General features: G+C 35.6%; 19 protein-coding genes, 1 long non-coding RNA gene and 1 other non-coding gene across 28 annotated transcripts; 10 read left to right on the forward strand and 11 right to left on the reverse strand.

Annotated features, from left to right (window-relative positions):
• Window positions 1-3,446: 3,446 nt before the first annotated feature.
• LOC147545157 (uncharacterized) lies at window positions 3,447-4,859 on the forward strand. Its single transcript, XM_086635806.1, has one exon. It carries the CDS (start codon window positions 3,447-3,449, stop codon window positions 4,857-4,859), a length of 1,413 nt encoding a protein of 470 aa, XP_086491932.1.
• Window positions 4,860-7,225: 2,366 nt separating this feature from the next.
• Window positions 7,226-9,114, forward strand: LOC147545158 (ribosome-binding factor A family protein). The gene is made up of 4 exons (XM_086634378.1): window positions 7,226-7,796; window positions 8,006-8,179; window positions 8,605-8,823; window positions 8,918-9,114. Exons 1-3 carry the CDS (start codon window positions 7,419-7,421, stop codon window positions 8,749-8,751), a joined length of 699 nt encoding a protein of 232 aa, XP_086490504.1. The 5' UTR covers window positions 7,226-7,418; the 3' UTR covers window positions 8,752-8,823; window positions 8,918-9,114.
• Window positions 9,115-10,107: 993 nt separating this feature from the next.
• Window positions 10,108-11,802, reverse strand: LOC147545159 (uncharacterized). Of its 2 annotated transcripts, none has more exons than XR_015223359.1 (3): window positions 11,580-11,737; window positions 11,014-11,494; window positions 10,108-10,847 (listed from the first exon to the last, which is right to left on the reverse strand). XR_015223359.1 is itself a non-coding variant. In XM_086634379.1 (3 exons), exons 1-3 carry the CDS (start codon window positions 11,625-11,627, stop codon window positions 10,348-10,350), a joined length of 162 nt encoding a protein of 53 aa, XP_086490505.1. In that variant the 5' UTR covers window positions 11,628-11,802; the 3' UTR covers window positions 10,108-10,347. The 2 variants fall into 2 exon arrangements, 1 of the variants encoding a protein (XP_086490505.1); XM_086634379.1 differs by having other exon boundaries at window positions 10,108-10,395; window positions 11,429-11,494; window positions 11,580-11,802.
• Window positions 11,803-14,255: 2,453 nt separating this feature from the next.
• On the forward strand, window positions 14,256-16,622 carry LOC147545160 (peptidyl-prolyl cis-trans isomerase Pin1-like). The gene is made up of 2 exons (XM_086636532.1): window positions 14,256-14,692; window positions 16,299-16,622. Exons 1-2 carry the CDS (start codon window positions 14,320-14,322, stop codon window positions 16,421-16,423), a joined length of 498 nt encoding a protein of 165 aa, XP_086492658.1. The 5' UTR covers window positions 14,256-14,319; the 3' UTR covers window positions 16,424-16,622.
• Window positions 16,623-17,143: 521 nt separating this feature from the next.
• LOC147545161 (uncharacterized) lies at window positions 17,144-21,391 on the forward strand. Its single transcript, XM_086634991.1, has 8 exons — window positions 17,144-17,888; window positions 18,492-19,106; window positions 19,227-19,414; window positions 19,829-20,067; window positions 20,142-20,344; window positions 20,671-20,796; window positions 20,881-20,999; window positions 21,153-21,391. Exons 1-7 carry the CDS (start codon window positions 17,721-17,723, stop codon window positions 20,977-20,979), a joined length of 1,638 nt encoding a protein of 545 aa, XP_086491117.1. The 5' UTR covers window positions 17,144-17,720; the 3' UTR covers window positions 20,980-20,999; window positions 21,153-21,391.
• A 427-nt stretch (window positions 21,392-21,818) lies between these two features.
• LOC147545162 (RNase MRP) lies at window positions 21,819-22,066 on the forward strand. The gene has a single exon (XR_015224469.1).
• A 2,135-nt stretch (window positions 22,067-24,201) lies between these two features.
• Window positions 24,202-26,699, reverse strand: LOC147545163 (uncharacterized). The gene is made up of 6 exons (XM_086637000.1): window positions 26,488-26,699; window positions 26,286-26,369; window positions 26,121-26,205; window positions 25,808-25,896; window positions 25,180-25,291; window positions 24,202-24,652 (listed from the first exon to the last, which is right to left on the reverse strand). Exons 1-6 carry the CDS (start codon window positions 26,521-26,523, stop codon window positions 24,459-24,461), a joined length of 600 nt encoding a protein of 199 aa, XP_086493126.1. The 5' UTR covers window positions 26,524-26,699; the 3' UTR covers window positions 24,202-24,458.
• A 265-nt stretch (window positions 26,700-26,964) lies between these two features.
• LOC147545164 (protein IQ-DOMAIN 32-like) lies at window positions 26,965-32,065 on the reverse strand. The gene is made up of 6 exons (XM_086634984.1): window positions 30,875-32,065; window positions 29,601-30,281; window positions 29,287-29,496; window positions 29,137-29,211; window positions 27,447-29,050; window positions 26,965-27,364 (listed from the first exon to the last, which is right to left on the reverse strand). Coding segments are annotated over exons 1-6 (2,658 nt in total). The 5' UTR covers window positions 30,962-32,065; the 3' UTR covers window positions 26,965-27,363.
• A 4,303-nt stretch (window positions 32,066-36,368) lies between these two features.
• Window positions 36,369-42,340, forward strand: LOC147545165 (uncharacterized). 2 transcript variants are annotated; one of them, XM_086634985.1, is made up of 11 exons: window positions 36,369-37,203; window positions 37,318-38,183; window positions 38,265-38,354; window positions 38,452-38,916; window positions 39,886-40,000; window positions 40,084-40,242; window positions 40,384-40,622; window positions 40,708-40,801; window positions 40,897-40,949; window positions 41,039-41,129; window positions 41,231-42,340. In XM_086634985.1, the coding sequence occupies exons 1-10, from the start codon at window positions 37,005-37,007 to the stop codon at window positions 41,117-41,119; spliced, it is 2,361 nt and encodes a 786-aa protein (XP_086491111.1). In that variant the 5' UTR covers window positions 36,369-37,004; the 3' UTR covers window positions 41,120-41,129; window positions 41,231-42,340. The 2 variants fall into 2 exon arrangements, with proteins under 2 accessions (XP_086491111.1, XP_086491113.1); XM_086634987.1 differs by having other exon boundaries at window positions 36,806-37,203; window positions 40,087-40,242.
• Window positions 42,341-50,729: 8,389 nt separating this feature from the next.
• On the reverse strand, window positions 50,730-53,797 carry LOC147545166 (bZIP transcription factor 29-like). Of its 3 annotated transcripts, none has more exons than XM_086634989.1 (5): window positions 53,450-53,784; window positions 51,867-53,173; window positions 51,602-51,734; window positions 51,424-51,508; window positions 50,730-51,123 (listed from the first exon to the last, which is right to left on the reverse strand). In XM_086634989.1, the coding sequence occupies exons 2-5, from the start codon at window positions 53,111-53,113 to the stop codon at window positions 50,933-50,935; spliced, it is 1,656 nt and encodes a 551-aa protein (XP_086491115.1). In that variant the 5' UTR covers window positions 53,114-53,173; window positions 53,450-53,784; the 3' UTR covers window positions 50,730-50,932. The 3 variants fall into 3 exon arrangements, with proteins under 3 accessions (XP_086491115.1, XP_086491116.1, XP_086491114.1); XM_086634990.1 differs by having other exon boundaries at window positions 51,867-53,161; window positions 53,450-53,778; XM_086634988.1 differs by having other exon boundaries at window positions 51,867-53,797.
• Window positions 53,798-54,829: 1,032 nt separating this feature from the next.
• On the reverse strand, window positions 54,830-59,910 carry LOC147545167 (barley B recombinant-like protein D). Of its 2 annotated transcripts, XM_086634993.1 has the most exons (5): window positions 59,697-59,812; window positions 57,266-57,311; window positions 56,401-56,496; window positions 56,190-56,312; window positions 54,830-56,022 (listed from the first exon to the last, which is right to left on the reverse strand). In XM_086634993.1, the coding sequence occupies exons 4-5, from the start codon at window positions 56,253-56,255 to the stop codon at window positions 55,108-55,110; spliced, it is 981 nt and encodes a 326-aa protein (XP_086491119.1). In that variant the 5' UTR covers window positions 56,256-56,312; window positions 56,401-56,496; window positions 57,266-57,311; window positions 59,697-59,812; the 3' UTR covers window positions 54,830-55,107. The 2 variants fall into 2 exon arrangements, with proteins under 2 accessions (XP_086491119.1, XP_086491118.1); XM_086634992.1 differs by lacking the exon at window positions 57,266-57,311 and having other exon boundaries at window positions 59,697-59,910.
• A 3,429-nt stretch (window positions 59,911-63,339) lies between these two features.
• Window positions 63,340-66,199, reverse strand: LOC147545168 (NAC domain-containing protein 105-like). The gene is made up of 3 exons (XM_086638211.1): window positions 65,420-66,199; window positions 64,766-65,040; window positions 63,340-64,210 (listed from the first exon to the last, which is right to left on the reverse strand). Exons 1-3 carry the CDS (start codon window positions 65,574-65,576, stop codon window positions 63,611-63,613), a joined length of 1,032 nt encoding a protein of 343 aa, XP_086494337.1. The 5' UTR covers window positions 65,577-66,199; the 3' UTR covers window positions 63,340-63,610.
• Window positions 66,200-70,729: 4,530 nt separating this feature from the next.
• Window positions 70,730-73,099, forward strand: LOC147545169 (V-type proton ATPase 16 kDa proteolipid subunit-like). The gene is made up of 3 exons (XM_086635186.1): window positions 70,730-71,130; window positions 71,231-71,516; window positions 72,741-73,099. Exons 1-3 carry the CDS (start codon window positions 71,052-71,054, stop codon window positions 72,871-72,873), a joined length of 498 nt encoding a protein of 165 aa, XP_086491312.1. The 5' UTR covers window positions 70,730-71,051; the 3' UTR covers window positions 72,874-73,099.
• Window positions 73,100-75,256: 2,157 nt separating this feature from the next.
• LOC147545170 (ubiquitin fusion degradation protein 1 B-like) lies at window positions 75,257-79,216 on the forward strand. Its single transcript, XM_086633894.1, has 10 exons — window positions 75,257-75,476; window positions 75,947-75,998; window positions 76,329-76,406; window positions 76,605-76,629; window positions 76,761-76,793; window positions 76,946-77,067; window positions 77,188-77,318; window positions 77,968-78,191; window positions 78,313-78,566; window positions 78,873-79,216. The coding sequence occupies exons 2-10, from the start codon at window positions 75,996-75,998 to the stop codon at window positions 78,966-78,968; spliced, it is 966 nt and encodes a 321-aa protein (XP_086490020.1). The 5' UTR covers window positions 75,257-75,476; window positions 75,947-75,995; the 3' UTR covers window positions 78,969-79,216.
• Window positions 79,217-79,718: 502 nt separating this feature from the next.
• Window positions 79,719-83,572, reverse strand: SULA (NAD(P)-binding Rossmann-fold superfamily protein). 2 transcript variants are annotated; one of them, XM_086633893.1, is made up of 13 exons: window positions 83,093-83,572; window positions 82,910-82,993; window positions 82,739-82,814; window positions 82,013-82,072; window positions 81,725-81,843; window positions 81,511-81,555; window positions 81,340-81,418; window positions 81,099-81,160; window positions 80,873-80,975; window positions 80,607-80,667; window positions 80,417-80,487; window positions 80,101-80,240; window positions 79,719-80,024 (listed from the first exon to the last, which is right to left on the reverse strand). In XM_086633893.1, exons 1-13 carry the CDS (start codon window positions 83,312-83,314, stop codon window positions 79,914-79,916), a joined length of 1,233 nt encoding a protein of 410 aa, XP_086490019.1. In that variant the 5' UTR covers window positions 83,315-83,572; the 3' UTR covers window positions 79,719-79,913. The 2 variants fall into 2 exon arrangements, with proteins under 2 accessions (XP_086490019.1, XP_086490018.1); XM_086633892.1 differs by having other exon boundaries at window positions 82,910-82,996; window positions 83,093-83,347.
• Window positions 83,573-84,181: 609 nt separating this feature from the next.
• On the forward strand, window positions 84,182-87,002 carry LOC147545172 (NADH dehydrogenase [ubiquinone] 1 beta subcomplex subunit 9-like). Its single transcript, XM_086633083.1, has 5 exons — window positions 84,182-84,504; window positions 84,707-84,748; window positions 85,849-85,930; window positions 86,446-86,501; window positions 86,705-87,002. The coding sequence occupies exons 1-5, from the start codon at window positions 84,385-84,387 to the stop codon at window positions 86,744-86,746; spliced, it is 342 nt and encodes a 113-aa protein (XP_086489209.1). The 5' UTR covers window positions 84,182-84,384; the 3' UTR covers window positions 86,747-87,002.
• A 957-nt stretch (window positions 87,003-87,959) lies between these two features.
• LOC147545173 (B-box zinc finger protein 19-like) lies at window positions 87,960-90,800 on the forward strand. The gene is made up of 5 exons (XM_086633082.1): window positions 87,960-88,464; window positions 89,633-89,729; window positions 89,831-89,946; window positions 90,044-90,283; window positions 90,403-90,800. Exons 1-5 carry the CDS (start codon window positions 88,372-88,374, stop codon window positions 90,490-90,492), a joined length of 636 nt encoding a protein of 211 aa, XP_086489208.1. The 5' UTR covers window positions 87,960-88,371; the 3' UTR covers window positions 90,493-90,800.
• Window positions 90,801-95,671: 4,871 nt separating this feature from the next.
• LOC147545174 (protein trichome birefringence-like 33) lies at window positions 95,672-98,517 on the reverse strand. The gene is made up of 5 exons (XM_086634868.1): window positions 98,175-98,517; window positions 97,741-98,038; window positions 96,747-96,921; window positions 96,451-96,650; window positions 95,672-96,349 (listed from the first exon to the last, which is right to left on the reverse strand). Exons 1-5 carry the CDS (start codon window positions 98,494-98,496, stop codon window positions 95,851-95,853), a joined length of 1,494 nt encoding a protein of 497 aa, XP_086490994.1. The 5' UTR covers window positions 98,497-98,517; the 3' UTR covers window positions 95,672-95,850.
• Window positions 98,518-101,448: 2,931 nt separating this feature from the next.
• LOC147545175 (protein trichome birefringence-like 33) lies at window positions 101,449-105,754 on the reverse strand. 2 transcript variants are annotated; one of them, XM_086636989.1, is made up of 5 exons: window positions 105,406-105,754; window positions 104,758-105,280; window positions 102,495-102,666; window positions 102,182-102,376; window positions 101,449-102,075 (listed from the first exon to the last, which is right to left on the reverse strand). In XM_086636989.1, exons 1-5 carry the CDS (start codon window positions 105,626-105,628, stop codon window positions 101,581-101,583), a joined length of 1,608 nt encoding a protein of 535 aa, XP_086493115.1. In that variant the 5' UTR covers window positions 105,629-105,754; the 3' UTR covers window positions 101,449-101,580. The 2 variants fall into 2 exon arrangements, with proteins under 2 accessions (XP_086493115.1, XP_086493114.1); XM_086636988.1 differs by having other exon boundaries at window positions 101,449-102,079; window positions 102,177-102,376.
• Window positions 105,755-107,453: 1,699 nt separating this feature from the next.
• Window positions 107,454-111,949, reverse strand: LOC147545176 (protein trichome birefringence-like 33). Its single transcript, XM_086635808.1, has 7 exons — window positions 111,779-111,949; window positions 111,485-111,631; window positions 110,155-110,473; window positions 109,754-110,033; window positions 108,371-108,542; window positions 108,064-108,263; window positions 107,454-107,967 (listed from the first exon to the last, which is right to left on the reverse strand). Exons 1-7 carry the CDS (start codon window positions 111,947-111,949, stop codon window positions 107,454-107,456), a joined length of 1,803 nt encoding a protein of 600 aa, XP_086491934.1.
• Window positions 111,950-117,885: 5,936 nt separating this feature from the next.
• LOC147545177 (uncharacterized) lies at window positions 117,886-119,895 on the reverse strand. The gene is made up of 3 exons (XR_015223702.1): window positions 119,028-119,895; window positions 118,859-118,916; window positions 117,886-118,199 (listed from the first exon to the last, which is right to left on the reverse strand). It is a non-coding gene; the product is annotated as an uncharacterized LOC147545177 (long non-coding RNA).
• Window positions 119,896-127,623: the final 7,728 nt, after the last annotated feature.

The raw sequence follows: 127,623 nt of genomic DNA on the forward strand, positions 1-127,623 counted from the left end.
ATAAAGAGTGTCTTGGTTAGCAAACTCGTCGTTAAATAGATTACCAATTATCAAGGGCAAAAATATGTTCCACTAAGTACAAATAACTATTTATCAACAAAAATGTAGAAGTAAATATTATAACCTAAGATAAAATAAATAAATAATATATAGTATCTAAATTATCGACAAACTCCTTTAAAAGATGTCTCATTTTTTTGTGACGTTAGTCTGCATTCGACATTAATCATGAACCCGCCACTGTAACACATTTAGGTCAACGTAATGTGTACATGTCAATTATCGATTTTGTAGTATACAATATAATAGTGGTGAGTTATTTACAAATATCAATGTTTTCCCCGACAGAGATTAGTATATTTTATATTACTTAGATTACACTAAAGAAGACGTCACCTACTTAAGCTTCTTAGATGACATTATTCAAATGAAAACAATTAACGGAACAATCTCATTTATTAATTTAATTGCTTGGTAATAATTAAAAAAATTAACCGCTCTCTGAAATTGTACCTTCTAATACTCGAAAAATCATTAATATGTCAGTAACCATGTGAATCTTTTTACAGTATTATATACTGATCCTACATATTAAATCTTAAAAATTCAAAACCAAATCGGCTCAAGGATCATAGCATCTAAATCTGAAAATTTAATTGAAATTCTGATATTCTGTTGAGAAACCAAGAAAAACCAAGAACAAATACAATTAAAACGAATAACAACAAAAAATGCGAAAACCAAACAAAAACAAAAACAAAAACAAAATGATCATGCTAATTTGGCCATGTGGTCGCCTGAGCTACTGACAATAATATCATAGATGGAGCGATAGTTCTAGGTGGTACACAAACAAAGTAGCTTAATTTCATTTCCTAAAACATTGCAAACTTTGGATATGTTGATGGATCTATGACAAAATTCACGTGGCACAAGATTTTGGAAAATATATATTAGCTTAATTTGAGATTAAAAAATTACTATGATTTTATGTATTTTGTTTTGTTCACCAATTGGAGATTTCCATGTCTCCTCGAATCGTTCTATTCCAATAAATAAAGAAGCTAAACCAGATGCTAAAATTATTTTTGGATTTAGTTAACCACTAAAAGTAGTTAATTAACATGATTTATTAACTTGGGAACTTACTTGGAGTGATGACAAGGCTGTTCTAGTTTTGCCAAGTCAGACTGTATGTAATTTATGTAAGTGAAACAGTTGGGATGGCAGTTTTGTAGGGTTGGGGGAATGGAACCTGATAAATTTTACAGTGTTGGAATGTTAGGACAGCTTATTTTCTCGACTTCTCATTTTTTTTTTCTTTTTGTTAAGATATAGGAAATGCAAACTACAATATTCAACAAAAAACATACATTAAGTAATAAAAGAAATAAAAGCCGGGGTGGAATTCCAGATCTGCATTTGAAGGTTTTTTCGTCCCTATTTACATTTTCTAGGTGCGTAAGAGAAATTGATATCTATGAAATGATGCTTTAGATTGAGAATTTCGATGATGATCTTAACAAAAAAAGATGAGAAGTCAAGAAAATAAGTTGCTATACTTTTTTCTCGTAGCATCTCTTATCGGATACTGAATAAAAACTCTAATATAAACATTCTAAAAGAAAATTTCTCTAATCGAGATCTCTAAAATAACTCTATTTGATATACACGCCATTTTTAAAATTTTATAAGAAAAAATAATTAAAAATAAAAGTTTTCTACTGATTAAAATTTTAGAGTGTGATAAGGTGATACTTAGAAAACTCAAAGAGACACCCTAATTTTAGAGCTTTTCTCTAGAGATTTTTTTTAGTAATAAATGCTTCCACATCATCACCGAGTATCGAATAGTGTCCCATTTGGGAATTGTTCTTTTAACTAAAACTGTAGAAATCCTAAATGGCAATAAAAGGTTAAGAGCTTGAGTATTCCATTGGAGATTTTCTTAGCTTTTTGCAAGCGTTCTAATTCTGTTCTTATTTTACCTTGATATAAGATGTACTAATCCGTGTATAATAATTAACATGATGAATTGCTGTGAAGAGGGGTTATTCTCTTATAAATGAATGATAACTGAATGGGAGAGAGAGGAGGATATGAGCCGAGAGATATGAATCAGAGATAACAACAATAGTTTGAAAATGATTCTTTCTGTCTATTTATTCTGTAACTGGTTTACAAGTATTTATAAGAAAGTAATACAATCCTAACTATAACTATTAAAGATACATGAAATTATAATTAAAGTTGACTGATTAAACTACATCTCATGGGCCGATTACTCGGGTGTCCGAGTGTAACCGGATCGGATCCGTGTGGATCCTTAATAATTATCCAAATAATGTAAGTTTCATTTTCCCTTGAATTAACTTAGTTGTTAAAGTTCAATGATGTATATAATACATACAGTATGTTTCTAAGCACTGGGTCTTGATAAGATCATGTAGTTATATGATAAAGTTAATTAGGTGCTTTTGTTGACAAAGCTAGCTAAAGGAGAGCTTTGTGATATAACCTAGGTATAATAAGATAATCATGATATAACCTAGTTAGTTTAAATGTTCACACAAGTAAGATTCTTTCTTTTTTATTACCTACAACATAAATGGAATCTCTTTATCCATATTAGCAACCAAACCTAAATTAGTTCAGTGTTTAAGTTAATTTTTTTAGTATGATTATCTTATCAATCCAAATTATGATATATTAATTGTAATTAGCTGGCTAATTCCATGTACATTGCCTTTTAGTTTTATATTTAATTTTATTGCGGCGGAGTTCATGGGTTAAATTATATAACATGAATACAGATCTGAGATTCCAATTTTCAGATTATTTCAAGTTTAACAAATGTCTAGGGATCAGTACCTTGAATTTGGATAAAAATTTGAATGTGAATTTGATCCAGGTCCAAGCATTAGTCAATAACAACAAGTTTATAATATGATATTAAATTTATAATATGATCATTTTTCAATTATATTAGTTTCCTTTCGTCGTTAATTGAAGAGTATGAGGTGGTGTAATAATATTAAAGGGGTTTATAAGATCACTATGTGTCTCATTAACATCATTAAATTCAAAATTAATGGCAGATCAGAGTATAATTATATATCAGCTTGAAGAAGTTAATGTTGATATTAAAGACTTATCATGAATGATTAGTTGACAAGTTCTTAAATTAGTTAATAATTATGTAAGCTATTATTATGACTTGGAAAGAAGGTCATTATTAGGTGGAAGAAAGTACAACAAAGTCACCCATATGATAGAGTGTTGGATTAGTTTTGTATTTGACTTATTCTATTGAAACATTCCATATTTTGGAGGTTTAATACGAGCAGTTCCATTGTCATAGAGAATCTCCAATACAATAGTAAAAAAAAAAAGGGGGACTGGGTATTCACTTGCGAGAACTTGATAACACAGCGCTTCTTGCCAAAATGGCTTGGAGGCTTAGGAATAATCCGGATGCTATCTGGGCTAAACTTCTCAAAAGCAAATACTATCCGAACAAAGATTCTCCAGGCCCGGCCAAAGCTCATCACTCATGGACCTGGAAAAATATAAGGAAGCATTTCGGCATCGTTGCAGATCTAGCCATCTGGGAAGTGCATACAGGTAAGGATATTAATATTTGGACGGATAAATGGATCCCTGAAATAGAAACTAATGTTGTGAATAATAACAATTCCAATCTAACTAAAGTCTCACAGCTCATTAACAACAACCAATGGGATCTAGACATCCTTAAAGAAAACTTCGATGAAAATACCCAGAATCTCATAAAAACCATACCAGTTGAACCGGACGGTAAAGATCAATTAAAGTGGCAACTTTCTAAATCAGGGAAATTTACAGTGTCGTCAATGTATCTGCACCTAAGCGCTAGGAATAGTGAACAGAGCTCCAATCCCAAAAACTGGAAATTTATATGGTCTTTACCGGTGGTGCCACGCATTCTGTTTTTCATCTGGAAAACGTGTAACAAGGCTCTCCCGGTCAAAGCCAGAATAGGGAAATATATAGATAAGATAGAAAGCTGCCCGAACTGTAGCGAAATTGAAACCATTGAACATGCCCTTCTACACTGCGCTTTAGCGAGAAATATTTGGTTCCAATATAACATCATAACCGAAAACATTGCCTCCATCGTTGACTGGATATTCTCGTGGGAAGAACAGCCGGATCTATGTTATACTAGTAACAATATACATTACGCTACAATTCTATGGATTCTGTGGAAAACGCGATGTGACCACTGCTTTCAGCATGAAATTAACGACATCCCGAAAATTATCCAAATGATTCAAAATTACCCGAATACAGAAAAACCCTCTAAACATAAGAAGGGCAAATCCAGTGAAAAGTGGCAACCGCCGGAACATAATGCCATCAAGATCAATGTCGACGCATCCTTTCTCTACATCTCTTCTACGGTCGGCCTCAGCCTTATTGCTCATGATAGTGGGGCTAAATTCATTGAAGCACAAATCAAGACATCTAGAGCAAGGAATAGTGAAGAAGGAGAGGCTCGGGCAATCCTTCTGGGAATGGAATGGGCAGCAGATAAGCTTTATAACTCGGTCATCATTGAAAGTGACAATGCCAACCTAATACATCATCTACAAAATAGTCGACACTCTATTCAATGGCAATCGAAGATCCACATCAAGAAGATCAAAGAGAAATGCAGTGAATTCGATGCAATCCAATTCCATCATGTTAATAGGGCAGCCAACTCGCATGCTGACAAGCTGGCTAAATGGTCTAGAAAGCATAATCTGTCTAAAAGATGGCATAATATCCCTTATTTTCTTATTCAGTTGTATTGTAAGAACTCCTTGCTTCATTAATGTTATTGTTCTTCAACAAAAAAAAAAAGTGTCAAAGGGTATAAAAAGTGGATTTCTAGATTGTCTTTTTTCTACTCTTTAACTTAAAAAACGTTCTATCAGAAAACTTTTCTACAAAACATAAAAGAAAAATTCTAAAATTTATTTTTGGCTATAAAATTAATTGAACATCAAACTGTTCGATGAACATCAATCTACTGAAGGAGACAAAACTGATCATATACGGAGGATACTCCGAACAAGTAACATCTAATAAGAGTAGCTGCTCTGAGAAGAGAAGTTTTATAGTAAGGAGGGTGTCTTTGAAGTTATCTCCAAGGTACTATAAGTCATATAAAATACTGGAAAGAATCGGTCAAGTAGCGTATCGTTTCGAATTGCCAGAGGGAACTAAAATTCATCATGTTTTTCATGTTTCTGTTTAGAAGAAGACATTTATCCTCAATATTACGATTGATGATGAAATATCAATTGTCGAAGATGAGGGAGACCCGGTGTTAACTATGATTGGGAACATCCTTGAGGGCAAGGATGCTGTCAAGGGAGCAGGAATGATAAAGAAAGATATTCTCTATATTTAAAATTAGAGTTTCTATATTTTAGAGTTTCTAAGTAATTTAGGAGTTTCTACGTAATTTAGGAGTTTCTATATTTCTATATTTCTAAATATTGAGTCCTAGTTGAAGTCTAATTAGGAGTCCTATTTGGAGTCTAAATTGTCTGGTTGTAGCCTATATATATGGTTGAGTTCATAGTAGTTCGGGGAGATGAATCTTGAAGTTATTAATAAAGTTTTCTATTAGTATTACGTTTATCTTTGGTTAGCCTTTAGTAAGACCTGCAGGTTCTTATCATTGTGGTTGGACTTGTAGACAAATAAAAAACAAGTAGAAACTGTGAAGTCTTGGGGACACCGGGATGGTGACGGTCAAGGGGGGTCTAACAGTCAAGTCAACAAATTATAAATAGAGTAAATAAATGAAATGTTGAGGGTATCACCGTGTTGTATCGTCGAAGGGTGGCTCGACTCGTAGAGTGGTCAAAAGGTCGACTCAACCAGAGGTTCTAACTGACTTCAAGTGTGTTGAAGCTTGAAGATAGAATGTCGTCGTCTGAAATGATTTACTAGAAGGTAATAAGTGCAAGAGAGGAAATGAGTTTAGTAGACTCGATAAATGATTCTGGCTAATAGATAAGTGAAATGGATTGGTGATTCGGAGTTCGAAGGTAGGTTATCGTCGTCTAGAGTATTGATTAGAAGATAACAAGTGGGAGAGGGGAGATTGCTCAGTAGGGTTCTAGTTGATATTCGATTCTTTTGGAGTCTGAGTCTCCTTCTATTTATATGTGACTAATGGACTCTTGGAGTCTATCAGATCTGAAATAATTGGGGTCGAGGGTGACTCGGAACCCTAAGGGAGACTCGTTCTAGCCGCCTACATGTCGCCTAAAATAACTTGACCGTACGATTACCCGCCTCGATTTTCGACTCTTCGCAGTCTGAGATCGCCTAAAGGTATTTGAGGCGACGTCGAGTTTTCGAGTAACTTTGCCAATGGATGTGTGGCGAGATCTCCGGAGTTGAGGTTGACTCGCTAACTGGCAGGCTCAGTTGAGGGAGACCAAGGGGTGCTTGGAGTATTGTTACTTTTAATAGGTTATTGTTCGTCTAGATGGGAGTTCACAAGGACTTAGAGTAGTTTAGACTTCTAATGGGTCGAATTCTATGTTGGAGATTGTCCAACTAGTAGGCGAGTGGGTTGGGCGCTGGACCTAAGCGATATTTATTCGAAGTAGGCTGGATCTAGGCAACGTTTAGACAAAGTAGGCCTAGTACGATTTTTGACCATTACAAAGATGTTTCTAAAGCCTCTAATTCTCTTTCGTCAAAAGACCAAACTGAATAATCTTAGTAATTTTTTTTATGTGTTTGAAATTAGTTGTGGATTCTTCAATAAGCCGAAAGAGGATGTTCTTTTATGATTTTTATGTAAACTTTTGATAGTTAGCCTTAGTTTTAGTAGATTTTGTAAATCAAAATCATCTTATGTTCACAGATTCGGGGTGCCAATAACGGAGTGGTCAATGTGAAGTTACCACAGCCAAAGGGGTCGGAGGAGGCACCTATAACACAAATGAGGCGCTCGTGGCAAATCAGCAGTGACACAAGGACCCTACGTGTAAATCAAAATCATCTTATGTCCTTCATTTGTTGGCAACATTTTGGGTACCCTATTCCGACAAACAGTGTTTAGGTCTTTTTGTTTCAATGGAATACCCTATCCCGAAAAAAATAAAATAAATTAAAATGGAGCGCCTTTAAAATTCTATGACCTAAATAGCCTCAACACTCACCAGGCATTCCTAATGTTTTATTTGTAAGCAACTCCCTCCTTATAGGCGGGTGACTAAGGAAGAAGATATCCTCCATCCCTTCTTCTTCCGCGCCATTTATCTTTCCTTCTTTTTATACTTGTCTGAACCCAAAAACCAGAGCTTCAATTCTGAAAAAGATAGATAGATAGAGAGAGAAAGAACAATTTTCCCTTGTAAATTGAAATGCCTAATCTTGTTATTCATCATCAGCTACATCTACCATCACCTCCATTGTCACTATCTCATCATCATTTCCTTTCAACAAACATAACCAATTCATTTTCAATTACCCCCAAAAGATCGACAAATTTGACGACAACCACGACCACCCAACTCAAATCCCTCACTTTCTTCAAGAAACCAATGAATAGAATAAAGTGTATGGCTAACCCTAGAAGGGTTAAAATGGTGGCGAAGCAAATTCAGAGAGAACTTTCAGATATGCTTCTTACTGATAAAGTTCTTCAGTATGCTATCCTCCCTGAAGCCGCCCTTGGTGCTGACCGTTACTTATCTTCTCTCACCACCGTCTCTGACGTCGAGGTCTCTACTGACTTACAGGTACATTTGGGTATCCCCCAGTTCCATAATTTTCAAACCCTAGTTTCAATTTATAAAGTTTGCATCTTTTTGGCATATGAAACCCTAGGTTAAATTGACTTGTTTCACTCTGATTAGGCTAATTCATTATTCAATTTCAAGTACATATAAACTATTTAGATTTTCATGGTACTGAATTGAAGTATGATGATTTGAGTTCATGTTGATAGGTTGTAAAAGTATATGTATCTGTATTTGGGGACGAGAGAGGTAGAGATGTAGCTATTGCTGGATTGAAGTCAAAAGCTAAGTATGTTCGAAGTGAATTAGGTAGGCGAATGAAATTACGATTGACTCCTGAAATACGTTTTATCGAAGACGAGTCTCTTGAACGAGGAAGCAGGGTAATCTTACTTATCTTTTCTCTTTACGTTCTCTTAGCTCATTTGAATGGACTCTGGTCATATTACCTTGCCTCATAAGCTGTTTTGTTCAATTTTTTAGGCGATTAGCCTCTTGTTTTTGCCTAGTGAGTAGTGCCTTAGGCGAAATCAAACTGGATTCGTCGATGATAGTAATCCAGTTTGAGTACTTCTAATGCACTTCGTTTGCAACTATATAACTTTGTTACAATAGAGTATCGAACTTTCTCTTTTAATACATTATGCTTATACGGGATGAAATTCTAAACAAATCTTCAAACTTTCATCTTCTTCCGTTTTCAACTGACATTCCCGTAAATTGTAAAATAGCATGTACGAACAATTTTGTATGAATTTTCAGAGCCAGATATTTTTTGCATTGACCCATTCAAGTTGTTACATAACAGGTGATAGCTATACTGGATAAGTTAAAGAATGAGAAAAAGACAGTAGAAGGTGAAGATGAAGATTATTCTGATTCATCCGATGCTACTAAGGATGAAGAGGATAATGATGCAGATGACCCTGACGAAGGAATTATTTATGTAAATTAGGCGCTCCCCTTGTTGCAGGGCTTGCAGTGAATTTCGCCTACGTGAACTTGGGCATGGAACATCAATTCACAGGTTATTTGTGGGTTTCAATTCTTGATGGTTGCCGTTCCAAATTATCCTTTTATCAAAAACCCTAAATCTTGCTGTTGTGATTTTCGCATTGCAGATCGGATTTTCTCGGTTCTGAAGCACAAAAATGGAGTGAAGACAGAGGACAGTGTTATCTAAATCACAAGTACTTTGAATCACCAAACACTGCATAGTTTTGTTTGATCAAGTCTCTGTTCTTTGGTGTAACCATGTATTTTTGGTAGAAAAAATATGTGCATATTCACTCGATTAATGCAAATTTCATTTTAGCTTTGGTATTTGGCACCACAAGCATAACTCTCACACCATGCAATAATGCAATTTAGCCGTGGGAGCACCTCTTCGTTGTCGAAGGGCATCTTCCCTGTTTTGGAAACCCTTCCCTTTATCAGTGGAAATTTGTGAGAAATAAAAAATTTATATTTCTTTTTGGAACTCTACTTTCAAACTACTTCTATGACCTTACACTTTTATCTTTGGATGGTAAATAAGTGAGAAAAGAATAAAAAGCGAACACTAGAAAATCAAGGTTGTTTGTTGTGGCAATATCCAACTCGAAGAACCTTTTAGTGCTATTGATATGCAATGTTTAAAAACATTTTTTCTGCCTTAATACAGTTTTCTTTGATAAAGGAGCCGTGCCTCGAGGCAGCAAAGAGGCCTAGCTTCAATTTATATATATATATTTTAATGTTGTAATAGTATTTGATCAACTAATAGTATATTTTATTGAATTTGTGTGTAGTCGGCATAACAACCGAAGCATAAATTTTGATGTAGTACTACTATAATGTACCTAAAGTCATCTTATGCACCTTTTTAAACGTTGTTGATATGCTACATACACTCGATATGAAGTATTTGACTCTTGAACTTAATGTTTTGCATTCTTGTTGCTCTCGTAGTTTACACCTCTTCAACTTAATACTTTTGCAAGAATCGTTTGCTCTCTTCTTGCTTTCCAAACAGTTTACACCACTTGAGCTTAATACTTCTCCAAGATCGTCTTTCACAGGTCTAGGTTGAACATGTGGTTCAGGCACGCAAGGCCGAAGATGCAGTTCAGGCACAGTAAGAGAGTGACTGCTGTGACTATTTCTGATCATGGGTTTTATGATCGAGAGAGCCGATAAGAGAGGGTATCATTTAGTAGTGCAACCAGTGGATGAACCAAGAAGGGCTAATAGGAATCTGCTTGACAAACAATAAATGAAGAACATAAACTGTAGCAGCAAGCAAACTTGCTCTGTAGATAACAAAAATAAGTGAACAATGAACAAATCCTTTTGACTGGTGCCTTTCAACAATCAATCAGAGAATTAATGGCCTCTATTATGGTTTGGCAAAGAAAACAGAAGCAACAACTCAAAATTGTAAACAGTAAGCAAGAGCACCATCGCTTTGTAATTATCGTAAAGAAATAATGCGAACAATCACCCCCCACAGATCTCTGCGTTCAAACATTATTACAATCAGAAACTAACGACAAAGCTCACATATTATCTCTCAGTGATGAGCAGCAGCATCTGCTTTCTTGTGTGATTTTGCTGTTGCCTGTCAAAATAACCAAACAAGCACATCAATAACTTCGCAACAAGCAATTCTTGGAAGTTGGAGTAAATGGATTGAACTCAAACAATTCATATATTCAATCATAACAACTAGCTCAGAGGTTTGGCTCTAGATCTACCTAGTCTACTGCTGATCCTGGATCCTCGAGTTACTCAGGTGGATCGGTTGCTCACAAAGTTCACTACTACTTAGGTTCAACCCGACATTCAACTTAATCAGGAAGTGCTAAATTAGGCTCAACCAAAAGGGCACGTGCTACTAAGCAAATGAGTCATAGAAAAAACCAAGGGAGGGTAAGTCCAGTTAAACAGGCTTTTGGACTACCATCGAGGTTGACACAGAAGAACATGGATATCTTTCCTTCTATCTACACCGGAGTTACATATTCCTCAGGTTATTGTAGAAGATTTTCTGATAATAAAAAAAGAAATCGACTGGGACCTAATGAATCCTAGGCGAAATCCAATAGCTTCAACAAAAAACATTCTTCTATGGCCATGCATATATGAGACACTCCCTGCTGCAAGATAGGTCGTTGTATTGAATCTTCCAGAGTCCACTCAACTACCCACCAAGGATTCATTAGATCCCAATAGCAACATTGGGTTGTTAACCGAAATATAACAATTAAAAGGTGAGTCTGTGATCAAACATCTATTATATGTACTCAATATATCACCCTTTCTAATGTCTCCTCATATAGAGGATGATCGATCAAATTCACTTGTCAATCGTCAAGTAACCATACTACCCGACAATCGATTCTGAATTCAGCCTGACAATATCAGGTTAGAATCATATCCAGAATTAAAGACATCTCTTTTAGAATCGTCAAGTAAATCATAGATGATATATAAAGCCCTGAGTTTCTAAAGAAAAGTTTTAATCAGACAAGATGTCATCCAACAATTGACGATCTAATCACAATATTTTTGTCAAATCCACCATAAACAAACCATTAAAGAAGGGTGAACATTAAAACAATGACAAAATAGATCTATCTGATGAGATATACCTTGAGATACTTGAGTTTCATGGCTCCATAAACAGTACCGATGGTGACGGCTGAAACCCTAGCAACCTGTTAAAATTATAAGAAAAAAACATGTGAGGACTGAAGGATGATGTTATTAGAAATTCAGCCAAAAATGAGAATGAAGGATTACCAAAGCAAGAGTGCTGGTGCCAGAATAAGGACCAGGAGGAAGTGCCATTAGAGAAGAAGCTTGTAAGAAGAAGAAACACAGAGAGAATTCGCAAGGAAGAGAGAGAAAACCTAACAAAACCCAAGGAGACCTAGATTTGCAGAAGAAGACTGCTTCTGTATCGCAACTCAATGTTAGCTGAATCACGATAAAGTCCTTATCTCTCGGGACCAATTTCACTTTTTGGGCTGCTAATTTTGGAGGCCCGCCGTTGGAAGTTTATATAGGCACACTAAATTGCACTAAGCCCAACCCTTGTTCACGTCATCACGAAATTCTATTTCTTAGGTGGAACTATTGAAATCTTCAATTCAAAATACTTTTTCAATGCAACACTCAAAAAACTCAACATTTGCTTTAAATTTACTCTTGTGTTTTTTAATATATAAAATGATGATGTGAGCCAATTGTGATGCAATAATAAATGTTAAGATACTCAAAAGAAAACTCAACAATTGATTTTCCTTTTGAGTATTTTAACATTTATTATAGTCACATCATTTTGAGATTCAAGTTGAATGTTGCATTGGAAAATATATATTTTTGTTAAAAAACTCAAGTAATCATATGTGTAAATTTGAGTTTTTCAAGTTGAGCGTTGCATTGGAGATGCTCTTAAGACTTCAGTTTGGATTTAACGGATTTTGAGACTTGTTCATTTTGTTCTCTCTCATCCTGCCTCTTTCATCTATTGCTGCGAAGAAAAGGCGCCCCTTTGCCAGAAAAAAATATAGTGAAGAAAGAAGAGAGAGAAATGGAGGAGAGAGAAATAATGGTGGAGGGAGGAGGTGATGGCGACGATTAGTGGTCGGAGATTAAGAAATAGTGGAAATTTTGTTATCCGAAAAAATTCGATAATTTTTTTTTATTTGAGTTATTTCTCAAATGGCCCCCTTAGTGTATGACCAGCTTTCCGCCTATTCTGCTTGTTTACAAAAAATATCCAAATGGGCCTTCTTTTTGTCGTTAATGTTAAAAGGTAAGTTTGTATTTTCTCTTCCAAAGTTACCCCTCCGCATTGTTAGAGGACGTCTTTCGACGCACGTCACCCAAAGCTCATTTAATGATGCAACGTCATACTTCACCACACTCTTCTCTCTCTTTCTCTCTCCAAAACTCATTTTCAACTCATTTTTTCTCTCTCTAAGAACTCCTTTTAATTATCTGAAGATGATCAAAGTAGTAACCACATACAACTCAATGAATAATCAAATACAATTCAATGATTATCTTCAAATTCCCAAAATCAGAAATTCAAGTAATAAATCTAAAGTTTACAAATGTTCAATTTGTGGTCTGAATTTTCTTCTAGGCAAGCTTTAGCTGGTCATATGAGAAGACATGGAACAACAAGCACCGTTAATACCACCCAAATCCCTTGTGATAATCAAGTTACACTTGCTTCATCTGAAATTGTTGAAGATGATAACGAAATAACAAAATCAAGAAAACTTCTATCATTAGATCTTAATCTTCCCAACACTAGAAGGAAGGGCGAAATCGACCTCTACAAAAGGAAGCAGAAGATCGTAACAGACGATGGCTTCGTAAGCAGAAGAAGGATGCCTGATATCGGCCTCTAATAAATATCAAAAGATATGTTCTCCAGCAGGAAAATTAGAGGATGAATTCAAAGAAATTCATATCTTGAAGTGATTTTTCACTGACATTTGAAGAAATTTGTAAGATTACTAATTCTAAATTGTGATTCATCTTTTCTTCTTCAATTAAATCTCCTTTGTGTGTCAGTTCTTCTTCTATATTAACTTCTTTATCATCAAAATCCTAATTTTTCTCTCTCTTGAATCAAGTCTTCATCATCATCGTAACCTAGACCAATTGTTTGATTTTTGTTCTTACCCATATTACTCGAACTAATCGAAACAATTTTTTTTTTTAATTAGACAAATTTCTTTGGTAATTTGAGATTTCTCTGATTTAGCTTTCCTAATTGGAAAGATGATAATGTTGCTGAGGGATTGATGGACATTGATGATTAATAAGCATTTTGGTGTTATTGCAGTTGTTTTTGTTCACAGGGTTGATCAAAGTAGATCAACCCCGTGACTCAGTAATGACGAAATAGAATAGAGATAGAAAGTCAAGAGGGACAGAGAGAGAGAGAGATAGAATGGAACGAGGGTATGAGCTTGTAGAAACTGTGATTGTGTAGCATATTTATCAACAACTTTTGACTGGAAAATTCACACCATGATTCTTCATCATCACAATGGTTTTTCCTGAACATGTTTTTTCATTAATCAAGGACAATTTTGAGTTGTTTTTACCATTCTTTCATTGATTAATTTTTTGATCATCTTTAAACAATTAAAAGGAGTTTTTAGAGAGAGTTGAAAAAAGAGTTTTTAGATAGAGTGGTGAAGTATGACGTTGCATTGTTAAATGAATTTTGAGTGACGTGCGTTAAGAGACGTGCTCTAACAATAAGGAGGGTTACTTTTGGAAGAGAAAATATATAGTTAACGGTTTTTTTTTACATTGACGACAAAAAGAGGGTTATCCGGACATTTTGGATGAACTAGAGGGGCTAGGTGGGAAGCTGGTCTTAAACTAGAGGGTCATTTGCGAAATAACCCTTATAATTTTGTACCCAAAAGAATTTCATTTTTTTCAAAAGCCCGATAAAACAAACTTTTCTTGACCAACATATGGGCGGAAATAAACAAACTTGAGTCCCTCAATGGAGTCCGTAGTTCCTGTAAAAGAGGAAAAAAGGGTTGAAGGAAGTTCGGGCGAGAAAGGTAAGAAAAGGAAGAAAACTCCAATTTCATCATCACATCGAAGAGATAAAGATCAAGATAAACACAAGAAGAAATCTAAAATGTCTTCTAATCAAGTTAGGGCTTCACATATTTTAATTAAGCATCAAGGTTCAAGGAGACCAGCCTCATGGAAAGATCCAGAAGGTCGTATCATCAAAAACACTACTAAAGAAAGCGCTATTGATCAGCTCAAAACCCTAAAAGAGGATATCGTTAACGGAAAAGTTAAGTTCGAAGATGTTGCTTCTCGTCAATCTGATTGCAGTTCTGCCAAGCGCGGTGGTGATTTAGGTCAGTTTTTGTTTTTTTTCATCAATTAGGGTTTTAATTTTTTTTCATATTTTGTTAGTGTTCTGTCTTAATTAGGTCTATTTTTAATTTAGAACTAATGAAAGTTTATGAATTGGTTTCTATAGGACAGATCTGACATTACTGATCAAATAAATACTACCTAATTTTTCTCAAGAATTTGGAAAAAGATCTAGTTAAGAGTAGGATTTTTAGGTTATTATTATCTGGTTGTTCTTGTATAGTGGAAACCCTATTGATTTCCCAAAACAATTTCTTTAAAAACGAGTCTCTAGTATACAAATTTCGTAACCCTTAGATATGATTCTGCAAGAGCTCTTCATTCTCTGAACAATTTTGTGTCAATTGCATTTCAAACGTTAAGGAAAACCTAATTTTTCCTGTTGAGAAGGATCAAACCATGTTAATTTAGTTATGTTTTGTAAGCACTTATTCATAGTTTGAATTGGAACTGCTTCATTCATATGCAATTCTTAGGTTGCGGCAGATACTATTATGGGTTCATGGTGAACCCCTTCAACTCTTCTTATAGGGAAGTTGTACAAATGTCTTGGATGAGAGCTCCGAAGTAGAGACGAATGTTAAGATGTCAAGTTATGGGCTGTTTTAGGCATGGGTGGCGCGACGAGTCTCTTCGGAGGAAATGAAAAACATTCATGTGTTTAACACAAAACTATAGATTTAACGGAGAAAAAGATAAGAAAAATTAGGGATGGTCTCCGGGCTGGTAAGAGACCAAAATTTTTAGCGTCTCAAGTGTGCGTAGAGTATGCTTCTGAGTACATTGGTTAAGTTTCCCTTATTTCTCTCAAAGACAGAAACAAGTCATGAAATGCCTCTCTCATCAAAAAAAAAAGTCATGAAATGCCTCAGAACTAATTAAGTTATAGGTATTGTCGGGTTATTTTTTTTTGTAAGTGAAGTTGCTATCCTTTTGAAAGTTAGTACAAACTCAATTTTTCCCTGTCTATTACAAGTTACCATGACATTACCGCATGGAAATATCTCGACACTTATTGCATTTTTCCGTGTTATTTGTGCATTTACTTTCTATGTTCGATATCTCAAATGCATATGTTCATGTAGTTTTTTTGTTGTTGAAACATATTTTCATGGTCAGCACTTGGTTGTCCAAGTGGTTGATAGTGTTGACATAAACTCCAAAACCCTGGAGGTCTCAGGTTTGATTCCCAGAGGAGGTGGAATCTATGGTTATTGAATTTGTGTCATTAAAGGTATGAATAGTAATAAATTTGTTGGGCTTCAGACTCTACGTTGTTGGCCTTTATGCCCCTTTAGTTATTTGTTTAACTTAGGCGAATTATCGTGCTTATAACATCTGGATGATGTACCAATGCCTTGTGATGATGATGACTCACGTAGGTCGTTGTCGATGTCTCAAAAAAGAAATAAACATAAGAAATAAACAGATTAGTTTCAAAAAAAAAGAAATAAACATATGTTCATGTAGTTAACTTGACTATTCAAACACAACACACTAACCATCTAACTTGGCATGACGTGTGATCAATTATAACTGAATTTGCTTCACTTCCTCTGATCCTCTAAGAAATTGTAAATGTTACAGGTCCATTTGGCCGGGGTCAGATGCAGAGGCCATTTGAAGAAGCAACATATGCTCTGAAGGTTGGTGACATCAGTGACATTGTCGATACTGACAGTGGTGTTCACATTATCATGAGAACTGGTTGATATTTCACCGAGATTCAATAAGCCTATGAGTACAGGGGGGTAGTGTTCAACGGAAGGCGATAATGAGCAGTGAAAGGTGGAAAATTTCACTGCTAGCAGTTGCATTTAAATCTGAATTCTTGTCGAAGTTAAAACCTTCTGTAATTTGAAACTAATTTTAATTTTGGAATTATATGGGTGGAAAATGTTGACACTTTCACTACCATTTCTTTAGGCTTATGCTTTTGTGACGGTAAAAGATGTTGTGGGGACGGTAAACTTTTGCAAAAGAACTAGTCAACTATTGGGCTAAGTTAGGGCAAGTGGGCAACCATTACCATTTACCAGGACCTAGAATAAAACTTTTGTTTTGATCCATCTTTTTTCTCTCTGTTCTTTGCCTTCTTTACCGTCATAACTATTGCAGGCCACTGTCTTTGGACTGTTTGGGCCTTGTCAGGGTTTGGAACTCTAGATCGAGGCACACTTGATGGGTGTTCAGTCAAAAATCCTTGAGAGAGAAGGAGAAAGAGAGAGCATGAGGGAGAGAGAATAAGGAGTTGGTGCTGGTGTGGTTGGTGAGTGAAGAAGATAGACAAAGAGTTGTGATTTTGGGACGAGAGGAGGTTGAGGGGCTTCTAAAATAGAAAAACAGAACCACGAAGCCATTCTAAAATAGAAAAAAAGAACCATGAAGCCAACAAAAGTGACGATCTTCCAACACAAAAGTGATGTGAATTTGTCGTGAATCTCCATCCAACAGTTGACAATCATCTTGTTTTCATCAAGAGAGAGAAAGTGACGTATATCCAACCTTTGAATGAGAATTCACACAATTTTTGTCAGTGATAGATACATTTTCGTTAAAAAAAAATTCCTCTCAATGTTTCCGTCTCTATAAGATATGAGAAACTAGACGTCCCGAGCACATAGGCCTCTATTTCATAAAAAAAAACATAGGCCTCTTCCGCAACGATTTCTACCGTCCCCATACTATTTTGTTAAGACCGTTAGGCTAATGAGGTGCGAACTAATCGTGACCGTCTGTTGTAAAATTACGACACATTTGCGTGCGTGGCACTACCTCCCGCTTCAACAGAACTTGCTTCCGCCGGAGACGTTGCTGACTTGCTGGAGCTTTTAGGAACTTGAGCTACCTAATAACTCTCTCTTTCTCTCTCTCTCTAGATCCAAAATCTCTAATAACTCTCTCTTCTTTCTCTCTCTAGAATTACTAGGGATTTTTTTCTCAGATTGTACTTCTTTGTTGTAAGTTTGGTAACAAGCAGTGAATTTGAGGGATCAAAAATCGGAAGAAATGGGAGCTTCTGTATCAACAGAAGAAGAGATCTCTGAAGAAGAAGAACAAGAACAACACGAGCTAGAATCTCTTGCAGCTTCAACAGGAGCTCTTTCTATGCTTCAAAAAGCCTTCTCAAATCTCTCTGATCCTGATACCAATTCCATTCCCGTTAAATCTCTTCAAGTAATTTAAAACCCCTACATCATCATCATCATCATCATGTTTTTATTACTACACAATTTATGCCATCACTATAAGAAACCCTAGATATAATTAAATGCTAGAACAAGTTCTGTAAAATCTCATCACATAATTTGCCTAATTAAGCATATTTGTTGAAGAGGATGAATGTTTTTCTTTTTATCTGTCTTAAAAATGGGTCATTCTCAAACCCTAATTACAACCTAAAAAACCATTTTTTAGACATGTTTATACCTCTCCTTGTGTGTGAATTTGCCTTAGGGTTCAAATGGTAGCGCTGTTGCGATATATCATACAGACTGAACCACTAAATCTCTTGTATTTTTCTGGATAATTATTTCCTTAAATCATGTTTTTGTTTGCATCAATTGAGTTCAAATTAAAATCACACTTATTTGATAGTTTGTTTTCTTATAATTCACCAGTCATCTCGGTACAAATTTTCCCTATTAACATAGTATTTGTTAGGAGAGTGGGTAATTCACATTTTGGTGTTTTGTGAGTGGATATCATTTTTCAGTTCCACAAATTCTTGTAAACCATGCCTTAAATTTGATAAAATTTTGAACTTTTCCTTGTCTTTAGGGGTGTTTCTCATTGACCTTCACAAACCCCACAAGTAAGATATCACCGACAGCAGAATGTTTTTCGAGCTTACTGTCTCATCTAGGTTCAGCTATCGTCGACCTGTTTTTCGTACCGGACGATGAAGGTGAAGTTCATTGGATCGAGTTCTTGAAAGGTTATGTTAGGTGTTGCGGAAAAATGTCGTCATCACTGTCTCTCAATACTTTGTATAGGGTATATGCTACTACTAGTGCAAAAGCCGGGTTCCCTTCGGAATTGGAGTTTGAAACCGAATACGATGATAGCAAGATTAGTGGTTATCTTAAGTCTAATGACGTGCTCATGCTCCTTTGGGTTTGTTGGATTATGTCATGGAGTTCAGAAATTTCTAAGTTTTCGAAGAACCAAGTAGAAGTAGATCTTCCAGATATAAACCATTTGATATTATCAGCTGTAACTTCAAGCGCTGATGTTACCAATGATGTAAATGTATGGAATTGTAAAGTCACTGATTTGGAAGTTCAATTGCCATTACAAAAACTCCATACATGGGCTTTGACAACACTCCCGAGCCTTGGCTATTGCTTCACTCAGTATGTCCATGATAGACTCCAACGACATTCAACTAAAGAGGTACTGTGTATATATTTTTTTTGAAATTTGTGAAGTTATTCGAGAACTTTTCATTGTCTTATAAAACCAAGTGGTAATCTAGTGAGTCTGTGACATTAGTTCTTTATGGAATTTCAACAGGAATCTGAGAGTGCCGGTTTATTATCTGTTGGTGAGAACATCTCTAAGGAGCACCACAATAAATGCCTCCTAACTTGTGGAAGGGCATGGGCGATATCTCTGACACTAACAAGTTCCTTAAAGAAGGAGCTTTTAAGGGCCTGTGTTCCCAGAGTTGATGATGCAGAGTCCAAGAACCTTTTATATCGGTTTGTTATTCAACTTCCTAGCCTCTCTATATAACCCAACGTTAGCTATTGACTGCCACTATTTGCAGCGATTTGCTTCGCACTGTTCTGGAAACAATAGAGTGAAAACCCATCAAAATTCAGTGGCTGGAAAACAACTGAAGTTTAATAGGGATCCTTGACTCATATTTCTCAAGATATTCTAGACGTTATAAACTTATATTCGCTAATGCCAAATCAGGACAAGGAGACATATAGGGAGCTTCAAGTAGCTTGACAAAATAGTAGAGTCTGATCTGAGACTGATCTGTGCTTTATATTTCTCAATAATGACTGAGACTGATCTGTGCTTTATATTCACAAAATAGTAGAGTCTTGACATTTAGAGATGATGCTTAATTGAGTACTTCATATTTTGGTTCTACTTGTGTGCAGGTCATCGGTTCATGGGAAGGTCTTGAACAGATTCTGGTCCAGTGTTGATGGTTACCATGGGCCCTTGTTAGTTTTGGTCTCTGCTTTCTCAGTAGAAAGTTCTGAAGGTGATTCCACTGCTGGGAAATGGGTAATTGGTGTGATAACTGAGCAGGGCTTGGAAAATAAAGATATCTTTTACGGAAACTCTGGATATCTTTACGCCATAAGCCCAATTTTCCACGTCTTCTCACCTCTTGGTAGGTTTATGATAGTGGCCTTGTCTGATTTTCCTCTATGTATATTATCTAAACAAACATTCGACCAATAACAGGGAAAGATAAGAACTTTGTGTATAGCCACTTACATCCAGCTGGTAGAGGAGTATATGAAGCACATCCGAAGCCTGTTGGTATTGCTTTTGGTGGAACTACTGGAAATGAGAGGATATTTATTTCTGATGATTTTGCTACCATTACTGTTCGTTATCATGCAGTCGACAAGACTTACAGACACGGTTCTCTTTTTCCAAATCAGGTATGACAAGAATGAGCACCTAATATATATTCATGGTCTATACTATTAGGGGAGAGCTAGTAGGCTAGCCAACGAGTGGTTCCCTTTTAAGGTTTCATCAGTACTATTTTGTAGCTACGTACTAATTATCCTGGTTCTGGGTTTGCCTATTGATCGGAGTACCATAAACATTCCAGCTCCTCTCGATTGAAAATCTTTATCTAAGCCACTGTATTTTACTATTTAGGGCGAGTTTTAAATGTTCCGGATCTCGAGTGATGGCTTTCTTTTTGAACTTTATATAATTGTCGAGCTCTTGGTGTTAATTCGTATCTAATATATGTCAGGGAGTTTTAACATCTGAAGCATCAATTCTTGAGGTGGAAGTATGGGGTTTAGGTGGAGAGAAGGTAAAGGCAGAGCAGGATACATACAAGAAAAGAGAAGAACTTTTCACTGAGCAAAGACGCAAGGTCAACAACTTAGATCCTGAACACTAGTATGATTCGAACTGAAATATTTGTTCTTTCTCATTAATTGTTTTTTTCTTTCTGCAGGTTGATTTGAAAACTTTTGATAGTTGGGAAGATTCACCAGAGAGGATGATGATGGGTATGGCCTCCGATCCCAACAAAGTTCAACGGGAAGATCGGTGATTCTATACTGTTCAATTCAGGTATGATCTATTTACATTTTTCTTGGGGTTGTTCTAATTCAAGTAAGCCATTTCTCCTTTCTCAATGATCATATATGGATTCAAAGACATGGGGAATAATTTAACATAAGCTAAAGCCTTACTGTAAACGTCTATGGTGATCAATATTTGCAGATGATGATTCCAGAAACGGCACAAAACTATAGTAGAACAAAGATGGGTAGCTTATCAGCCCAAATTGTTTGTTCTCCGCCTCAAAATCAATTGGAACGAAGATGGGTAGCAGATTATTGATATTATTTGCTCTGAAATTGGGTTTTTAAAGAACTACATGATTACTATATCTTATCAATTTTGTTGTTCGAAAGAAAAAAGCTCTCTTAACAAGAGGATAAAGGATTTGAATAATGTATTAGATTCGATTTTGTGGTTCGAAAGAACAAACTCTCTGAGAAGAGGACAAAGGATTTTGAGTAATTTACTAGATTCGATTGTCGTTCGAAAAAAAAAATTCTAACAAGAGGATAAAGGATTTTGAGTAATTTACTAGATTCGATTTTGTGGTTCGGAAAAAAAAAAAACTCTCACAAGAGGATAAAGGATTTGAACAATGTACTAGATTTGATTTTGTCTTTCGAAGAAAAAAACTCTCTAATAAGAGGATCAAGGGTTTGAGTAATGTACTAGATTCATAAAAATGTCGTACTTCGGTCCTAAATAATATATGTGACTTGTTTTAATGATTTACTTTTAGCTTGAATGGCAAGCTTGTATAGTACCACATCGGGAGAGTTTTAAAACTCCATTGCCTATATATAAACTAGGTAGTTATATTAGGATGGATCTCATGACGAAGTGAGCGGGTTCATCTATGAACCCAGGAAAGTCCCCGGGCCCATTCCGCAGAGATGCGGGCTCGGAAACGGGTTTGCTTCGTGCTATGGATTTCATCCACCCGTACTTGTGCGGGCGGGGGGCTGAGACACGTGTGGAGCCCTTCTGGAATCCAGCCGAGGTAATTTGGCCGAAATCACAGTTATTCACTTGGTCCGTTGGACTAACAGAACGGGGATTACGATCATGGGATCCAATCTTTTTTGAGTTGATTCTTTTTTTGTCCCCTATTGTGTGACTAGGCTTCGTTTTTGGTCCCCAGTTTCTCTCCTTTTTCCAGTTGTGTCCATTTAGTGCTTGCTTGACTTAAAATTATTTTCTTGTTCTTAAGTTTGTTTCTCCATCTCCATTCTCCGCTCAATCACTCTCTTCTACGTTTCATCTCTTATTCTTCACTTTCTATATCGTTCTAGTTAGCTTTCGACAAGTACCTTTTTTGTTATAACTATTCTCCATTTTTGTTAATTAACTAAGTATTATATTTGGATTCTCAAAAAAAAAAAGTATTATATTTGGAAATTATTTTTCAATTTCTTTTTGAGGTTTTTGAGTTGAGTTAATTCTTATTTGACCCCCTACTTTGTGACCAGCTTCAAATATGGCCCCCAAATCTCTGTAAATTCAAACGTGGCCCCCTATTTTTAAGTTAATGCCCTAACTACCTTTCCTTTAAATCCTTTTTCAAAATTAAAAATAAAATCTTAATTCCACCTCATTTCCCTCTCCTCCGCACATCTCTCTTCATGTCAACTCTCTCTCCGCATCACCTCTCTTTCCATTTCACCTCTCTCTCTCTCTCTCACTCATTTCTTTCTCCAACTCACCTTCATCTTCTCCGATTAAAGTCGCCGGCCGGAAAATTATCCGGCCGGCGACCTCAAAAAAAAAAATATTTTTTTCCTCTCATCTCTATCTCTCTCTCTCTAAAAACTCCGGCGAAGGGGGTTTTCCTTCGCCGGAGCCGTGAACAGACCAGACGGCTCCAGCGAAGGGAAACCTCCTTCGCCGGAGTTTTTAGAGAGATAGAGATTAGAGATTTTTTTTTTTTTTGAGGTCGCCGACCAGAAAATGAAGGTGAGTTGGAGAGAGAGAGAGAGAGGGGTGAGTTGGAGAAAGAGAGAGAGGTGAGTTGGAAAGAGAGGTGATGTGGAGAGAGAGAGAGAGAGTTGACATGGAGAGAGATGTGTGGTGGAGAGGGAAATGAGGTGGAATTAAGATTTTATTTTTAATTTTGAAAATGGATATAAAGGAAGGGTAGTTAGGGCATTAACTTAAAAATAGGGGGTCATATTTGAATTTACAGAAATTTGGGAGTCATATTTGAAGCTGGTCACAAAGTAGGGAGCCAAATAGGAATTAACTCTTTTGAGTTTACCTCCTCAATACTAATTGGTAATTGAGTTTATCCCCTCTTTTTTGAGTTGATTCTTTTTTTGCCCCCTATTGTGACTAGCCTTCGTTTTTGGTCCCCAGTTTCTCTCCTTTTTGTATCCATTTAGTGCTTACTTGACTTAAAATTATTTTCTTATTCTTAAATTTGTTTCTTCCATCTCTATTCTCCGCTCGATCTTCCACTCTCTTCTCCATTTCATCTCTTATTCTTCCCTCTTTATGTTGTTCCAATCAGCTCTCGACAAGTACCTTTTCGTTATAACTGCTCTCCACTTTTGTTAATTAACTATTATATATGGAAATTTAAATTTTCTATTTCTTTTTGGGGTTTTGGACTTTACCTCCTCAATACTAATTGGTGATTGAGTTTGTTCCCTATAATTGTCACTTTTGTTAAAAACACTAAGACAACGTTTGACGTGTTGAAAAAAAATATAACTACCAAGAATAATGATCGCATGATGTGATTTTAGTAATTGTACTACCTTACTTTAGTGTTAGGTTTAGTCAAGAATATGATTCATAAATACTTATTTTGTTTGTGGATTATTTAATTTATGATTCCGAATCATTTGCGCCAAACATGATCCTAGTATTTTGTCTAAAATTGTAAGTCCAATGAGGTAAGCTCAATTACTCGAAGGGGTGAGGTCAAAAAACCGTTTCTTTATTTCAACCGACTCAGAAATGGTCATAAACTTGAACGTTTAGACTCTTGTACGTTGTCTACCAAATCCGTCAATTCGTTTTGGTGCTCAGATTAGGTATAACAGGGTTGAAGCCATTTGGTCCTTATGGTTTGGTTTTGATATATTTTTCGCCGTTACCACTAACTAAAGAAGCACCTGAAAACACTTCATATTAGGAAAAAAGAACACCAGAAACGGATTCTTCAAGTTACAGAATAGGCAAGAGCATTTGACTAACACAGAAGCCATAACAGAGAAACACAATCATCTTGTTAACGAAGTACACAAATAACAATAACTGTCAGCCTCCCGGTTCATGATCAAACAACTAGAACTCAAAAGAACATAAAATCCTTCTAAATTAATCCACCCAGGCAGTTGACAAACACAGAAGCGATCGATGAACCAATTTTTGTCAAAAAGATGGATAAAACAGTTTCACTGTGAAAGTAACAGTAAAATCAATATTACTCGGTTTCAGTTGAAGCAGTAATCGAGCTAGTTGTTACCGACTTCTTTGCAGAGAGGAAGAGTGCGGGTTAGATTTTAAAACGGCGGTGGATGTAGAAAAAGGCTTTATGGATGATCTAATGGATTCAGGTCCCTCTAGAGCAATTCTCTTGCATAATGCATCACAGTTACTTATAACTTCCGTTAGTCTTCCTTTCAACTCACCCACTTCGACCTGCAATGGATGAACTGCAAACATTTCCCACCCGATTAGATTTGAAGTAAGAAAATTAACCTAAGTTGATAAAGAAAACGTATGTGATATAGTTAGCCGATAAATTCTTTAACATAATGTGCAGCTAAATTCGGTTGCTCGTGTTTGTAGAAACTGTTCCTATTTTCCCTCTGTTGACAATCGACATTGATCAGAGTTATCCTCCGAACCAAGTCCAAGTATATAAAATCCTGGGCCCAATCGACTCATAAAAAATTAGTAAGCTCACAACCTTGATATGACTTAATGCAATACTCAGGCAATGATAGGCCCGGTTGCCACATATCTTCCATATTATCAGAGTAAAAGAAATACACAAGCTGGGCTGATATGAGTTATACATGAGGGAGCATATTCATTGATCTGTGAACCAAGTATACAAGATTATAAAACCAATCCACATATAATCGAATGGTTATGAGTTGGAAGCTAACAAACTTATCGAGTCTACTCCAAATCGTATGGCATCAAATAGATAACCCAGAGTGACGGGATTTACTACCTTCAGATAGATGATGTGAAGTTGTTCTCATAGCCGAGACTGAGTAATTGAAACGCTGAAGAAGTTTAACAGCCAAGGCATCTGCAACTTCAATTTTGTTTTCGATCTCTCCCTGCAAAATCCATCATAAACTACCAAGAGTTCACATAGAGTTTTACAAATAAGTCTTACAAGCTTTATAAAGATCCAAAACAATCTCAAGGGCAGATCGGTATCACCCGCAAAACAAAAATGGACTAAATGGCATAATAACTCGGAAATGAATAACATATCAAATTATAAACCCATCAAAATCTGCGAATTCAGTGTAGCTGTTCTTTAATTATCAAACTCAAGCTATTCTAAACTGATTTTGCACAAGCAAGTCTACTAATGATCCCTCTTAGATGCCTTAATAGGTTGAAATATTTTCAATTAACACTAGTACTCTATTAGGTCGGGTCAATCCATTAGCATAGCCTATACAAATCAGATCTATAAGAATTCTTGCTAATCTAGCTAATCTTTTTCATAAACAATTTTGACTTCTCCTCTCATCCAAAACCACAAAGATGATTCTACTTAACCAGAAGACACTAGGTGGATTATGTGAAACTAAATTAATATGAAATTCTGATCAAAGAAATACTTGTCTCTGACTAATCTTTTGGGTCTTCCGCTCCTGCCAATCATGATACATGGAAAAGAGTTCAAGTAACACCTTTGGATCTAAAGTACCTATATGAACAATTTAACAATAAGAAAAGAAACCAATTAGGGCATCTTCTATGGTGAAATGTTAATGTGATATCAACACTTCAACAGAAGTTGGATCATAGAGAATCAATCAAGTGAGAAATCCGTAATTGATAATTTGTGACAAAATTGAATTGTATCTCCACAAAAATAAACCCTAATTCAGAGAACATGAATAGATTCCTAAAGATCAAATTCAAACGAACCTGGAACAGAAGATGTAGTGGGTTTCCTAACGAGTATATCGGTCAAACTGTTTTCCGACGGTAGCGACGTCAGTATCGGCTTGGTCTGCAATTTAAAATTAACAAAGCTGAAACCCTAAAAACAAATAGAAGAACTCTAATCAACAAATAGAAAAAGAAACTTACGATTTTGAGTGATTTGAGCCGGTCAATGATAGGATCAATACCTCCTTCTGGTCGCTCGGAGATTGTGGTAATCTGATCGACTGGCTGATGATTTACAGACGAAAATGGCGGGAAAATTATTAGTATAGAGAATTGAGAGAGAAAATCGAAATTCAGACCTAGAGAGAGAAAGTAGAGAGAGAGAGAGAGAGAAATGGGAAACCTGAGAGGATGAAAGAGTAGATTCAGAGGAACCCATATTTTTGGCGGTTGGGGTTTTTTCTAACGGTTGAAGTAACGACCTTCACCCCCTCCTGGCTTCTTTGATTGTTTTCTCCTCTTTCAAGTCTTTTCTCTGTCTGAGAAGAGATACAAAAATTCCTTTATACTTTTTGAGCTGAATCATCACTTACTTGTCTGAGTTGTCTTTTTGTCAAATGATTTGAGTTTGAGTTAGCTCAATTTGATTCAGATCTATTCGAAAAAAATCTCGAAGAAACTGAGACCATGATTCAAACATAAACTGCCTATGTTTATTGACATTTATGTTTTAAAGACTATTCCCGAAAGTACAAATTCGGTTTGTTCAGATGATATTTAGAAGTACAAAGTAAATATGTTTGAAAAGAACAAGCTGCTTTCAGATCTGATAGTAGTGTCTGAAACTCAAACCGACATGTATGAAAGTGAAGCAATTGTGTAATTCGAACTTACATTTTATTACTTACAATCACAAACTTGACCGTTTTCTAGAGTCGTCTAGACATCTCCGTCTAATTTCAGAGGAACTCGATACATTTTTTTAAACAAACCAAAATAATCAAACATATTACACAAACACACAAACAAATGTCTAGAGTTTCAGATTCCACTTAATTTACATACAAATACATTTAATAAATCTCTTTCCACTACTAACCCATCCTTGAAGTAGACATAATTTAATCCAAACCCCAAAGAAAATTTTCGTTCTAGGTTTGAATTAGTCTTGACTCTTGAAGCTCAAAACCTCAATGATATTCAGACATTCTCCTGAGTGCAGACGATTAAGATTCTCCACATTTAGGCACGAGACTGATTCCGATATGAGCATTTTCACTCTGGAGCAAGCGAATTCAGAGTTAGGAAATACAACTGTTTATATTGTCAAGTTAACTTGTAAGAAATAGATATAGAATTTACCAAGGAGAATTTAGGTTCCCGTCCGCAGCTTGTTGCTTCTGAGACATCGATGTCTGTACACGAGGAGAACCTTGTTTTCCATTTGCAGGTAATGAATGTCTCTTCTTGATGTTAATATCCTTTTCTTGTAAATCAGATTTCGATCTTGGGGAGTTGTTTAAATGGGCCTTGGCCTTTGCAGATTTTGTAGCTTGCATATAGCTCGGAAGTGAGTTACTAGTACTGTCCCTTGGCTCCAACTCTACCTGATCAGGTCCTGCTGAACCAAATGAGATCCGCTTCTTAGCATTTTTCGGTTCCTTCACTACTAGTTCTGTACTATTTCTAGCACTTGAATCGGGGGTTACATTCAATCGTGATTTTTTGCCTGGTGATTGAGATTTCCTGATTTGGGTTAATCCATTTTTGTCCGGTTTGTTCTTTTTCAATTTCTTTGATACTTTACTCGATGGTGTTATATGCAGTTTAGGAGCAGTGTTATCGTTTCCTGGAGTTATATCAACTGACGGTTGGTGGGCTTCGCGATCCGTTGGAGCTTCCAGTTGGACCTGCACATCGGGCTCAACCGTCTCTAGCTTCTGATCCTTGATAGCAGTTTCCACAGCTAAAACTGAATCAACTGATTCTCGGTTACTATCCTCAGCTGGCAAGAAGGAAGAGACAGGGATATAGTCGGTCTCGGCATTAGCTTCTTCATTTCCAAGATTAGATGCAATATCCATATCCCCATTCAGATCTTCATCAATTTTTTCAGGAACATTGATTTCATTATCGAAATCTTCAACTCGAATTGAAAATCTATCTGGTGAATCAAGAGTGGAGGAAATCGAGAGTTCAGTGCCACATTCAGAACCAACATAAAGTCTTGGATAATACGAGACCGAAATTTCTGGCAGGTTAAGTTCCTTGCTTGCCACGATGTTTGCTTGGACTGGAGAATCGACTTTCATTTCAAGACCATCGTCTTGACTGAGTAACCTACCAGAGATTGTTCTCAAACTTAAATCTTCAAATCTTGATTTGGCGGCAATAAATGAAGGATTGGATGCCTTTCTCGTTTCAAAAATCTTCTTATCCTCAGTTTCAGGTTGATCAGGGGCAATACTTTTTATGGAGGATATCGATTGCTTAGACTCAGGGTCAGGTTCATAAGAGACTGAATCAGCAGCCATTATTTGAGAATCACCATCAAGTTGCATCTCGGTTTGATTCACAGCTATCGTTGAAGTGATCTCATTTTCATTGCTCAATCCGTCAACTTCAAACTGAGACTGCTCAGCTATATCTGAAGAGATGGTAGGATGAGAAGCCTTAAAATCGAAGGTTTCTTCATGATCAGAAGTCGTCAAATTCTCTTCAACGGGCTTCGTTGTTTCCGTATAACTAGAACTCAAATCTACTGACTCAGAGATAACTTCAGCTGGAACTCCACTTCCCACTTCAGAAGCAGTAGTATAGGTTGAACTAATCTCTGGTTTCTGTGTCTGTTTATGTTTCATGGATGAGGCGTTCGTCCACCTATCGAACCATTTCCATGAGGAATCAGGTTTTGACGGATCACATTTTATACGAGTTTGCTTCTTCTTTGGTGTTGATTCCAAGAGCTAAAATCACAATTTCAGTGCAATTAGATATAGATAAAATATAATATCAACATAGAACCATAAAAAGTACAATCTCATTATCATACCTGACGAGCGAAAACATTTGTAAGTAATTTCTGACTAGAAGCATTCTCTGTTTGTGTTCCTGAATCTACTTTTACCTGAAAAGTAAATAAACATCAGATCTGAACAGATATGTCTGTTTATAATGGATTTGTAGAAGAAGTTGACATTACCGAGGCTCTTTGTGAGAGCTCCTCATCAAGCTTCTCTTCTATAGTGGCTCCCTCTAATAATCGGGTATGGCGAGCACGAACAAGAGCCTGCATTTTGACAATGGCTTGGACACAAAGTAGACTTCCGACCGCCTGCCTCCTGACCAATAGCCCACGAAAAGCAGCTTGCAACTTGACTACATTCTTAAGCTTCAAAAATGTTCTCTTTGCCTGTAAAAGTTGAAGTTACAAGTTCAACACATAGGTCCAGCAAGTGAAGAAGAAGAAGATAAAGAAGCTAGAGATATAATCGGGAGAGATGGGACGAGAAATACCAAGTATCCTCTGATTGCAGATTGGAGGACAACAGCAACAGGTTCTTTCTGGTTGAGATCAACCTTGATAAAATTCACCATTGTTGTCGTTGAGGAATCAATAGTAGCTGAAACTATGGGTTCAGTCTCGATGTGATCCTCGATCTCGACGGCATCCTCGGTCTCGACAGCATCCTCGGTCTCGACGGCATCATGGGTCTCGATTAAGCGATCAGGGGTATGAATTGTAACTTCACTAGGCAATGGGGTAATCTCATCCAGCAACTGAAATTCAAAGTTTTCCTCAGTATCAGAAGGCTTAATCACTTCAGTTGACACAGGAGTTGGCTCATCTGCCTCTTGAAGTTCCGAGGCTTTATTCGAAGAAGCTAGTTCACTCTCTTCAGTTGGCAATGGAATCAAAATGACTTCATCTGCCGATTTCAGCTCAGGGATTTTCTCAGCAACAACGGCCTCACTTGCTTCAGTTGTCAACGTACTCACCTCATCTGGCCATTGAATTACAGAGATCTTCTCAGGAAGGTCAGGCTTATTCTGTTTAGGGAAGTCGAAACTAATAGGTTCGGAATACTCATTAATCCCAGTTGATTCGGCATCTGAAGTTATACTTTTATGTAGTACTTGTTTGCTGTTAGATTTCTTCCTGAAACTCCAACGACGCTTGTCTGCTGAAACTTTTCTCTGAAACAAAATTTGATTCCACACAATTAAGAAGACAAACAGCCATGACATGCCACACCCGTAGCTGAAACAAGCTTTTCACAGTTAATATCACAAGGAAAATGATTCATGTTATTCAAATTCACAGACGAAAAAGATGAACCGACAATTCCAAACATTCTTTAACATTATCAAATTAGAAGTAGATCCATGTATTCAGAATCAATCAAGGTCTCACATACTGGGAATTGAAATTTAGACAATTACTAGATCATGGGGTAAAATCGGATCGACATGATCTATCTTAATTCGGGATCACATGTTCTTGCTCGAAAAGTAGCCAATTGTTAAATAATGCTGATATCGGGTAGAATCGAATTGGAAACAAAAAAAAATTACTTCTTCTAACCAAAAAATTCTTCTAAATAAGAGATCAAAACTTCCATGTTTTCTTTTTGATAAGAAAATCTCAATGAGAACAATTCAAACAATATTTGACAGAAAATGGATTGAATTGCCATAATTTTATTATGAAACATTAATTAATAGTTCTAAATTCAAATTACACCCTGAAAATATATTTGTATAGAATAAAAAGAAAGAAAGAATAGTACCTCTGTCTTTTCGAGTTCATCTTCTTTTTCACCAGAATTACTACCACAGGCAATAATCTTCAAGCAAGAGCTTTTCGATCTCCCCATTCTCTCTGTCTCTATTTTCTTTCTCTAACTAAGAAGAGCACATTATCTTCTTAAACTAGTGTCTAAATTAATAGAATGAAGTTTATCTGTTAGAATTGTTCCTTGATTCCTTCTATCTTTCTCTCTCTCTAGCCGTCAATTAGAGAGAGAAGTGGAAGGAGAAAAGCTGGCAGATCACTCTTTTTAGTTTTTTCAGTTTTGCTTAAAATGAAAACTTAAATAAGCTTATTATTAGAAATTGTTAACTCTATAAATATAACAAACCTTTTCTCCCAGAACTTTCCCATATATTTATTAGTATGATTTAATCCAAGCTATAAATCATTGTTTCATTAATCACTTATAATTATCAAGTTTAATTAAGTTTTTATTTTTTTTAAAGAGGGAGTGGTTGAACAAACTTCTGTCCTATTTGTATCCCCAGCTGTCATGAACAGGTGCCCTGGGTAAAACGGTTAATATCGTTTTTTTCTTACTTTTTCTACTTGTCAAGACTCAAGGAACTCCAACTAATAATTGTGGGAATTTGTTACCAAATGGAAGTTTAATGACTCTAATCAAGATTTTTTATAGAGGTTATTAATTACTTCATAATTTTAACAATATTTTTATTTACCATTGCCAACTCTATAAAATCACCAATAAGGAAAGTGTACGTGTCGAAGTCTGGTTAGTGTACCAGTGTATAAATATCACCTCTGGAGTGATGGAGATTTATGACAGTGTGAAATCGGGGGCGGAACCAGAAAATAGTGCGAGGGAGGGCAAAGAAGGATCCGTGAACGAGGACTTGGGTTGATTTCTGTGAGAGGAGCCACTAATGCCCCAACGGGCCTTTCCTTCATTTTCGAATGTACCAAAATCAACTACAAAGATTTCAAGATTACTAGGATTTGTGCTGAGACAGAATTAAAATTGAATCAAGTTAATGGGGGAATGCGATGTCTAAAACCAATTAAAATCAAATTAACGAGTATCAATTTACTGTATTAAAATAAAAAAATAGGCTAAATTCATGTCGAACCAAAATAGACTATCATAATTTATTGTAGCCTTTCTCACAGTCATCAAAAAAGTTTGTATTTTGTATATAATATAATATAATATAATGATTGAAACTTTTTCAATAATATGATAATCTTAATTAAGAAATGATATATGTGTAACTTTTACTTAATTAAGCTTTGGTAAGTTGGGATAATTTTAGAAGAGGAAAAATGAAGGAAAGAAAGAAAGATGGTGGGGTTGCTGACATTTCATGTGATAGGAAGGAGAGGAGCAAGACAAGCTGAAAATGGATCAAGATTTAAGAGGGGGAGAAAAGAATGGGAAAATGATAGCTCAAGAGGAGGCAAGACCAGCTGTCTTCAAGATTTTCTCTCTCTAACAAATACATACATTTTCTCTTACTAAATGAACAAGGGTTTCATGTGCAACCTTTACAAATGAAAATGCTACTACATTTCTTTTTACATCATTTTCTGTTCTACCTGCCCTAGTTGTCACCACATGACAATATGAGATTCTTCATCACCCCTAAAGTTTATATATATACAGACTAATAATTGTAATGCAGTCAGAAATAATACACAAAAGACATGCCAACTTTTTATAGATTTCTCTTTTATAAAGTTCAATTGAAATAAATATATAAAGAAATAACATGCCTCTTACTCATGAAAATAGGGTCATTTTATGAAAGTTTATATTGTAAGATACATGCTTATAACAACTAATCCTATTTCGAGACGAAATTTTCATGTATTTCGGAGTTCTAGTTGTGTTCCTCTTTCTAACAACAACTTCACGCGATCACAGATTTAACATTATTGTTCATATTTTTAATCTTGTGTGCAATCAAATATGTTTGCGTAAGTTCAATAAAGAAAACCTACATTAAAAAATATCGTAATAAACTTACTAAACATAACATTGTTTCATTAATATCTTTAGTAAGAGTATTTTCTCAAAATGGTTAGGTTAGTGATGCAACCCATAAAGTAACTCTCGTAGCTTAAAAAGAATATCTATAAAATCCACCTACCCTTGGTTTTTGGCTGCAGTTATAAGCCATAAGCTAGTACCACAAAATAGTTCTTTTAGCTTAAAAAATGTGGCATTGATAGAATTAAGCAACTTCATGATTAGTTCTTAATCAAGTTTCCTTTAAGTTTACCCTTTTGGGAGTGATAAGTTGGTGTTACATATGTCTCGTAGTTGTCATTCAAAACTCAGACGATCTTCAGATTCTATTATATCAATAATGTATATGTCAAATTATTCGAGTGACGTTGCTAGTATACATAAGTTAGAGTAGGGGTGGAAGAACTCGTTTGGACCATTTGCTTTTATAGAAGTTATTCTTTTAAGTTACGGGTACGATGACTCATCTTTCCCTCAAAGAAGGTACTTCCTATATAAACATCTTATCTTTTCTTGGTAGAACAAAGCTTTATAGATGGGCTCATAGAGAAGTCACAAATTAGAAGGTAATACTTGCTTTCTTTATGACAAGAATGTTTGTCTTTTATTCGCGATTAAAGTATGATTAAATGTCAGTGTCACCCACTTCAAAGGGGCCTTAGATAAGAAAATGCATGTGGAACCCATATCACATGGGAAATGGGTTCGCCTAATTGATAAGTAACAACCAAATCCTCATTAAGGTTGATTCTGCATGAAACAATGGTTTTCCTCTGAACCATAAATCTCCTCTTAATTAGTTAATTAGAGTCTTATATTCATTTATCTTTGGAAGTCATTCATCTTGTTTGAGTTACAAGTTTTTCAATAGATTTCTATTTCATTTAAATGTTCTTGGTTACGAGTTACGAGTTATTCTGTTTTATATTGTGTTTTGAGTCATGTGTGTGTTTTCTTCTTTCTGACCCAAAACTGTTCTAAACCACGGAATTTTTTAGTTTCTGAAGTTCAAGAACACTATCATTAGAGTCTTTGCAGTTTTACCAGCACAAATGGGACCGATAAACTTTGTTTGGTTGTACTCAGAGAGCCCGAAACATGTTAACTACGGTTGGTTACTTGATTCCACCTTACTTTACTTTAAAAGAAAGCACTAATTGGATGTCCTACCACAACTTTTGTGATAGTTCCACTTTGTTTATGAGAGCAGCACCCAAAGCCTGAAGTAAAGGTGTGAATTCAATCTCAGTAAATGTCGAGACCTTTTGGGTGGTCACGATGAGACTTCAGAACAAAATCGTGTACCCATCCCTTTGCTATGTGTGGCGACAGCCAGGGAAATTTTAGTAATTGTGGATGACATTTTATTTTAATGCAATAGATACAGATTGAGTTCAGCTAGTAAGGCCCATCTAGAAAGTTGGGTCATTTGTCTGGTTTAAAGATTACGAGGCCCCTAATTGGGTTTTTTGAATTTGAATTAAAACTTAATATGTAGCATTCCTACCTACAAAAGTTGGACTTTTTTTAGACGACCTACAAAAGTTGGATCACAAGAGTGAAAAAAAGCTCACCTGGTAAGAGTTTATCCCTCGATCTCAATAGTATGGCTTCAACACATTCTAGTTCCTGCAAACATGAATGTTCAAAACGATTAGAAGGCCTCAAACTGCTAGAAGAATGAAAATAGCGTATGTAACGTGATACGACTTCAAAAGATAATGATCACTAAACAAGATAGACTTTTATCTACAATCAACATGATTGAACAAAATAACCTTCCAATATGGAAATATTAACAACGAAGATGTTCTAGAATCTAAAATAACCAATTAACTAATTATCTAAACCAGAATTCCAATGTTCCTAACATTGAACAGTAGTTTCATGTGAAGGAACTTACTCCAACATTGCTTAGGAAGATATTCCGAACCTAAGATATAATACAACTTGTCTTATATCGCCTGGGTATTTCGGGAGTATTTGGCACATAGGTTGGTCAAGCATAAAAACTTGGGGTGGAATAGGCCACGGCGCCAGGCCCTTGCCAGAGAAGCCCTTATACATGTGGAACTAGAATATTCAGTCTGGATGGTGATGACTAAATTGAGGACAATATGGCTGGTACTAAGATGGGTGTCAGATCACCTCCAGACTCCAGTTATTCTTAATACTTCAAATTATTTATTGTTCTCGATGTCGTCATGGGTTTCTTTAGCAGGATAATTTGAGCTGACTTCAAGAACTGACTTCAAGAACTGACTTAGAGTCTTAGTAGTACTTAACGGGAACTAGACTAATATAAATAGGAAATATAAGTGTAAAACAAGCGCCCAAGTACACCAGGTATCAATTAAACTAATAAAGGCTTATAACCGAAAGACAAAAACTTCAATTTTCTATCTGAACGAAATATAAAAAGCATCAACTTGGATTAGAGAAGAGCCACCTCATTCTCTTGGCTTGCCTCGCCTTAATGCTTTTTCTTTCCTCGGCGATTTTGAGAACTTATCTTCTCAACCAGAGGATTGGAATTCTGTCTCTTACATTTTAGTTTACCACCTTCTCGGGCTCCTTTCACCTTCTGCCTAACTATTAACCAAGGAATGATATTTTGGGAGTCCGGGGAATTTCAGTAGGCATGGAAATGGATATATTTCGATCATTTCGGCCAAAATATTTTGAAATTTAATTCTTTGCTATTAACGTCATAGTCGCTGTCACAGTCACCTTCTTTATCTTCAACTTAATACCCACTGGATCCTTTGGCTACTTTCATTAATTACTTGCCATCTACAGAAGCTTATAGTTTTAGCTCTCCAATTTATGTATTGTGGAGGCATCTTGCCTGCTGGATTTGAGTCTCCTATCTTATTCGAGTATTTCAAAAGTTGGAATCCATGATAACTTGACAAGACGATAAACACCCTGATACTTAGATTAGCAAACTGATTAATCCGGTCAACCTAGTCCCCTACCAGCACCTAGAGACCGAAAGCAATAGATCTTTGAAATCACACTTTTGGGTGACAAATACTGATTGGCAGCTCCCATCATAAACTAGTTGCCAAAAGCAGAAACAATTAGCAAACTGATTTTCTCCTCATATGAACACAAGTAATATTATCTTGGGCAAATCCAGGTATTAGTAACACTTTATACTGTGTTTCTAACACAATTAATTAAGCATATTAACACGACAGAGCGATACCGACCAAGAAAAGATGTAAACAATTAGTAGTGGTAAGCTTGTGAAGTCGGGGAACCGGTTTGTTCTATAAACAGCAATTAGGTTATCCATAAGGCAACACTAATGAAACCTTAGTGTATAGTGCTGGTGGAAATCAGCAACAAGCTATGCAAAATCCATAAAGTAATCACCCAATCAGTAATTCAGCCAATCATAACCTAGAAAGTTTAAACTAGAGATTTTCTTTGATCAAGAACTTCACCATTAACGACCTAACCCCTTTGTACTCAAACCACATGCAAAGCATTATATTTACCCAAAAAGCTAGGGTTTCTCAATCTTAAGAGTAACATATTAAAACGATTTCCAGAAACAATATCAGATTATCCGAAGTTATCAGTAACAGAAAGAAAGAAACTAATAATTACCCCCAAGTTGATGCAACCGAACAAGATCCATCACCAATTGAAGTTCATAATCAAGTTGCTGATATCAAATTCAACTATACTTGATTCCATCTCGTCTTTGACCTAAGAAAATCTCAATCAGTTCCATGAATTCACAGAACACGAACTTTCCGTCTATAAGAAACCGCGAAATGTTATAAAAAGAGCGGGAAAAACGAGACTGGCGTTATTTAACGGACAAGGAAGTTGTAAAGTCGCCCCTGTATGCGCTAAAGGCGCCTCTTCAAGCCAAATTTAAAGAAAGTTTGTGAGGTTCGGAGGCGCCTTCAAAACTTTTCACAAAGTAATTACTACGTGATAACGGAACTTTAATTTATTAGGGAATCTTCTTCTTAAAAAACATTCATTCTCACAAACAAATTGTTTCGTTGGAAATTTTTTTCTAGGGTTTTGTATGCTGGTTTCGCCCATCAATCCTTGATTTGTATCTATAGTAAGTAACATTGTCTTTCTTGATTCCAATATGAGAACAAGAAAAACTGAAACTCCAAAATCAGTACCTGCCAAGAAGACAGCAGCGACAAAAGTCCCCAATAAAACCCCTCCGAAACCCTCAGAAGCATCGGCGTCTCCGGCAACACCGAAATCCGCCTTATCAACTGGATCAAAATCGGTACCTATGAAAGCGACACCAAAATCGGCCTTGAAACTCGAACCAACTGGTAATTTTCTCTAATCATAAACCTTAATTCACAATTAATCGGAATTTTGATTCAAGTTTTTTTTTTCCTTCTTTCTGATGTAATTTTTGAGTTATTTATTGATACATTTTGAAGATGGTAGCAAATCCATTCAACCTATGGGAGTGAAGCCGGAAGGGGAGGTGAAAGTCGCTCCGGTTGCTAAACCCACTGTGAAGAAAACACCCGGTAAACCGACTAAAGTTGCTTCTACCCAAACCCCAAAATCAGTTGGAAAATTGAAACCCGGGGTTAAAGAATCACCAAAAGAAGGTCCTTTTCGTACAAATGCGGATGTATCTCTGAAAGACTTAGACATTGTTGCTGCTCCTAAGGTTGCTGAATCTACCCAAACGAAGGAAAATGAATTCCCAAATGTGTCTGATACTTCAGATGTTGTTGAGTATCCGGTGAAAGAAGAAGTTGAACCTGTCATGATAGTGGAGGAACACAATGTTACTGTGGAACAAGCAGAGGAGGAATTCGAAACAGTTAATGATACAAAAGAGACTGAACTTATTGATCTTGACATGGAAGAAGACCCTGAGGAAGATGAAGAAAGTTACGGAGATGAGCTAGAGAAGGATGACCAGATTGCTGATGAGGGAATGATAGATTTTGGTGATCAAGAGGCGATTGAAGAAGAAGGTGATGAGGAGCGTGCAGAAGATTATGCGGCTGAGCCGAATCATGGAACTCAGACTTTGGAAATTGAGCAGAGAGAAATATCTGCTAATGCAAATGAGAGAAAGATAAGAAAAGAAGTAGAAATTTTTGTTGGTGGGTTGGATAGAGATGCCGTGGAGGATGATGTTAAGAAGGTATTTGAAAAGGTCGGGGAGGTTGTTGAAGTTCGATTACTCAAGAATCCTTCGACTAATAAGAACAAGGGATTTGCGTTTGTGAGGTTTGCAAAGAAAGAGCAGGCAACAAAAGCTTTGTCTGAGTTAAAGAATCCCGTTGTATGGAACCATCCCTTTTATATTTATTTTGAGCTACATTTCTATCTCTCGAGTTTGAGAGCATTTACTTTGTGTTGACAGATACGAGGTAGGCGTTGTGGAGTTGCTCCCAGCGAGGACAATGACACGTTGTTTGTGGGCAATATCTGCAATTCATGGACAAGAGAAGCTGTATGACTCTTACATAATTGTTATAATTGCTTACTAGTGAAAAAATGCTTTTTTTTGCATCCCTTTGGTGAATGTTGATACAATGCCGTTGATGCAGATCAAGAGAAAGATGAAAGACTATGGAGTTGAAGGAGTGCAAAATGTTAATCTTGTACCAGATGCACAACATGATGGGTTGAGTAGGGGTTTTGCTTTTGTCGAGTTCTCTTGTCATGCTGAGGCTATGATTGCATATAAGCGGCTCCAGAAACCAGATGTTGTTTTTGGTCATACTGAGAGGACTGTTAAAGTGGCTTTTGCTGAACCTTTACGTGAGCCAGATCCAGAGATCATGGCGCAAGTTAAGTCTGTATTTGTAGATGGGCTACCCCCTCACTGGGATGAAGAACATGTTAGACAGCATTTTAAAGGTTATGGGGAGATTGATCGTATTGTGCTAGCCAGAAATACGCCGACCGCGAAGAGAAAAGATTTTGGATTTGTGGATTTTACAACTCATGAAGCTGCTATTGCATGCATTGATGGTGTAAATAACACAGAATTGGGTGATGGGAAGTACAAGGTGCCCCCTCTATTTTTGTTGGCTCTTGTTGATATTATCTTAAACTTGAATCAAGGAATAAAATTTCGGTTTCGGTGGAAATTTCGGTCAGTCCCGAAATGGAAACGTTTCGTAGAAATATTTCGGTTAGTGTGGAAATCTTACGAATCCATGGATATGATAGAAATACGATGCAGTTTACATAACAAGATCATTAAACCATAATGAAGCATAAAATGATGTATATAACAGATTAACAAAATCTTTTAGTTTGAGGGATATTCAAAATTACACAGTTACGTCCGGGAGTAAATTGAGTAACTTCTTGAAAATATCACTCAAAAGATAACATTTTTACTGATAGTAGTTAGCAAACTTTGTAAGTTTGCGAAGGTATCGCCGATTACACAATTATATCAGGGGTATTACAAAGCTAAAATCAATTTGGGCAGTCAAGTGAGGGGGTATATCATTCAAATAGTTTTACATAAAAGTCGAGAGATATCTATGAGAAATGAAGAAGAAAAAGATGAAGGAATAAATATGTTTTTAGTTTTAGTTTCTCCGGATTTTTTGCTAGATTTCCATTATGTCACTGGAAATTTCCATCATGTCGGTGGAAATTTCGAAATTTCCAACAATTTCGGTCGAAATTTCCATGATATCGGTGGAAACTATACAGGAAATAGTTGTACGTGTGATTTCGTACACCTAAATCTAAATTTAGGAAACGGTTCATTCCTTGACTTGAATGTGTTCCTAATCCTAACAGCATTCTATATCTCCTTTCTGATAGAGTAGAAAGTTTTCAAGTCTACTTACGTGGATAGTATAATAGCAGGAAGTGAGAAGCGTTGAAATCCATGCTTAGCGTTCCGTAATAAATAAATAAATCAGTAGAGTCTAATCTAAATTCTTCTTATGTTGGCTCTGAGTTTGAATTTGATTTGGCACTAATAACTGCCATTTTTCGTTGTCACGTGACAATAGACGAGAATTAAAGCTAGACTTTCAAATCCTTTACCCAAGACTCAAACTGTGAAGGGGGGATTATGTGGTGGATTTCGAATCGGTCATGCTGGTGGAAGAACATTTTCTAGATCCGGTAAGTTTTAATTTGACCAAAAAACAAGGGGTGCTAAGATGGAAACTGTATTAAGATCTAAATGGCAACTTATGTTTGTCTAGCAGGAAGAGGTTCCGGGCGTGCTGGACGGTCTTTTAACCGTGGCGACTTCCACCGCAGCAGGGGTTCTTATGGACGTGAACGGGATTGGGCTGGCAGATCTGCTTTTGCAGATAACGAGGATTTTGAAAGCCCTTATTATGAGTCCCGAGGAAGACGTGGTAAATACAAAAGATTTGGTTGGCATATTATTTTTACGGTGACATCTCATTAAATTTTTTTCGTTGTCCAACCATGTAAACTAGCTTCATGTGTTTGGGTGATTTGGTTCTTGTAATTCGTTGATGATTTCGCATCTACAGATGGAAGAAGGCGTTCTGTTGAAGATTTTGAATCCCGAGCTGGTAACTCATCAAGAACTGGTTTGGATTGGCCAAGACGTGCTGCCCCAGAGAGAAGTCAAAGGGAATTCCAGTCTAGGAGGCAAAGGTTTTCTCTGGAAGAGCACTCCACCGAGACATATAGGGGTAGACATTTTGTTGATGATCCCTATCTGTATACTGATAGGCCACATGGTATAAAGCGACCATTTCATGTGACAGTAAGTAATAGTATTTTAAATTCCGTTTTGTCATCACAATAAAATCAGCATTTCACTGATACGCGATTATGCATATTCGCTCAAGGACCGGGAACCAGATTACTTGGAGCCTAGCAGACTGCGGCGGAGATACGACTATCCTGATCCATATGTGTCTTCAAGTTCGGCTCGGTATCAAGGTGTTATCTTCTTCTAGAACTATGTAATTATTGATTATACTTGACTTATTCCTATCAAGGGAATATTTTCTTATGTCTCAACGTGTTCCATTTAGATTCATATGGAGCTCGATCTGGTTCTTATTCGCGTGACTATTATGGTTCAGATGTAAGTAGATGTGCTTTTATGTAGTCTCTTGCAATCTTTAATGAATTCTGTATTTGATTGTGATACTTTCTCCTATTTCTTTGTTACAGTATGGAGACAGAGCCTATTCACCTACATATGGTAGTAGAAGTGATCGTTCTTATGGTCATGGAGATGGCTATTACTACTAGATTCTTCTAGGTCGGTATGCGAAGCTTTCTCTTGGGGAAAAACTCAAGTTCGAATACTGATATTATGGAACCGAAAGTTCTCATTTTAACTTGTTTTAGTTGGTGTTGCAGTTTGCAGGTTTGGTTCATGCTGTCGGGGAAACATTGATGGTTGAGCTAGCTGAAATGATATAAAATAGTTAGCTATGATCTTCTTCTTTTTACCTATATTTTTCTTTTGTGGTGCATAGCACTGGTTGTCAGGTTATGTGAGTGTGTCTAGTAAACTCTAGTTTGACTACATTTACAGTAGAAACCTACTTATGTGACGTTATTAGGATTTACATCCAAGAAGTGAACCAAGTGTGATCTAAAGCATGAACATTGGAGATAAATCTGGTACTATCACTTTGCTTATTTTAATGAATTACATCTTGCACAGAGGACAGAGGTTGTCATGATAAAATTGTATTTGGGATCTTAAGGGACACAATCTGGGTATTCCTCTTTACTTGGTAGAGAGAGAAAGTGGTTTTTGTCTTAAATGATCTTATTTGAGGAATTAATCAAGATGCAAATTTGATGATTTGGGGCTTCTTGGGTGGAGATTAACTCTTCTTAATGTTGCATTAAGAATGTTACTGTGTATGGAGTTTTATATAAAGTTGGACACCTTTATTATGATTGGTGTGCTTTTTTTGAGGAAGAATGAGATATTACTTGTTGGAATTGTGGCTATAGCTTAAACTTCAATTTTGCCAGGATCCTGTGGGAAATGGGGATTCTGACGATTTCATGCTAGGGATACAGATTTTCATATGCATCTGAAGAGTAAGATGCCGGCATCTTGCTCCTCAATGATCAAGGTTACTAATGCATAGTGGTTTTTGAAGTTTTATCGAAGTTGGAGAAAATAGTCAATTTTGGTAATGGTATGGAGTTGTATTTTCTGTTGCTTCTCAGCAGCATGGTATGATTGGTGTGGGATACTATTGAGATGCCACTGCTTTTTGAGGTTGGCAAATTGATATCTAGCTATTTTGTGGACTTGGTAAGACATTGAAATGTATTTCAAATAAATTTGGTGAGATTGAAGTGTATGCACATAAATATTTGGTGACCCACTTTTCACTACCACAAAACATCTTGTTACTCTATCCTTACTTGTGCTACCTAATTGTCTCCGTATATCAGTTAAAATTGGAGTTATCTTCTAATGACAGGAGTATGGATTCTCTTTGATATTGTCCTTTTTGTATTGAGGATGGGTGTGATACAACTCTGAATCTGTTTATTGATGGAGTTGATCGATTCTATTTGTGACATAGGTTTCTTTCTACATGGTGTTTCACGAGACCCTTTAGCTCATAGTGTACATGATAGTCTCAATCCATTAGGTGGTTTCCCGTTTGTTTGTTAAAGTAGGAGATTCGGACAAAGTTCATGATTCAGTTTTTCTTGTCCCTGTAGTACTAAGATTCACTAAGCAAAGTAGGATAGTTCCTTGATTATATGTGTAGGATATAGTTTTTCATAATTGTGCTATTGGCCTTCGGGTTATGGTAGATGTGTAGTTGGAAGTCAACCGATTCTGGTTTAGACGTGTAAATGATGGGGCATGTAGCTTTACCCTAGCGTTTTATGTTGCACTTACTGAGTTGGGAGTTTTTTGTGAGTACATTCCTCTGAACTGATGACAGATGACATCCTAGGTTATTAAGTCTTAAAAGGTATTGTCAATGAAGATCACGAACCATTGTAGTCTAGGCTAGTATGATTGATCAAAATCTGCTGCATTGATGGTCTCCGGAGGATTCTCTTTATTAGGGGTTCTCTAGTAACTTTGATAGTCTTCTTCTATAGAAATTTGTTTCATGTTAAACTAATACCTCACAGTTTCTTTTATATTAGTGTAAATCTGTGATCATCGATCGAAATTCACATTGTTTTGTCATCGCTAGGAATGAGTTGCTCTCGTGACAGGCCTATTTTATGAATCCATTATCTAGGTTTTGTCTAGTGAGGATATCTGCAGGTTGTTATGCCTATAAGCTGATGATAGTCCTGGCTGCCTAATATATCATTGCAGAAGGAACCCATCTTTGATAATCAGGTTTACTCCCTACCTGAATCGGAGTTTGGGCTATTTCATTTATATCTTTAACTGTGTCAAGTATTTGCACATAATGTGATCTTATTTGCTATGAATAACCAAGTTCATGTGTTTTTTGATGAGAAAAAATTTGGGTAGTTACAGTCGTTTAGCTACTACGTTCCACCATTTGCTCACGAGGAAGTGCAAATTTCTTGAAATCATGTGCATTTTTGTTGAATTATTCTTGAGATTGTTTGTTATATGACAACACAAAGTAGGATCGATACAGTTTTTCGTGTATTTATTTGCTTGATTGAATGATCCAATATATTAAATGGGAAACAATATGTTACTGTTGACTTCTATGTTGTCTAGCAATATGTTGCTATGACTTGTATGTTTTTATTGATATTTAAGATCCAGGATCGTTTCATTTGCTATCATTTAAAGCCTTTTAGATTTGGGAAGACATTTCGTAATCGTATTCGTGTTGGCGATTATGAAAATCAAGATTTAGAGCATATTATACGGAATCGCTCACATTGGATCGCATACAATAAATATAAAAGGCAAGATGAGTCGAACAAATACGTCGTGGAATTTATAAGAGATGCAAACAATTAATTGCGAACAACTACCTATCAAAGTGAAAATTGTGAAGACAGTAGTAGTTTCTTACAAAAATAGTAGACTGGGTTGAACCCTTCCAAATGTGAAAGGCCTCAATAGACCAATTTCACTCACGCCAAAGCTAGGTGTAAATACTACATGTAATTAAATTCTAAACCACACAATCTATTACTCCCTCCGTCCCAAATTAAGAGTCCCATTTTAAAAACGTAACTTTTTTTCACAACTTTTACTTTTGCATTTTAACCCACATTAATTTTTAACATGTTTTTTGGAATTCAAAAGAATTAGTAATATATATAAGATTAGTTTCCATAAACACAAATTATTCTCATCTCTTTCTAAAAGATTATCAAAATACGAATTGTTTTAATTAAGTAATAAATACATTATATATTGTCAACACGGGTATAATTGGAAAATCTATGGATTTTAGATGATAAAAGAGGAATGGGACTCTTAATTTGGGAAAAAAAGAATACGGGACTCTTAAATTCGGACAGAGGGAGTATATAAAATTTAAGGTATGGGCTAGTTTCATCATTGAAAGAGGAAAAAAAGGACAAATAAAATGAGGGCGATTTGAGATGAAATTGATCAAGTTGTTTTTTTTTTTTTTTTTTTTTTTTTTTTTTTTGAAGAATACCTTACTAACAATAATAGTTTTACAATTAGTACCTCACTTAACTCAAAGCATAGAAAGGACTAAACGTAAATAAATTTAACATCTAAAGGATCAAAGTCTATTAGACATTGACTCGTGCTGCCAGCTCATGTGCCTCCGAGTTTTGGGCCCGATTGCAGTGAGTGACTTCCGTCCGATTCCTATGGATCCATAATCTTAACCGTTGGATTTGATGTTCAAGTCGCCATGGTATAACTGGATCTGCGGCTGTGATCATTTCAACCAATAACCTAGAATCGGTCTCCATTATAAAAGAGGTAAGATGCAGCTCCTCTGCTAGGGTAAACCCTAGTTCCATCGCCGTTATCTCGCTCTGTATTGGTGAATCCGAGATTGTTCTTGTTGATCTCGAACCCAAGGTATATCCATTAGAATCCCTAGCAATGGCCGCACATGAAGAACCTGTTTCTTTGAAGGAACCATCACAGTTTACTTTGATTCTTCCTAACGGGGGCGGACACCATCGACTTATCTGCAAGAAAGTTTCATTAGTATTAGGTAGATCTAAGTCAGGAACATACCTCAATTCTTCTTTAATCAACCACCAACATCTATGGAGGTCTGGTTTCTTCATCTGAAAGTATGCTTCGTTTCGAGTCTTCCACCAAAACCAAAGGAGGTATGTGTATGTGTACCAATCTCGATTTCCATTTCCTTTTATTTTAAGAATCATGGCTAGACATTTGATTGGGTCCGTATTGATGTGTTGGAGGTTATCCAAACTTGCTCGATCGATGAGTTCCTGATAGAGGGGACAAGTACCGAATAAATGGTTAGTAGTCTCTGCTTCACCTGTTTCACATAGTCTACATATGTCTGATTTGTCTGGAATTCGTTTATGTATGTTTTCTAGTGTTGGTAATCCTTCATTAATCATCTTCCAAATAAACATATGAATTTTTGGTAGCATATGTTTCTTTTTCCAAAACTCTTTCCATGGAAAATCATATGCATCATTTGATCTCACAGGAAGTTCTTTTATTTGAGCATAAAACGATTTTGCAGAAAACTTTCCTGATTCTTTCGGTTTCCAGATTAATGTATCATGCCTGTTAACTAGGTTAATTTTAGTATTGATGATTGCTTGAGCTTCGGACATCTCGAACCACTGATTGATAATATCCTTGTTCCATTCGTTTCCTCCCTGCTTCATTAAATCAGAAACTAAACATATGTTATCAGGTAGGTTAGAAAAATCAATCGGTTTATGACCTGGGAGATCTAATACCCATGGGTATGTTCTTATATTGATCTGTGAACCATTACCAATATTCCATATAATGTTGTTCTTGATAGTGTCCTTGGTTTGAACCAATGCTTGCCAAAATTGAGATGTGCCTTGGGGTATGTCATAAGACCAAAAGTCTGCATTCCTAAGATACTTGGATCTCACTAGTTTAACCCAAATTTCATCTGGACTAGTCAAGAATGTCCAAGTCCTATTAGCTATTAGTGATAGGTTTACCTCATGCAGAGTCCTTATTCCCAATCCTCCTTTATGTTTAGGAGAAGATATAATACCCCAATTGATAAAATGAAGTTTTTTGTCGTTTGTGTTATGTCCCCACCAAAAACACCTCTCTATTTTCTCTAGCTGATACACCACCTGTTTTGGAATGAGTTGAAAACTACAAATGTATGTGCAATAAGATGAAAGGATGGACTTTATAAGAACAGTCCTTCCTGCTTGGGTAGTAAATTTATGCTTCCATCCTGCTAATGTGGTTTTAAATTTCTCTATGAGCCAATTATAACTTTGTATTCTATTGTCTTTTCTGAGAACAAGGGCTCCCAAATATTTTTCCCTATCTGTCATGATGGGGGCATGCAATCTGGCAATGAATGATTCCTTGATGCTAGAAGACACACCTTTACTGAAGTAGATGGAAGACTTAGTAAAGTTTACCTGTTGACCTGAGAATGATGAGTAATGTTCCATTATTTGTATCACTGCTTCTAGATTTTGTATATTTGCTTTACCAAAAACAATAAGGTCATCAGCAAATAGGAGATGTGTAATAGAGGGGGCTGCTGGATTGACCTTATATCCTGTAAATGTACCTCTATCCTCATAATGATTAATAAGGAGCGAGAGAGACTGAGAGCATAGGATAAAAAGATAGGGCGATAGTGGACAGCCCTGTCTGAGACCTCTAGAGGCTGAAAAGTCGCCCACAACACTCCCATTAAGTTGGATGTTAAACCTCGATGTGGTAATACAACACATGATCAAATCGAGAATAAGACCAGAGAAGCCAGTAGCCTTTAGGACTTTACGCAAAAAGTCCCAATTTACTCTGTCGTATGCTTTTGACATATCCATTTTCAGTGAGAAATGACCTTTTTTTAGCTCTAGAGGCATGCATGGAATGGAGTAATTCTTTAGTGATGATTATATTATCCATAATTTGCCTGTTAGGAACGAAGGCATTTTGATTCCACAATATACAATCCTCCAAGTATGGTCTAAGTCGGTTGGCTATTATTTTGGTGATGAATTTGTAGACCGAATTGCAAAGAGAAATTGGTCTGAACTCCGAGGCAGTACTCGGATTCCTAATCTTGGGAATTAAGGCAATAGTTGTAAAATTTAAATGGGGATCAATCTTACCTGTCGAGAAAGCTAGCTGGATATAGTGAATGAGTTCCTTTTCGATTACCTCCCAATTATGTTGAAAGAAAAAGCAGGGAAGTCCATCTGGGCCCGGACTCTTGATAGATCCCATTTCCATTACGACTGCCTTAATTTCTTCTGAAGACGGAAGCCTAGAGATATCTGCCAGTTGATCAGCCGAAAGTACCTTATATGCATGCATTACCTCCACTGGAGGGTCATTGACTCGGTCCTCAGTAAACAAATTCTGAAAAAAAGAAACAAACTCATTTTCAATCTCTTCTTTATTTTTAGACGTGCTACCATTACTAAGTTTTAATTCATGAATTCTATTCTTCTGTTTTCTGCTTGACATTGAAATGTGAAATGCTCTAGTATTTCGGTCTCCATTATGAACCCATTTAGACCTTGATCGCTGTTCTGCCCTTGTTTTTTGTAAGTCCTCCAAATAGATTATTTCCTCTTGAATTTTGCTTTCCACATTTAAAAGTTCCTCAGTTGAGTCAAGAGTTTGAATTTGTAGAAGTCTAGTCCTAAGAACATTCAGCCTGTTTTTAATGACCCCAAATGCTTTCCTACTCCACTTCTTAATAGAAGTTTTGACTTGTTGTAATTTTTCAAGGAAATGACCCGATGTATTATCCCATTGCTCCTGAAATTGTGACCTGTACCGTTCATGTTTGGTCCAAAAGACCTCAAATTTTGAAATGGTCTGTAAGGGTCGACCCTCCACTATAAGTTTTAAGAGAATAGGAGAATGGTCACTATTATATCTAGGCAAATGAAAAACCCCTGCCTCAGGATAACATGTCAAACACTCCGCGTCACACAGAACTCTATCTAATCTTTCTTTAGTTAGGTGATGCATAGCCTTATTGTTAGTCCAGGTGAACGCCGGACCATTAAAACCTAAGTCCAGAAGATTAGCATCATTTAGGAATTGCTGAAATTGGTTCAAAAATGGAATATTTGAACTACCACCGAATTAATCCTTATGGTCCGACAGAGCATTTAAGTCGCCTATACAGCAGTAAGGGTTGGATAACCCCTGAATTTTTATGAGGAGGTTATTCCAAAAGGGGAGTCTGTCCTGTACATTAGGTGGACCATATATACAAAACAAATCCCAAGGGTTAGACCCTGGAAATGTTATAGAGACATGGATTAAATTAATAGAGGAAAAAATAATATCTACATGAAATTCATTAGACCAATACAGTAATAATCCACCACTACGGCCTATTGATGGAACAACATGATAATTAAGTAAATTAAAATTATGAAAGAGAGGAAGAGGAATGTAATTAGTTAATTTTGTTTCAGAAAGAAAAACCAATGAAGGTTTTACCGAACCCAGGAACTGTTTGAGTGTCTCTCTTGTCGGGGTGTTCCCAAGCCCACGACAATTCCAAGCAAAGAAATTCATTTTGGTGTCGGCATTAGGGTTGCCGATACCCTTTCTTCTTTCTTTTCCTGAGATTGATTTCTGCTAGTTCTTTTAAAATGTTTTGGCGCTCTAACATCCTCTGTAGTCATATCCACGTCTACATAGCCTGAATTGCTAGTAGAAGCCTTGCCTGTACAATCATATTGAAATAAAGAGTTATTATGAACACCCATAGGTACAATTGCATTTGGGACTCCCCTCTTTCTAGTCCTGCAAAGTTTAGATAAAAGTTCACCAAAATTAGTTTTAATAGTATAATCAAACTCCTGTTCCGGTTCTTCATTATTAACCGGCAAAACATTGGTTTGTTGTGGGTTCACAGTCAGACCAGGACCATAAGATTCGAGTTCTTTTACTCTATTCCGAGGTCCAAAAGGGACTTTAAAGTCATCATTGTACTCGGGTTTCATAGCCTTTATAACCTTGATACGGAGATCCTCAGAAAGATCTTGTTTCAAAAGATCATTGAAGGCAAGAATAGTGGAACAAAACTTCATGGTATGTCCTGTAATACCACAATAGATACAAAACCTCGGTAATTTTTCAATTCTCAAAGAAATAGCCATAATTTTGGTGTTTGAAAGTTTTAAGTAAACAATTTGTTGAAGAGGTTTGAGCATGTTCAATTCAATCTTAACCCGTCCGAACAAACTCCATTTGGATGCTTCTTCCACAGTCGTGGGAATGAAGTTTCCAATCGAACCGGCCAATCGATTCACCACCGTACTGTTTAAATGGCTGGGAGGTAGTCCATGCATTTGGACCCAAAACCAGGTTGACTCGAACACATGATCTGCCGGCATTATCTCTGGAGAACATTGTTGTAATATAATCAACTCATCCTGTAGAACCCATGGGGCACTATCCATCGCCAAATCCAATTCCGTAGCAGTTGCAAACTTAATAAGGAATACATTATCCTTAATCTCAGTAAGATTGAATTTGTTTGGTCCATGAATAACGCGTGATAATCTCGATACGGCCTGGTTTATATCAATTTTTTTCGTACTTTGGAACCAAACCACCCCGTTTTTCATAACATCCATCTCCCATGGTACAAGATCATGGCCATCCACAGTGATTGGAACACGTTCATTTGTTGTTAGTGCTGCAAATTGTTGTAGAAAATGGTTACTCGGTTCTGCCATAATGAACAATATAAGATACAAGAGGAAAGAAACGTTGAAGGAAACACTACAAAGGGACTAAATCTCGACTGAAAATCTCCTAAAGAGCGACTGGGTTGGAATTCCGGAGTGAAGTTCTCTGAATTCGTGAAAGATTATTATAAATGGTGGCTTCTAACCACCCATAACCGCCCGAAAAGGAACAAAACTACTCAGTAACCGTCGCCTGTAACTAAAATCGCCGCTAGAAATGGTGGCTGATCCTATTTCTCCGCTCGGCTCTTTCTCTCTCGTGTTCTATAATTGATCAAGTTGTTAAAGGTCGATTTTGTGGCTCAGGTTAGTACAAACCCAAATATTTGTGAACCCTACTAAGTTGCATAAAATGAAATAAGTTTGTTAGACTTGAAGTTCTTTGGTAAGGTAATTGGGGTTTAGACTCCTTCCGTTGGTCTGTAAGGGCTTGACTTAGGCATCTTTCAAAGTTATCATACGATGATGATGCATCAATATTTTGGAATGACCATCCCTTGTCCATTTTTGTCCATTTTTGCAAAGAAAAAAGAGTTTGCTTTTTTGCAATTTTATGTAGACTATAAATGTAGAGTTATATATTAGTATATAATATCACTTTAACAACGTAGTCGAAATAATCAGACATGCATTCATCTTCATACCTAGTCAATTAAATAAAAGCTTTATAATAGAATATACATCTCCATTATCACGTGTAAGAAAGCTTATTTTCTTTCACTACAACATTATTAATCTACTTAATGTGACTGCATGTTTGAATGTAAATGTCCGTTTTAATATTTCAGAATGTCGACCTAAACGATATTTCATGTCCATGGCCATATTAATAGAAAATTTCTGACAATTCCAGGCAAAATATTTCGGCTATTAATACCTATTACTTTTGGGCTTGGCCAAAAAGAAGTGATCCCTGTAATTTCAGATAGTTTGTGTCCCAAGGCAACAAGAGGTCCGCAAAGTTGCTAGAGCAATCAACAGCAATATCACAAAGAGAGTATTTAGAGAGACACCGACACATGTATAGTAGAATAAAATAAAGGTTGGTTGGTGTTGTTTCTTTTTCAGCATAGCACATTCAAAAGACGAAATAGTTAAGGCTCTTAGCCTCTTATATTTCAAAATAAATATGACATAAGTGATTAAAAAAATATATAAAGTTACCGATGGATCAACCGAGAAAGTATGCTACAAATAACGTCCCTACTTGTTCGAATTTTGCTCTTTAGCAGTATTGTTGTTTTGCTGGTGCTCTTGCTGTTGTTGCTGCTGGTACTTATGCTGCATCTGGAACATATGTTGGTTCGTTCCGCCAGACGGGTTACCATTCCCACATAATTCTCTATTAGCTAGCTTCAACCTTTGAACTTCGGAAGTCAATGCATCATTTAGAGCTGCACAGTGTAAATCCCATTTTAAACAGACGTCTTCGTTGTTTAATATAATAAACACAGCCTATATTTGGGACGGATTAGGAGGTATAAATTACTGTGGCAAGGATTATGCCTTGGGACCGACTTGAGGGTGTTTTGAAACCCTGAAGCTGATTTCATACTGAAGCTCCATTATATAAACAATGGTGATTATGCTTGCTAAAACCATATGAAGTAGCAGATACCTTTTAACTGAATACAATTGGTTCAAAACTTCAAACGCAGTTAAATTTATTACTAGCACAAACCACAAATCTGTACCTTCTCGGAGTTGAGCTTGCTGTTCCATGGCTTGAAGACGGAACTTTAACTCGTTGTTTTGACTTGAGATCCCAGTAGAATCTCTCTAAATCAACAAAAATTAAACAAACGAAAATACATTAGTAAAAGAAATGCAGCCAAAAGGTCTGAAATGTGGTTCCCAGGCCCCAATAAATACCTGTAAGAGTGTAAGTTGAGCAGAAAGTGTGGTAGCTTCTGTCTGTAGAGTCTGCACCTTGTGTTCCAATTCGGAGATGTACCTCATCTTCCGTTCCTTGGATCGAGCAGCTGATTGCCTATTAGCTAAAATCCTGAAATGATTATCAAATGATAAACTTTTAGTCTTTCAACCAAGGAGCCCAAGCATTATGAAACTCGATATCATTCTATTACAGAAAACAATTTGAAACTAAATCTTTTAAAAAAACCTTAAAACTTACTACCTTTTGGCACGTTTAGGGTCTGATAATGCAATCTCAGCAAGTTTCTCATTCGCCATAATCTTTTTCAACTCGGCCCCAGTGAACTCACCGTTGGCGAAGTCCAAACTCAAAGTATTAGAGTTTCCTTCCACCGAATCGTTCTGCAATTGTTGAATAACAGAGGTACCAGGAGATGGTGGCATTTTCAGAAAATCATCCCCATAGCTTGGAAAATTGCCCATGAAACTATCCATGGAAACACTTCTAGAGTGACGAGATGTTGGAGCAATATCTATGCCAGCACTCCTTTTTTTACCTTCCTTCTTCTCAAAAGATGAACTTACATGTGCCCTACCCATGCTGCTCCCACTTTCGTTGGCACTGCTCGTTGTTTCATTATCACTGCTATCAGCCCCATTCGTCTTAGTTCCACTAGCTCTGCTATCTAAATCCTCTCGGTTGTCATAGAAATTCTTGTCCTCGGTCCCAGAGGAGTTCATTGAATCAATGTTCTCCAAATTCAGATATGAAGAAAACATTTCATCTATTACTTCCCCTTCCGATTTCCTTTCACCAGTCCCTTCGAAATTCTTATTTGCATCTCTCTCACTCTGTTGTTCCCTTCGAACCAACTGAATTGGCTTCATGTTTCCCAAATTGTCTCTTGCAGGTGGTGATTGATCTAAATTGTTCGAGCCTCTGTTTGGGATTAATGGAGGTGAAGAATGAATCATAGAAGAGAACCCAAACGGAATATCGCTACTAGAGCGTCTATGTGCTTTACGAGGAGGAAGACTGTGCAGTGAGTTACCTTGCCCAAAAGGATTGCTTGAACTACCATCAACTTCTTCCATTGATATGTCGGGTGAGGTCGACGGGCTATCTCGATAAGGTGATGGACTCATCGGAGGCAAGGAATCAAGAGAGAAAAATGCAGGTTGTGATAAAGACCTAGAGTGAGAACGCCCCGGACTGAAATGCTGAGAACCCGGTTGTTGAGTAGCCGAACGAGACACTGGAATCTGTGAATAAGGAGATTGTGGTGGAATTTGTGGGTGTGATGGTGGTATACCAGGTCTTTTGTTGCTCTCAGGACTGAAATTCGGAGAGAAGTTCCGAAACGGTGCACGAATTTGATTAGTATTTAACTGGGAAAGATCAAGTCTGTTAATTGATTGATTCTGTTTCTGAATAGAAGACTGTGAAGATCCAAAACAAGATTGAACCCTTTGTGGCGTATCATGACGAGATTCACCCGACTCTTCCATTTGAATTTTGATCCCAACAAAATTACTTCAAACTCTTCAAAACAAACCCTAAAAATTCAACTTCAAATGACACCCAAAATGATTTATAAACAACAACACTTCATAACCACATCCACCTCAAATATCATCTAAAGTCAATATACTTCAACAGAATCATACAATCAACAACACAAGAGAAGACTTTTGATAACCTCAACTGAAGAAAATTAAAACCCTAAGTTTCTTCTGGGGTTTAATAGAAAACCCTAATTTCCTAGCTTCAGAAGTTCAACTTATTACAAGTAAGACCAAAAAGGAAAAAAAACATCTAAAATAGTATTGAATAAACTAAAATACCTCAAGATTTTTCAACCATTTACGAAGTTAATTCAGCTTAAATATGACGATGATCAGTGCACATTAGCAAGATGTTTCTTTCTCTCTCTAAAATCTAATGGAGATAGATTACAAGATGTTGACGATGTTTCTCTCACACACAAACAGTCGAGTAAGGAGATAATCGAAGAGTTTCTCTCTCTCTCTCTCTCTAGGATTTCTTTTCTCAGCTCACGCAGACTTTCTTTGTTTCTGGTCTTGAAATTCTCTCTCAAGTGAATTTAGGGAGAAAACTGAATACATTTGGGATGAATTTGGGTTTCATTTCGACCGCTATTTACTCCTTAATCATCTCCTTGATTTAGGTAGATAATCTAGTTTAAGAAGCTTCCTGTAGTAAAGAATTCTAGTGGGACAAACGTGACCCTACCTATCTTTGACTTTTTTATGGTCGTTGACTTTATTTTATACTTTCTATTGTCTATTTTTTTAAGAATATTCCGGTAATGTTAAGGAACAAGAAAAATCAGATTTTGAACAGAAATTATGTGTAGTTTGTCGTGATTTATCCTTCTGATGATTTCGGACGAAAGTTTATCTATTCTTGTACCCTAACATTTTATTCTATAACCGTTTCGTTCTTTTGATTTTTAGGAGATCTATGCAACTCTGTTTTTACTACAGAGTAAATGAGAACAATTGCAATTTTTTACTCAACAAGATCCATCATCTCTAGCTACTAATTTTTTTCAACCGAACCACAAGAGAATACAAGTACAGAAAACCTATCCAAATAATATAGTAACATTACTTTCTCCAAATAGATTTAGAAAATAAGACAAGCAGATTAGGTAACGGTTGATAAATAGAGTTTTTCGTGTACGACATATATTCCCATATTTTAAGTGCATGCATATTGGGCAATTAGATGCATGAATATTAATTTTCATCTACCTGATTATTTGTTTTAATATATATTTTGAGACATGATTTGCCAATAAAAGCAATCATAGAAAGGATTAAAAATGGAAAGAAAAAAAAATTAAAAGCATCTTTTGAAGTGTTCAGACATAATAATTGGTTTAGGCGACATGATAATAAAAAATAAGTATAAACTTTAGAGGTTCATGCACGGGTTCTCCGCGTTGATATCAACAAATTGTACTAATTTACTTCCATCGATTCTTGTAGATTACCATGGTCCTATGGGCATCCTGGGATGTTCCATGGTTCGGTGCATGTCATATCGCGTAAATAATAAGTGAATAACAAGTAAGCTATATAAATTTTCAGCACACCTGCAATTTGATAAAACAAAGAAAAATTCGTTTTCTCTGGGATCAGGCCCATTGACTGAGAGTTTAGCCCGTGGGACATGAAATATATTCAAAATCTGGAATGTAACCAAGAACCCAAATATTCCCATTTTCATGTATCTTCATTCATTATCTTTCTTGGAGTACATAAACATGAAAAATGAGAAACTATCTTCAGCTTAGATTTCAGAAACCTCATTTGCATCATCTTACTTCTTCCTGATTTACCGAAATAGGTATATATTCATATAAGGATCCTATAAGTCCTAAAGATCCGGATTTTTATCCAAAAATGCTAAACACCAAGGAAACCAGAGATGCCTTCACTAAGTGGTTGTTTTTCAAATGAGAAAGGCTTACTTGTTATTTGATGGTCATGTACCGATTTGTTCCATGTCTCGACCAATGATCCTTGAGATCGATTGGGGTTGAGAGATCATAACCATCTGATGCTAACCTGTTGAGTAACTTGTTGAACACGCTGCCGCTCATTTTTCTTCCACCGATACGTGCATGACGTTTGTTAGGCATTACGGGCAAAGGATACATCGATATACTGGTGGTGCAGCAAGCCGACTGCCATCCGCCGCTTCCCCATTTATAGCATGACTGTAGAATTCCTGTGCATGAACAAACAGGTATCGGCATAGATGACTTATCATATGTTACCAGATTTAGACTCAAATCTTGATCTTTCCATTCTTCTTCTTTCACCGCTATAATCTGTTTGTTTTGATCTTCGTCGGTGTCACGCGCATTCCCTTTCTCTTTTTTGATCTTCTTTGACTGCTTTGGCAACGGTTTAGTGACTGGAGAAGCCTGGATATTCTTTGGGCGTCTACCTTTCCGGGGCTTGACTACCTCTGATGTACTAACTGCCAGTGGATATGCATCACTAATGGGCATCTCTGTACTGTTATTGTAAGGTGATTCTGGCATGTCATGGGCCGAATGATGCATATCTAGTTGGCGGTTAGCTTGTTTCGGCTCACGAGGGGGCACAGATCCTGAAGGGTATGGTCCGTCGTTCCCATTCATGGTATTCTCTTGGTATTTGTAGGCTGAAATGGCATTATCTCGTTCCATTATTGCACTATTTCGGTCCAATATGGCTGCATCTCGCTGCAAGAGTGCTATATCTCGTTCGGCCAAAGCAGCTTTTTTTTCAGCTAGGGCTAAATCCCGTTCATGGTATGCGGTATCTCTGTCGCTTATTATACTTAGAAACTTCATTGATAAACCATGATGGTCCTTCATCAAGTGGGGAGGAATAAGCCACTGCAAAGTAGGAAGGTGATAGTTTAATGAAAGTCCAATGGATTAAACATTGAGAACTCCACGATGTTTACTTCTTTGTTTTCCTCAATGATATGGTGGCTTAAAAAAACTAAATATAGTAAGCGAGGACAAAGATTTCTAACCAGCTGGTTGTTGCTGCTATGTACCTGACTGTGGGAGCTTCTGAAGTGCTCCTGTCTGTGTCTTCCATTTTCACGTAGATTGCCGTCCATGACTGTAAAGTATTAGCAACGCAAGTGGAAATCCTTCAAGCTACTGAAGCACGTCCACTGTAAAACAACACTCTAGGTTGAGTACTTTTCCGTTTTTAGAATATGTGGACGGAGCAAGAGGAAAGACAAGTGGTCGAACAATTACCTCGATGCTTTTGAAATAGTAAGAATTGCAGCTGTCGAGAGAAAAATAATCCAAGCTGGTGTGCCGTGTAATCACAGTGTAAAGTTACAAGTTATCCTGAAATACAACGTCTTACATGTAAGTAAGAAAATTCTGATCCCCAAGATCCAGAAAATAAAATAATCCAAAGGTTGTAGCCGAGGAAATAGATAACGTAAAGACAATATTCTAACATACAAATAAGAACATCTGAATAGTAACACTAATCAAATATTTGCGCACACAAATTACATATACTGGAAATCAAAACTGTGTTGAAAGATGTATAGCCTTAGTAATAAACTAATAATCCAGTCCTGCTGAACTAGGAAGCTGAACATACAACTATGGAAATGAATAAGGCATCTCAGTGTTGGGCATTGGGTTGACCTAAAACATATTCACCAGTGATTTGTGCTAGATAAAATGAAGAAGGTATTTTCAACCGTCATGCTAGAGTTGTTGAATTGCATCGACGACATTATCTTCAGAGAATTGGTTTGAAGCATCTCAACCAAAAGGCCTTCTTGAAACAAAATTTGGCATGTAACTTTAAAAAAGGTCCCAATAACGTTTAAAGTCCTTAATGTTTAATTTCTAAGATATGCAAGGAGTGCTTGACAAATGCCAAAGGACGCAGGCAGAAAAAGGCCCATTCAGGAAAAAAAAATAGGGAGCCTAAAAGGTTGATCAGACGATGAATACGATAATTTCTTTTGAGTTTTGATAGATAATATGATAACACCGAATAAAACACACAGATATTGGGGTAAAGCCTAGTGTTTGCAGTTTCTAAGGAATTCCATGTTTAAGAAAATGACATAACAGAAAAACATCAGTCATTTACCATGTTGTAGTCTAAAAGCAACACCACTTTAGTGTTCCCACCAGACCTGCCAACCAAACCCCAAGTTTTGGCGGAAACATTAGTCAAAGATGAACGTCTATATACAAATGCTGCCCTAGAAATATTAAAGCAAAAAAACTGGCGTAGTTGTTGCAGGACTACGAAGTAAGAATCATGCAAAGTTCATCGATAGAAATAAAATGAACTGTTTGGTCTTTGAGCAGGGCCGTCGCTGAGAATTTGGGGGTCCTGTGCCAAATTTTAAGCGAGGTCTATCTATATAATAAGTTGTAAATTCTTACTGTACTAAAGAAATATAATCAGTGATAGAGACGATAATTGTAAAATATCACACCTTATTTCTCGCCAAATGTTGCTAGAATGAAGTTGAAAAAGAAAATGACTTGAAATTTTATATATTAAAATTTTATCACAAAAGTTTAAGTTTCTCAGGAGTAATATAAGTTAATAAATCAAACAAAATGTTAATCGAACTCTTAATATCTTATTTTTCGTGTCACTAGTTTTACCAACTTTGCTAAATCGTCTTTATTTTATTATTACGTCATCTTTAATAAATGAAATTAGGAAAAGAAAATTATTGAGACTTCAGCAAGTATGAGAAATATCTAAGACTAATAGTGAAAACATTGTAAATATTTGGGGATAAAGTGGGAAAGAGATTCTAACTCTACTTTTGCATGTAAGTCAGGTAAGAAGTTAGTCCAATGAACGTGATTAAAAAAATGAAAAAAGAAAGCCCTAACAGGGACTCGAACCCTGGATCAATGCTAGGCAGAGAAACCACCAGCTCGGCTGATGATACTTAGATGCCCTAGTTTACGAATATCGCTTATTTACCCACTTTGTCTTTCATTTGGCAGGGGCCCTTTTGTGGTGGGGGGCCCAGTGTGGGCGCACGGCCCGCACCCCCCACCACACGGCCCTGTCTTTGAGTGTTCAGATATGAAAGATACTAGGTCAAATAAAAAGTCGCATCCACAGAAGAAAAATAAATGGGCAGATCTTTATATGTTGAGATATGAAAAATACTAGAACTGCTAAACAAATTGCATTAATAGAAAGATAATAATGGCTAGGACTTTGAGTAATGAGTATTAAGAGATGAAATTAGGGCCTGTGCAAAGTTCATCAAGAGAAACAAAACAAATAGGTAGGTCTTTAAGTGTTCGGTTATGGGAAATACTAGATAGATAAATCAATTGAGGATAGTCGTGCCACTTTGCACTATGTTGCAGATTATCCATTCACGGAAACAACAAAGACTATTCGCTTATGACCATATCCAGTAAATCAAAACGAAAGCTAGCATCTTGAAATTGGTAGAACTGGGTAGAACTTGCTTTCTATACAACCTAGAGAAAAAAGACAGCAGCTCGAATTCATATGATGGAAGACTACCGAAGTGAGGGTTCCATTTTTTACTAAATCTGACTGTTTTTTATAAGGGGATCTTAATTCCTAATAACCCAGTGCTTTATAAACCTAAACAGACAATTACAGCTACAATTACAAGTATGGGTTGCTTGGAGTAACGAGTAATTTCACCCCGGCAATCTTTTGTTCACACTCGCTTGCCTGTTTAGCAGAATGGACTTGTAAATGGGGGCATATGCAGAAATAGATTCATATGGGACTAATTCCTCCAAAGCTTAGTGTTTGTACGAAGAGAAAGTAGAAATAGAGTATACCCCATATCAAATAAAATTCAGGGATTTCAAAATTAGGGGACGATCGGATATAAAACTCTTCACTTGAGCCATTTGGTTCCTTTAAAGAATTCCAAATCTGCTTTAAATAAACCTATCAAAGGCTTAATCTCAAAATCAGACTAATCAGCACATCAAATCCTCCCTTAATGAACTTAACTCACTGCCTCATCAAGAAGACTAGTTGTATATTGAAATTTTAACAGCTAGATTGCATGCGTCAACAGAACTCTATAACTAATTAGGGTTTACATGCATTCAGATAAATTAAACATTCAATTCGACAAAACCCTAAAAAGTTCTCAAAATAATCACAGAATCACATTACCAAACTAAAACACCCGAATTCTAACACCAAATTAAAAATCGTCTAATACCTTATCAAATTCGAACTATGAAGTAAAGAAATTTACACAAAGATAGCTTAAACATATACTTACCTATTCCCAGAATCAGATCAAACAACATGCAAAACAAGAAATCGCCTCAAATCAACTTACACCGAACACTTAATCTAGTCAACTAGGGTTTAATAACAAAATTATACAATCAAGGACACGAAATACGTTCAAAGACGAGACCTTTTCTTTACTAGTAGAAACTAAATCAACATTACCAAGAACGGAAGAACCAAGAGCTTAGATAAAGAAGGGGGAGAGAAAGAGAGAAAGAGAAAGAGAGAAAGAAAGATCAGAACTTACTAAGAAGATATGATAGAGAATGGTTGCGGAAGAGTTGCAGAGACTTCTTTCTCTCTCTAGAAAAACGCTTTCGTACTCGTCGAGCGGAGGAACAAAAGCTCTCTGGTTCTTTTTCTAGAGAGAGAAAGAGAGAGATAACTTGTCCTTATTTTTCTTTAAGAATGGGCCGTCTCCTCACACTTACTTCCTTTGGGTGCCGATAACAAACAGTGGTAATATTTTGTAGGCAACTATCCTTTTTGAATCATCAATTTCTAAGTTTTTCTTTTTTGTCAATGCTCAATTTTTCACAGAGAAATTTATATTGTATTTCAAATTAAAAATATTTTTTATTTCCAAAACACGATTAAATTGTTATATAAATACTCGAATTCATAACATCTAACTAAGGAATATGTTTTTCAACAAAAAAAAACTGAGGAATATGTCAATTTATATATCAACAAACATAGTATCAAGTGTTAATATTTGAAACCAGCAGAAAAAACGACTTTTTCACCAAAACAACTTTCCCACACTATTTTTTCACATAACAAAGGGACTCTTAAGTATGATAACAAAGAAAACCAGTCTAATTATGTTTTGTTCTTTACAATGTAGTATTATGATGGAGACTGAAAAATTATTGAAGTTAATGGATATAGCTCAGACAAAGAGAAAGTGAAGGATTTAAGGTAACTCCAATTAGTTAGATATTACACATCTCATTTCTGGATGATACAATATTGTTTATCAAATACCTAGGGCCATGTTTGAAGCGCGGGAATGGAATGTCATTCCCGGGAATCACATCACCGTAATGAATCTGATTATTTTGATTTAATGTTTGGTTCGACCAGGAATAGAAATTTCATTCCCGATAGATTCCTAACTTGTTGTTTGGTTTGTGTAGGAATAGGAATGTAAATTTTTACGAAAGTCCTGTTATATCCTTTTAGTCAAACTACACAAATTATAGGTCAACTTTGTTATATATATTTTAATTGGTATTATCTATTCAAATTTATAGATATAAAATAGTAACGTAATAAAGTAATTTATGTTGTATTTAAAGATTTATTTAAAATAAATAAGGTCTCGACTAATTTTTTTAAAACTTTATGAAATCAATTTTTAATGATCAAATAGCAAGAAAGAAGAAAAAAAAAACTAGAGATATATAGAGAGAGTTCGAGAGAGAGGGAGAGTTACATTCGAGCGCGAGAGAGAGAGAGAGAGAGAGAGAGTTGCTATGGTGGTGGTTGAAACCCTAGGTTTTTTATTTTTTAGTTAAAATATTAAGAGAATGACGATTTTAATATTAGTCTTTCTAATATTTTATCAAAGATTATTTTGTCCAGAAATATTAAATCAAATCATTTCCGGGAATGAGAATCACAAACCCACCCCCCTCCCTGGGTTTGCTATTACCCCATTTGGGGGGAATCTCATTCCTTCAGGAATAGGATTCTCCCTGCATTCCCGCGAACCAAACAGTAGTCGGGAATGTGATTCCCAGGAATCACATTCCATTCCCACGCGATTCCCGCGTGCCAAACATGACCTAGGTGTTTTGTTTCTGTTTTTCCACTATACTATACTGAGCGGGGAACCCTGTGTTCCGTTTTTCATCTTTTTATATGCAAATTTCGATCAAGTTAGAAATATATAATTAAAAAACGTGTATGTCATGAGGTGACCACAATCTGAAGGTAAACTTATAAAAAAAATTCTATTATTTTGATTGGCGGAAAACACAGATGGGTGGAAAAGGGAAGTGCAAATGTAGGTGAATATGAAACAAATAGACTGCTAATGATCTAAGCGTTTGTGCGTTCTAAACCACTTAGCAAGTTTCTCCGCTTCTATATTAACAAGGGAGATGCTAGAGAGCCCAAATTTTTTGAGCATTTTAATGCCTAGCTGATGTGGAATCACTAAAAGACAAGGTTTTTTCAAAGTTTGACTACGGTGGGGACCGCTTTTATTTCTAAATGAGGAAATATGTCACCCTCTAAGTACCAATTTCTAAGTCACTCTATCATTTCCCTATTAACAATACGATTTCCATACATTAGAATGTTATTTTAGTGCGTAAAGGCCCTAAACTAACTATTCAGTGGTCAGAAGCTAGTGATGGTTTGAGCAGACAATGTTTAACTGTTGAGATTCTAAGTAAGAAAACAACAAAGGAGTCATTGTTTATGGTATGTATAATTAGAACCAAAGAAATAAATACAAAATTGGTAGTCCAAATGCTTTTTTTTTTTTTTCTTTTGATGGAAAAGCATGCATGCATGCCGCGGCAAGGCATGGTTTTTGTGCCAAAGGTGGAAGCATGCTAACACTTAAACAAGTACAAGAATAAAACAAAGGGCATATTGCTTTTTGTATCTTGCATGCATGTCTAATCAACCCCACTAAATTATGTACTCTTACTAAATTTCTATGTAACAATCCTTCCATCAAAATTATAAATTTTTTGCACACTGAGAGTAAAAAAAAAAAAAAAATGAAAACTCCAATCCTTAATTTGGAGAGGTTGAGAGAGAAATTGGAAAAGAAAAATTGAGAGGTGTAAGAAATTGAGAGATAATTTAAGAGAGAAGTGTTCTGGATTTGTGGAAGAGAAAAAAACTTGTTTACCATTTTTTGACTATAGCAAATAGTTGTGGAAAAAGTATTTCGCAGGAATATCTGCGAAAAATTGAAAAAATATTTTTGGCGCAAAATCGGTGGAAAATACTTTTCCCTCCCGCCTGAAATTTTTTGTGTTGTCACAGAAAACATATTTAATCGAAAAATAAAAAATTTATCCTTGAAAGAAGTTTTTTACGACAACGTAACGAACCACCGGTAGTATGTACTTTCTCTTATTTTATTAACCTCCTATCAATGATATTTTCCAACGGTTTACGAGTTATGTCGTCATATTGCATAATAGTCTCATTGGGTTTCTCTTAAGCCTTCAAAAATAATGTATCTACGATGCTCTCTCCTTAGACGACGTCAGAAAAAACTTTGTCACAAAAGTCTGAACTTTTATAGTTTTACGTGATTAGACTAGATTTGGAAACTGATTTTTGGTTGTTTTTAATCTCTTTAATTATCTCTAAGTGGTGGTATTAGTCATCTTTAGTGGCGAATCCAGAATTTGAATCCAGTGAGAGTAAAATTATATGTCAAACGAAAAAATTATAAACACAATAATTGACAAAGAAATATTATCAACATAAATACATTATACGGTATGGAGTATTATGGATGTACATTAAATCAAGATCGATGACGGACCACAATTAAGAACATTGAAATTAAAAATCAATTCATGGGAAAGTTTAAAACTGGATAAACATCATTGAATATCAGTGGAGAAATTTAAAACTCTCCAAAGAAAACAAAAATAAGTAAAGAAATTCGAAATTAGGAACTAGAAACCACCAAGCTACCACTCTCTTTATTGATATGGATTCTTCTATGAATTTATCTCTTCAATAAAATTAGATTTTCAAACAACTCTTCTTATTAAATTTCTTTTTAGTCGAAAAAACATCATGCAAAATAAATTTAAAACATGAATAATCATGTCAGGTGGGTAACGTCTTTTGTCAAAATCGTTTGTGATTCTAGCCCTTCCGATTAAGAAAACCAAATACAATATTAATGACTCCAAGAATCTCATAATACATGGTGTATTAATTTTCCTTCACTCAACAATATAAGGTATATATCATTTTACAACTTATTCAAGTTCCCAAGTATCATCATCAAACAACAACAACAATAATAATAATTAACACCACCACCTCTTCAACTTATTATACCTCATCATCAAATGCAAATGCCAGTATTGTCAGTATCTCATGAAACTGAACTCATCAAGAACAAATTCAATCCATGAATTGGTTCTTCTTCCTTATTACTACTACCACTACTCATGCTACTAGTTTGTGCTGCAATAACAGCAAAGACATATCAGAATTATAAAAATCATCATCAAGATCAGCTCCTAAGGTTGGACATCCTTCACTATCATATATTGTTATTCTATGGTCAGCTGCTTCTTGACTCAATTGAGAAGCAACAAACTTATCAAGGTCTCTCCAATCTCTTACTTTCTCAGTACTACTACTTTTGTTACATCTTATTCCATCTTGATTATCCTCATCAATCTTATTCTCCAAAAAAGACGGTGGCGGCGGCGGTGGTGGTGGTGGTGGTGGTGGTGGTGGAGTGATTAATAAGCTGCTTGATTGGCTCTTTATAAGTGGTAAAGATGGGCTCTCTAGCTGAGGAATATTATCATGAAAATTCAAGCAAGAATTCAAGATATTGGCTTGATCAGTTTCTTGTTTGTGAGTGATACTCGTTCGATGTCTTGAAATATAATTGCTCGAGTCGCCAACCGAGTTAATGAATCTACTTGGTTCACCATGATAGTAACTTGATGACTCCCACCTTAGATGATGAGTATTGTGTTTAGTTTGGGTGTTTGATCTTTTCTTGAAGGCTCTACAGACTACCCATCCTTCTTCCTATAAAATATGGGAGACTATCAATAAGGACTTCATAAGAAAAAAAAGGTTAGAAAGAGAATGAAAACCAAACTTATAAGTCAAACCCTAAAAAAGGAACCCTTTATTTTGTTGTAGAAATTGTGTTGGTTTGTTGAAAGTGTGAAATAAAAGGGTAACTTTGGAGAAACTAAAAATAGGAATGCTTAGTTACTAAGAACAAGATATGGAATTAGAAAACTCATGTATTTTTTTTGGAATATGTTCTTAATCACCTTGAACTTAGACAAGATATATGAAAGAGAAAGATAACCAACAATTCTCATAAGTTGGTTAAGTCCTTATCTAGTTAAGGTGAAAATAGTTAGACTTATTAGCACATAGGCTATAGGTTTCTCTTAATGAACCAAGAGAATTATAATGAAAACCTTCCTATAATTGTAATATATTGATTTGATTCATGCCCTAAAAATCATAAAGAGGAGGTACTAAGATAATGGGTATTAACTTCTTATCCATTTCTTTGATGATTTAGAGATCTTATTATTGTAAACTATAAGAAGTAGTAATACTTGCCTGTGGAGCTCCATTTTCATCTGACTCAAGCCTGTACTCATGTATGATCCAGTCAGTTTTATGTCCATTTGGTGCCCTTCCTTTGTAAAATACAAGTGTCTTTCTCATCCCAATTAGCCTCAAACTCTTATCATACACCAGTTTATCACGTCCCGTCGCCTTCCAAAATCCAACCATTGTTGCTCTATTCGTTCGTGTCCCCGTTGGATACTTCTTATCTTTATGGCTAAAGAAATACCATTCTTTTTGTTCTTCGTATCCGATCTGACATCGTTCTACGCATGACATGCATAGAGTAAGTAATTAAATCAAAATTTTGGAAACCATATGCTAAAGAAACAAGATTATCAAAATTTTCAATATAATACTTTATTTTTAACCTAGGGATAAGATCAAGAAATGTTCTAATAAAGTATTGAAGAACCCTTCTTCAATACTTTAATTTGTTGGTCTAGTAGCTAGGTAGCATATTTCTGATGTTGTTCAGGGTAATTAGAATTAAACTTGACTAATTAACCCACCTTGAAAGATCTGATCTATCAAGAACAAGTACAGACAAATCAAAAAACACTGTGACAAAGGGGTTCAATATTTACCAAGAAGACTATGAAACCCTAATATTAACAATAAAATAATACAATGAAATACTACTACCTTGTAGATCCCATGGTTCGATCCGATAAAGATCGATATCACGAATGACATCAAGATCAATCTTTTGTGATGCTACTTTCTTCTTAAGATAATACCCGACGAGTTCTTCGTCGGTTGGATGAAATCTAAAACCTGGTGGAACAGAAGAAGATTCCATAACCAACTAGAACCACAATCAACACCAGCCACCACCACAAGTACTAGTTGAAGTAGTATGAAGAGAATTGCATCAAATTCACCACCAACCCATTACTCACTTTATCTTATCATCTTTAAATCATAAAAAGGAGAATCTAAAGCTAGAAGAGATAGATGGCCCCAAAACTAAGAAACAGAGAGAGAGAGAGAGAGAGAGAGAGAGAGAGAGAGAGAGAGAGAGAGAGAGAGAGAGAGAGATGAAATGGAAATTTTTTGGTTAAATGAATTTTTAGAGACGCCCTACAAATGAAAGTTAGACAAGTGTTGTGAATGACAATGATCAACTCATTTGGTGATAACCTACACACTCACCATCTCTCTCTCTGATCTATCTCTAGAAAGGGAAATAAGTGTGGTGTGTGATTTAACAAAACAAGTCTTTTCTTCTTGTAATGATTTTTGTAGTAAAGAAAAGGAAAGATTATGAGATTGAAAAAAGATTAAAAGAAAGAACCAACTTATGAATTGGGTTTGTTACTCTGTATGATTTACTAAATTCCAAAGAGTAGTTTTTACAGAAGTATTTGTAGTTGTTAAGTTTTGCAGTTAGGTTTTCTACCTAGCTAGCTACTAGCTAGGGTTAATTTGTTTCTTTTCCTTGTGCAGGTATGAAGAAACAAACAAGTGGTGGTGGTAAGCATTCTCAATGATGTTGTCCAGTGATGTTGAAGGTTAGAAATCATTCATCAAGAAATGGGTCAGTGTTCATTGCTCTTTATTTATGTACAAAACTACAATATTTAGATGTTATCCTGTACAACCTTAATGGGGTGGTAATCCTGTTACAGAATCCACATGGCTAGTTATAATTGGATGTGCATGTCAATATACCTTGACCCAGCTGACTCCCTGAGTGCCACAATCACTTGGGACATATTAAGCAGCACCAACTAGAAAGAAAAGTGATTATGAGCACATATAACAGTTTAACATTGTAATTCTTATTAACCAGAATTCTTTGCTTAACGGGGTTTTCTTCTTGGCGAAAGCTCTCAAAATATGTTGACACTTACTAAATTTGACCGTTCACCTATACTTTAGGTCCCGCATACACTTGCAAGTGACGTGGGACTACCAGTCTCCACCCACATCGAAGAGTTGTTCTCGCTCTGTTACCACTTGTAACACCCTAAACCTTAACAGGTATCGTTATTGTCCGTACTTTAGACACCTCAAGTCCAAGCCCACATGTATGGGGGTTTGTTCGAGGCAAATGCTTCATAATCCCACACAAAAGGCCTTGACACTACTAAGCTTGATCATTCAACTATAACTCGGGCTTCGGGTACTCTTGCGATCGATGTAGGACTATCATAATCCCTCACCCTGAGCGAAGAGATGTCCTTAGCTCTGATACCACTTGTGATGCCCCAAACCTTCGTAGTTATCTATATTATTTCCGCTTTAGACACCTCAGGCCCAAGCCCACAGGTACGAGACTTTTGTTCTTAGGAAAAGCTTTGCGAGCTCACCTAAAAGACCTCGACACTTAGTAAGTTCGACTGTTCGAGCACTCACCTATTGCTCAAGTTTCAAACACTCTCGTGAACGATGTGAGATTGTCACAATTACAGAATTGGACTCTTGGTAATTGCACTTTATTTTCACACACCAAACATGACCTAGAGTTTGAATGGACCATCTAATTTTTTTTTTAATGAAGGAATGGACCATCTAATTTGATTGTTTAAAATTATAGAAATACATATTAGATTAGTTAGGTAGTAGTAGGGGAGTTCCTTTTGTTTATTAAATCTACAAATATACATTTATTGTAATGTAGATACAGTTAAATAATCCAAATGCAGTGATTATCACGTATTTCGAAAAATATGCAACAAACGGTATAGGAGAGAAATAATTACCACAAAGCAAAAAAAAAAAAAAGGCTATATTGTGAACAAAAAGGACCTAAATTATCTTGGGTGTTTAAAGTTTGTTGTTGTGTGGTTTAATATGAAAACCTCAGATTAAAGAAGTAAAATAGAAACCCAAAAAGATTAATAAAAGGGGTAGCCAAAAGATGGGGACTAGAGTGAGAATAAAGAAAAGCATGAGACCTTTAGAGCATGAGAATAACTTCCTAGCCACCTTTTAAGGCATTAGACAATGTAGAAAGTGAAAGACGTCACCAAACTACAGCACGCGTTACTTCTAAGGGACAAGGTGATGATTTTTAGAGAGAGAGAAGAAAAAAAGCACATGTATTATTGGCAGGAATGGAGTCTGACCCTCTTGTTTTTCTGTCTTGAAAATCCATGGCACTTCTGAGTTCTGACCTTTGAGCTTGAAAGAGTTGACAGAGATGTTCGATTGAAACTAGAAGATATTGGAAAGGTCCTCCCTCCTTCACATTAATTTTACACATTTTAATATGCTCTGTTCTATTTTATCTTTGTGTAGGTTTAGTAGAACGAACTTGGTGTTAGTTGTGATCTGAGAGAACAAGGAATTCATTATATAAAAAACAGTCCTCTTGTAGAAAATTTTGAAGTTTAATAACTGCTTAAAGAGAGATGTCGGACAAAAATGAGAGAGTACTTGGGTGGGGATTGATGGTCATAACTCTAAACTGAATGGGATATTCTTGATTTTCCTACAATAACATTATCTGTGAAGTCTTCTATATTTGGTTCTCTATAACTTGATCTGAAGTATATGTACAGTTGTTCTGGACGTAAACTATTTATGCAGTAGCGTGGTTGAAAAAAAAAGGTCTCGTGCTTATTCAATGTCATTCGAGTGATGTAATATAGTAAACCTTTCCATTTAAATTACATAAAATGCTCATTAACTAACTATGTGATTGGTGTGTCAAATACTTGGGATAAAAAACTTACTGTCTTCTAAAAAAAAAAAAAAACTTACTAAGTGAGTTTCATTCTCTCACAAAAATAAATAAATTTTAGTTCTACATAAATACATTTAGAAAACATTATCTAAATAGAGAATAAACTCTTTTTTATCAGAAACACAATAATATAAATAAAGTGAAGTTTATTGAGTTTCAAACTTCATAAATATTCGCCTAGAAGCATTCAAATTATGAAATTAGTACTTGTAGTTGACAATTTGGAAAAAAAATGGAAGTAACAACTCGTTTTTAAGTTTGTCGTTATCCAACTCAAAATTAATTGGCAACGAGCGGAGAAGACCTACAGATTATATTATTGGTTGCTAAATCGCTTTTCTCTCTTGTGAGACTATTCTTCCATTCACGACCTCAACCATATAAACAGAAAGTGTTTTTAAATAAAGGGACCAGTGGCGTATCCAAGATTTACTCTGGGGGTCTAGAAAATTCATATAAAAATTACAGAAATTTAAACAAATAACAATAATTTATTAATAAAATTAATAACCACAAATAATTGGTACCAAGAGAATCAAAAACTTAATATTTTAGACATGTTTCATACTTTTATAATCCATACATTCATAATTGCCCTCTACGAGTTTTCATTGCTTGGAAGTTTAGCAGTTGTCACAGGTAACACCAGTGCCAAAATCAAAAGCAAATAGACTAATTTATATACTTCATGTCTTCCCTTCTCTACCATTTTTTTTAGCAAGTCACCGATTCCATCTAACTGAGAGAAGTCGTTATTAGAACGCACATCAACAATGTAATTTTCAAGTTGATCACCAAGTCGCATGACGTCAAATGAATTGGCATCATTTGGATAAAATTCAGCAAGACGCATCAATTTGTTCTTGTTAAAAAAAGAGAATGAATTAGATGGATTTAAAGAAGCAATTGAAATCATCTGGTCTTTGTAGATCTTTAGAACTTCTCAATTAGTAGTTATAAATTTATAGAAAAGAATTGTTAAAAAAAATCATGAGATTTGAAGATTAGTTAGGATATATCTATGAACTAGTATTTCTAAAGTTAGAAAATCTTAAAATTGACTTGAAAAATACTGCCCAACCGGTTTTGCCTTCAGATCTTACCACTCAACCAAGATTCAAATCATGTATGAATATACACGAAATTCCTCCAGCAAAATAAAGACAAAATTGGTTAAGCATGACATCAAACCCACCACCACTAGATTAACACTGCCACCATTCATCCACTGAGCCAGCAACGGTTATCGTTTTTAACATTAACCTATATCTACTTAGACTATCAAGACAGATATATTTTTTTATATTAAGTATCGTATATTAAATAGTACAAGTTGAGGGGGTATAGACCCCCCTACATCCTACATGAATTTGCCACTGTAAAGAACAAACAAGTTCTTACAATGATTTAGACTCTCCCATAGTTATTTTCGGCACCATTGAAGAGAATAAAAATATACCTTCCTCTCCTAGTACTAGATCTTTTTCAGAAATGTAAAATGTACTCATGGTTTTTAATATATGCACTCACATCTCGTTTGATTGAACAAAAGAACTTTTGAAGTGAGTGTACATAACAAAAATGGTTAGTTCAGTTAAAATTCTCTATTTTCTTCAGCCCATTCCAGCTTACTTGATTTTAGAGGAGTTTTAAAGGGACCACAAGATTTCTTGAGCCCAATACTATTTATTAGTCAAAACTTTCTTTGAGAAAGTTGTGGACACTTGATGCTTTACAAACTCCAACGGTCGAACCCCCATTTCTCTTTCACTTGGTTGCCCACATAAAGGTTGCTTTTGTGAACGACCAGATTTCTTCTCCTAGAGCAGAGATATCTGATTCAAAGGTCGAAGGATATTTTTCTTTTTGGGTTTTATGTTCATTCGGTCGGCTCGCGGAGCAGCATATCGACACTTCAGAGAAAGAAAAAAAAATTATGTTGGTTTTGCCAACGAGTTAGTTTCTCCGATAATCAATTTCTTAGACGGCAGGAGGCTCTCCTACAAATAAATTTGAAAGTTTTATAGACGACTCCCATAAGTGTTAGGACGTCTCTTTCCTTCACAAAGACACAATTTTCCTTAAGGGTGGCGTCTTTTCACACTTATAAGTGCACCTTTAAAACTTCCAACAAATTTTATGTTTGCAAATCATTTCCAAAATCTCTTCAAAACGTGGAGACCACGTGATGAGCCATACCACAATAATTTAGGAGGAAGGTCTAAAGGCGCTCAGCATAATTTCTTTAGACGCCCTTTTAGAACCAATTTTTGGGAGACTTGATTTGTGTGGAATTTGGGCGCTTACACTATTTATGCTGGGTGTCTCTAGCCACCCCACGATTTACGTGATTCACGTTGCTGTTTTTTTATGGATATTGTTTTTAAAGCCCAATGAGATTCAAGGCCCATTAAAATTTTCCAGTTGTCTTTATCAAGAAGACAAGAAGACAAGAAGCAATTTCCATCTCTCCTCCCAACCAGAGACTCAGAGCGAGAGAATTCAGAAATCTGAAGAAAAAAAAAAGTCTCCAATTTTTTCAGATCCAATCGAAATCTTTGGAATTCATTCTGAAACTCGAAGATGTCGACTTCATTCAGTGGAGATGAAACTGCTCCTTTCTTTGGATTTCTCGGAGCTGCCGCTGCTCTAGTTTTCTCCTGTAAGTTAAAATTATGTAAAAACCCTAGATTTTGATGTGTGGAAATTTTAAATCTTGGTTAATTATTGATCTAGGGTTTTATATTTGGTGATGTTTTTAGGTATGGGAGCTGCTTATGGAACAGCAAAGAGTGGTGTTGGTGTGGCATCTATGGGTGTTATGAGACCAGAACTTGTAATGAAATCAATTGTTCCAGTTGTTATGGCTGGAGTTTTGGGTATTTATGGGTTGATTATTGCTGTTATTATTAGTACTGGAATTAACCCTAAGGCTAAATCGTATTACCTTTTCGATGGTTATGCTCACCTTTCATCTGGTCTATCTTGTGGTCTCGCTGGTCTTTCTGCCGGTATGGCCATCGGGATCGTTGGTGATGCTGGTGTTAGGTCTCTATCTCTCTTTCACACTCTCTCTCTCACACAAAATTTAAATGCTTGAAATTTTGTCTAGTGCATTCTGATCTTGTTCACTCAGTTTTTTTTTTTTTTTGAAATTAGGCAGTTTGGATCGATCTTAATGTTATATTTATGTGTTTAATTTTGCGCTTGTGGGTATTTGTAATTTCTCTCACATATATGTAGGAATATGCTAGGATGAAAAGGTCTGATCTTTTATTTGCAGATGTCGAGAACTTAAATTCTGTTGATTATTTAAGCTGATCTTGTTGGGATCTTAAGTTGTACTTCATACATTTGAGAATTTGAGGTATTAGATATCGAGTTAGTTGAATGAAGATAAAATGTAATGTGTGTTTCTGTAGATTGGCACTAAGGAGGACTTACCTGTCAACTTTTCCACTATCGCCCCAGAAAAAACCAAACTTTATCTTACGTGAAGTTAGTTCAATGCATCTTTGAGTTTGAGATCAATGCTTTTATACCATTGTTCTCTAGTTTGACTTTCGTGGGAAACTATTTTACTAGCATTTTCATGTTGCGGTTATGGGTATGTCTCATATGAGTTCTCAATTGTCTATACCTGTTTTAGAGGTGGAACTGGATATTTTCCCCTTGGTTGCTAAGAATGTCTACTCCAAAATCTTTCTAGGTTCTGTAATTGATATTTGGTTTCCCACCACCGTCCCTCGGGTACCGGGTCAAGTACTACAGACATACACTTGCTTTCTCCATCTTTTTACCCTTTAACGGGTACGAATGTGAAAATTATCTTAAAGTTCGGAGATTTGTAAATGTGTAAATGAAGTCGAGAAGTGGTTTTTATTTAGTCAAGGGGAAGGGGAAACAGGTTGAAGTGGAAATGACTTCAATTGGCTGAGTTATATTCTCATATCGTAGCTTATCTATTTGCTTTTTGTTATGTTTTCTGATTGTGGAGTTGTTCTTTCTCATTAGTTTCTCTACTTTCCGGTTGTTATTTATTTTAGAGAATGGGTTAACCGTGGATAATATATTGCTCTAACTCTGGTAATCTCTTAGTGTTATGTTTTCTCTGTTGTTTGTAAGTATTTACGACTTACGAGTGCTCCTTTTTTTCCATATCTTACATTTCAATGATAATTTGGTTGTTATTATACGACTGGATAATTAATCTTCATGTTCATATGTACTCTTAAAAGACAAGTCTTCTGATTGTTGAATTGTAATATGCAGAGCCAATGCCCAACAGCCAAAGCTCTTCGTTGGGATGATCCTTATCCTCATTTTCGCTGAAGCTCTAGCCTTGTACGGTCTCATTGTTGGTATTATCTTGTCATCTCGAGCGGGTCAATCCAGGGCAGACTAGAAAAGCGATTATTTTGCCAAGTTACCTTGTGTGGTTTGTGCCGATTGTTTCAGCTTTATCTTTTTATTCATGTAGCAAACTATAGCTTAGTACTTTTGTCGTCTTAAATTTTTCCTTCCTGAGTTGCTATCCTTATTGGGTAATTGATCTGCTGGTTGTAAAATTAAACAAGATTGTTCTTTCTGAAATAAATCTTAGAGAGACATTTTCTCTCCTGTCTAGCTTATATATTGTTGTATTTTGCTGCAGAAACTTGTTTTTGATGAACACGGTTTTATTGAATATGTTTGAATGTCAGCTGATTATTTCCTAAACTACAATGAGATAACTTTCTCGCTTACTGTAAGGATTGAAATGTATTGTGATTACTAGAGAATTCGTGGTAATTGTATTTCCTCCCTGCGCCAAATGTGGTGTGAATGATATGGGAGTTGAGGGTTAAGGTTTCCGGCTTCAGCTTTAATAAGTGCCACGCCTAGTAAGCTTTCTTCTCTCATATTTCGGGTTCTACATAGGAGCAATTGCTCTGAAAAGAACCGATTTCTTAATTTACTTTGATCTTCATCTTCGATATTCCTAAAACACACAATCACGCTTACCAGTGCTTCCCTTAGCTGGGCTATATGCTCTGTTTGACCTTTCGGGAGAGATTTAGCCCATGTTCGATGCGTGGGAATCGCGTGGAAATGGAAAGTGATTCCTGAGAATCACAATTATGATATTTTTTTTTTGAATTGTTCAGCGTGCCTCGAACCCCTGACCTCAAAGGTGGAAGGAAAGATTGTACCTCTTACCACTCCAACCAAGGGTTGTTGGCACAATCCTGATTGTTATTTGGCTCGCGGGAGTGCATGGGGAACCCTATTAACGGAGGAACCCATTCCTCCTAAATTGGATAGCAAACTTAGGGAGGGGGTGTGTTTGTGATTCCCATTCCCGCGAATGCTTTACTTTAATATTTATGCACCAAATTATTCTTAATAAAACATTAGAATGACTACTATTAAAATCGTCTTCGACGTAATATCACAACTAAAAAAATTAAAAACCTAAGGTTAGCCATTACCGTAGCAAATCTCTCTTTCACTCGCTTGAACATAACTCTCTCCCTCTCTCTAGTTTTTTTTCCTTCTCTGTTGTTCTTTTTTCATTCCAATCGATTTCAATACGTTTAAAACGAAAAGTTTTTGGCAGAGATCTTTATTTATTTTAGATAAACTTTAAATACTACTTAAATTGGTGTATCGCTTTACTATTTCATATTTACAGATTTGAATAGATAATACTACTTAAAACATATAACAAAGTTGACGCTATATTTATGTAGTTTAAGTACAAAGTTATAACAAAACTTTTACAAGAAATTACATTCTGATTTTTAATCGAACCAAACACCAATTTAGGAGTCTATCAGGAATCGAATTTCTATTCCCAAACAAACCAAAGATCAAACTGAATAATCTGATTCTAGGAATCGTGTTATGGAACACGATTATAACACGATTCCTAAATTCCGGTCCGTCACACATGGCCTTAAGGTTTTGAAACCCCTTTTCCGCACCTCAGAGGGGTTTCAAAACCCTCCTCACTTATTGGGATTTGAAATTTTGAGGTATATGGAAGACTTGGTCCGTACACTTATAATTCTAGGAAGTGCCATTATAACTTCCCAAGCAAATATTACCTGTATACCCTTTGGAACTGAGTTATTCCAAGTTGGCTCCCATTCGTGAGCATTTAGAAATTTTGGCCCCATATTTGTACATCATTCTAATTTATTTATTTCTTTTTTTTTTGAGAATTAAGCTACAATCTTCGTTAGTCATTACAAGACATTGATACATCATGAAGATGTGATAAACACGATAACCGCCTAATTTAAACTATGAATGAAACATGCCTAAAGTCCAACAACATGAAAGAAACCTAAAACCCGACAAATTATTACATTATTTACTTTATTTATAGTCTAAATTACATGCGATAAATCTTGTTGACAAACTGCTTCCACCGAGACTCGATCCCACAACCTCATGGGCTTAAGAGGGGTGTATATCATTCTAATTTGGGCCCTAAGACATGACCCCTTTATCAAATTTAACAGTCAATGTTTTCTTTGTATTCTTACCCTTCAGTTCAAAAAGTTTATCTCCGTTCACTCTTTCATCTCGTAGGAAAAAGTTGTTGATGCATACCTTCTGGCAGTGACATTCAACTTCAGAAACAAAAATAAATTCAATTTCTTTCTTCCTCTTTCCTCCCTCATACAACCACCATATCCTTCACCATATTCATCTATCTCTTTCAGTCTCTATCTCTCTCAGTATATAGAGATGTATACATATCAAAAACTAAAGAAAAATAAGTGGTTATGTTTGACTAACGGGATAAACGGTGTTGGAAGGCTAAATTGGAATTCGAGACAAATACGGGATCTAAATTTTTAGTTGGTCACAAATAGGGGGCAAAATTGAAATTAAACCCTTTCGGGTTTTCTCCTACCATCTATCGTATCGGCATCATTCAGCTCTCCCGAATCTTTCATCCTATTTAAATCCCAAAATTGTCTTGTTGATCAAACTCTTCCATCCTCACTTCTCAGGGTAAGAATTTCTTCAACTTTTTTTTACCTTATAATCTCGATTTAGTTGAGCAAGAATTATACACTATTTTGTTTGAATATGATCTGAATTGGGGCTTTTCTCTTTAGTATTTATAAACGATTTGGATTTTGTTATCCTTCATATAGTTTCCCTAAATCTGGTAGAATTAATGATTGGTTCTGAATTTCGTTTCTAGGGTTTGGTTATCTTGTTTGATGAGTAAGGTTAGATCGTTACTTGGCAGTGGAATTTTTGTATAGTAACTATGAACTTAATGCCAAGAACCCTTGGTTGGAGTGGTAAGAGGTATAATCTTCCACTTTGAGGTCAAGGGTTCGATGCACGCTGAACAATTCAAAAAAAAAAAAAAAACTATGAACTTAATCATTGTTAATTGTTAGTTCTCAAAATTTATCATGTTTTTTCTTCTTTAGTTTTTATTTGATTTATGAAGATAATTCTACTTTCAGGAACCGTCTTGAAAGCCGATAAAGTACTCTCGAATTCAAAGCAGCTACAATGGTAATTTTCTGCTTCTATTATGTTCAATACTAGAACTGTTCTAGCTGAGCTCTATTCCAATACTTTACACAATTGCAAGATTGAAAAAGTTACTAAGTTCAATATATTCTTTATAGATGAACTCTTCTACCCACATTATATTATGTGATTTGAGTTTCAAAAAAAATTATATTATGTGATTTAATGAAGTTTTTCCAATTTTAGAGTTTACTGTATCTTGAGACATTCTAGATATATTTAATATTGTATATAAGAAGCATGGAAATATGGGATGAGTGATGTCACACGGAACAAAATATATCTCATGTTGTTGGTTTTTGTTGATTGCAGTATTTCGAAGGGTATGGATATCATGGGACATCGTTCGAGCAGACTTACCGTTGTTATCCTGCATCCTTTATTGACAAGGTTGAAATCTTTTATTGATAAGATATCTCATATTGCCTTTTATATCGACTATTTTAATACTACATAATTGAGTTACAAAATTTTATCTGTTTTCAGCCTTATTGAGATAGATACTAGAATCTATTATTCTTATCGACTTCTTGTTCTATTTCGTTTTTCTATACGTGTTTTTAATATTTTATTTCTTTCATTCTACAGCCTCAGTTGGAAAGTGGTGATAAAAGTATGTCAATTCTCCATCTCTACATTGATCAATTTATTTTATGATATTTTTCTGGCACAGTCGATTACACTTTTTAGTAATGCCTTGTGAATTCCTCTTGACTTTTTATTTGTACTTTATGCTATTTGCAGTTATAATGCCTCCCTCAGCGCTTGACCGACTAGGTAAAGTTTCTTTCTTTTTTTTTTAGTATGGTTATCTCTTTATTGTTCATAATGCTGTAACATATGGTCTCTTGTTAAGTTTGTTACTTAGAGCTCAATCGATCTTAACTATCTCCGACTCGGATTTTCCTTACTAAGTTTTCATTACACAGCTTCTCTTCATATTGATTACCCGATGTTGTTTGAGCTTCACAATGCCGCTACCGAGCGGGTTTCTCATTGTGGTGTATTGGAGTTTATTGCTGAAGAAGGCATGATCTACATGCCATACTGGGTAAGTCTATTATTGTGTTCATGTAGTGTTTTGCCTCAAATTTCTGTAGTTCAAAGAGAAGTTATGAATTTTCTGCCTATCTGACTTTGTCTCATATTCTTCCAAATTTGCTCCTTCTAGATGATGGAAAACATGCTCTTACGAGAAGGGGACACTGTGCGCGTGAAAAATGTGACTCTTCCGAAGGGAACGTATGTGAAACTCCAGCCACACACAAAGGACTTCTTAGATATATCCAACCCAAAAGCCATGTAAGTATTCTTATTGCGTGTGTACAACTCGAGTGGTATTGTTCAAAAAGAATTGGTGGCTAAAGGGCTTCGATTCCGTAGATCTCCTTATCTTCTTAATCATTTTGGAATTGAGCAAATTCGTTAGTATTTAATTCCGTAACAACACTGGAAGTATTTACATTGTGGGTGATATCTGGTGTATTATGTTATGGGAGTGCGGTCTAAACAAGAAAAATAAAACCCGTGGGTTATGAGCTCCTACTAGGTTGTTCAAGAGGTTTGCTTTATTTTCTTTCTTATTTCACATGACATCAAGAACTTCAAGATGGGACCTTGAATGTGAATATTTGCCCCATGGACATCGTCAGTATACAATTACAGAGTGGGTACATGCAGGCTTCTCATTCAAGGACTTGGAGAAGTAGTTCTCTGGAAATGGAAAATCAAGATTCACTGTCCGAGTAGTAGTAATTTGAGACTATTTATTTATTTATTTTTCAGTTTTACTTTTCACCTTTTATTTATGTCTCATTGGGACTATTTGCTAAATTATATTGAAAATCTACCCGTTTGATGATTCCATGTACTTCTGTGATGCAACTGCTGCTAACATTATTGCATTGAATGGTTAGAGAAGTCACTTAACTATTTCTCTTACTCTTCACAGTTTGGAGACGACATTGAGGAACTTCTCCTGCTTAACAACTGGAGATAGTATCATGGTAGCATATAACAACAAGAAATATTATATAGACATAGTAGAGTCGAAACCTTCATCTGCCATAAGTATCATCGAAACAGATTGTGAAGTTGACTTTGCACCTCCCCTTGATTATAAAGAGCCTGAAAGACCCACTCAATCTATTCCTTCAAGCAAGGCATTGGCTGAGGGTAACTATTTGATTATCCTTCTAGCTATTCTCTCCTCGATCTTATGCTTGTTCTATGATAATCTTTATAATTCATTTTGGTCTGGGCCGTCTGGCTAATAGCTTTTGCATTATTCGTGCAGTTGAAGAGGCTCCAGTTGAGGAAGAGCCAAAGTTCAACCCATTTACTGGTACAGGAAGGCGTTTGGATGGGAAGCCTTCGAAGCACGATCCTACTCCAATCACTTCCAGTGGGACTAAGGAAAAGCGACCATCATCAAGTAATGTAGGTGGGCAAACTACTGCAGCTTCACAAAATAATACCTCTTCTCGTCAACCTCAAGGAAAGCTAGTCTTCGGCTCAAATGCAAAACCAACTCCCAAAGAAACACCAAAGGTACACTTTTATTACTCTGCTGAAAGTAAGTGACTCTTAGGCAGGTAAGTTATTTTGGAATATGGAGTTTCAATGTAGAATCAAAGCTTTGTTACTATATGGAGGGAAGAACCTCAAGAAACCTCATTCTGGGGTCTAATTACGAAGTAGGATTTGTTGTAAACCTAGGTTCGTCGTCTGGGATGTCTAATCCGGATCGTCTCTGATGGATGTTGCATGCCCGTAATTGTTTTTTTTTTTTTGAGAAAAATAATGTAGATATGTAAATGAAAAACTTAAATTTGATTTTCGTTTTGTTTCGTGCAGGTTCCTGCAAAAGATACAAAACAAGAGCAGCCTGAAAAGAAAGAAGAACCCAAGTTTCAAGCATTTTCAGGGAAGAAATACTCTTTGAGGGGTTGATACTTGATACTCACTTATCTCAGCAGTTGCTGCCTATTAAGCTTTATCTTCACCTCTCTTTCAGTTGGATCATAAATTATAACTGGATTATGTTATAAGTGATTCTACTCTATGTTGTATTATAAACAATCTGAGGTGAAGATTACTTTATTTCTTGGGTTTCTTTCAATTTGATTTTCACATTACCCATGGAGTTTCTAAAGAGCAAAACTTTGATACTGAATGTTTATGGAATCAGTTTGGAGTCATTGGTGTGTCATTTGAAGGTTACTCAGACTTCGATCGTATTTTAGGTTTCATTTTCAGTTTTAGATATGTCGATTTGAAATTCTGGTCGTGATGTTTTCCCCCCCTCAAAGTTCAGATTTGAAAGTGAATTTAAACCTAAAAGACTAAGGGAAAGGATTGCTCTATGCACTGTTATACCAGTATAGATTACTGCAACAGTTCTGATAGGCCACAGGTGCAACATGGAGTCCTGACACTAAAAAGACTCGCCATACGCACCCTTGCACACATCGCCCGTCACACTATGGGAGCTGCCCATGCCCGAAGTTGTTGCCTTAACTGCAATGAGGAGAACAGGTGGCTCACATTTTTTTTAGTAATGGGGAATCTTTTGCCGAACTGATTAATCAGATGAGAACAAAGATAGTCCCATTCTACATGTCAATAGCAATACGACAAATCTGTCTGACTTCAGAAAATCATTTCAAAATTTTTGAGTCAGCTCATCATAATTTGAAAATATTTAGGGTGGAACCTGTTCTCTGACTGTAACTGAAGCAAAAGTTGATATTCTTACATAGAAATCACAGAATCCTCCAAAATAATTCTCACTTTCACACTTCGATAACACAAGCGGAATGCAAAAGAAAAGCTCTGCCACGAGTCTGTTAAAGTTCATATTTTACAGAAAAAGAATAAAGAATTCGTATACATACTTCACTTATCCGAAGAAACAACAGCTTTTAGTGCATCTTTCACATACGGGTACTTAAATGAGAAGCCCAATTCTTTCGCTCTCGCGGGTATCACCCTTTGCCCCTCCAAAACCTGCCGACATTTTCTCAAATGAAAGATAGATAGAGAGGGAGAGATAGAGAGAAGCGGAAAATGTTGAAAGACTTACAACAGAAGCACCTTCGCCAAGAACTGCTTTGAGAGCAAAATCTGGTACAGGTAGCCAGGACGGCCGCCCCAAGATGTTCCCTAACTGATCACACATCTCTGTCAGCCGAACTGGGTTCGGTGCTGTTCCATTGATGACTCCTGAAAGTTAAATAAAACTAACCATCAGGAACCAATGGGTGAAAAACTTGCACAAGATATGCAAGGGAGAAGAGTAACTGATAACATCGGTTACATTCTCAAACGAAAATACCACTAACTCGATGGGTGTTTCTAAGCGGAAACTTAAACATAATGATATAAAAGGATAGATTTACCTTCATAAGATGGGTTTGACAGAGCTTCATAGATAAGGTTCACTATGTCATCCAAATGAATCCAAGAAAACCTAAAAAAAAAAAAAAATTATAACATTAGGGGAGTTTCAAAACGGAAGCTATTTCAGCACTATTGGAATTATCAATCGAGAAGTGCAGAAAATGTAGTGATAAAACATCGATTACATACCACTGTTTCCCAGTGCCGATTGGTCCACCGGCAAACATCATAAAAAGCGGAATCATTTTGGCTGCATTGAGTAGAAATTAGATAGGAATGAATAGCAAACAACTTGAATTATTGCAAGATACACTTACGGAGCAACTGAACTAAAAGAGCAAGAGGAATGAGAAGAAAAAATCGCAAGAAATTACCGGCATCAATAGAGATCGAGAATTAGCAGAAGTTTCACAGCAGAGATAGGAAAAGGGAGTGTGGGTGATAGAGTTACTTACCTAAAGCACCACCGTCTTTTCCAAGAACAACACCGATACGGATAAGAGCTACTCTAACATCTTTATTAACTTTGAGAGCCCTTCCTTCCCATTGTCTACAAACCTGAGAAAATGTCGTAGTCAAATATAGACTTTAATGTGAGGAATCATCTTAAGACGGTAAAAGGTGGTAAATCATATCGGGAAGTAAAAAAAATATGACTCGTAGTAGTGTTATGTTTCTTACCTCAGCCAAGTAGTCGTTCCCTGAGGGACTTCGCTCATCAAATACTTGAGTTTCACTACTACCTAAAAGTACTCCAAAGGAAACAAAAGAAAACGAGACCTATTAGAGGTCTTCAAAGTTATTGAGTACCAGCAACATTTTCTGAGGGACTTCGCTCATCAAGAAGCCGATTACATAGTAAACCATTTGATTCAACTACGTAACCAAGAATGAAGGATACCATCTAGTTTTTGCTACAAACCGTAATAGCCAATGGCTGTTGCGCTGATCAACACTTTTGGCCGAACATCATCTTGTGAGTTGTTTATGAGATCTACAACCTTCATAAATCAATAGTAACAATCAGTAAATAAACAAGAAAGATAAAGAACTAATGCTTGTGGTTGATATATCCTAGAAAGAATTAACAAACCTTTGAAGTGACATTAATCCTACTTTGCATAATCTCTTTCTTTATCTGCAAAATGAAGAACATAAATATACTCCCTTTAATTTTGTCGTATGTTCTTTGTAAGTTATCATTTCATTTGAAAGGGTTTACACATTTAAACATTAAGTACTATTTAAGAGCTCTTCTGGTAATAGCTACTCGCCGAATTATAAAGTCGCAATGTCATATAGCTAACCTCATTAGACCATCGTGTGCTTACAGGAGTTCCAGCTAAATTCACAACTGCATTTGAACCTTGGATGCAGTCCTTCCACTCCGATTCCTCCGCAATAACAATCCCAGGGAAGTCCCTAACTACAAAAATATAACATAGGGTTAAACAAACCAGAATCAACTGAAATTCTTGGCACTTCCATGCTAAAAATGGGTGTAAAGAATCTTGGATATCTCAAGCTGTAGTATGCAATACTAATGAGGATTTTGTGTTCGACAGAAATTATGAGAGTGTTCATTACCTTCTTACCAGGAAAAACTAACTGAGCTTTTGATCTAGATCTTGTCAAGACACGAACCCGATGATTATCTGCATCATTTCAAAACAAAACTGTAAGACAATAATCTTTTTCATTGTTGACTATGCGGAAGTGCTAACTTATCAGATGGCGAAAGGATGTGAACTTCAAACGAGTGAAGTCCTAACAAGTACTTCCTATGTTCTAACATAAACCATAATAACTATAGCTTCTGTGTTACTCGACAAACAGTCAAAACCCCACAGCCCCGAGTCCAAGTCCCCATTTAGTCATTGTAGGCTCTCTGGTTGCCAATAACTTCACGACGACCGGCCCAGGTAAGCAAGAACGAAAAACTGGGTTATCAAGAAAAAGATAAATTGAACTTGTTTGGCGACAATGGGATATTTGACATATGAGAAGTACTCGAGGACATTGACATCAACTGTGAGCAATTGCTTTAACACATACATACATACCCATATAGCATCTTCTCTTGAAACACACAAGTATGCAGGGAGATTTTCACTTAAGGGGTGCGAAATTATATACCCAAATAATTTTTTTTTTTGCGAACACAATAATTAACAAAATTCCTTAACAAAAAAAAAAAACAATAATTAACAAAATGAGTTCACATAACAACCACAAATGAATTAGTTTAATGTTCTGAATTTGTAATGTAATGTTGGGTGATTAAAAAGTGGGGGGAAACAAATAGGTTGGTAGGGGTATACCTTGATGAAGCCTTTGAACCAATCTTTTACCAATAAAACCTGTAGCTCCAGTTATTGATACAATCATTTGATTTTCCTGCTAACCAACAATAATACATCAAACATTTATAACAAAAGCTCAAAATTCTCATCTATTTCAGATATAGAGAGCAAGAGAGAGAAGCTGATTACCTTCTGAGGTAGATTATTAGTGCCATTAGAGGTGTTATTGACAAGAGAAACAATCCTAATTGATGATCTCTTGCTGAAGGAAATCTGCTACACAAATATGAAATATATATATATATAAACAACCAAACATCAGAAGGAGATATTAGTGAGAGAATTTAGAGAGAGAGAGAGAGAAGAACTGACAGAGGTGGGTTGAGTGATGGAGTGGAGGAGAGATGGTGAAGAAATGGAGTTAGACCAAGCAATGGAAGTAGTGCTAGTAATAACAGCTCTATAGACTTCCATTCTTGAAGAAGCTCCCAAGTACAAGAGAAGACTAATGAAGTAATGATGTGTACTACTAATATGCTTTACTTTCATGGAGTGATAATTTTTGAGAAGGATAAACCTTTTTATTTGCGTCATCGTGTGCGTTTTGGAACCACACCCAACCCAAACTCCCTCCCATTAACACCCCATCGTTCCTCTCATTTATTCTGCACACCAACCACACAAAACTTCAACTTCATCTCGTACCATTTTTTGCCCAACAATATACATCAAAGGCAATGTGATAAATATGATCATTGTCGAATTTTAAATCTTTCAAGAAATGGGTCGATATCCAAGTTCAATAAATCATTATATACTACGACTACCTGTTGTTGGCTCTTCTCCCCACCTTGGTAGTTTAGATCTTATTTTATATTTATAAAGTTAAAATTCTTGTTAAGTTTATAGTCCAAAGTTTTCTTACACCTAGGCTACTTGGTGGTCATAATTGGGTAGTGGGGTACTGGTCGGTAGTGGACATTGTTATTTTGAAGTTAGACAGAACTACCTTGACCAGGCCGACTACCCTAATGAATAGGGCGAGCAAAAGCTGAACCAGAACGATCAATCTTTGGCCCGAATAGATCACTGTTCGACTTGGTTCGGTTTGGTTTGGATTCGGCTTGGGTTTCTAAAAACCGCCCAAGCCGAACAGACTGAACCCTAAAGTGTTTATCATACTAAATTATTATATATAGAAGTAGAGAGTAAGAAATACTAAACCTTAGTAATAAGTTTAGAATTTTATTTATTCGAAATCGAAACTTGTGCTTAGTTAAACCAATCAACAGAGCCAAACCAAACCAAGTTGAATCGTGTAGGTCGGCCGAATAATCGGCTCAACTTCTTAGTCAAACTACCGCTTATTGGTTCGACTTCAGTTCAATATAAAATCGAAAAAAACCGACCGTTGCTCACTCTTAGTAAATAGTAATGATCACATAATTTTGGCATTAGACCAAGACCGGATGGAGGATTGTTGCCCGCGGGCCACCATCTTGACCAATTCCCACCCCTAGGTGGTAGTCTAGTAGACGGTAATTTTCCGTCTAGCATCCGCGTAGGACACTTACGATATAGTAGAGGGAGTTTCAGATGCAGGGACGACGAAGGAGATGCTTTAGGAAATAGAGAGAGAAAGTGAGGAAGAGAAAGAGGGAAGAATGAGCTTTTCATACATAGCGAGAAGAGCAGCTCAGAAGGAGCGAGTTAGGGTTCTTTATAGAAGAGCCCTTAAAGATTGTCTGAACTGGGCTGTTCATCGCCATCTCTTCTATCAAGATGTTAGTTAATTTCACTTCCCAAATCACCCAATTGACCATATTTTTTTTGCTTCTCTTTGTTGGTTATAATTTTAGGGTTTCGTTTTCCATTTATTTTCTGAATTCTTAGAATTTTGTATACAAACAATTCTTAATTGAATGCTTTTTCAATAGCACTAACTCTGATTTGATTTAATAATTTTAATTCGTGTTATTGATTTAGGCATCGGAGCTGAGAGACAGGTTTGAGGCCAATAAAAATGTGGTATGTTATCAAATACCTTTGATTTATTTGTCATGTTAATGAGGAATATTGTGATTGTAATTAGGCATATAGGATATCATCTAACTCTCAATGATGTTGGATTATGTTATGATAATTAGGTTTAGTTTATGGTCAAGTGAATGATACTTTTACATAATTTAGGAGTCTAATTTATGTTAATGAAATGAGAACAAAAGATACATTAAGCGAATTGGGATTGGATTCCCTATCGACACTTTCTTTTTGAGATGGGCGAGAGAATATTTTGAAAAAGATAATATACTCTTGATCCAAATGGGGATCACGAAGGGCTAAAAAAGCAAAATGAAAAGAATCCTTTGGCAAGACAAAAGAGCTGAGTATCCAGCCAACGGGGAGCCCTTACTCATTACGTAGTTGTCATTACGGATTCCTAGCTATGAACAAAACCAGTACATGAAATTGCTAGTGCACATTTTGTGCCTGAGGACTAATTAAATAGGGTTCACTTGGTCATATCAATGGCCGATTGTGTTTCCCATCGACAATTATAAGTACATAAAAAAATCGTGTGCATAAATTGCGTAGGTCTCATTTTTGCAAGGTCCACTTATAGCCGGAGAAATATTCAAGTGAGCTTTTCCAAGTTGAACCTAAGTCCCCAAGTTCGTACATCAAAGCGCTAATTTAGTTATGGTTCTAGCCTCAAGCTATGGGTATATAATGAGTTGAGTAGACAGTTAAAAAGATCGGGCTCTTCTGCTCTTGCTTGCTTCTAATGACACTTCTAATGAAAATCACACTTTCAGGCACACAATCAATTTACCAAAGGGTAGATAAAATTGAATCACAACAATAAGTTCGGTAACTGCTTTCAGTGGGTGTCCTGGATGTTTTATTTTTATCCACTACCTTGTGTTTGATAGCCTTCATTTCCACTGATATATACTTTTCTCTAGCCAAGTTGAATCACAACAATAGTGAACCACCGATATATAATTTTTTCTAGCCAAGTTGAAGTATGTAATTATCTATTTATCTTTGGTTTGAGGGAATCAGTCAATGAGGATTGTTGAACTTCAATATCTTTCTTATTTTTTAGGATGTCTATTTTTTTTCAGGAAGATCTCGACACAATTGATAGAATGATCGCAGATGGTGAAGCACATTACAACAAGTTTCGACACCCTGATCCTTACATTGGTAAGTTTCATGGTGAAATGAATATCTTCACATAATTACCAACATGTTCTTTTTTTTTAACAAGTATTACCACATGTATTCTTGTACATTTAACCTATTCTCGAGTTCTATTTGCATGTTCCTGTCACAAAGATGATAAATTTTAGTTTGTTTTGCTCAAACTGTCTTTGTGGTCTTGCTTTTAATTCTTCTTTTTTATGACGTAAACTTTTGCTTTATAATCCTTGTTGTGCTAATCTTGTTTTTCCTTGCCTCTATCTCAAAATTTATTTTAGAAACTGATAAGCAATGATGATCTAAGATTGGAGAGGGGGGAACTAGGGTCAGTCACATGAATAATCTTTTGAGTGTAAAAATTTGTAAGGAGTCTGAGCTCGAGGAAATTTTTTTAACACTCCATTCTTGGACATCCTAAACTTGCAGATGCTAATTGCCACCAAAAGAAACAGTCAATACACTTTTTTTTATCTTTAAGATTGATATTTTTTATTTGTTTTCTTAATTTCTTGGTGCAGTTCCTTGGGCTCCTGGTGGTTCCAAGTTTACCCGAAATCCAACACCACCTACTGGGGTAAGTTTAAGCAATTTATACCTTAGAAAATGAAGTATAGCTCATAAATCTGATTATTTACATTAGTTCTATTTCCACTTACAAAACTACACAAGATCTGATATGGCATGTTTCTTCAGTTTTGACTTTAGTGTTTTCCTCCTTCATTCATTCATAATTTCTGTGCTCGATCAAGTTCTCTGAAACATTTATGCTCGATGCAGATTGAGATAGTCTACAACTATGGCCGGGAAGATAACGACTGAAAGACATTTCAAAATGTTGAACAGATAAATCAAAGGTGTTGTTTAAATCAGATATTAATCTGCATTTGTTATCAGTTTAATTTCCTTTGTAGGAATGCTTTGCCAGAACTGAAGTTAGAATAAGTGAATAATTGAGCCTGGACCCTTGATATACTACTCTTTGAGCAAAAGGATGTTACCTTTTATTTCATTTGCATAATGTCTGCGACAAAATTCATTTTTCGTGCTTAAATGATGTTTAAACATTTAATTTTCATTTATCTCTGACCCATGTTGGCTCAATATGGACTTCTTCATTGTGCTATCAGTCAGTGTTAATAAAAAAGTTGATCGTCTCGTGAGGATCTCACTCAACGAGCGCGTTATACTTACGAAGTTATGCATTAGCCTGTTTGGCCAACTAACCATTGCAGGTTAAGCTATTTAGCCTGTTCATGTTACCCACACATTTCTCTGTGTAGATGGCCAAAAATAATCAGATTCTTTTTTTAGGTGTCGATTTTGATCTAAGGCAAGTTAAACAAATAACCTTATTTAGTTCTTGTCTGGAACAATAATTTTTTTCTAAAGGTCGACAAATATTTGAAAAACTTACTGAAATGAAGAGGATGAAGAGGAAAACTTGCTGAAATGAAGAGTAAATAAAATAGTGGTTGTTAAGTCTGACAAACGAACTCGAAGTTTTAGAGGCCGTATTAAAGAGCAGTGTTACAACCCATATTTAGAAACGCAAGTGAGGAGCAATATTTTTTTATATTTATAAATAACATTATCATGAAATCTAAAATCAAAATTTAAATGGAAAGAGATCTTCAATCTTGAAAAGGAAAAAAAAAAATTAGTTAGGTTTGATACCTCCAAATCAAAAGAATGAGTAAGCCTGCTTCATTTGTCAGGTAGTTCTTTGTTGCTTCTTCTTTTCCTTTTAAATTTTTGACTAGACTAAATTTGTGGATGTGAATAAATTGCAAGCACTTGTCAACCCACCAAAACCACTATTTTCTTTTGTAAATTTGTGGTTCATAATTCTCAGAAGATGTGAGAAGAAGAAGGCAAATAATACTAGTACTAATTTTTAGTGAGAGAAAAGTAGGTCACACTCGTCACAGCCTCGCATTTCCTTCCTCAATTTGTGTTGTTTCTGGCTGACTATCTGACCTTCTCGAAACCTACTTTTTTTTTTTTTTTTTTTTTTGTTGAAAGTTCTCGAAACCTACTTACTTACTGTGTGGGTCCTCTCTCTCTCTCTCTCTCTCTTTTTTTTTTGTTAAAGGCTCTCTCTCTCTCTAGAAAAATCAAAATCACCCAAACCACTACCACTATTAACAACAAACAGTGATTCGACGACACAAGAAGAACTAAATAAAAATCAAAGAATCAAATCCAATCCTTTTCTTTTTCTCATTACTTCTCTTTCCTTTTCTTCAATCTATAAAAACCCCCTTTATATCTCAATTGTTACTTTCCTCTCTTTCTCTCTCTCTCTCTCTCTAGAAGTTGTGATACTTGTAGTTCGTTTTTGGTTTAATTGAAGAAGACTTTTAAGATTTGGAAATGATGTGGAATAGGAAGAAGGAGAAACGATGAGATTGATGAGTAAAGAAAGAAAGATTAATTAATAAATTATGCGAACACTTTGTGATGTCTGTGAGAGCGCTGCTGCTATCCTCTTCTGTGCCGCTGATGAAGCTGCTCTCTGTCAATCCTGCGATCATAAGGTAGGTCAATCTTCTTTCATTTTTTCTTTACTTTCTCATCTCAATTCATCAAATTTTAGGTTCAAATCTTCTTATTCACTATAGTTTTTCCCAAGTCATGGTGCTAAATTCTGCAATTTTATTCCTTTTGATCTAATAACCTAAATCTAGGTCATGTATGTGTATGAACAAATTTACAGTAGAATATAAAACTAGGGCATGAGCAAAAGGGAGGTCTCGTGAACAAACATTATACGAAAAATATACAACTAGGGCATGTGTCATCTACCATCACCCATTGATTTTGAGTGGGATGTCCGTAAAGAGCTAGCCCTCATGTTGTATGTCCAATTGTCCATGAATGGTAACACGATATCTAAGGTATCCAACAAAAGGCACGCTGAATGCCACGTCTGAGGTAGTGAAGAAGTGTGTCAGTGTAACCTCACATAGACAGCGGAAAGTTTTTCCGTCAAGGAAATATGATAATGTTTAGGGCATTCGCCAATGGGTTTGAGTCAGATGTCCGCAAAGTTAATGTACATTTAGTCGAGTATTTATCCTAAAATGATAGTATTTCAATACTAAATTGAGTTTTCTTTTGCTTGAATAGTTGAATCAATGTTGAGGATTCATGATGTGTTGTTCTTGGAGGACAGTGTGGTGATTTTAAACGAACCAAAAAAAAAGAATTAATGAACGAGACTAATGACATTTTAAGTAATCTAACTAGTATAAAGGAACTAAAGAACGAGAGATTGTTCTAGTCTCTTTAGTTATAATTTAAATAGGTGAAGAACGGAGAACAATTGGCATCCTCTACTATTAGCTCTATGAGGACTACTTAATGTAGGGTCAATCGGATCTCTTCATCGTATAAAATCCGAGATCTTGAATATAAGGGCACATAGCACACTAATATAATTCGTAGAGATACTTAGCTAGTGAGCGTGCTTTTTTAATATTTCTCAATGACTTAAAAAACCAAGTACTGAACCAACTGTCAAAATGAGGATAAAAACTGGAATATTGGATGATAGTAGCAGAAATTCAGTTCTATACTTAGTTCATGCAAATAGCAGAACTCATTTGAAACGTAGTTCTTCGAATGTTCTTTTCTCAAGTTCAAACTCTTCTGTTGTTACATGACCTCTTCAACTTCAACTTATCGGAAAAATGGATTTTGCAGGTTCACATGTGTAACAAGCTTGCTAATCGACATGTACGGGTTGGACTAGCTGACCCCAGTGATGTTGCTCGCTGTGATATATGCGAAAGTGCACCAGGTATAGAACTTTCTTGTGTGTGGGTATGTATAGTAGTGTTTCTTATCTTCGTTTTTAAAGAAGGGAGTTAAGTTTCTTTTCCTTTTCCAAAACCTCTCTAGCTTTCTTTTACTGTGAGGTTGATGGAAGTTCGCTATGCTTGCAATGTGATATGATGGTACATGTTGGAGGAAAAAGAACCCACGGAAGATATCTCTTGTTCAGACAGAGGGTTAAGGTTTTTGATTTCAGTTTTGCTATGCGTTTCTGAATCTATATTGTTTTCTTCACAAAAGGCAGTTCTCAGATTCACTCTCTTCGTGTTTTTTCTCTAGTTTCCAGGTGATAAACCTGGCCATTTTGAGGATTTGACGACACCTCCGAATCCAGGTGATAATGCGAGGGAACCAAACCAGACATCTAAACAGACAATGAGAGAAAATGGGCAAAATCACAGGGCCTCTCCTGTCCCCATTCTGAATTCTAACAACATTGAGAATGGCAAGATGGACAACAAAATGATTGATCTCAATGCTAGACCTAACCGAACATATGGTCAATCATCAAATAATCAGGTACGAAGTGTCCTGATTGATTCTTTCTGCAAAATCGACACAATTATGTAGTAGATATGTTTTATGGTTCGAAAAACCGTCCTTTTATCTGCTAACTATTTGAAATTTATGAACAACAGGATCAGGGGAATGATGTACTAAGTGGCAATACTGATGATTCGGCCAGTATCGTACCTGTTAGATCTTTAAAAAGAGAGCTAGATAAGTGATCAAGGTACATCTGATAATCTGATTTACATTTTGAGTCATATTATGCCACCATTTCTGCTCTACTTTAAGTGTAAATTATTATTTTCGAGACTCTTCTGAATACGATCGATAGCCTTCGAACTTCTTTATTCAGGCTATTATCAGAGAGCACGATATAACATTTAACTTGTTTAGGGAATTAGAAGGAACTCTCCAAAAACAATTTATTGAAGTTTTTTAAGTGTGTTTTAGTGATACTTCTGATGTTGCCGTGATTATCTGGAGTTCATGAAATTATATGAAGTGCTTCATTTTTCTTGTACTGAAAGACAAATTACCATATCGTGTTAATCGGGTGGTATGTATGATTTTTTTATCCTCGTCGTAACGATGAACTCAAGGTTATTAGGTGGAACTGAGGGGCCAATTGTAATTGTTTCTTGTACCAAATCTTCAGATATGTCGAGCCATTTGCTGCATCGCCATTTCCTTTATGAACCATTGTAGTAAGTTCATATCACTGGCTTATCCAAATTTTCGGGCTCTAATGCTTTAGCAATGTTGATGACCGAGGGACTGGGTATGTAAAAGGTGACACATACGTGATGCTTGCTTTCTTTTATTGTGTAAATACGAGTAGTTGGAGTCTACCTTGTCGGAATTTGAGTCGTCGACTTCTGTCTTGGACTGTTTTATTTATGTCTACTCAACTTGCCAAAAATTAGGGTGCCCACTCGAGAGTAACACACGCCAGTCGAATAAAAAGGTAAATGTTTTGAAAACCTATGCTCTCCAGACAATTTTAAATGGAAGAAGAAAAAAATGAAAATTAGGCCTCAATCTAAAAAGTAAGGTGCTGTTTGTTTTTTCATTTGTGTCTGAATCTGAAATTGCTGAATCTGAAAATGAATGAATCTGAATACGAATTACATGTTTGTTTTTCAAATCTGAATTGTTAGGTCTGAATAATTTTTTTACTTTTATATCCCTTACAAACAAAAAGAATTCTTTGTTTGTCCCAAAATCTTGGTAAAACAGAAAGAGTATAAAAAACCCTAACAAAAAATAACCCTAAAAACTTAGGGTTTTTTTTTTCTCTCAGCAGTTTTGATTTTGAGAGAGAGAGAGAGAGAGAGAGAGTAGATATTTCTCCACTTCGTCTCCCCTCAGTCTCTCTTTCTCATCGAAGACCCTCACTAGGTCTTGGTAAACGAAACTCCTATTTCGCTGGTCTTTGGGCTGGTCTTTGGTGGTGGTTGTGGGTGTTTGTGGTGGTCGGTGGTGGTGGTTTGGCTGGCTGTGATGGAGGTGTTGTCTGGTCTTTGGTGGTGGCGGTGGTGTAGCCTGTTTTGATTTTGTTTGTGTTTGCTTTTGGTTTGCTTTGCTTTTGGTTTGCCTTGCTTTTGGTTTGCTTTGCTTTGCTTTTGGTGTTGTCTGGCTGTGATAGGGGTCTTGGTAAACGAATTAGATGGTTGTTTTGATTTTGGTGGTGGTGGTGGTGTGGTGGTTTTGATGGTGATGGTGGTGGTGGTGGTTTTGCTGGTTGTGGTTTTAGCCGATGGTGGTGGTGGTTTTTGCCGGTGGTGGTGGTGGTTTTAGCCGGCGGTGGTGGTTTTAGCGGTGGTGGTGGTTTTGCTGGTGGTGGTGGTGGTGGTTTGGCCGGTGGTGGTGGTTTTGGCCGGTGGTGGTGGTGGTGAAATTCTTGAAAGTGGATTTTTTTTAAATCACAGGGTTAAAAATGTCATTAAACATAATTCAGACATTAGGTTTACCTTTCAGACTTCTTTTAAAGTCTGAAAATAATGGGCTTTTATTCAGTCAATTCAGACCTCTAACTCATTCAGACAAAATTTCAGATTTTACTAAATAAAAAACAAACATCTGAAATCTGAAAAAATGAAAAAACAAACAGCACCTAACTCTTCAAAAAGAAAAGAAAGTCACGTGAGAAAAAATTAGGGTCGGATGCGACAATGTCAGGTTAGGAGGGGTAAAAGGTAAACTACATTTATTAAATATAATTTGGGATGTACATCTTTTCATTAAAAAAAAAAACCCTAGATCCCAAATATAATTTGATCTATTGTCACAATTTGTGATAAGCAGGTAGAAGAATACTACATTATTTATTAGAGAAGGGATCTACATCTTTTCATTAAAATTCGTCAGCTGATTATTTGTGATAAGCCGGTAGAAGAATACTCCATTATTTGTTAGAGAAGTAAGGAATCTACATCTTTCCATTAAAATTAGCGGATTATTTCAATAATATATAGTCAGTAATATTGAATTACATGTGTACTACTTATGTCAGATTTTATGAGATTGATTGATGATTTTTATTTATTAAAATGTTCACCAGGAGGTCGAGGACCACATGCTCCATATATACTATAACAATAACACCCTGTTGGAGTGAATTTAAAATTAAATTAGAAGACATAGTAGAGGAATCAAATACCTGGTCCATCTGAAAATTTTTTTTATGAGACGTCCGTCTGAATTTATCTGCTTTCAACAAAAAAAAAATCTGAATTTATTAGGTGTCTCTTCACATTTAATGAAGGCAAAATTTATCATTCTATTTTTTCTCAAGTAATTTTTCTTATAAGTTCAACAAAAAAAAAAAGTAAATTTTCTTATAAATAATCAACCACGACCAAGTGACCCTAAAAAAAATAAAGAAAAAAAAGTCATAAGTCAAATTATTTTGATATTTCGAATGAATATACTATATTATACGATGGGGCTTTGAACAAAAAAAATATATTAAACGATGGGGTTTATTGACTTTAGGGTGATAAAAATGAGTTAGAATTCTTTGTATAAGCCAACAAGTTTAAGAACCCAATCGCGTCAAGTTAGATGTTAAATTGAACTTCCACATAGCAACAAATTTATAAATTTACCATATTACTTAGACCAAATGAACTTGTTTATAGGTATTGACTGGAAGAGGATAGTATCTATATAAACTAATTTGTTGTATTAGTATAAATTTACACCTAATATTTTGGGTTTAGTAGTATTCCAACGTTTGGCATTAAACCGTGAGGTTCTCTGAGCCGATCACAGGTTGAAAGTGGATGTGGTCAGTTCCAACTGATTCAGATATTTCCCGCTCTAGATGACCTGACCAATAAGAATCGGATACATCACTTTTCGATTTGTGGTTGACCCCTATTTTCGAACCAAATAGCATGTCCCATAAATTGGGGTTACTCTTAGGGGGGGTAGTGGATTGGGATATTGGTAGACATTTGAGGATTCTCAAATGTATGGGGCATTCAAATCCAGACATTTGAGAATCCTGAAATGTCTGAGGCATTCAAATCCAGACATTTGAAAGTCCTGAAACGTCTGAGGCATTCAAATCTAGACATTTACAAATTCCCGAATGTCTGTGACATTCAATTATAAACAAAATGTCCGCGGACTTTGGTAGACTTCATTGTTTGATGAATTTTATGAAGGATTTGGGACAAATTTGGAGGCCAAAATGTCTTTACAAAACCAAGAGACATTTGAAGCCCATCACGTGATCAAACAACAATAATAATATTAAAATAATAAATGACCACCAAATGTCCATCAATGTCCACAAATATTTACAGATGTCTACGAAAGTCGAAAAATATATTATTTCATGTGATTAAGCAATAATAATAATATTAAAATAATAAATGTCGACCAAATGTCCACCAATGTCCACAAATATTAACAGATGTCTATGAAAGTCGAAAAATATATATTTTTGATTAATACAAATATAATATGCATTACTCATTTTGTCAATGGACTCAAGATCTTGAAATGTCCCCAGGACATTTTGTCTATAGAACGAATGTCTTGAAATGTCTATAAAGGCATTTTGTCTTCAAACTCAATGTTATGAAAATGTCTATGAAGACATGTTGTCTATAAGAAGTCATCTGAAATGTCTTGAAAGGTCTACGTGACATTTTGTCTATGAATGTCTGTGAAAGTCCCAATCCACTACCCGCTCTTAATGTGAGATATGTTTACATCATTATATGTGTGTTTACAACTAAGGTTCTCTATAAGATTATACTCTTTATCTTGATGACTAGTCTAAACTTCTTCCCTAGAGTAGCGCTCTTATTATCTCTCATGTAAGAATGCTATGGACAATCCACCACGCCCATTTAAAATATAAATTTTAATGTTTTTTTTAATTTTTTTGAGAAATTCGACTACGATATATGTTAGTCGTTACAAGACACTGCTACGTCATTAAGATGTGATAAGCACAGTAACCGCTTAAGTTAAACTAATAATTAAAGAGCCCTAAGTCTTGATGAAAATTTTTTTCCACCCAAATTCGATCCTAAAATCTTATAGGTTTAAGAGGGATGTCCTACCACTACACCATAAAGGTGATAGGGTTATGTAAAACCAAAAGGTTATGTGTGTTTTTAAAGGCATACAATTTAGAGATGCATACACTAAAATGTAATTTCTTTTTTATAAGCAAGTTGTAAAACCAACTTCAAAATTTTCAAGGGAAATTCAGCAAGAAAAATTTATACTTCTTGATAACTGTACATGACGAATTTGAGGAGAAAATGTTTCATTCTATCGTCTTCATAAGTGTACGTGCTTATTTCATCAAAAAAAAAAAAAAAAAAAGTGTACATGCTTGCAACAAAAAAAATACTGTACATGAGGTAGTTGGAGCCAAAAGTCTATTTGGGCAGCTGATTTGCTGACTTGGCACACCACGTCAGTTGGCATACAAAATTGGAATTTAATTTAAGTCCCTGAAATATTTTATTTATATCCCCACTTCCTGTGCAATTGAATTTATTTAGTCCCTGCTGAAATTGAAAAATTGCTTTTTCCTGTTCCTGCAGAACTTTGGTCTCGGCCTTCTCTTTTACTTTTGATAGTTTTCCTTTCTGTCCTTTTTGTTTTGAGAAAAACAAACTTGGGTAATGCCGCTTTGTTATGAATCTTCTCTATGATATACATAGCTAAATACCAAAGCTAACCTTAATTAATGGGTTAAAGACCGAGACCGAACAAGAGCTTAGCCTCACCCATTCAAACAAACTCACTCATCATTTCAAGACATATCTATCATGTATTGACCGTGTTCTTCAATTCATAGTCCCATGTTCTTCGATCCCTAAAGACTAAATCAACAAACATATTGTAGAAAATCCAAACAGAAATTAATGGCATGTAAGAAGCTTCATTTCAGATATATTCAACTAAGCAGTCATGAATGTCAAAACCAGTGGTTGTGTTTTAATCCTTCATAAATAGAGGTACGTAACTCAAATTGAAGTCTATTTTCTTTCAAATTTAGAAAAGATTGTTAGTCTATTAATTTGAATTAATCAAATTCAGTTCTTCTATGGATAGAAAAGCTTGGCATAGAGGAGTTCATTCCATGTATCATGTAATCCAGGCAAACACCAATGTGTACAATCAGCATAACTTACTGGATTTGCTAATTGTGCGGCCGTCAATGGGCTCCATTGCTTCTTGTATATCGATGTATGTGCATCCTTGCGATACTCTGATAATTGGGTAATGTTTAGAAATGTTATGGGTACCTTTGATTTACTAAATACTTCCCTAATCACACTCATTATGCTTTTTTGCGAACCAGTTCCCCAGTATGAAGGATCTTCGATCGGAGTAGTCTGATTATAACAATTTCCATCTTTATCGCCTCCCCAATTAACACTCCTGCCATGGGTAGGTGACATGCTTGTAAAGAAGACTTTGCTCTTCTTTGGGTCTGTATTCTTCTCTAACCATCTTACCATACTCTTCATAGCCATTCGATATGCATCGTCTGGTTCCATCAGTTTGATGTCTTTTCCGTCTACGAAAGACCCATTCTGCCTGAGGAGAACAAGTTGAATTTGTATCGAATAAGATATCGTAAATATCGAAATAACATACATAGCGTGGAAATTCAAAAGTTAAGGGTTATTATATCTTACAATACTTTAAGTTTAGAGCCAGTCGTCCACCATAGATATGTATTGAAGACGAAAATATCAGCTCCTTTCCAGAATTTACCGTGCTTATTGATCGATCCTTTTCGTATAATTCTTTCATTCCCTCTATGGATGACAGCATTATCAGAGTTTGATTCAAGAAGATGTGGAGCCCAGTAGAACTCTATTGTCGCATTATACTCCTGCATACATAAACATGAAGGGAATATGTTAGAGAACTAGTCATCCTTCAAATCAGGAAGATGCTTAAGAAACTACTGCAATTTTAATAAACATACTTTAGCTCTAAAGACTGTTAGAGAATCATACGACGCTTCCATGGATTTGGCATGTTCTGGAATCAATCTGTGTAGGAGACACACCATTGAAACATACTGACCCCGACCCAAAGAGTCACCAATAAATATCATTCTCTTCCCTCTAAGCGCCTCTAGCATCCGAGTTGCATTGAAACTGTGTACATGTACAAGATAAGTGTAACGGTTTAGAGTGTTTTTCGCTACTCAAATTATCCATATATACATTACGCTTTTGTGATACCTAACTCTAATTAGGCTACTTAAATACGAAGGTATAAAAGAATGTGATCATTCGCAGCGGCAATTACAACCACCAAAACTCACACCATTTCTTGTTAGAAATGTATGTGAGCTGACTACAAGTCATAAGGATGTTAGATTTCTGTCCATCTAACTCAAAACCAATTGCTAGTCATGGTTATTATTCTACTCGATGATGTCGAGGTGAGACCATTCTCACATAGGAAACTCAACATGCTTTCCCTTCTGAACTTTTTTACTAATCATCTCCTTTTCTTCTCCATAAGTTTTATTTTGTTCAACAAACCTCTTCTAGATCCAAAATTTCTCCTCTAATCTTTTATATTTCTTATTATTATACTAATATTCATAAAGTTCAGCCAATCAGCCCCATTGGCCCAAACTCAATGGTTGTAGCCAAGTTTGGGCTGCCTATAGTATTTATGTCGTCACCACCTCCAAAGTCCAAACTATTATCTTTTTTACCGATCAGTCTATCAAAACCGAAATGCTATTTGGTCCGAAAATAGAGGCCTAACCTCATTACGAAATCCGATACGGGTGTCACCATTGGTCCGGGCATGTGGAGAGGAGCGCCCGGACCAATTGGGGACGGCCTCATCGGCTTTTGGGCGGAGGTCCGCCCCACATTGGGGCAAATAGAATTTCTCTTAAACAAGAAGTCAAGAAAGGAAGAATAAGAAATTGGTAGAGAGAGAAAGAAATACTGGACCTAGGAAGAGAGCAAGAGTGAGGCTGCCATTTCCAAAGCTGATATTCCCTATCAGGCCTTCCATGTTCTATGCACGTTAACTGAGGATGTATGTAAGGACATTCCGATTCCTCATAAAGCGGCCGATTCAAATCGTCTCTTACCCACTTCCCACTGAACAAATCACATTCCCCTGTTTCTTTTCTAATCTTCTCACTCTTCTCTCCGGCAACCGCATTCCGCGGCGACGCAACCCTTTCTTCCGCATCCGCCTCCTCCTCCTCCTCCTTGTGGACATGTGGTTTATCATCATACTTCTCTACCACCAAAAACAAAAACAAAAAAAAATAAATCATCATAAATTCATAATGGATGGATTAAACGAAGGAACGACAAGAATTGGATTCAAATTAATTTCAAAAAGGAAATGGAGAATAAGAATTAAGAAGACTGACCTGATGAGATTAGTGGTGATTGACGATGGTGAAGATCTGATGATAACTGCTGCTGTTGTTGTTGTTGCTGTTGTTGTTGTTGATCATGATGTTTGGATAGAAGATAGTTGAAATCGTGGGGGGAGAGAATAAGGACGAGGAATAAAGTTATAAACCCTAGTAGTAAACTGAAAAGCAAGTAAGAAGTAGAAAGACGAGCACATATTCTACTGTTCACAAGACGAGAGATGATAGTATTGTGTTGGGCTCTCATTTCATCTTCCCTTTGTTTTCTTCCCTCCCCTGTTTTCTTTGTTTCCGCTCCCTGTTTTCCTCGGGACATGAACCAACTCTTTAAAAGACAGAATCTTATTAGTTGTTTAATTAATGAGTTATTTCCCAAATAGCCCCTAACTTTGTGACCAGCTTCCTGCCTAGCCCCTAATTTTATCAAATATTATCATATGGTTCCTTTTTTCAGTCACCGTTAGCACGCCGTTAACTAGTCATCATTTCTCTCTCCTCCATCTTATAACCTCTCTCTGCCACCTCATCGTCTTCACCGGTGACCTTCAAACCAATTTTTTTTTTTCCTGTTTCTCTCTAAAAATTTTTATTCCTTGCCTCTCTCTCTCTAGAACATATCTAAGGAGAGGAGGTCTGTTCGTGACGAACATACCAGATCTTGGCCTTCGTGACGAGCAGAACACGAACAGACTAGATTTTGGTTTGTTCGTGACGAACAGAACACGAACATGCCAGATCTTGGTCTTCGTGACGAATAGACCAGATCTTGGTCTGTTCGTGATGAACAGAACATCACAAACAGAGAACATACCTCCTATCTTTAGATCTGTTTAAGAGAGAGAGAGGAGAGAGAATTTTTTTTTTCTAAGTTTGAAGGTCGCCGGGCGGCGACCTTCGCTGGTGAAGACGATGAGGTGGCGAGAAGATGAGGTGGCAGAAAGAGTTATGAGATGGAGCAGAGAGAAATGATTACTAGTTAACGGTGTTATAACAGAATATTAAAAAGGGGACCATCTGAGTATTTTTGATAAAGTACGGGAGCTAGGCGGAACATTGGTCACAAAGTTGAAGGCTCTTTGGAAAATAATCCTTAATTAATTAATTAATGCTCAATTAATAATTATACAAAGAGTTTGGGTGGTGCTACCCATGTGAAATGCTATGAGCGGGCGATACTATTTTTTAGTAAGCACTCGGGTAAATAACCGGGTATTTAAGGGTCAAATTCACTTTTATTATCTCTTGAGTGCTGCTAAAAGTACCCGACCAAATTGTTGTTAACATCTTGGTCTATTAGCAGGCGTCCAAATTCTATAGGCGGTAAGCATTTTGTAAGCACCCGACCCCTTCAAGGTTTTAACAATAAATCCTAATGTCTGCTACGGCTGGCATTTTGTAAGCACCCGACCTCTTTAAGGTTCTAACAATAAATGTTAATGTCTGCCACCGTGGACTGAATATCTCAGTGACTCTCTCCCTCTAACCGAGCATCAAGCTGCGAGCACTTATCTTTTCTCTCTAATAGAGCACTAGACTGCGAGATTCTACACCTCTCTTGTTTGCATTCTCTATAAAGGAGCACTAAACTGATACTTTTTCTCTTTACCAAAGGACCAACCTGCGAGATTCTACACCTCTCTTGTTCTCTTTTCTCTAATTCACCACCCAAGACCTTTTTGCTTGAGGAAATTGGCCAAGAAGGGAAACACAACCTACATTTGTTTGTGTTAAGGTCGGTTAAAAAGGCCTAAAGTTTATGAATTTTCTTAAATTAATTTGTTATTTGAATGATTTAGGACATGAATCCCACATTATAACAGGTTTAGAATGTGTTTTTGTTTAAAATGGGACAAAGAACGGTAGCGTGTGTAAATCTTCCCTTGATATAGTTGGAACATAAATACTCTTACAAGATTCCCTAAAAATCTTAGGTAAATTAGTTTCAACTTTGATTGTGGTTCCAAGTACTGTCATTAGATATATCCAGTGAAACAATTAGACTTTTTGGTGCTTCATGAAAACCCCAAAATCATGGAATTGAATTTTTTTTTCTCCTTTCTAATTTGTGATGAAATTTTCGAGGTCGTTCATATGAATGTGTTAAGCATGAATCAACTTTGAAATATACTAATTTTGATACCAAAAGGCTCATATCAAAAGATACACAAATTTATGGTTTATGAGAGCTCCACTTAGGTTAGAAACCTTGACTCCACTGGCTATAGAAAAATATGCTAGGCTCTTGCAGCATCCTCCTATAAATTATTATTATTGTTATTACTATCAAATTATGTGCTTATTAATGCCTCATCTAGCCTCGATCAGCTTGTAAACACATCATTGAACTTATAAAGGCCGAACCAATTGAAATATTTCAAATATAATTTGATGTAAAGTCAAAATATAAATAAATTCTAATTTGTAATTTGTGATAAGTACGTTAAGAAATATTGTTTATTAAAGAAATTAGGAATCGACCTCTTTCTTTCTATAGTCTATACTAAATTGCCAGTTGATTTCTCCAATAGTATATAGAGATAGAAATAGTGAATTAAATTTGTACTGCATATCTCACGTTTGATGAGTTTGACTGATGATATTTTTATTAAAATGTTCACCAGTAGGTCCAGTACAACGTGCTCTATATTCTAACAATAAATACCTGTTTAAGTGAAATTTAGATTAAATTACAAGATCCATTGGAGGAATCGAATACTTGATCAATCTGAATTTATTAGGTGCCTCTTCACATTTCATGCAAGACAAATTAAAAAAGGGTTATTTCCCTAATGGCCCCCAACTTTGTGACCAGCTTCCCGCCTGACCCCCTACTTTACAAGAAATACCCATATGGCTCCCTTCCGTTATAACACCGTTACTCTCTTTCTTCCATTTCTTTTCTCTCTCCTCCAACATGTTTTCTCTCTCTGCCACCTCGTTAAACCAGCCACATCATCGTCTTCACCGGCAGGGTCGCCGACCGGCGACCTTCAAGTTTTTTTTTTTTCACCTAAATTCTAAAATTGATATATAGAAACAACAATTTACACCTAATATTTCGGGTGTAACTGTATGATTCTCTCAATAGATCTTCCATTATTTTTCTTCTTTTTTTGGTTAATAACCGAGTCTACTCTTAACATAAGATATGTTTACATCATTATATGTGTTTTGTAAATTTGAGGAGAAAATGTTTCTTCTATGCGAATTTCGACGGAAAAATTATCATCTTAAGAATGGTCCATGTCAAAGTTAGAGAGCAGTCTAATGTCAAAAACAGTGGTTGAGATTCTAATAAAGTTATAGTTTGACAATGTATTAACATAATCTCCCTCAAACAGATTGGCATGCCCATGATATAGCTTCCTCATTCAACAAATAGAAATCAAGCTCCGTTCTTCTATGGATAAAAGAGTTTGGCATAGAGGAGTTCATTCCATGTATCTTGTAATCCAGGCAAACACCAATGTGTACAATCAGCATAACTTGCTGGATTCGCTAATTGTGCTGCCTTTAATGGCCTCCATTGCTTCTTGTATATGGACGTATGTGCATCCTTCCGATATTCTGATAATTGGGTAATGTTTAGAAATGTTATGGGGACCTTTGATTTACTAAATACTTCCCCAATCATGCTCATTATGCTTTTTTGTGAATCGGTTCCCCAATTCAAAGGATCTTTGATCGGAGTAGTCTGATTATAACAATTTCCATCTTTATCGCCTCCCCAATTAACACTCCTGGCATGGGTAGGTGACATGCTTGTAAAGAAGACTTTGCTCTTCTTTGGGTCTGTATTCTTCTCTAACCATCTTACCATACTCTTCATAGCCATTCGATATGCATCTTCTGGCTCCATCAGTTTGAGGTTTTTTTCATCTTGGAAAGACCCATTCTGCCTGACAAGAAGGTGAATTTGTATCAAATAAGATATTGTAAATATCGAAATAACATACATAGCATGGAAACTCAAAAGTTAAGGTTATTATATCTTACAATACTTTAAACTTAGAGCCAGTCATCCACCATATATATGTATTGAAGACGAAAATATCAGCTCCCTTCCAGAATTTACCGTGCTTATTCATTGATCCTTTTCGTACAATTCTTTTACTCGCTCTATGCATGACAGCATTATCAGAGTTTGATTCAAGAAGATGTGGAGCCCAGTAGAACTCAATCGTCGCATTATACTCCTTCATATATAAACATCAAGCGAAGATGTAGGAAAACTAGTCAGTCATTCTTGAAATCAGGAAGGTGCCTAAGAAGAAACTACTGCAATTTTAAATGTATGATCTGTTTCAAACATACTTTAGCTCTAAAGACTGTGAGAGAATCAAACGTTTCCATGGATTTGGCATGTTCCGGAATCAATCTGTGTAGGAGACACACCATTGAAACATACTGACCCCGACCCAAAGAGTCACCAATGAACATCATTCTCTTCCCTCGAAGCGCCTCTAACATCCGAGTCGCATTGAAACTGTGTACATGTACAAGATAAGTGTCATTGAGGAGGTTTAGAGTGTTTCTGGGCTACTCAAAACCAATTGCTTTTCATGGTTATTAGTCTACTCGCTGTCGAGGTGAGACCATTCTCATATAAGAAACTTAACATGCTTTACCTTCTGAACTTTTCACTAATCTTCTCTTTCTTTTTCTTCCTAAGTATTTTTTTTCAACAAACCTCTTCTAGATTAAAAATTTTTCCTCTAACATTTTCTATTTCTTGTTTTTCTCAATAGTTTGAAAGTAATGTTAGGGAACAAGAAAAAATAAACAGACTGTGAATAAAAATAGTATGTGGATTGTCGTGATTCGCGGTTCAGTAGATTAGAATCATGAAAAGGACAGATCACGACAAGCCGCATAAGAATTTTGTCCAGGATCCCTAGCATTTTTCATAATTTTGTTAGTTATATATAGCCAAGTTTGGGCTGCCTATAACATTTATAGCATGCCCAACTCCTCCACCTCCCCCATTATCATCTCTCTCTACTCTCTCTTTCTCTAAGGGGTGGTAAAGGATAAGAATTAAGAAGGACATTTGAGCTTTATCACTAGACAAAATGTCATGTCAACAAAAAAAAAAAAATACAAAATGTCTTATAAATATTTGACATTGATTTCGTAGTCAAAATGTCTTGTAAACATTTCAAGACACTTGGTTCATAGCCAAAATTAACTGTAGACATTTGATTCATAGACAATGAAGACATTTGGTCTATAAACAAAACTTCCCGTAGACATTTCAAAATATTGAATTCATAGACAAAATGTATAGTTTGTTGTAAAGCAATCCCACATTGGTGGGAGACATGAGCGTGGTGCTCCTCTTAAGAGGTTAAGCACCCTTCCCTAGTGAGACCTTTTAAAACCGCGAGGCCCAGGTGTGCCAAAACTGACAGTATCACTAGCAGCCCGGACGGCTGGTCTGCACCATCCTATAACACGTTATCAACACGATTCGCTCTACTATGATGTGGTCTTGGGAGGGTATGTTGTAAAGCAATCCCACACTGGTGGGAGACAGGAGTGTGGTGCTCATCTTAAGAGGTTAAGCACTCTTCCCTAGTGAGGCCTTTTAAAACCGTGAGACCCAGGTGTGCCAAAGCGGACAATATCACTAGCAGCCGGGAATGCTGGTCCGCACCATCCTATAACACAGTTGATATTAATATTATTATTATTATTATTATTATCATCATCTCATCATTGATGGATTATTGAAGACATTTATTATTTTAATATTATATCATTAAGTTCTAATCATATGAAATACTAATGTATCTTTACTAGTATTTCATAAATATATGTTGAATTTCTTCGACATCCATGGATATTTGTGCACATTGATACACTTAGTAGACATCTGTGGACATTGATAGATACTTACTATTTTAGCGTAATATAAAATTATAGTAACACAGTAATCCAATAATATAGTAATATAATATTATTATAACTAATTAATTATTAATTAATTATTAATTAATTATTACTTTCATTACTTTCACGAAAATGTCTTAAGGTGTCTCCACGTTTTTCAAAAATATTTTCTCTCAAAAAACTTTCAAAGTTTACACTAAAATGTCTCCAAGTGTCAGTGAAACCAATTTGTCTTAAAATGTCTGAAATTTCGTATCTCAGATTAATAACAATCTTTGAGAGATATTTGAAGTGTGTCAAACGCATAACACAAACATTGAGAAACATTTGAAAAATCTCAAACGTATAACATAGATATTTTAAAATATTTTAGTTCATTTGAAATGTTTCGAACGAATAATAAAAATGTCTCGAGACATTTAAAATGTTCCAAACCAACAACACTCATATTTGGAGACATTTCAAATGTCTCCTCCCACTAACTACCCCTGGACAAGAAGTGGGGTAAAAGAAAATAAGAGATTGGTAGAGGTGCTATAAATATAATAATGACTGATCATAATGTAGATAGATCTTCTTTTTGTTTTTTTTCTTTGTTGAGCTAGATCTTTTCTTTTATGAAATAATGTAGATAGATCTTAACCAAAAAAAATGTAGATAGATAAAGAAATATATATTACTGTACCTGGTAAGAGAGCAAGAGTGAGGCTGCCATTTCCAAAGCTGATATTCCCTATCAAGCCTTCCATGTTCTTCACATGTTAACTGAGGCTGTATGTAAGGACATTCCGATTCCTTGTAAAGCGGCCGATTCAAATCGTCTCTTACCCACTTCCCACTGAACAAATCACATTCATCATCATCCCCTCTTTCTTTTCTGATCTCTTCACTACTGTTTACACTAGTAATAGTCTCTCCAGCAGCCGCCCCATGCCGCGTCGACACAACCCTTTCCACCTCCACCTCTGCCTTCTTAACGTCGTCGTCGTCATCATCGTCATCGTCGTCATCGCCGTCGTCGTCATCATCGTCATAATCATCATCATCATTATCATCATCCCCGGTTTCTTTCCTAATCTTTTCAGTACTACTCACACTAGTAATAGTCTTTCTGGTAGCCACCGTATGCGGGGTCGACGCAACCCTTTTCACCTCCGCCTCCGCCTCCGCCTCCTTACCATGATCATCATTATCATATTTCTTTACCACTAAAAAGAAGCAAAATAAACAATGTGCCGGCACATCATCACCATAAATTCATAATGGATGGATTAAACGAAGAACGACCTCAAACTAAATTTCAAAAAAGAAATGGAGAATTAAGAAGACTGACCTGATGAGATTAGTGGACGGTGAAGATCTAATGATAACTGTTGATCATGTTGGTTGGTTAAAAGACAGTTGAAATCGTTGGAGGAGGAGGAGAGAATAAGGATGAGGAATAAAGTTATAAACCCTAGTAAACTGAAAAGCAAGTAAGTATAAGAAAGACGACCACTACTACTAATTCTACTAGTAATCAGTAGACGAGAGATGATATAGTTTTCAGCTTTCATTTCATCTTCATTTTGTTTTCCTGGATTCTTTTTCTTTCACTCCCAGTCTCTTTTTCTTCTCTTCCTTGGGAATGGACCAAACTCTTTAAAAAACACAGACTCCCAGACATTTTAATAAATGCCTTCAACAAAAAATACAGGAGTATGATTTAAAAATGTTAAAGAAGGACTATAGTACAGATCTCGGTCTCCTCCTCCTTCCAACCAACGGTAGGGTAGGGTAATCAACACGGCCCATTACCTCCTCGATATAATCGAATCTATTTTTCACAAGTCACTTATGTTGAGTCAAATATCAGTCCTTTTTTACCAATAAATATGTTGTTGTGTTTAGAAGATCCTATCATTGAAGAAGAAAGTGTCAACATATAGTGCCCTTATATAATTAGGGAAGTCTACAGACAAGGTTGTAACAACTACACCGGTTACCCATTAACTAATTAAGAAAACAACAAGGCTGCACAACCCGCCTCTTAAAACTCTCACTTGAACCGCATTTCAGATAAACAAGAGTTTTTCTCTCCGCCTGATTTGACAAGTGAGAGGAGAGAGAAACAAGGATTCCTCTCACGTACGGTTCAAGTAGCAGTCCCACATATAATAAGCCTGTCTATGGATATCTAAATATTCGACATCCGATCACCATCCTTATCGAATATCTGCTTATCGGATTCAGATATGGATACACTAAGGGGGGTGGGGGCTAATATTTGATCCGATAAATATTTGTATCCAATAAGTAATATAAAAAGATAATAAAAATTTAAATTTATTCATAATAATATATAAGATTTATGGTTGAGATTTATTATTTAGATCTAATGGTTAAAAATTTAAAATTTTGATTAATTAATATTATCGGATTCGGATATTGATTTATAATATCCGTCGGATAATTATCGGATATCGGATAGCTTATCGAATTAGGATATGCCTATATCTGATCCGATAAGCTACTGTTTACAGGCCTACCCACAAGGTAGGTTGAGTATACGTTTTGGTTTTTATATCTTTGTCTTGAAACAAGGGAGTTAATTGTAGGTTTGGATGAAAGATTTCAAAGTAGGACTCCTACTAAAAAAATGAAATTTGTTAGAAATCAAGATTATTTAGTCTGTTTCGCTAGGACTATTAAATCTTAAGTCCAAAATTTGTATTAGACCAAATCTCATCCTGCCCTAAGATATCTCTTATTCAGACAGAAGGTTAAGGTTTTCGATTCCATTTTCTGTTGTGCCTTCCTGAAAGCTGAAACTATATTTTTGTTTACAAAAGGGGTTTCCACTCTCTTCGTGTTTTTTCTTTAGTTTCCAAGAAGTAAACTTCGGTATTTTGAGGATTTGATGACACCTCTGAATCCAGGTGATAACACGAGAGAACCAAACCAGACAATAGAAAATGGGCAAAGCAACAAGGTGTAAGAAGAATCTCACATGGAAAAATGTCGATCTAGCAACTAAGAATGTAATGTCTAGGTCCTCTCTGTTCATTGTCACTTAGTTTTGAGTTGGATGGCCACAAACTTAACACGGGGCCTCTCCTATTCCCATTCTGGATTTTGACAACATTGAGAATGGCAAGATGGACACCAAAATGATCGATCTCAACGCCAGACATAACCGAACATATGGTCAATCGTCAAAATGTAGTATTCTAAGTTAGATCTAATTTCACATGTGCACCTCACTTAACGCATTTGATAGAATTGTTTGTGCTCAGCGGACACGAATTATACCCTCGTAAGGAAAAAGGCATCCGTGGTGCCAAATTGAAGTCTCCTATCTTTCCTGTAGAAAGAGATAATTAGTCCATTAATTTGAATTAATCAAGTTATTTTCTTCAATGGATAGAAGAGCTTGGCATAGAGGAGTTCATTCCATGTATCTTGTAATCCAGGCAAGCACCAATGTATACAATCAGCATAACTTGCTGGATTCGCTAATTGTGCTGCCGTTAATGGGCTCCATTGATTCTTGTATATCGATGTATGTGCATCCTTTCGATAATCTGATAAATGGGTAATGTTTAGAAATGTTATGGGTACCTTTGATTTACTAAATACTTCCCCAATCGCACTCATTATGCTTTCTCGCCAACCAGTTTCCAAGTGCAAAAGATCTTCGACCGGAGTAGTCTGATTATAACAATTTCCATCTTTATCACCTCCCCAATTAACACTTCTGCCATGGGTAGGTGACATGCTTGTAAAAAAGACTTTGCTCTTCTTTGGATCTGTGTTCTTCTCTAACCATCCTACCAAACTCTTCATAGCCATTCCATATGCATCGATTGGCTCCATTAGTTTGATGTCTTTTCCGTCTTCGAAGGACCCATTCTGCCTGACAAGAAGTTGAATTTGTACTGAATCAGATATTTTAATTATTGAAATAACTCACATAGCATGGAACCTAAAAATAAATGCTATTATATCTTACAATATTTTAAGTTTAGAACCAGTCATCCACCATAGGTATGTATTGAAGACGAAAATATCAGCTCCCTTCCAGAATTTACCGTGCTTATCGATTGATTCTTTTCGTATAATTCTTTCATTCCCTCTATGGATGACAGCATTATCAGAGTTTGATTCAAGAAGATGTGGAGCCCAGTAGAACTCGATCGTCGCATTATACTCCTGCATAAACATGAAGCGAATATGTAAGCAAACTACTCATCCTTGAAATCGGAAGATTGCTTAAGAAACTACTGCAATTTTAAATGTAGGATCTGTTTTAAACATACTTTAGCTCTAAAGACTGTGAGAGAATCAAACGTTTCCATGGATTTGGCATGTTCTGGAATCAATCTGTGTAGGAGACACACCATTGAAACATACTGACCCCGACCCAAAGAGTCACCAATGAACATCATTCTCTTCCCTCTAAGCGTCTCTAGCATCCGAGTCGCATTGAAACTGTGTACATGTACAAGATAAGTGTCATTGAGGACTGTGTACATGAACAAGATAAGTGTCATTGAGGAGGTTTAGAGTGTATCTCGCAACTCAAATTATCGCATTGAAATTGCATACATGTACAAGATATGTGTCCATTTTGAAATATTTTTCCTATACATCTACTGCACTGCCCCTTTCTCAAAAATTCACATCATACTCCCTTATCAAATCACGACAATTTAAAAGACTAAGGTTGTGTGTTTTTTTTTTGTATGTCTGAATCTGAATTAGTTGAATCTAAATTCATGCTAATTCAAATTTTAGATCTGAAAAATTATAAAAACAAGCACAACCTAAGAAGCAACAAACATCCAAATTTTCCCCACGGAAAAAATCAAGAGGCACCCAAATTTGACTATAGGGTGTTGGCATTAAGAAAAATCATATGAAACGGGATGTTAAATTTTCCGTCCATCCAACTCAAAACCAATTGCTATTCATGGTTATTAGTATCTATGTCGAGGTGAGACCATTCTCGCATAGGAAACTCAACATGTTTTCCAAGTTTTTTTTTAACAAAACCTCTTCTAGATCCAAATTTTCTCCTCCAATCTTTTATATTTCTAGTGTTTACACTAATTTTCATTTGTTTTTTCAAAATGTTCAACCCCATTGGCCCAAAGTCAATAGTTTTAGAGTGATGCTAAGGAACAAGAAAATCTAGGCAAACTATGGATCCAAAATATGTGGATTACCGTGATTCGCGGTTCAGTTTATTAGAAAAATGGGAAGCATGGATCACAACCAACCGTATAGGATATGAGAAATTCTATTTATCCCTCAATTTTGGTTCTTCCCCCAGCCCTCCGCTGATGTAGCAACATATCACTTGAGTGTGGAGCAATTGGAGAGTGAATTGTGAGAAAATTTAATCGAGTGATATGTTGTCACATCGGCTGATGGCTGGGGGAAGGACCAAAATGGAGGGCAATATATAATTTTTGACAGGACCCGGAGTCCCTAGCATTTTTCATAGTTTTGTTGGCCATATATAGTCAAATTTGGGCTGCCTATAGCATATATATATATATGGCATGACCAACTTCTCCACCTGGACCACCTCCCCATTATCATCTCTCCTCCCTCTTTCTCTAAACAAGTCAAGAAAAAAAGAATAAGAAAGCTATAACAATGAATGATCTATAATAATGAAGATAGAAATACTAGACCTAGGAAGAGAGCAAGAGTGAGGCTGCCATTTCCAGAGCTGATATTCCCTATCAGGCCTTCCATGTTCTATACACGTTAACTGAGGATGTATGTAAGGACATTCCCATTCCTCATAAAGCGGCCGATTCAAATCGTCTCTTACCCACTTCCCACTGAACAAATCACATTCATCATCATCCCCTCTTTCTTTACTAATCTTCTCACCGGCGGCCGCCCCATTCCGCCCAACCCTTTCTTCCTCTACCTCCGCCTCCTTACCATTATCATCATCATACATCCCTACCAACAAAAAAATAAATAAAAATAAACAATTCACATCATCAATTCATCATAATGCAGGATGGATTAAACAACGACCGGAATTAAATCATTTCAATTGAAATGGAATAAGAACACTGACCTGATGAGATTACTGGTGATTGACAGTGATGATCTGATGATAATTGTTCTTGTTGTCGGCGACGATCATGTTTGGATAAACCGTGACCGGAGAGAATAAGGACGACGAATAGAGTGATAAACCCTATTAGTAAACTGAAAAGCAAGTAAGAAGAAGAAAGACGAGCACGAATTCCACTAATCACAAGACGAGAGATGATAGTATTGTGTTGGGCTTTCATTTCATCTTCTGTTTTGTTTTCCCCTGTTTTATTTACTGGATTCTTTGGCTCCCCTGTTTTCCTCCGACTGACTCTTTTACAAAACTCCCGGTTGTGTAACTAATTAATTAATGTTCAAAGGTAGGGTAATCTAAACCTACTTGAGAAATCTAATTTTGAGATGTCACCAATATCAGACAGATTTGACCAATCAAATATGAGATTCCTTAAGGATCCCTTTGTTTGGTGGGAAAATAAAAAAAATCCTACAAAATTTCACCACAATAACGGTAGTAAATTTGTTTCTCTTTTAGAATTTTTGGGATTTTCACCTCCTGTCTCACTGTAATTTTCTCTTTCTAAAATAACAGTTCCGGCTCTTTTTCCTCTCTAAGAGCATCTCCAATGCTAGACTCAAATTCAAAATCTTAGAGTGACACAGAATTTTGTAGAGTTTTTCTTCGAAATCCATCTCCAGTGCAACACTTAACTTGGATCTCTAAAATGAGGTGGCGGTAATTATTTTAGAGATCCTTAAGAGGACACTCTAAATTTAGAGTGTCCTCTTGGGGATCTCTAAGTGCCACATAAGCAAATCAATAAATTTTACACTAAATATAGGTTTTTAGAATTTCTCTTATTTGTTGCATTAGCGAAAGCTTTCAAATAGAGTATCTCTATATGGCCAAATAAGAAAGAGAGCATTTAGAGATTTATTTTTCACACTTGACACATACGATTTTTAGAGTTTTTCTTGAGTCTTGCATTGGAGATGCTCTAAAGAGTACAATACTCCATCCGTCCCATTTTATTTAGTAGTTGTTATTCTTTTTATGGATGTTTCAAAATGTTTGTTTACTTTTTCTACATACCATTAGTTTAACTACTAATAATATGATGACATTCCTAAAACGGGTGCTTCTAAAGGCACCTGACCAAAAGGCTGTTAGCATCCAATTCTATTAGCACCAGACCCAACTGCTCCTTTCTCTGTTAGCACCGTCCAACTATGTAGGCCCCGGTCAAAGTGGAGAGTTAACCCACCCCTCCATCCATCTCTCCCAAAATCTGAAAATTGAGAATTCCAAATTTTCTCTCTCTAAGCTTTCGAACCCGAACTTCTAATTGTACCTTGATCAACTTGTTTTTTGCAGAGTGACTAACTATTATATGCTTTCGAACTTCATATAAATTCTTATTCGTCGCAGCTGCTAAGTCGTGAAAAGTGGGTTGTTTATCGAAGTCCTTATGCAACCTCTCCTTTAATTGGAGGAGTGCCTGAAAGCAAAAAACATAAATTAGTTTATGTTTTTTTCCTTTTTCCTTTTTTTTTTTTTTTTTTTCTGTAAATGGTGTATTACATTAGAGCAACAACCTAATGATTCTACCAGAAAATGAATAAGAATGGAAAGTAGGTAAATTTACCTTCACGGGTTGCATCAACTTGAACAACCAAGCATGTTCAGAAGAAGGGAGAACTGGAGGTATCTTCATTTTCTTCCGATCCATACTGACATGATCGATTGAGACAGAATACTCCCTAACAAGCCTCTCAATGTCCATACCTTTCACATTATCTTCACTCCACCGACTCATTTATGTTCCCACTTCCTTCTTCCTTCTGGAAGCAATTCTATTAGCAAGACTCGACCTTTTCACCTTCTTCTTATTGCTCCTCGCTACTTGATTGTTTCTTTCCTTTTCACTTCTCTTAGTGTCTTCTCCCGCTTTCTTTCTCTTTCGACGATTTGTCCACACTGTACTTCCAATGTCCTCCAAATCAGAAATGTCGATCGCGGTGCTAAGCTTGTAAATATTTTCAAGTTTTGCTGCTGCTTCATTATAATCCAACCCTATATAGCAAGAAGAAGCTTCATCGACAACAACAACTTTAACTCGTTTTATAGGCTTATTTAACCTCCTTAGTCTCTTAGATTTTTTAGGGCAGCCTAGTCCGTGACCTTTGCCTGGACGGACAAGGTGATGGATTGGGATTCTTTTTGGTTTTGGAAGAAGATGGAAGAAGCAAAAGTTGGTGTCCATCATCCACATTAAAAACAAGGGTCCATGGGTTTTAAGTCCAAAATAAAGTTCAAAAAGGGTTTAAGGTCCAATCTTCTCAAAAAATAGATTTTTAGTCCTTTTCCGTTTTGAAGAAACATTGTTGATACATAATGTGTTATATATAACACATATAAAAAAAATGAAATAAAGTATGAAAAAAATGAAATAAAGTATGAAAAAAATGAAATAAAGTATGAAAAAAATGAAATAAAGTATGAAACTTTAACAATAAATAACAGGTAATTTATGAAACAAAACAAGAATCAATAAACAGAAAAACACTTTAATCTTGACATATAAACATACTTTAACTAAGTTGGACTAAATATTCATTATAATTATTATTTTGGCTTAAAATCCTATATTAATATTAGGGTGGACTAAATGTGTGTTTAGGGGTAGATTTTTGAACTAGAAACCCAAAATTTGTAAAAACAAGTGGTTATAGTGAACTCGGGTCAATGGTCACTGACCCGAGTCAATAAAATTTTCGAATGCTAACAGCCTTTTGGCCCGGTGCCTTTAGAAGCACCTTCCAAAACTACCATTTACTTTTAATGCAATAAAAAGGGATGCTACTATACGCAACTTTAATTTTACTAAAGACAACTATTAGACAAAAATAACCGAATAAAACTAATTAAAATAGTGTCCTAAATTGCTAATCAACACAAAAAACAAAAATTAAGTATAACTGAATTTCTCCTCCATGCTATATTGCTATACACAACTCTATTTTACTCGAAAAAACTATTAGAAATAACTAAATAAAACTTATTAAATATTGTCTAATCCAACAAGTTTCTTCAATTTACTGTAATAGTTTTTGTGCAATGTTAAAGTTATGTAGAAAAAAAAGATAGATTGTGCTATAGTCAAATTAGTAATTTAAAAAAAAAACTAAAATGAAGTGCGTTACAGTCAAATTTGTAATTGTGTTTTTAAAAAAGTTATAAAATAGATTGTATTATTTATTTATTTTCAGTTTATCAGTGGGTTATAATGCCCAACACTAGATTGTATTAGATTCAATTTAGTAATCTTTTTAAAAAAGAAATTCTATCTATTTTATATTCATTATTTTTCGAGTTTAATTTGGGATTCTCAATATAATATTTGCTAGATAACACTAATAAAACAAATTTTATTTTTGTTTAATAATTTAACAAAAGAAAAGATTGTGTCTAGTAAATAATTTTGTGGAGTTAAAACATAGTTTTATTTTGCAATTTAAGATTCAACAAAATATTTGCTAAATAAAACCACAAAACCAACTTTTGGTGTTGTTTAGCAATTTAATAAGAAAAAAGGTTGTGTCTAGCAAATAGCTTTGTGGAGCAATTATCCAGTTTCGTTTAACATTATCTAAAAAAATTTAATTGATTCTACACTCTTTTATGTATTAATTTATGGCATTTTCAACAAAGAAAAAACCGAAGTTATTTTCAAAATTTATTATACATTAAATATGGGTAGTTTGGGAAAATAATTTTAGGTGTCAATATTTAGTGGTAATGTAGAAGTATCATTCACTATATTTACAAAAGAAATAATTCATTTGAGTACCAAATTTACAGAAAATCAAAATCCTAAATTGATTTATCCATACTTTAACGATGTATAATCAACAGTTTGAAATCATCATCACTGTCCCAAAAATCTTTAGATCATCTTTCCCACCAAGAATAAAGTTTGGCGGCTTTATATTTTCCCCGCAAATTGTTTTGATAATAGAAAAGAGCCAAACCAGATATCTAATCAGGTGGGAAGAGTGTTTTGATTGACTCTTTGTAGAGAACTCGCACAATTAGGTCTTTGGTATAAGAAGAATACTATCTTGTAAAAGGTGAATTATATATTTGCCCTTCCTTTACTAAATTAGTTTAAGGAAAGAGTTTTTTTTTTTTGAGAATTTAAATTAGTTTAAGAAAGCGTTACTAAGATTTAATAAATAACTCTAAAATATAAGGACTTGATTAAAGAATAACAATAAATTTAATATTTTATTCATTCATGTAGTTTTGGCCGATATAAACTACTCAATCCTGTCAACACTTGGTTGCCCGAGTGGTTAAAGTGTTGACATATACTCCAAAGGTCCCTGGAGGTCCGGGGTTCGATCTGCAGAGAAGGTGGAATTTCTGGATTATTGAACTTGGGATTATTAGGGCATAAATAATGTAAATGGGCTTTAGGCCATAGTTTAGAAGGGTTTTGGCCAGTTCTTGTTTGATTTGCCAGCTACCGTGCTTATCACATCCTTGATGTATCAACGCCTTGTAATGACTATCGTACATCGAAGTCAAATTTCCAAAAAAAAAAAAAACTATTCAATCCTAACATCGAATGTCAGTGGCATTCGTAACTCCATGGACTTTGGTAGACTTGGACTTTCATTGACATTTTGGTGGATTCTACTGTAAAAAGAGAGTCAAATTTATCAACCATGAATATCCATACAATAACAATGAAAATTGTCAATGAGAATTCATTAAGGATTATTCAATGTCATTAGAGATGTCATAGAAATGATGATGAGAATCCGGGAAAGTCCATAGACTCTCCATTGTCAATGAAAATGTACATGGACATGAAGTCTATCAATGTCAGCCAAAGTCATGATTGACTAGACCCCCTAATATAATCCCTGATACTATGGCTCGGCTACCTCATCAGGTCGGGATTCACTCGGGGAAGTGGTCGGACATAACAACATTTTCCTTATAGTATATCCATTTTACCCATTTTTCTCTCAATCAATCCACATCATCATCGCCAACCACTGGTAGCCCAGTTGGTCAGGGCATATACTCTGCAATGCAGAGGTCTCAGGTTCGATCTCATAGAAGTTCAAATCCATGAATATTGAACTCGGGGTATAAATAAAGTAGTTTCTGTAGGTTTTAAGCCATTTTATTCATCAAGCTATAGGCCATTTAATTCGTCGGCTTTAGGCTCAGTAGTATTTCCGCAGTTATTGTGCTTATTACATCGTCTCGATGTATCATTGCCTTGTAACGACTAACGTAGATCGTAGTCGATTTCTCAAAGAAAATGAAACACGTCATCATACCTTCCACTTCATCTCTTGTTCATGCAACTTTCTCAGCCCGATAACTTTTCCGGTTGGCGACCTTACCCCACAACAACCTTAAAATTTTGTTTTTCTTCTTTACCACTTTCTTACTCCTCCCAATACTAAAGTGCCAACCGAGAGAGAGAAAAAAAAAGGTAGAGATTTGTAGAAGAAATAGTTTCTCATTCAGAGTTTTGTTTGAAGTCAGTAACTTGTAAATCTAAGGCAAAAAGAAAACAATCTTTTATTAGGGTTTTAAGTTCGGGGTTGGGGTTACAATCCTATGGCCTCTGTTGGCCATAATCTGACCAGATTGTTTGTTCATGCCGACATACCGTCAGAAGCTTCGTCAAGGGATTGGAAAGATTTTACAATTTCTAGGACGACATTGAAGACACATCATAACGAACATGGAGGGTTTAATTGACCGATGATCAAACACTGATCTAAATAAATTGAGAGTGATTGTTATTCTCACCATTGTTGATTATCAAGTTGTTCTCCTCCTTCTACCACCTAAACTCGTCTCTCCTTCTAGATGTCAAGAGAAACTCAAAACTCGATATAACAAGCTCAATATAAAACCCTAAAGTGAAATGAAGGATGGGAATAGACGGTTCAAATACATTTTGTTTTGGGGTTTATTTTACGGGAGGTGAGATTTCTTCTCCCTCTTTGTTGGTATTTAGACGTGGGGAGATGCTACAATTACTTAGAGGATTATTTAATGACTCATTTTTTCACTAAAAGACAAAGTTTTTTCAAAGTTTGACTGCGACGGGGACCACTTTTATATCCAGATGAGGAAACATGTCATCCTCTAAGTAATAAATTCTAAATAACTTTAATGCAAAAAGAAAAAAAATCTAAGTAACTTTATCATTTCCCTTTAGAGGTGTTTGATCATTTGCTTAGAAATGATAGATTTTTGGTACATAAAGCTTTAGGTTCTCTATTATACTTGCAACTGACTAGGAATCTACACTAGTAGATTTTTCATGAAGGTGTTCCCCTTGGTCGGATTCCTGCCGACAAAGGATAACGTAGAGAAAACCCAATGGTGATAGTGGTGGGAAAAAATTTTCTTAAGGTCCTGTCAGAAAAAGACGTCGTTGACCATAAAGAAGAAGAGGTGCGTCGGAAGGTTTGATGGCGTGAAGGAGAAAAAATGAGAAAGTTGGACATATAATAAAAATATCTAAATTACAATAGTACCACAAGGGTATTTTTTGAAAAAAAAAAACAATTTCAGGATCTAAAACAAACAGCCGTACACTTACGGGGACCAAAACGGCTAGTTTGTCACAAATTAGGGGTCAAAACTGAATTGGCCTCTTTCATTGAGTAAATATGAGTTGTTGGAGTCTGGTTGTATGAGTCGTCTACTTCTGACTTGTTTTTTTCAGGAGGCACAGGTCATTTGAGCTTATTAGAGACAACCATTATGACATCAGAATATAGTTTTATTTAAGGTCCGTGGGCATAAGGTCCAAAATAATCTTCTAAAAAGATTTATGATCCAATCTTCTCAAAACATGGATATTTAGTCCTTTTGCTTAATGGACGAAATTATCCATACTTTACAAAATACATACCGTCCATGTCCCTCGTTCAAAACACGCGGGTGTTAATGAAGTCGGGGGTTAAAGCGTATTTTCCATCTTTTTCCAGCGTGATTTATGGGATTTAAAACAAGCAACGAATCAATCCTTTCTCTCTCTTCTCGACCGTTATGGAATCAAAATCCAGATTCAAATCTTTTCAAAACCGAAACCCTAAACAATCGTACGCACATCGAATTTGAATCAAAACGATGAAATACTATCCTTTGTCTCCATCTTTTATTGAATCTGTGTATGTGAATCAATCATTTCTCTCTTTTCTCAACCGTTTCGGAATCAAAATCCAGATTCAAATCTTTTCAAAACCGAAACCCTAAATAATCGAATTTGAATAGATCAGAAAACAATGTATTTCATCGTTTTGGTAATGATTACCCACAAAAAATATTAGGGTTTGATTCGAAAATCTTGATTTTGGTAATGGTTTATAATCGGTAAAAACCTAATTTTTATTTGAAAATCTTACTTTTGTTTGAGATTTAGACAAATTTCAGTAACAAAGTACGCATACTTTATTAAACATGTAATGTAATTTTTGGGGTTTAGGGTTTTATTTGAAAATCTTACTTTTTGTAATTTATGATAAAGTATGCATAATTTATGTATAATGTTATATATATTGTATCTAAGTGTTTATGCTTTATGCAACATTTATATTTATTACAGGTCGGAGCAAGCTCAACCACCAAGAAAGGGAAAACAAAAGAAAACACTTGACTAATTTAGAATAAATTATGCAAACTTTACGAAACATAATGATACATTTATCAAAAATAATAAAATTTTATTCATTAGATTGTCAAAAATAGAACCGGAAGTACATAGTAGATGCGGTAACCGAAGAAATAAAATCAGTTATGAACATAGATTCGCATTTCAATGGTGCCCACATGCACGCTTCATTTGCTATCTTCAACATGACACACATCAGTAACACGGTTCAAATCATTTTTTAAGAATTTGAAATCATGCCCTGTGTTGATTCTATATTGCCTGAAACTCCATCTGTAAATATCTTATCCAACCCCTCTGATTTCAGTGTGATTTGCTTTTTTTGATTTGATGATTCTACTTGAAACTCCATCTGTGATAACAAATGGAGAGAGATTAATACATATAAATTTTATAGAAAAGCATATTTTTTACAATAAATGACATGAACGTTTATGTAAATTATATATAATTTATTTCAAAGTACACTAGATTTGCATAAATAAAGCGAAGTTGTTCTAATAATGAAACGAGTACTGTTTTGAGATTAAAACATACGTAATGTTCTATAAATTACGCATAATTTATGGACAATAATATAATTTTCATGATATTCCTGATAAAGTATATATAATTTGTTAGAAAATACATATATCATGTTCTCATTTTCAAAAACCTCGTACGGGGGATGTTTGCATAGTTTACTGTAAAGTATGATAATTTATGGTAAAGTACATGTAATGTTAATTCTGTTATGAGGAACCGTACGAAAAACGCACGTTTCATAAATCCGTACAGATTGAAAACCAGATCTGAAGAAAAAGTGTGAATATCATTAGGCTTAAATTGCAAATCTAAAGTTATCTGATATGATGATTGATTGCAACAATAAGTATACTCGATTTGTAGGAATCAGTAATGAAGGATTATCTCATCAATATCAAAAACATTAATGAAACTTTAAGAGAGAGAGAAAGACAATAATAACATACTCGATTTGAAACAGAATCAGTAAAGAAGAATTTTGTTTACCTGATTAACAATTAAGAAGATGATTTTCAGAAGCTCCAATGAATATGAAACAAGTTTTCTGTTTTAATGGAAGATTTTCAGTCGATTAAGATGTAGAGAGAGAGAGAGAGAATCAACTATAATAAACTGAAACAGGATCAGAAAACTTTTAAATTGATTTTTGTTTTACCTGATTAACAATGATGAAGATGATTTCAGCAACTCAAATGAATATGAAACAAGGTTTCTGATTTAATGGAGGATTTTTCGATTAAGATGTAGAGAGAGAGAGAGAGAGAGAGAGAGAGAGAGAGAAACCAGAAGGTTTCGGTTAAGATGTAGAGAGAGAGACAAAACCAGAAGGTTTTGGTTATAGAAAGCTAATGAAGATCACGGTTTCTTAATATAAAAACGTGATTGGAGAGAGAAACAGGGAGATAAAAATGGAAAAAATATTTGGTGATTTTGATCTTATAACTGTTTTTATATTTAAGAAAGGTTAGTCTAGGTATTAATATTTAATAGTTATTCTCGGGATTTGTGTTTTCTCTCTAGATTGAACCAAATGGACCAGATATCTATTTGTAATATTATTTTGGTTTTTATACCCTTTATGGGATTAGAGAGGACTAAAAGTCCTATTAGGGCCTATTTTTTGGGCCATACACCCAAAAATTCTTTTATTTATGTCTGCAAAACTTTTTTTTTTGTTGAAATATGTCTGCAAAACTTGCCAAAATTAGTATTGAGTTAGTCATTCAGTCGAAAGTAAGGCTTACCAGATGAAAAAATACTAGTAAAAATTATGAAAATTGAGACTCGAAGTCAGATTTCAGAAGGGAAAAAAGAAACGCCACTTTAGTTGACATGATTTAACTGAAGGAAATGAGTATATTTTTTTGTTGAAAAGTAGACGAGTTTAGTTTCGTCAGGTTGAAATAGTTGTATTATGATTTAATTTCTTGTGAGTGTAAATTTATCTATTACCTTCGTTGAACCTCGGAACGAGCGAATGATCAAGTCAACTGAGGAGTACCACGTTTTTCGTTTTTCAAATTAAGTCTCATAGCTTCAGAATAAAGATTTTATCATGTCTAAAATCTGTGTAACAATGGACATGTGAGAATTGTTCCACATGAGAAAATGATAATCTACTAACACATACATAGGCGTACAATTGGAACTTCTAAAGGCGCCTTTTAGAAATGAACCGTCCACAGAATTTGCATGTAGAAGGGCACATATTACAAGTGAAAAGAAAAGAAGACACTAGTTTTTTTTTTTTTTTTTTGAAAGAAGAAGACACTAGTTAGGTTCAATGAATGTTACACGTGAACGGACATGTAAAAGTAGTTTTACACTAGAAAAAGATTGTGTGTACTTTAACAATTACATATAAGGTAGTAATCACAAAAATTTCGAAAGAAAAGCAAAAAAGAATGAAAGAAAGTCTCCCCGTCCTTATCATGTAAGTTCTTCAATTTTGTTGATGTGAAGTTCTCTTGGACATTTTCTTTGAGGGGTTTATGTTTTCAATCAAAATTAGGCAGGTGAAAGTGAAACTCACAATTGGACTACACCTACTAACATGCTAGTCTCACAACCTTATACACACTTTTTTAAAATCTCAACAATTAAAATATAAATATCCTGATTGCACTACACAAATACGAATTATTTGTAAAGGCTTTCTGGAAGATAGTTACAATTAAAGTTGTTGTAACGGTTCTCGGTGGCCATTATAACAGTTTACTTATTTGTAACGGCCCTTTGAGGAAAGTCGTGATAAAAGACCAACTAAGTTGCCGCCACGACCAATTAAGTTGGTGCGAATGTTGGCGCCTAACATTTGAGTTCGACACCAGAACGTTCGATTATAAGGGCCTCTTCCTGTTACAAGAAGTTGGGGTTGTAACGGACTTTTTTGTTTTGGGCCGTTACAATAGGTTGGGCCTTAGATCCAAAAGATCAGTTTCTTTAAAAAAAATTACTTAACTTCGTTTTTTCTTTCCTCTCGCGTGTTGCAGAGTTTTCAGAGAGTTCCTTAAACGTTTTGTGTTTCAATTGGAAGTATAGGAATCGAGGGAGTTCTTAAACGATTTCTGGTGAGTTTTTTAGAGAGTTCCTTAAACGATTTGTGTCTATTTTATAACGGCCTGTCATCTGCAAAGCCGTTACGTATGTGTTCCTGCCTATCACCCACCCATTCCCCCCCCCCCCCCCCCCCCCCCTTTTTATAAGTGGCAAAAAGAGGAAAGCCGTAACAAATGAATAATTGTAACGGTTGTCGCACGTTACAAGTTTAATAGCCACGGGAATAATCAACCCTCTTACAAAATATTTCAATTTCATACAACAGTGATACAAAAAGATGTTATAACTTCGATTAAGAATGGTAGGCTGAGCAGGAGTTAATAACTGAAAATCTTTCATTTAATATAGTTGGAACATAAATAATTTTACAACATTTCCATAAAAATCTAAGGCAGCTTAACTTCTTACTTTTATCGTGGTTCCAACTTCCAAGTATATGTAGTGTTGGTCTTTCCTTGCATATAGTGACCAAACAGTTAGACTTTTTTGTGCTTTCTTAAGTCCCAAGATATTGGGGTAGAAATTTGATTACTATATATTTTTCTCTTTTCCTATATGTGAGAAATTTTCAAAGTTGTCCTCTCGGTCGTACATTTGAATGTGTTAAGCATGAATCAGTTTTGAATTATACTATTGTTGGTAAGAGAATGCTCGTATCAAAGGATATACAAATGTATGGTTATTATTATTGTTATTTATTTATAAAGGCCGCGGCTTTGGGGAATAACGAAAATTCTCCGGGGAATAAAGACTTTTCTTAAAACTAGTCAAATAAGATTGACTTTTTATGTTTCTTTTTATTTCTAAGGGGCTTCTAATTTTAGAAGATGCTATAAAAAAGGCTCCTCCATCTCATCACCTGCCACTTCATCTTCTCGACACCTAATCATCTTCTCCGGCGAAAGTCGCCGGCCGGCCAATTTTCCGGCCGGCGACTTTCGAACATAAAAAATTATCTCTCTCTTCTCTCTCTCTAAAATTTTTTAATTTTTTATTTCTCTCTCTCTCTCTAGAGCAGATCTAGAGAGAGAGAAGGTTTGTTCTCCATCTGTTCGTGAGAACAGACCGATCAAAAGCTCACATGAATACCACCTGCTTCCAAGTTCCAACTTCCATTTTTAATATAGTTGCAGAAAAACCACTAGTATCTACATATAAACAAAACACAAATCATTACTTCGGGTACTTATTTCCACCTTATTCATTAATAAACTATAAAAACAATCTAAACCCATTTCCATATAAATCTTAATCATTGATTTAAGAACCTACCCATTTCTTCATTCATTTCTGTGAAATTAGTTCCCAATCAAAATTTTCATCCACCAAGAATAAGAACAGAAGCCATGAGAGCTACAACAAGGTACAAAGCTTTTGTTGTTATGTTTGTGTTGATTTTATGTCACATTTTCATGTGTTCTCTTGTACTATCTGTTCTCACGAACAGACCATTGTGGTTTGTTCGTGAGAGCAGATCTGGTCTGTTCAGATCTGTTCTCACGAACAGACCATTGAAGGTCTGTTCGTGAGAACAGACCTTTCTCTCTCTCTCTAGATCTGCTCTAGAGAGAGAAATAAAAAATAAAATATTTTTAAAGAGAGAGAGAGAGAAATTTTTTTTTTAAAAAAATTTATGTTTGAAGGTCGCCGGCCGGAAAATTGGTCGGCCGACGACTTTCGCCGGAGAAGATGATGAGGTGTCGAGAAGATGAAGTGGCAGAGAGAACAGATGAAACTTTCAAAAAAAATGTATTTTGTATTCCCCATAAAAATTTATTCCCTAGAGAATTTTCAAAAAAATCTGGATTCCCTCGAGAATTTATTCCCCGGAGAATTTTCTTTATTCCCCAAAGCCGCGACCTTTATAAAATACCAGAACTAGTCTCGATCAATTTGAACATACAATTTATTAAAGAAGTAATTTATTAAAGAAGTAAGGAATCTGTCTCTCTCTATAAATAATTTCTAATGCGTGATAAGCACGTTGAGACATAGTGTAATTTATTAAAGAAGTAAGGAATCTGTCTCTCTCTATAAAAATTTGCCAGCTGATTTTTTCCAATAATGTATAGAGTTAGTAATACTGAATTAAATTTGTACTCGTTATCTCAAATATTATGAGTTTTTTTTTTTTTTTTTGATGAAACAAATATTATGAGTTTGATTTGATGATTTTTATTTATTAAAATGTTCACAAGTGCACAACATGCTTTATACTATAACATTATAACAATAAAACCCTGTTTAAGTGAATACAAAATCAAACTAAAAGACCTATTAGAGAATCAAATACTTGGTCAATGTGAATTTATTAGGTGTCTCTTCACATTTCATGCAAGGCAAAACTTATTTTTCTATTTTTGTCAAGTAAATTCTCTTATAAATAATTAATCATGTGACCCTCAAAGAATAAGGAATTCGCCCAAACTATTCTATGTTTTAAAAGAATATACTATGACGAGGCTTATTGACTTTTTTTTTTTATGAGAGGCTTATCGACTTTAGGGTGATGAAAATGAGTAGAAAACAAAAGCCAACGAGTTTAAGAAGGAATCACGTTTAAGTTAGATGTTAAATTGAACCTCAATCAGACCATAATTGTACCATATCACCTCGACCAACTGAACCTAATCTTTATAGGTATTGACCTGGAGAATTTAAATACAGTATATATTGACAAGTTTAATCATCGAATAAACACTAAAAGTGTAAAAGAAAAATCCTATACTTCTCAAAAGAAACTAATATATATTTGTGTAAACCATCTACTGAAATGACAGTTTAAGGCGTGTACATAAAAAGATTATACCTAGTTATCACAACAAGCTAAGTATTGTACATACACCAAGTGACCAAGATGCCAAAATATATTGAATTAGTATAAGAATCAATACATAAAAACAATAATGTATACCTAATATTTTGTGTGTAATAGTATTCTAAGATTTCCCATTAAATGGAAAGATTCCCTCAATAGATCTTCCATTATTTTTCTTTTTTTTTGGCTAATAATTGAGTCTATTCTTAACATGACTACATGAGATAGGTTTACATCATTGCAAGTCTTTTAAGATTCTCAAAAAGATTATACTCTTTCTCTAGATGAATCAAATTAAGGTCTTCTTTTTGTTTGAGATTAAGAAAGCAGTGGTTGTGTTTTAAACTTTTAAAATTAGAGGTAGGTAAACCAAATTAAGGCCATTTTTCCTATAGATTTAAAAAATAATAGTCTATTAAGTAAAAGAGCTAAAATTAATCAATTAAGGTAATTGACTTTCTGATAAAGTAAAAAAACCTGCTTCTGTCTTTTTGACAACTTCTCGAGTCCTTTAGACTTTGGTGGAATATTATGAGAAACACATATATATTCATGGTTTGTGCAAAAACATTGAAAAATAATAACACTAAATTAAAACGAATTGATTATATACCTTTTCCACATTAGGTTTAAATTCAAACCATCTCAATCTTCTTAAGATGGTGCACAAAAAGGTGGTAATTAATAATTCTCCAAAATTGAATCTTATCAATCAATTAATTAAAGCAAGAAGTGGTTATCAATTACTAATAATTACTTATGTCACTTTTGCCCCTCTGGATGATGATGTATGAGCTTCTTCGAGGTACTCAATAAGTGGGCTAGTAGTCTATCAGCCTTTGGTGCAGCGGTTGGACACCCCTCTTAAGTCCATGAAGTCGTGGGATCGAGTTTCGGTGTAAGCAATTTGTCATTAAAATTTATTCCATGTAATTTAGACTATATATTAAGTAAAATAATGTAATAACTTGTCGGGCTTTAGGCCTCTTTCATGTTGTCAGACTTTAGGCCTCTTTCATTCATGGTTGAATTAGACGATTATCGTGCTTATCACATCTTCATGATGTATGCCTTGTAACGACTATTGTAGTCGAATTCTCAAAAAAAAAAAGTAGTTATAAGTGGGCTAGTCTCCATTGTTTTGGACTATATCACAGTTTCATAAGGCATTTTTCTTCTTTGGAAAATTACAAATAGGTACATATATGTATATTTTATGGAAAATTAGGCCTAAGATCAAATTCGTATAGGTCTTCGTTGAAAAGATATAGATATGTCACTAATTTTTGAGAAAATCGATCAAAATTTTGTACACCAAATTTTCTTTTGTAGAAAAAGATCCAACAATTTCTATAAATTCATATTTCTTTAACATTTTAAACATATCGGCAGGAATTTCCACATGTTAACATGAGTAAAATTAATGCAAATTTTTATATATTTTTACACTTAGTTTACACCAATTTCCATTGGTTCATAAATATTTGCACGAATTTTAGAAATTTACATGGCCAAACCCGAATCTGAAATCATTTCAGAAATACCATCATTTATAATATGTGATTGATGACAATTCCATTGTGGTGACATAAGACCTAACAAAACTTTTATATTCACAGATTTCGATTAAATTAACATTAGTTACAGGATTATATCATGTAAAAACAGGTCAATGGTCAGCTGCCATCTATGATATATAATGGAAAAACAATTGTTTGTGTAATGGTAAAAGCACCTACTACAATATCAAAACATTTAGCCACCAAATTCAAAATAATATGGTTTAACAGTCATTAATTTAGTGTAAAGTTTACCAGAATATTAATTTTCTTTTATTTAAAACAGTGAAAAAAAATGGTAAGAGAAAACCTTGGGAAAAATGAGTGAAAATAAAATGTTTATAGAGAACCAATTGTGAGTCTTTTCATAAAAAAAACAATTGTGAGTCATAATTTTTTTGGAAATTGCCTACGATCAACGATAGTCATTACATTTGACATTGATACATCAAAGATGTGATAAGCTCGATAACCGTCCATTTAAACTTTTACAAGACCGGGGCATAACCAAACTAAATTATGGTCTAAAGCTCAACTACATTATTTATACCGTAATAATCTTAATATTCCACCTTCTCTGGGATTCTAACCAGGGACCTTGAGAGTTTTTTGGAGTTTATGCCAACACTTTCTGGAGTCATAATCTTTTTGTAGATCGAAACTTAATTTTGTAATTTCACACCCCTAACATGATTTTGGACTACAACTGTACCAAAGTTTCAGTGGGTTATTTTTCACTAAACTCCATCGCTCAAGATATAATGACCCCTTTTTTCTTGGTGAAACGATATAATGACCCTTATGTAACCTGCACTAAAGGGTTACCCCATAACTTGAATTTATTAACTTAAATTTCTTTATCAACTTAAAATATGTGTTTATCTTACACCATAATCCCTTGTTTGTGGTGTTTGTTTAATACACGTCACATTCGATATTAAACAAATCCTAGACGCGCATTAATGATGTTTCTAATATGGTTCACGACAGAAAAAATGTTTAAATACAATTTTATTTTTTACTAATACGTACAAAAAAAAAATCAGGAAATTGGGCCGGAGGCCCAATTTCTAATATTTTTTTGTTAAAAAGACAACCCATCTTTTTAACTAGCTAGGCCCCAAGTAAGTTATAAAAATAGGCTTGAAGGACATTTTTAAAGGCACCAACTTTTTAAGAGTCAAAAATACCCTTCATTCAATTAGAAATACCTAGTAATAATCTAACTAATAAATCAGGAATTTGAGTTTTTCTCATGACCGAACCGAGTTGGATTGTCGACGCCGATTAAAATTTCTGGGGTTTGAATCGATTTTGGTTATAAGATAGGTTGATGTTTTTAGGTTTTGGTGATTTAATCTATTTTCTTGTTGTTTGAAGAGGTTTTTAAGGGGCTTGATTTAGTTTTTGGTTCTAAATTCTAGAGAGAGAAAGTTTTATATACTTTCAATGGAAGGAGAAATTGATAATGTTTCAAGGTATAATTCAACTTCTTCATTGCTTTATTTTCATTGAGTTATGAATGATGGATGACAATTTGTTAGTTTTGATGTTTATGTTCAAACTTATTTGTTGGATTTATATGGAAGTTGTGAAAGTATAGTTGATGCAAGCAATGTGTTTGATAAAATGCTTGAAAGAGATGTTGTTGCTTGGAATGCAACGTTAGTTGGTTATACAAGACTTAGATTGGTTGAAATAGCTATAAAGTTGTTAGATGAAATGCCTATGAGAAATATTTTTTCTTGGACAATCATAATTGGTATTTATGTTCAAATTGAGAATTTCATGAAAGCTTTGGAAATTTTTCGAAGAAATGTAAAATGATGGTGCTAGAGCTTATAAAATGACTATTATGAATTTGTAGGGGTGTTAGCTAGTTTTTCGATACAACATTCTATTAGACAAAATATAATAATTTGTAACAAATTTCATGTTAAATCAATTCAAAAACTAATTTGCAAACCATTTGCATGGCACTGCAAGGTGTTTGCAAGGCTCTGCAAGGTATTTGCAAAGCTTTGCAAGGCTCTGCAAGGTGTTCGCAAGGTTGTGCAAGGTATTTGCAAAAGTCATGCAAGGTGTTTGTAAGGCTCTGCAAAGTTTTTGCAAGGCTCTGCAAGGTGTTCGCAAGGCTCTGCAATTTGTTTGCAAGGCTATCCAAGGTGTTTGCAAAAACCATGTAAGGTGTTTGCAAGGCTCTGCAAGGTGTTTGCAAGGCTTTGCAAGGCAGTGCAAGGTGTTTGCAAGGTATTTTCTTAGACTAGGGTTAGGTTGGTCTTTTTACTGAAATTGAAAATTACATAATTGCCATC

The sequence above is a fragment of the Eschscholzia californica genome, unplaced genomic scaffold (assembly GCF_041429995.1).
Source record: "Eschscholzia californica isolate CP2 unplaced genomic scaffold, dmEscCali1.0.p SCAF_4, whole genome shotgun sequence".
NCBI classification, from domain to species: Eukaryota; Viridiplantae; Streptophyta; class Magnoliopsida; order Ranunculales; family Papaveraceae; genus Eschscholzia; species Eschscholzia californica.

Coding starts and splice junctions, on each gene's coding strand:
- LOC147545174 (XM_086634868.1), bottom strand. CDS start 98,496: ATGTCCCGAGGAAAACAGGGAGCGGAAACAAAGAAAACAGGGGAGGGA. Junction 96,922..97,740: donor CACTCTTGCTCTCTTCCTAG/GTCCAGTATTTC, acceptor ACATGTACACAG/TTTCAATGCAACTCGGATGC. Junction 96,350..96,450: donor GGCTCTAAACTTAAAGTATT/GTAAGATATAAT, acceptor TGTTCTCCTCAG/GCAGAATGGGTCTTTCGTAG.
- LOC147545173 (XM_086633082.1), top strand. CDS start 88,372: ATGCGAACACTTTGTGATGTCTGTGAGAGCGCTGCTGCTATCCTCTTC. Junction 89,730..89,830: donor TATATGCGAAAGTGCACCAG/GTATAGAACTTT, acceptor AAACCTCTCTAG/CTTTCTTTTACTGTGAGGTT. Junction 89,947..90,043: donor TGTTCAGACAGAGGGTTAAG/GTTTTTGATTTC, acceptor TTTTTTCTCTAG/TTTCCAGGTGATAAACCTGG.
- LOC147545163 (XM_086637000.1), bottom strand. CDS start 26,523: ATGGGTTCCTCTGAATCTACTCTTTCATCCTCTCAG. Junction 26,370..26,487: donor CTACTCTTTCATCCTCTCAG/GTTTCCCATTTC, acceptor GTAAATCATCAG/CCAGTCGATCAGATTACCAC. Junction 25,897..26,120: donor CACTACATCTTCTGTTCCAG/GTTCGTTTGAAT, acceptor TTGTTCATATAG/GTACTTTAGATCCAAAGGTG.
- LOC147545169 (XM_086635186.1), top strand. CDS start 71,052: ATGTCGACTTCATTCAGTGGAGATGAAACTGCTCCTTTCTTTGGATTT. Junction 71,131..71,230: donor CGCTGCTCTAGTTTTCTCCT/GTAAGTTAAAAT, acceptor TGATGTTTTTAG/GTATGGGAGCTGCTTATGGA. Junction 71,517..72,740: donor GTTGGTGATGCTGGTGTTAG/GTCTCTATCTCT, acceptor TGTAATATGCAG/AGCCAATGCCCAACAGCCAA.
- LOC147545176 (XM_086635808.1), bottom strand. CDS start 111,949: ATGAGTCGGTGGAGTGAAGATAATGTGAAAGGTATGGACATTGAGAGG. Junction 110,034..110,154: donor ATCACCAGTAATCTCATCAG/GTCAGTGTTCTT, acceptor TTTTGTTGGTAG/GGATGTATGATGATGATAAT. Junction 108,543..109,753: donor CACTCTTGCTCTCTTCCTAG/GTCTAGTATTTC, acceptor ACATGTACACAG/TTTCAATGCGACTCGGATGC.
- LOC147545160 (XM_086636532.1), top strand. CDS start 14,320: ATGGAGTCCGTAGTTCCTGTAAAAGAGGAAAAAAGGGTTGAAGGAAGT. Junction 14,693..16,298: donor CAAGCGCGGTGGTGATTTAG/GTCAGTTTTTGT, acceptor TAAATGTTACAG/GTCCATTTGGCCGGGGTCAG.
- LOC147545175 (XM_086636988.1), bottom strand. CDS start 105,628: ATGAAAGCTGAAAACTATATCATCTCTCGTCTACTGATTACTAGTAGA. Junction 102,377..102,494: donor TCACAGTCTTTAGAGCTAAA/GTATGTTTGAAA, acceptor TTATATATGAAG/GAGTATAATGCGACGATTGA. Junction 102,080..102,176: donor GGCTCTAAGTTTAAAGTATT/GTAAGATATAAT, acceptor CCTTCTTGTCAG/GCAGAATGGGTCTTTCCAAG.
- LOC147545159 (XM_086634379.1), bottom strand. CDS start 11,627: ATGGCACTTCCTCCTGGTCCTTATTCTGGCACCAGCACTCTTGCTTTG. Junction 11,495..11,579: donor GCACCAGCACTCTTGCTTTG/GTAATCCTTCAT, acceptor TAATTTTAACAG/GTTGCTAGGGTTTCAGCCGT. Junction 10,396..11,428: donor TGAAACTCAAGTATCTCAAG/GTATATCTCATC, acceptor TTATTTTGACAG/GCAACAGCAAAATCACACAA.
- LOC147545165 (XM_086634985.1), top strand. CDS start 37,005: ATGAGAACAAGAAAAACTGAAACTCCAAAATCAGTACCTGCCAAGAAG. Junction 38,184..38,264: donor CTGAGTTAAAGAATCCCGTT/GTATGGAACCAT, acceptor TTGTGTTGACAG/ATACGAGGTAGGCGTTGTGG. Junction 40,623..40,707: donor AGCGACCATTTCATGTGACA/GTAAGTAATAGT, acceptor TATTCGCTCAAG/GACCGGGAACCAGATTACTT.
- LOC147545166 (XM_086634988.1), bottom strand. CDS start 53,113: ATGGAAGAGTCGGGTGAATCTCGTCATGATACGCCACAAAGGGTTCAA. Junction 51,735..51,866: donor GACCCTAAACGTGCCAAAAG/GTAGTAAGTTTT, acceptor TAATCATTTCAG/GATTTTAGCTAATAGGCAAT. Junction 51,509..51,601: donor CTCAACTTACACTCTTACAG/GTATTTATTGGG, acceptor TTGTTGATTTAG/AGAGATTCTACTGGGATCTC.
- LOC147545167 (XM_086634992.1), bottom strand. CDS start 56,255: ATGGACGGCAATCTACGTGAAAATGGAAGACACAGACAGGAGCACTTC. Junction 56,023..56,189: donor TCAGAAGCTCCCACAGTCAG/GTACATAGCAGC, acceptor CCTACTTTGCAG/TGGCTTATTCCTCCCCACTT.
- LOC147545157 (XM_086635806.1), top strand. CDS start 3,447: ATGGCTTGGAGGCTTAGGAATAATCCGGATGCTATCTGGGCTAAACTT.
- LOC147545170 (XM_086633894.1), top strand. Junction 76,407..76,604: donor CTGCATCCTTTATTGACAAG/GTTGAAATCTTT, acceptor TTCATTCTACAG/CCTCAGTTGGAAAGTGGTGA. Junction 76,630..76,760: donor GTTGGAAAGTGGTGATAAAA/GTATGTCAATTC, acceptor TGCTATTTGCAG/TTATAATGCCTCCCTCAGCG.
- LOC147545172 (XM_086633083.1), top strand. CDS start 84,385: ATGAGCTTTTCATACATAGCGAGAAGAGCAGCTCAGAAGGAGCGAGTT. Junction 84,749..85,848: donor TTGAGGCCAATAAAAATGTG/GTATGTTATCAA, acceptor ATTTTTTTTCAG/GAAGATCTCGACACAATTGA. Junction 85,931..86,445: donor ACACCCTGATCCTTACATTG/GTAAGTTTCATG, acceptor TTCTTGGTGCAG/TTCCTTGGGCTCCTGGTGGT.
- LOC147545158 (XM_086634378.1), top strand. CDS start 7,419: ATGCCTAATCTTGTTATTCATCATCAGCTACATCTACCATCACCTCCA. Junction 7,797..8,005: donor AGGTCTCTACTGACTTACAG/GTACATTTGGGT, acceptor TCATGTTGATAG/GTTGTAAAAGTATATGTATC. Junction 8,180..8,604: donor CTCTTGAACGAGGAAGCAGG/GTAATCTTACTT, acceptor GTTACATAACAG/GTGATAGCTATACTGGATAA.
- SULA (XM_086633892.1), bottom strand. CDS start 83,314: ATGACGCAAATAAAAAGGTTTATCCTTCTCAAAAATTATCACTCCATG. Junction 81,556..81,724: donor GCACACGATGGTCTAATGAG/GTTAGCTATATG, acceptor TTCATTTTGCAG/ATAAAGAAAGAGATTATGCA. Junction 80,025..80,100: donor TTGGCGAAGGTGCTTCTGTT/GTAAGTCTTTCA, acceptor AAATGTCGGCAG/GTTTTGGAGGGGCAAAGGGT.
- LOC147545168 (XM_086638211.1), bottom strand. CDS start 65,576: ATGGAATCTTCTTCTGTTCCACCAGGTTTTAGATTTCATCCAACCGAC. Junction 65,041..65,419: donor CGAACCATGGGATCTACAAG/GTAGTAGTATTT, acceptor TGTCATGCGTAG/AACGATGTCAGATCGGATAC. Junction 64,211..64,765: donor ATGAAAATGGAGCTCCACAG/GCAAGTATTACT, acceptor CATATTTTATAG/GAAGAAGGATGGGTAGTCTG.
- LOC147545161 (XM_086634991.1), top strand. CDS start 17,721: ATGGGAGCTTCTGTATCAACAGAAGAAGAGATCTCTGAAGAAGAAGAA. Junction 20,345..20,670: donor GTTCTCTTTTTCCAAATCAG/GTATGACAAGAA, acceptor AATATATGTCAG/GGAGTTTTAACATCTGAAGC. Junction 20,797..20,880: donor TCACTGAGCAAAGACGCAAG/GTCAACAACTTA, acceptor TTCTTTCTGCAG/GTTGATTTGAAAACTTTTGA.
- LOC147545164 (XM_086634984.1), bottom strand. CDS start 30,961: ATGGGGAGATCGAAAAGCTCTTGCTTGAAGATTATTGCCTGTGGTAGT. Junction 29,212..29,286: donor AGCTCTCACAAAGAGCCTCG/GTAATGTCAACT, acceptor TTTACTTTTCAG/GTAAAAGTAGATTCAGGAAC. Junction 29,051..29,136: donor CAAATGTTTTCGCTCGTCAG/GTATGATAATGA, acceptor TTGTGATTTTAG/CTCTTGGAATCAACACCAAA.